We start from the raw sequence: 140,562 nt of genomic DNA, 5'->3' as shown, positions 1-140,562 counted from the left end.
CATTACTGTACAAAAAAATCACGGGGAAGATATGAGGCCAAACATTTCAAAACAAAAAAGAAAAGCAAAATTGAAAAAAGTTTCTATAAAAAAGGGGGGGGGGGGGGGGGGGGGGGTTCTCCAGATGGAGTCATGAGTTTGTACATGAGACTTAAACCAGGGCACAAGACTTAAAAACCACCCGGTTAGAAATGTGTGAAACTGCATAGAGACGGAGAAGAGCGTCCCCGCTCTAAAGACAGAGGGGCGAACAAAGACAGTGAGCAGAGAAAACCAATGGAGGTGAAGCGATGACCGATCACACAGGTAACAGGAACAGGTCGAAGCCCTTACAACATAAAGTCATGCTTCATCACTGCGGAACATAACACAACACAGAAACTACAGGAAAATCATCATTATCATTGAACTTCTTCTTTGCTGCAAAAAGTGATATGTGAGGTATATGGCTTCATTCAATTCATCAATAAATGACAAACAATGAAGAGGGGATGATTAACGCCGTCACCGGAGGGGAAAGCAGGAGGTGACGGGAGAATGAAGAAACCCACGGCTTCCGTCAATCAGAGGCCCCCGGACCAGATCATGTTCACAGAGACAGAAACTTTTCGAATTCATTTCCAAACGGAGAACAATGGCGGGAATAAAGCTCAACACTTTTTTTGAATCTCTTTTTTTTAAATACTTAAGTTCAGACAAAGACAAGAAGGGTAGAGTTGGTTGATGGAGAGACTGGGGCAGGAGATGCATTAAGTCTTTACAGATGTGGGTGGCAGAAGTACAAAATGTAATCGAAGCGTGCGTTTTTGAAAGAGTCAATCAGTGTCCCTTTGGTTTGTGATCCAGTGTTCTAATTTTGTTACAAGATTACAGGACCCTCATCTAAAGGGAGCAGTGCTTAAAATCGAGGCGTGTCGAGCATCCTCTGTGAAGACTGGTGGCGTCCTTCTGCGTCGCATGGGCTGGTGCGTGTGGGATGTCTGTCGTGTGGGTTTGAAGTAAAGGTTCCTGGTTGGGCTCATTCGGTGCTGACCTGCGTGGCCTGTGCGTCAACTGTCTGATTGGTGGACTGAATGAACATTTGCTGGGTCAGCTCCTGTCCTGCTGGCATGGTCACCTGCTGAATCTGATACAACTGCTGTGAAACAGAGAGACAGAGGAGTTGAGGGTTTACGTGTCGTTGGATTTTCACACGTTGTTGGTTACATTAAGCTGGTAGGACAAAGCATCCTTTATCTGATTAGTATAGAACCTCGGTTCCCAAACTGGGGTACATGTACCCCAAGGGGTACGCGAAGTGGTTCAGGGGGTACGTGGGGAGAACATTTTATCTGCGTTTTCAAAGTGAAAAAGCCCATTACATTTTCAAACTGAGCTATAAATAATCGCGCAATATTAAATAGTCTGAATAGCCAACTCGCATTGCCAAAAATACCCATATTCAGCAAAATAATTACACTGCCAAAAAAAGTTACAGGTAGGTTAGTGACCGTTAGTCAAAACTAGGGATGGGCATAATTAATCGACAATCGATTAATTGATCCTTAAGAATTTCGTAGATGACATTATTTTGTCATCTACGATTATTATAAGTCCTGAAATCCCTGACAATTTCAAAGTTTCAAGTGTTATAGGCTGTATACGTGCGTCGGGGGGGGTATGTAGCTGGAGATTGAATGTCTGAAGGGGTACGAGACTGTAAAAAGTTTGGGAACCACTGGTATAGAACATTTAATTATGATCATTACATAACATTTCTGTCAAATACTGACTATAATCAGTCTGATGAAACTACTAATTACTCATTAATGCCTATTTTGGCATTGATCTCTGTGAGGAATTCCTGGTTTAATATGAGTTAGAGTAGTGTCATTTTGCATATGTCAGCAGCTCGCTGAATGCACAAGTTGAAAAGAGAAATGCAAAAAATACCAACAAGCTACAAATGACAGTGAGTCAGGGAAATAAATCTAGCATTGACATACTAGATATATTTTTTGAAACTATTACCTGTCCATCAGTAAACTGGTTGAACTGCTGTCCTTGCTGAACATCTGCCTGTGTGAGCTGAAAACAAAAACAAAAAAAAGTTGAACAATTCAGCAATAAAAAAAGGAGTTACTTTCTGGATGCTCTTTTTATTGATAACTTGATTTACCTGCTGGGCATTGGCGAGAGTCTGAATCTGTCCTTGGACCACTTGTGCTCCGGAGACAGGCTGAGCTAGACGGATGTATTGTAACTGGCCCGTGTTTAGTTGCACCTGCGGTCGACCAACACAAGGGGGAGACAAAGCTCGATTAAGAGAAAAGGTCCTTCGACCGCAGAGGTCACAGCCATTTTCCTGCTCTAGAAAGCAGCAGCACGACTCGTTCACTTTCCCCTGGTGAAGTTAATAAAATGTATGTTTGATGACTCCTATCAATGCACTGAAGGATGGATAGTAAAGAGTCCCATAGTGTCAAACCCCACACTGCTTCGGGTTTAATGGAGTCTTATCATATCTCATCTTTTGCAGCAAACAGACTTTGCTTAACTTATGCCATTTAATCTGTTAAACCTGATCCATCCTTTGCCTCATGCAATTCCCTGACCCTTCCATGCACTGCTTAACCTTCTTTGCTCCATCACCAACCTCTCCCCTAGCTCCTATCCGTTTTCTGTTCCTGCCTGATGCCATTTCTTACCGGGATTTGCTGAATCTCTCCCGTGTTGGTGATGATCTGCTGCATCACCTGCATAGTCTGACCCTGGCCTTGTGCCTGAGCTTGACCCTGAGCTGTGGTCTGGACGATCTGCAGCTGCTGGCCGTCACCCACCTGCATGGCCACCGGCGCACTCTGACCGAGAGAAAATAAAAGAGAGGAAAGAGAAAAGAGAAAAAACAGGAAAAGGGGCAGACAGAAGCAGAAAGAGAGAGAGAAGCAAAACATTAGCTGTTGGACAACTCCTGGTAAAGGCCTGTAGTGTAAGACAGACATGAAGCAAAGGCCCTGGAGATCAACCTCCCCTGGAATGTGATTTTAACCAGAGGGACAAAAGCATGTTTCCCTAAGTATTAAAAGTCAGTTTGAAGATCATCAGAAAGACAAAAACAAAATGGGGACATAAGGTGACAATGCAGGTTTTGTTCTCCTCTGTCTGTCACACTATCCAGGAAAGGTCACCTGATCTCATGCTGCTTCCTCCTCTATAGACCTCAGTCAGCTGAGCAGGACAGAGCTCATAGGCAGGAGGGTTGGCCTCTATCTGTCTTTGTGAGTGGTTAGTGAAGATTTAAAAAGCATTTGTGCATGCGTGTTTACCGTGATGGGTGTGCCCTGTGATTGCACCTGCACTTGCTGTAACTGCTGCATGGTGGCACCTTGCAGCATCTGATGGCCGACCAGAGTAGAATGGGAAAATAAGAGAAAGACACAGTGAGAAAAGCAGCGGCAGCAATAGCCTAACACATGAATGCAAGCGTATGCGGAGTGTATACACAGAGAGCTTCAATGCTAATGCAGCAAAACAGTGACATTAGCAGGAAACAGCACCTGCGAGCGTGGTCATGAGATGTGCAAGTAAAACAAGAGAAATGATAGAGAGGCTGAGTAAAATGAAAAAAACACATAAGGTCCGGTTTAAGCCAGCTTAGGTTTCATATGTCTTATGAGACATTTGGTGAACCTTTCACCATTCAAAACTCCCTTTTTTATGTTCTTCAAACTTCTACAAGGCCTTGTGCTAACAACTCACTCCACCAATCTATTGTACCCAAGAGGATGGAGTTGACGGGATCCTGATCTCTTTATATCAAGGAACACTTCATGTTTGTGTAACACACGGAAGATGGATTGCAAACACTTACTGGAAGTCAGTAAAATAGATTAAAAAAATGTTAAGCTTTCACAGAGTACCTAAAGGCCTATTCTTTCAAAGTGTTACCTTGTAAATAGACTACTATTAGGTCTATGTAAGGTGAGTGTCACAGTGTGACCTCCCTGTACTCAGCGGGGACTGCAGCAGCAGCAGCACTGGTGAATCAGGCCAGGTCTAACTGACAATGACAGCTCAGCTAAAGGCAGTCTGCTGAAGCAGCATGAAGCACCACAGCAGCCCAGCAGCACAGCTACATGACGTGCAGAGACTAAGCTGGTCAGAGGAGGCGCTTACGAGCAAAAGTAATCGGAACGAGATCATTAGAAAGAGAGATTACTGAATGCATTCCTAATTATGTGTTTTTATTATCTTACTGTTTTAAATGAAGCACTGTGGAGAATTCCTCTCCGCTCGTCGGCTCTGTGTGAGTAAGTATGTGTCTGTCTGTTTCTGTGTGAGTGTGTGTGTGTGGGCTAGAGGTTCCATTAAGAAACAGTTATTGATTTCCACTTTTGGTTTCTTTCAGCTTTTTCTTCTGTAGCTGTACTAGATTATTCACATTTTGTTAAGATAATCAAACATTTATTTCATGTATAAAGCAAAACATTGTTAATAACATTATTTCAGAAATACAACAATGTATGCATCTAACCTGATAGCCGACATTTTAATCAACCACAAGAGGGTTTTTTTTATGTCTATGAACATAAGTTGTAAAAGTAAATAAAAGATAATGGGTTGCGGTGAGATTGATCAGGTTCCAATAATGTCAATAAAGCCAGGCATGGCGATGAGCCAGCAAAAAGCCTTTTACAGCACGATTCCCAGGAGTGAGTGGAGTTTAGAATGTGCTACTTAACACAACCGGAGAGAGGTAATCCTCCAATCGTTACACAAACACGCACGGGTTTGTGCAGTTAACCCTATTAGGATACTGATGCACTATATTTTTCTTGCAGTGCAGTTCTGAAGTTATTGGCTGTATTTCTTCACACTGTCATAATAATGCCTGTAATTCTCATAATACAGCTGTGGTTGAATTTAGTAGCTGCCCTTTTAATTATGTGTGTGTCCTTTGTTCTACGAAGTGCTTTGTGGCAAACCCTGTGGAGAGCTCTTAAAACAAGGTGCAAGTAGTACCTGTCCTTGCTGTGGCTGTGCGATGATGATCTGTCCAGGCTGGATGGTCGTGGCCGTCTGTGCGCCCTGTTGCTGCACTTGTTGTGTTCCCTGCACCTGCACGGCTCCGGGCTGCTGGGCCAGGGTGAAGTAGTACTGCACCGGCTCTGCAGGAGCTACTGACTGACGCATCTCCTCCTGAAGATGAGAAACAAAACAAACACACACATACACAAACAGAAGAAGGCCTATCAGTCCATTACATCTCCATGAATTATTTTTGCAGGTGTAACGGAAGAGGGAGTCCCTCTGATAAATAACTGATGGGATGTAGCCGAGGAGGAGTAATGTAATCTGGATGTAAGCTCCATTACAGGCATCATACTGGTCAATACCATTCACCGCCGGCCTGGACAACGCTGAACATATGTTTAACTCTGACAAGCCAGGAGCTAAAATGTTTGTAACTCCAATGTTTTAATTCCATAATAAAACTAAAGACTCAGACTTAGATCAGCAGGTTAAATGTTTGATGGCATGGGGGCTTGAACCAATTCGTCTACCAATTCTTTAAAATGTTTTTATCGGTGAACACTGACCTGTGTCATTCGGTCTCATAAATGAGCAGGGCTTCATCTTGATGAGGTTTCTCCATCACCAGAAGCGTAAACAACCCTCTCCCAGCTCCATGACAACACAGCTGAGAGTGTAGGATGTTTACATGCCTGGGGACAGTCTACTTGACAAACAAATTTAAATATCTCACCCCTCCATCTGGTGCACAAAACCTCTACACAGTATATCAATCTCCTGCTTGAGCAAAACTAGTTCCTGGGAAGGGATGTGTTTTACTTCATGAGAGTACTAGTAACTATTAGCTACTAACTGATCCAACTAGTAGCCACACGGAGGTAGCTGTTGGCTGTCAGAGGCAATAAGAGGCTGCAAACATCCGACTGAAAGCCCTCGGTGTCCCAGCTTCCAGTCAAGGATGTTTACAGCCTCTCCAGGTTGCCAACATCAGAAAAGCTCCTGAGATGAAGACCCAAATGATCGGCGCTGCTGTCTGCACTTTGGATACACCAACAGTGTGTGCCAATGACTGTGCAGGTCATAAAAACAAAACTAAAAGTGTGTGCTTCCCTACCTGTCGTTTAGGGGGCTTCAGGTCGTCCCGGGGCACGATGTCAATCAGGAAGTCAAACTGGTCAAACTTAGTTATTGCCATGGCAATGTCGTTCCTCTGTAATCATAATAGACACACAAGGTCAAAAGATTAGGTCGGGGGTTAATTATGATAACTAAACATATGCAGCAACCTATATATAAACGTGCCTCAGGGCATCTCAAAATAGCCACACATGAGGCTACCTTTGAATTTAAATAAGGTTCTCAGTTGTGTCATAACAGGTATTTGATATGACAGCCAAGCTCAAAGGAAAACAGGATACATCTCGAGCTGAATCCATTAGTCAACAGAAAATTAATTGTCAACTATAGAGATAATGTGTGAGGATTTGTTGGTTTTCTTAGTCTTCTATGAAAGAAGATTTAATATATGTTGGTTTCCGACTGTTGTACAGGCTCAATGAGTCACTTTAACAAACTCTGATGGGAACTTTTTACAATTCACAAAACTGCTAATCAAGTAAATTATTGGCAGATCGCTAATTCAATATTTGAACTAATAGTTGTCGCCCTAGATAAGTTCAACAAGATTTTAACCATGAATGAAGGCAAACAGTTTAATAAAACCAGCCTGCCGTAGTGAGCACACGCTCTGCTGCTATCCACCCTCCTATATCCATAGCAGTGTGCTGTCTCTGTGGAATTTTCCACAGGATATTGGCCGTCAGGACCCCCATTGTGGCCCTCCCTGCACTAGACTCTATTTATAGCAGCTTGATTAATATCTGGTAACACCAGGTCACATCTACACTTGTTCTATTGATGAGTGTTGCTATGGTGACCCCAATTTGCGTGCCCTCTTCCACAAACCGATACGGGGGCACTCCTGCATGTGTGTGGGAACATGTGGAAAGGGATGGCACTATTTTCTCCCATTTAAAACAGAAACGAATCACACATTCATGAGGTGAAATGTCACAAGCTCCTCGTGTGACATCTGTTGTGTAAAATGCAATTAACATGTAAACCTGCCGAGTTCTAACACGTTTGATGCTAAAAAAAAGGACTCAGACGTCAGAAAAGTGAACACTATTCCAAAGTAGGTCTTCAGTTTAAGACTCTCCAATCTCTTTTTCAACCTGCGTTGGTATATACACATATCCATGGCTGCTTATCTCTCAGAGGTATGTGAATGGCTAAAGTGGACTTAAGAGCTATTCAGCCCCACAGTTTTCTCCTCTTGACATCAAGGTGAGACAAACTCCAGCCTGATTTTCCCAACTGCTTCCATCAGCACTCTCAATCTCTCTGCTCCCTTTTCCGTTTAAATCATTCCAGAGTCCATCTTATTCAACTTTGGGACAGCAGAGCAAGCAAAATGGCACAAGAGGGAAAAAGTGGGTCACCAGCGGACGCCTGGCTTTTTTTTTTAAGTCAGAGGAGGGAGAAAGAACTAAGCAGGGGGATAGTACTTAAGGGGCTACTTGTCTGAGGCCTATCTTTGTTTGCGCACACAGAGGAATACAAAGCAACAAATGAAAGGGACTAAAAAGCAATATGCATGGAATGAGAGAAGTATTAAAAAAGAAGAAGGTGGCAGAATAAGGATATTTACAGAAAGTAGAGAAACAAGTGATAGTAATGTAATCATTACAAAAGATGGATGTGACAATTCCAAGAAATTAGAAAGAAATTGCTTAAGAAGAGAGTGGAGAGAGAGAAAACTAACACAGAACGGCTAGCTACTTTGAAGTGTGGAGAAGGGCGATCGGATCAGGGTAAAACAAGTCACTGACCTGTAGTGTGCGTCTCTTGTTGTCCTCAGTGTGGATCCACGCTCTGAGTGTGAGCTCCGTGATGAAGATCTGAGCTGCCTTGGCAAACAGAACCGGAGCCTCTGCACTGATCATCTGTGTCATGGAGATGGAGTTGCATTTAGTTTAACACACCTGCAAACTTTTAAACATCATCACACATCAGCTACAACATGAATCACATGAGTAAAAAAGACTGCATTACATTCACAGGTGCTGCAACCCACAACACTAATCAAACAGAAGATAATGCTAAGTAATAGAATGTCATCAGCTTTTACAGTTTTGAATTACCTCAAACCCTTACTCATCCCTATAAACAGCTCTTCTTCGTTGTTAAGTCACTGGTCTGCAGGTCTAACGGCTTTGGCTTGAAGTTCTTTGAACTGAACGGCATTGAACTCTGACCAACCCTGGCAATAATTAGTTAAGTGTATAGAATGAATGTGAAGCTTAAATGCTGGAAGTGAACTGGAATAATTAGCCACGACTCGCATGTGGTTGCACACATGCAGAAAAAGCTGCTGCATCAGAGCTGACAGAAGGGTCCTGTCTTCAGATATGCTAGTGAGCTCCTGATCTCTTTACCGCTTTAAGCTGCTGCTTAACTCAGGATATGCTCTTGACACGACACAAACACACATACATGTTCCCAGGCTTTCTCTTTAGAGACTGTGAGGAGCGCTGGGTGATATTCTGGCTGACACTCCTTCATGCAAGTAGCTGTCTAGTTGAATGAAACTGACAAATATTAGGAGATGGGTGAGTCCCTTTGAACTGAGCTCGTTAGCACAAGCCCTATATGCCACTGATCAACTAAGGATATCTGAACAAACAAATGATAATATCCTTCCATTATAAAATACTCTTCACTGTTGAGTGCAGCAGGCTTTTTATGGGCACTGAGGTGACTGAGGAGGAACGCCATATTTAGGAATATGATCCTTAAAAGGTTCGGTCTGTAGAATTTAGTGAAATCTAGTGGTGAAGTAGCATGTTTCAGCTGAATAGCCCTCACCTTATCCTCCCCTTCCAAACATTAAGGAAAACCTGTGGTAACCTTCAGTTGTCATGAAAACTCAAAAGGTGTTTAGTTTGTCCAGTCTGGGCTCCTGTTAAAAAAACATGGCATGCTCCGCCTCTCCTACGTAGAGCGGACCCACTCCTAATATAAATTTATATTCCTTTCACCTAAATCTCACACACTGAAATGTTAAGGCATTAAAATGTGCTTTATAAGTAAGAACATAAAAGTAAAATTACATTTGTTTAAATTATTGTCTACGAAACCAAAGCAAAGCTTTACTGGTTATCTTTGGTACTATTTTTCCCCAATTTTCTTCTAAGTGCTCTCTGCAGTAATGATAAAAATGTTTGCAGTGGATTTAACTTCTTAGGTCCATGCCGGGGGCAGCCTAGCAGTGGTAACACATACTCCGTCATTCATTCAAGCTCTGATCTTACTTTGACATCCTCATCCAGCTTCATGATTTTCTTGATTCGGGCTAGAGGCAACTCCTGCACACGGAAATCCTTCTGAAAGCAACAGACGACTGTTAGTTTATGAACAGAAAAAGCACACTTGTTTTAATATCTACATTTATGTCTGTTTGAAATCATATCAAACCATTGAATCTCAGTGTTGAATTTATTAGGTTTGAGAATGTCTCGTCTGTTTCCTTGGGCGAAACGTACCACAGTCAGGTTCCTGATCTCCTCCATGACACGAGGCCAGAAGGACTGCAAGGTCTGCTGGGCATCGCTGCCCCCGGCTCCAAACGCATCCGCAGACATCCTCTACTTTGCTGCATGGAGAGATGACGGGGTCACAGGGAGGGGAAGAAAACAAAGAAAAGGTAATTATTAGAAAACGCAAAGACGTCAACAAAGACGTGACGAATCAGAGATGCTCATGACAAAGAAAAGACACAGTCAGTCCAAGCCCGGCCTTGTACTGCCAAGAGTGCTTCCCCAGTGTCACAAACACATGTCCTATTGCAGCCTATAATTATAATATACAGTGAAATCAAAAATAGAGTCCCAACACATTTCTATTCTTGTCACTGTGGGATGTTGACATGCCCGAGAACCCACCACCAGATTGGCTGCACACTCTTTGATTGTGAATGGCTCTATAAACTTAGACACATAGCTGCAGCTCCTCTGCAAACACAAGCATGTCATGTGCAAGTCACTTGCTCCTTGTGACCCCATGCAGTGAGGACACATGTGCGTTTGTGTCATGGAGTAACTATCTTGTGACAACAACTAGGTCCTAGTTTGTTTTTAAGGATGGACATCGTGAACAAACACACGTAGACGCTCGCAAACTCATAAAAAGTTGTAAAGTGAAATGAAACGGCTGTTACACAGATATGCATGTTGACATAAAACATTGCTTGTACAAGGGGTCTGACAGTTTGAAAGAGGAGCCAGCAGGTTACTATGGCATGCCAGGAATCTGGTTGGGGAATATTGGCCTGCCTGTCTGAGCATGCCAAGCTTGGCGTGTCTGGATCGCACTCTTTCTCTCTCATGCTTTTCTCCCAACCTCAGTAGGTCCAGAAGAAGGGAGAAGAACACGTAAATGCTGGGGGGCAGAACAAGAGACGAGTGTGTGGAGGTACTCGAGAGAGACGGAGTGTGTTTGTGTGTGTTGCTGAGGGGAGGGGTTGTCCCTTGTCCGGTACAGCATTTATCCAGCAAAGACAAAGTGCCAAAGGCTTTAACAGGGGGAGGTAAGACACAGACAGGGCCTCAGTCAGACTGCTGTGCAAACCTAGCTATGTGGGTCAAACAAGACAGAAAGAGGGAAACACGGAGGGAAAGAGAGAGACGTGACAGTACAAAGAAAAAGAGTGTTAGGAGAAAAAGGAGGGGGGTGTCTCCTCTTTATCTTCTCTTTCTTTTCTCACTCTGGGCCAACAGGCATGAATGGCTGCAGCTCCGGTCCAACTGACAGAGTGACACAATACAAAAAGACAGCTTTTCAAACACTTCACCTGAGGTCTCTACGTTCTGTAACAGTAGTGCTGTACGGGACTGTTTTGACTTTGGGTCCACATTGGCTCCTTTTTTTCGACCAGTTAAGTGCAGCTATAAATATTTTACACCGATAAATCGCTAATTACGAATGCAGAGCCTTTACCGGATTGATTTTTGAAAGGTAAGATTGGTTCTCTGGCATTTGTGGAAGATACTGAATAATATAGGAGAAGCACTGTTGCATCCTGCTCTGTCGTTCAGTTTTTTGACAGAGAGAAACCTAAATCGATGAGGCAGAATGGCAGTGGGGGTGGCTTTATATAAATCAATCAGGCCGCTTGAAGCTATGACATGCCAGGCTAGTGATTGACCTTGACAATGTCTCCCCTGCTCTGCCGGACGCTCCAGCGTCCACTTGCATTTCAAGGTTGATTGAGATCATGCAGTCAGTAGAGCAATCCCAGCATTCCATGGGGCAGAAATGACTGACGGGAATTGTAGTTACTCTTCCTCTGCCCGCTGGTTGAACTAACGTCAACCAGTTCTTGTGCAGCCTCTGTGCACTTTGCGGCACCATGACCATGCAAATTTTTTTGTCTAGCTAAATGGTATTTGACCACCCGTATCAGCACTCGATCTTGTGATAATTTGGAACAACTCAACCCTGTGTGTCTGTCCTGTTCTGCCAGTTTGTGCGGCACTCTCCAACAAGTTAGCCTGATAAGAAACAATAATTAGGCATTTCACTTAACAGCATTACAGGGAACCATCTTGCTAATTACCATGGAAACATTGAGGGGGATAGGAGTTAAAACAGCAATTGTTTCGATTAGTTAAAAAAAAACAGGGTTAGGGTTCACACCACAGCTCCTTCTGCTCTCTCACACATGCCTCACTTCTCGTAAACTCCTGCCCTTTCTTTAAAAACAGAGCTGTTATTAAGTCACATGCACCACAACCCCCTCTCTCTGACCCCATGACCTTCAATGTAAATACACAGCCACGCACTAACCACAGCAGCAGCAGGGTGGAGGGTGAGAGTGTGAGTCAGTGTCAGAAAAGATTGAACATACGAGAGAGAGAGAGGGGCGAGGTATCAACATGTCCATGGGTGTTGCTCCCGCAATAAGCATAGCGTGTTGTACCTACCATATATCAATATTACCATATTTCCCCTGCCTTCGCATCAATGGAAAGTTTGTGTGGGAGAACGTCTAACACACAGGCGGAGAACATTATGCCGTCTGCTGACTTTATGCAACACCTTCTATGGTCTGGGTCTAGACCAGTCAAATAAACACACTGAGTGGGGCTATCCACTGCACAGAGAAAATCAATGTAATTTTGAGACTCCCTGAGAGCTAATAAATGTCAGTGTTATAAAGGTTGTAAATGGTGCGGGGGAAAAAGTCAGTGTCAAGGCGGCTTTTTTTATCTGCAGTGGTCCTCTTCTTACTACCTGTTGTCAGCAGTGTACGTTACTACAGATAAAGTGTCTGCAAATGTACTTTCATTTATACTTTTCTTATTTCCTAATACAGTGCATCATTGTGTCAAACGTGACAAGCTCATCTATGCTGCGTTGTCCTGTAGGCTATATTAGGGTACGTGTTGTTGTTCTGCAATGTCCAACTCTCCTCTCCTCTTCCCTGCGGTTCTGTTGTCCTTCATCAGGTCATTTAGACAGAGAGAGGCCGGTGTTGGGTTTCCAATGCTCTCTGTGTGTGTGTGTGTGTGTGTGTGTGTGTGTGTGTGTGTGTCTGTCTTTGAGGACAAACGTGATGTCTGCGCTTTGTCAACATTTTCCACCGCAGCAACTTGCTCTTCCTCTTTATCGCTCTCCCTGTCTCTTCTCCAGTGCTTCCCATCTCTCTCTGCGTTTCCTCTTCCTCTGTCTTACTTACTTTCACCTGATCCCCTTTGCCCAACTTCTCCGGGAGACTCAATGTTGCTCTGCCTGCAGCAGCTGAATCAGCGCTAATGTTGTTCCCTCCTGGCCCAGTCCTGCATCTCTCCTCTCTCGCTCTCATCCCTCCCTCCCTCCCCCTCGCACGTCACATCAAGTGGCCACTCACAGCAGCATCAGCGACTCGCTCTAGCCCTGACATCATACCACTTTACGTGAGCCTCCAATTCCTGTCCAAATAAACCTGATCAATGCACGCAGAAGACCGGAAAAATAAAAAGATAATATCACTTAACCATGTATGTATTCATTTGTCCTTTAAGATTAGTAAAAAAGGATATTTTCAGCCTGGAGCTCCACATACATAGGTATAATTGTATAAAAGGTTAGTAAATCGATTAATTGGTATTTGGTTATGGTGACATGTTCTGCAGTTACAGTCTGGGAAGAAGGGCCAACATTCAGTCTCACAGGTCACTGTGCTGAAGAAGAATTCACTTCATCACAGATCTTTCCCTCAAGCAGGGTGGACACTTCACATTAAAGAGGACGTGCATTTAAGAAGACCTGACTTAGAGAAACTCAGTGTCAAAGGGTGCCAAATATAATTTCTGTCTAGTGAGAATTTCTACACCTCATTGGCAAAGAAGCTGTTGCTGTAAATGAATCAGTGTAGTCCTTCAATTAATCTTTAATCCAGGGCATTGTTAATTGTTAATTGCATTTGGAATAAGTTCCAGACCTAAATCTTTACAACTCCTTTTTAACAACAGAGACTGTTCATATACATGGATTAGGGAGACTGTGCTGGCAAATGACAGAGGGAGGGTATGATGACATTGAAGAGGCACAGATGAGCCCCCACCCAACACAACCCTCCCGCATTATTTATTATTTGTGGTTACTAACGATTACAACATATATACCCATAAGCACTGGTTACATTCAGCGATATGATATCAAGCTAAAGTAATTTTATAAGGACTTAATACCAGCTAACGGACATGTCTTTAGCAAGAGGTCAGTTTTCCACAGGCTGTGAAACTGTCAGTGATGCAGAATGGACCGTTCTGCAGGAAGGTCACTAAAGGTTGACGTCTGCGAGGTTTAAACTGGCCGGCTAAGCAGAAAAAAGCAATGTAGCCCTGTTTAAACAACATCCATCACTGTTTAACAGAATATATCATTGAACCACTGAATCTTTCACATACAGCTTTTACCACAACGGTTTTATTCTGATCTACTGTCTCTAAAATGACAGAATAAACAGCACATGCTACAAATGTCATTCTGATAAACATTCAGTTTAAATGACGGCCATAAATCAAAGGGGGCAAGTTTACATATCCTGTACTATTAAAGTGTTCACCTTGATGAACCCAATCACCAATGCCACAAACACACTGGCACAGTTACATCATGCAGGGTTAATGATCTACTGAGGCAGGAGAAATAAACATGAAGTTCCCAGCCAGAAATTACAGATTAACTACCGGAAATCGCATCACATTTTCACAGATGCTGTTGCAAATTTTTTCTGATTTAATGTGAATGGACGGGGTTATAATAACAGACGTGCTCTCTGGGACCCACAGAGTAACATCCCTTCGGCTCGGCTGGACCGATCCAGTTGACCAAACAGCCCCTGCAAACTTTGCCCTTGGTTCTGCTTCAAGCCAACTCCAGGAAGTGCTAGTCACTGATCTCCCAAGGTCATTCAACAGAGGAGAGAGAGAGAGAGAGGGAGACCAGAGCAGGGAGGAGGGAGGGAGCGCTAGATGAAAGAGAGAAGGGGAGGGACGGGGGGGAGGATAGAAAAGGACAGGTTTTTCAACTTTCACTGCAGCACTTAAGTGACCCCAGTGGTTCGGGCCTTGTACTTTCTAAGAAGCTTAATGAAAACATCACATACTTTACATATTAGCTGTGTTCCGTATCCCCCTTTGAGTTTCGCTTCTCATCCCCGGCTATACGTTTCCTTCTCGTTGCTGACAGAGAGACTGCAGGGAGCCAATCTCACATTCCTGTGACCTTCATCCAATGCTAGGCCCAGTCCCTCGCGTCAGAGTAGGCAGGGCTACAGCTACCTGCATATTACATGCTGGAACACAGCTGACTACCCCTGGCTAGCCACACACACAGGCCTAAGTGACAGTGTGCCCATGTAAAAAGAGAGGGGGCAAGGACAAAAGAGCGTACGCTTGGTAGTAGTGGTCACCTTAGTGATAAGATAAAAGGCCTGGCAATTTCTAAGTGGTTTGCGTGTTTCGTTTACTCTGTCTTCCCCGGTTGTGCCTACGGTACAACGAAGGGCACAGATGATATTCAAATCTCATGCAGACAGCAGCCATCCCTGGGATTTGGCAGCAAGGGCTTCAACTTAGGGTTTATTTTTAGTTTCCCTCTCTCAGCCTCTCGCACTATCTCCCTCTCTCTCTCTCTCTCTCTCCCCCCAATGGGAGTTTGTTTTGTCAAAGGCACCAATGGAAACTTTCAATTAAGAAGCGAGGGAGGGGAGAGAAAGGGAGTCAGAGGCAAGTGAGAGGAGAGGCACCCTCCACAGATTCCATCAGAAGAGATCAGATCAAACTATAAGCCTCCTCTGCCCTTGAAGCTGACAGACTGACAGTTTGTCCCATCTGGGCGCCTGGCACGGGGAAGGGGCCTGAGGTCATTGCAACCAGCTGCACCTCCACCACTGGAGACCCCTGACACCAAGAATGAGAGATATCCTCTCGCGGAGTTCTCAATATACAACAAATCTCCTTTCAACTTGGATGCCATCTTTGGTGCTCAGCTCTGCGTCACTGTCTGGAGCTCACTAAAAAAACAAGGGATTGAAACGCGGAGTCCGACAAACATCCTGATGTTACAGGGCCTTTGAGACATCAACAGCAACAAGATAGTGAAGCACAACTAAGCAGAGAGTTGGAGTTTGACACTTCTATGTGGCCGATAATACAGAGTGAGGGGTTCAGTGTTTGTCTGTGTGGCGCTCCAAATTCAAAACACAACAAGTGACAAATATAGACGGAATATTGTTTCTTGAAGGGAGATTGGATGAAAATATACAACATGAAGAAATATCACAGTTTGTTCAAACCATTTTGTAAAAAAAGAAGAAAAAAAACTACGCTGTAGTGAAGTGACAACTGAAGGACATGGGTGAGAAGCGCACACGCACACACAAAGCACAACTCCAATCTTTCAAGGAGAGAACTACAGGACGGGAGAGGGAGGGGGCCTGAGGACAGCTGTAAAGGACAGACACTGTCTCATCACTGCCGGGCAGGATGGAGTGAGAAAACATCAGAAAGTGAGCAGATCATAGGAATTTATTCAGAAAATCTAAGCATGGCCAACTTAACGAGTCTTCTCTCTAGGTTTGTTTTTTCAGCGAACGGACTTACCTCTGTGCCCTTCATGGTGAACAGTCTGCCCTGTTGGAGCGGAGCAGAGCAGAGCAGAGGGAAACAGATAGCCCTGTTCAAGTCTCCTTGAGCGCATGCAGCAGCAGCAGCAGGAAGAAGAGGCACAGAGGTTGACAGAAAAACTCTCAAGCTCCTTCACTTCCTGCAGTCCCCTGATCGTATCAACAGACAAAAGGCACACTGGCTCCACTGGATGGCTTTAAAAAGGTTCTCAGCCCGGACACACAGAGAAGAGCAAGTCCCCCCCCCCCCCCCCCCTTCTTCTTCCCCTCCCCCTTCTCTCTCCCACTCTCCCTTTACACATTGCCCGGTCTCCTTCAGCAGCCCCCCAGCGTCCTCCTCCTGCACAAACATACAGCCCCCGTCCCTCCTGTTTCTCTTCTGAGCAAGTCCCCTCCAACTCGCTGACCTTCTGTGTCTCTCTGCCTTCTACACCCCCTAACCCCTCTCCCTCTCTCTAACCAGTGACCTGTGCATTTGTCTTTGAGCTGACCCCTGGCCCAGCGCACAGAAGAGGGCGAGGGGGAACAGAGAGCCCGGCACCGCAGCAGGCAACAGCAGGCAAACAGTACAGCGGCACTCCCGACTCACAACAGCAATCTCTAGCCTCCTTCCCCTTTAACATTCAAGAGTAATCAATCTAGCATGCTACATGATACTCAAGCCCCGCCTCACAGCCGGCTCCCGCCTCATTCTTACACTTGCAACCAGTAAGAGGACAGGTTCCTCCTATGCCATTGGCTGCTGCACACACAAGTCAGCTCTAACACATTGCCTGCTCCTCCCATTTCCTACTCCCAACCCCCTTTACCGACAGCCAACTTCCTGCTCTAAGTTACCTTGAGCTGCAGGATAGGGGTCAGGGAAAATAAATGGGAAAGAGAGAGAAGAGAGGAGAAAGGTGGAAAAGAGCAAACAAAGTTGTGAAAAGCTCTTTGGGGAGTGTGTGAGAGTAGGTTCGTAGTGGCTTGCCTCTGCATGGTTTGTCCTCTGGCGGTGGCTGCCTCCCCTGCGGCTGAAAAGATGAGAAAGGTTCCACGGGCTGCTCTCTGACAACTGCTCTCTGCTTATTTACAATGTCAAACTAAATGTCTCCCTCTGCCCCGCCCCCTCTCTGCCGCTATAGGCTGAGAGCATAGTGATGCAGGCGGCCACGATGGCCCTCACTGGCTAAAACAAGTGCCAGAATGGATGCCGCATGTTGCATCCACATGATTTAAAGTACAAAGCATCCTATCCAGACTCGCTGTCTCATACGTGTGCAAAGACATACATGCACATCCACACACACACGTGCACCTTTTTGTCCTTGCTTTTGTCATTCATCCTTGCTGACGGCCACAGGTACAAACCACATCTAGCCTCTAACCGACCTATTTGTTATGAGATTCATTCCACTCTTAATATTATGCTCACAGAGAAGAACAATTGTCTACATGCATGGTCAGTAATTACTCATTTAGAATATGAATTAGATAAATTAGACTTAATGCAACAAATTCTCATGAGTCGTGGGAAAAGAATTATACAACTTGCAACATGAATCCAATGAAACCCTAATCATGGTGTTGATTAAATTAATACAAAAACGAAATACTGCATAACAGATCATAGCAGAGATTTGCAAAAAAAAAAAAAAGAATCAGCTGACTCGTGAGCATTCACGGAACAGAGATGGGGGGTGCAACTGAATCTCGCCCTATTTGTGGATAAACAAGACTCAAGAGATATGGGTGAAAGTCTGTAAACAAAGACACCTTTGTCTTGACTCCAAATCCTCCGCTAACAGCAACTTCCACAATTAAAACACCATCAAAAAACCATGTCAGCAATGTCCTACAATGTCCTTCTTGTTAACTCGCCACTTGCATAAGGTGCCCACTTTCTACACAGTAACCTTTACTTATGAACACCAAGGCAGGACACTGCTGCTCACGTGCAACACTCGCGGTGTTCAATGCACCACTGACTATCAGTAATTCCACTTTAAGAGATGTTAAGCTGGCAGTGTTAAGAAGGTGCAGAAAGTTAAAGTGCGATGTTATGACATTTTGGTTAGAGTAGATTTGGACTTGGGCAAAGGATGATGGCATGGCCCGAGCTTTATGCTCAATATTACTGCAAATTCTGACTGTAGTGAGAAAGACATTGAGCTAAAAAAGGGGGAGAGAAGGAGAGCAAACCTGTCCCATCAATGAAAAACGGAGAGGGGGAGGGGAACCGGAAGGATGGAGAAGGACAGAGAGGAGAGTTGTTACAGGATGGGAGGGGTAGAACAAGTGGAGAGAGGGTGAGAGAACAAGACAGACTCAAGAGAAACAAAGCTAAATGTTCCTTTTCTATTTTAGTGAGGAGCATTGGGACTAGAGCCGGTACTATAGCCATCCGGTTAATGATTAGAGCAGAGCGGCACAAAGATTAATCTCTTCAGCGTGGCGCCTTGCCAGAGCAGTTCTCCTCATAGGTGCATTTCAGCTACCCAAAATGCATCAGTAATGACACCTGGCAAGGTCACCGTACGAATGAGACCTTCCCATGACCTGTGCTGCCCGTAGCGGGGACATGTTTGCTCTCACTGACGCTGTTTAGAGATAAACCTCCACCAGCCAGACTATGGGTTTCATAAATACACAGCACCCTCAGGGTAGTCGGACCAGGCCATGCATTCACCCACAAACCTGCACGCACACCGGCGGTTAGCTGACTGACTGCACACAAATGACTCAGATCAGGTTGTAAATATAATGCAACACAATACACTGAAGAAAAATAACTATGAAGTGAAGATAAAACTAAAATCTATCAACTTAATCAAATGCAGTACTAAAACCAACTACAGCATCTGGCCCCTCTGCTGAAAATGAATATAAAACTCCACATCACTTTAAATATATATATATATATATATATATTTATATATTATGTGGGGATAGGCAGTAAAGGTTGTATTGTTCTTCAGACAGATTAAATATACATTTCGGTTGGGCTAAATAATGGTTTTAAAATGCTAACTAAAGTACTGCTCAATGCTTAGTGACCATTGTGTCTTGTTGCTTTATATTTTTTTATGTCTCGACCTTACTATGTAAAGTCCCCTGGGATCACGTATTTTATCCAATGGCGCTATACAAATAACATATGTGTCTGCAGTGTTATCTTGATTTGAGCTACGTGCGTTATGTTCATTTGAGTTTGATCGAAACTAGAGTCGCTCACACCGACTTAGAAACAGAGACACACTTCAGATGTACAGATATAATATGGAGCATGTATACTGGAAATAAGGCAACTTTACACCAGCCTTTAATTCGGTTGCGCATTTAAATGGGGTCGCTACATTATAGAAAGTTAAAGCATAAAGTGCAGAAGACAACGAAACCGATGAACATCCCAGTGTAGCAGATGGAATCCCGTATTTATTTATCCCTCGGACAAATCATTCAGGATAAAAGCGACATTGAAAACCACTGCATCGTTGCCGGCTGCCGCTAAACCGCGAAAGAAACTAAATACACACACTTAGCACCGGCACCTAGCTTGACTTCATGCTATCGTATGCGAAGATAATATTAGCATGCTAAAGATGGAGACTGTTGTACAGCACAGGTGGCCGTCCGCAGTGAGTGTGACTATAATCACTGGTCAACGTGTCCTGCCATCAAATGAAAGTTTGCACAGCTTCCCGGAGCTGGGAAGAAGCAGCCTAACCAATAAAGACAACGTTTGGATGTGTCCTTCAGACCAATCAAACCTCGGACTAGATTCCACCAATCAAGGTTTTTAGGGGCTAAGCTCGTTCTGCAACTGACGCCATTCGGGGCCCCAGCTGGAAGTGGCCGGTCCGCGTGACTGTCACGCAAGGCGAGAGCCAACATGGTGGACACAAAGCGGCAGTTTCCCGACCCACCCGTGATCCCATCAGCGGGCCACCAATAAGCGCCTCAGAGCGCGGGGAGGGAAATGGCGCCTGTGTTCATCTTCCAAAACAATCGTCTATTGGTCAAGAACAGGCAAATGAAAACAATGGAAGTAACGGACTCCGCTTCCACCCAACGCGGGCTGCTTAAAAGCAAAACCTCCACACACAACATATAATTTAATTCCTTACTCACTTTGTTTTACGGGTTCGAGGTGAAGTCCGACTCAGCGTATTATTTATTTTATTTAGCTAGCAAGGGGAAACAAGATGGCTGCTATTGGAACCGGAAAGAGTTGGACGCACGGACGTGATGACGTAGTCGACACGTAGCCCTGTGCAGCAGTGACGTAAGCCCCATGCTCTCTCCACAAATTCCACTTTAATTCGCTAAATTGAAACGGAAATGTGAGTTTTTATATTTAATCTATTTAGTCCTTAAGTTTTACTACTGTTGAGATACTTATACACTCTTTTATAGGAATACAGTGAAGTATATTCATGCAGCCACTGCTGCTAATAATGATAATAATTGAATAACAATATTCTGTAGGTTTCATGGGACCACATTATTCATAAAAACCTGCATTAAATAGTCTAAAAACATCAGTTAGTTCCACTTGAGCTAGGACAAATTTAATTAGGTGAAGTATCAGTACATTACTATTAAAAAATGTTACAATATCATTATTCTTGCTGGTGGTGGTAACAGTTATTTGAAGAAACGAGAAACATGTCAGCTCCAGTAGACAAATGTTTTAATCTCTACATAGACAAATAATTCAAGAACCCAATTCTTCACAAGTCTAAAGCAAACAACTGAAAAAACAAAGAAGGGAATTTAACCTAAAACCTAGTTTTTACATCAAAGAATTCCCTTTCAAACAATATAAAATTTAACCAACATCTGCAGAAATCTCATTGTTGTTTTCTTGCCACAAGTTCCAGGAGGGTGGAGGTTATTTTGTCCAGGTTGGTGGAGTACCGAGAGCCGCTCTGCATCCTGGGTTCTTCGGCCATGCGTAGGGCAGCAGAGGGACAGTCGAAATACTCCTCAGCAGCGGGTCGGTAGCCACGAGGGTTCATGGGTTCCTGAAACCGTTCAGGGTAATGTTCTGGCTCGTCTGAAAAGGGAACATGTGGTGTCTGAGACATTCCAGGACGCCCAAAGGCCTCTGGAAAAAAAATAAAGAGATCAAGAAAAGAGCCTAAACGTCCAATTAAAGTGAAATGGAAAAAACCCATAATTATAATTTAACTAAATATGTAGCTTATCGTTAATCACAGGAGTGTACATTCATCCCATCATAGAAACTCAACATGAACTTAAACAACTGTGCACGCTTCTCACATTGCTTCCGAAACGATAGCGCATAACCTGTATTAAGAGAGTAAATGACTGGTATGCAGCAAATAGAAAATCATTAAGCAAAACAGAATCCTATGTTATATATATATATAATACAGTTTACCTTCATAACGGCTTCTATTTGAGGTTCCTGGTTCCTTGTGTTCAGAAGGATGGTGTTCTTGGCGCTGTTCGACAGGCATATACTCATGCTGCTGCCAACCTCGTCCTCTGGAACCATCTTGGAAACTTGTGTCTTGTGATCGTCGATGGTCTGAATCTTTTGTGCGTGTTCTCTCATACTGGTGTCGTGGAGGAAGCTGCAGGTCCGGGTTCAAGCTGTTGTATTCGTTCTTGTGGACTGCTCCGCCTTGGCTGTTGTGCTGCAACAACAAAAACACATTCTTGTTTCATTCGTCTCTACAGTTTTTGCAGAGATATAGTTTTAAAGTACTGGTTCATCAGAAGGACCGGCCCTGTGCCGAGTGACACGTACCACTGTCTGCTCAGATTTTTTGGACTTAAATTCTCTCAGCAGGCTGCAAAGTTTGTTCTTCAGGAAATCAGCCTCCTCTGCATTCTCAATTTCAATTCCTTTCTAGAAGGGGGGAAAGTGAACAGGGCAGAAGACATAAGACACTCCTTGTCTCGGTGGCATACTGCTGTATGTGTTACCAATACTTTTTTTGAAACAATAATAATAATTGTATCTATATAGCACTTCCAAAGCAAAGTTATACTCCTAAAGGAAGACCAAAGCAACAAAAGAGACAAGGAAAAGTGTTTTATAAAATATAATTCAGGATTTTACCAGCAGATCAAAGACCCCCTCTGACTGCAAGCCTTCTCTGTGGTAGCTGTCAGGATGATGTTGGCTCTGAAAACAACAGGTTTGACATCAGTTACAAACAAAAAGTCAAAGCATGTTTTAGATTACAGTAAGTACAAGTAGAAAACATTGGCGGGTAATCTAGTTATATGAATTGATTATTTTACAACAAGCTACCTGTGATGACGTGTAGTGGTCAGGATGTTGTGTTCTGTGGATTTCAGGTCGCACTGACTCACTAACTGGTCTCTGATGCCCACCGAACTTTGGATTTGGGTATCCATGTTCTTTACGGAGACTTAGGAGGATGAAAGATGTCCAGAAAAATGTATAAGAAGATAAAACATCAGGCATTAAATTATATAAAAGACACATATTTCTTAAGCTTCAAAGGTGCATCATCACTCACATCTCCTTTGTCCTCGCCACTTCCTCTGCAGTGGCATCAGAGAAGCGACTTTTTCTTTTTCTTTTCCCACATCCCTCATCACTAGTGGAACCCGTCAGAAAGCGCCTGAATGGCTCTGGGATGCCAGATATGGTTTTAGTCACGTCCACTCGTCTCTGGGAGGAAGGGGGTCCAGTTCTGCTCATCCCGGGGTTAGAAGCTACCTCTTCACACATTTCTCTCTTGTTGTGCCTATAATCGTTGATAATATCAAACAAATGATCGTGTGATAAGTCACTCTCCACAGGTGTGGAAAAGCTCCTCCTCTTGGCCTCTGGTTCACTTGATCCTTGCCGACTTGCTCTACTCATATCGTCATGTCTGCCTGACTCTCTGTCCAGAGACCACCGGCGTTCATCATCTGGATACGACGGCTGTGAGGGCTCATACTCAGAACGGGCTTTGCGACGCCAAGCTTCCTCAGAGTAGAAGTCCTTCGGAGCATCTTTTTCTGGGTAGGACCTTCTGTAAGGAGGAGCCTCCTCTGGAAAATAATCCAAATTCTCAGTCTGGCCATGGGGCATTGGCACCTCCTCCCAATGATCATACCTGGTACCACCACACGGCTCCTGTTGGTCTCTTATTTGTGGATCTTGTTCATATTGGATGCTATTATTAGGGTCCATATATTCTTCTCTGTACATGTTGTTATTCATGTAAGCTGCACTGTGTTGCTCGTCTTTCATGTATCCACGGCTGAGACCATCCTCCCGCTGGAACATCTGTCTGTCTCTGTTCATGGAAGGTTCCTCTGTGTGGAATGAGGGCATATTCGGGTACCCTCGGCCAGAGTTCTCCCCCTTGTTGGCCTTAAACTGTGGAAGCCGTGGCGGCACGTCTTTTGGGGTCAAACTATTTTGCTTCTGCCTTGGAGGAACTATTGGACAGGAGTAAACACAGAGTTTAGGTAAAAAAATACTACACACTCATTTGCATGTTTCTTAGAAATAGCTCTTTTTTGCAGATGCAAAGGCCCTGACCCATTTACTACATGCTGGAACTGCAACTATTCAAAAGCAAGTATTCCTCCATAAATAGCAGTAGTCTTCTTTTGTTGAGAAATTACGACATTTAGTGTGGCGCATATGCAGTGATTTATAATAAGGGATGCCTTACACATCTTCCCTGAAAAGCATTACATGTAGGGCATAACTTAAAAAGGAAATGTTCAAAGTTTTTCAAGTTTGTTTTAAAACAATTGGATACCGAAAGACAAAATGAAAAGCCCTACAAAGTTTTAGCTTTTTTAATACAAAACTGAATGAGGATAAATTTACCTCTTGATGCGTTTGACTGGCTTTCATTCCTCTTTTTTACCATTGGCTGGAAAAGAGACAAAAGAAATTGTATATGACTTTCAAAATAATGATTTTAATGAAAATATTATTTTTACTATTCAGGATGTTTAGTTCATGAAATCTGTATGGCTCTCACCGTTGGAGTCCCACTTCCATCCTGTCTCTCTACTATTTCTGCTCGGGTCCGTATGATCTTTCCTGCTTGGTGTATTACAGATTGTTTATCCCAGGTCACCAAGTCTGGCCGTTCGATTTCCTACATAAACACGAAGGTAAGGCGTTTTCACTTGGTTCGCACCATTAAAACACACACATTGAAATACACACATTAAAACACACACATTGACAGGCAAAACCCAAAGAAAGATCGGCTGTTTCTTTCTGAAAATGTTCACGAGGCCTTACCACATATTTCTGCCTGTGTTTACGTCCAATCACATGGTGGACCGCTTCGACTAGGTTTACAGTCAGATGACATAGCCTACAAAAGTAGGTGAGGTTTTCTTGTTCATCAGTACAAGGGACTTCTTCCAAATAGCTCAAACCTAAGAAATGATTGCAAAAACAAATAATTACATAGGAATTATATCAACATGGGAAAAACTATAAATTGTTCAAAACGTTTAAGGATATTTACCAATGATGGGCTCGTTGAGCTTCAGGTATTCCAGATATTGTAAAATGTCCTTAAAGTCCAGTACGCTTCTTTTTCTGACTGCAAGCCCTAAGAAAACCAAAACACTGGTAGTTGGTAAAAGAAAATATTACAACAGGGAAAGTTCTAAAAAGGTTTTTATTGTAAGGCTATTTTCACTAGGTACATCTGCAACCCACTGCATCTTCTCTCACTTAATTTTCTCCAGACTCGTAAGCTTAAGAACATCTCCCTTAATCTTAGTGGAGGATATGATCTCCTATGCATATGACCAACAGGTGTAAGGGAAGAAATAAGTAAAGACGTTGTACTGAAGCTACAGCAACAAGGTTGGAACTCTCCTTTTCACATTGAACACATGTTCAATTCTGCTCTACTTACTGTAAATCAACACAGAAGTGAACCATTTGAAACAAACGTGATGTAATCTTCGTATCTAGCATGTTGCTATGCTTTAATCTTCTGATAAAGAATTGCCCGTCGAGGCATTACAGTCTCGGCCTCCTGTGAAATCCATCTCGTCACAAAAAAAAGAAGCTATATGCTGATGTTACCTCCATCACCCAACTGTAGAGGTAACGTCCAGCTTTTTTTATCAGACCACAAGAAAAAAAGAAGCTTGTTCTCTTTTAGTATGAGCACACCACAGTAACTCAAACTACATTTGCTCAGTTTGCATGTTCACGGGTGACAAGTATTTCTATGACTCATTCTTTTTTATGCAAGAAACATGAAAGTATTTTTTCTTTTTGACTTTGAACCGACCTCACAGACGATTGGATCAGCTTGTTTGATGTCACGTATACGTTGTTGAAATTTGAAGAACTAATTAGCCTCTGGTACTTTCTTTGCAAACTTACCCTAACACGCTTCTCTGAATTTTCTTTCCACAGCCAACGATCAGCCAAATCAGGATGATGCGGCTCAATGCTGGTGCGCACATTGATGCTGCAGCACCAGAATAAAGGAACGTGAGCCTGCTCTGCTAATATGTAGCCTCCATGTTTGGCTACAGTAGATTTTGGGGCAGTCATGTAGACATGAACGGCCCCGTGCTGGGATCTCCATTTGTGGCCAACAATAGGTTTGAAATCAAATAAAGAGTGCATTTATTCTTGAGTTATGGCCGCAAATGATTTTTGGGACCATGACCTTTGTTTGACCACCAAATTAATATTCGTGATCCCCTTACCTGTTCCTGAGATACTGCATTCATGAGAATGGGACCGACAAGACACAATATGCCCTCTGCGCTGCCTATCTCCAGCACAGAGGCAAAACAATCAATCAAGCTTTTGTCACTAGGCCAAAAAGGTCTATGATTACACAATTACTTTGACATTTGACCTCCACAATATAATCAGTTCATTCTTGAGTTCGAGGAGCGCTTGTGGCAAACTTAAAGAAATTCCCACTCTGAAAGATATCGCACCATAGAGAATGCGACGGACACAACATATTGCCTTCTGGGCTGCCTATGGCCAGCACAGAGACAAAAAAAAAAACCACCTATGCAGTGGAAGAAGCTTCTCACCAGACCAAGTTTGCCTGCGACACAAGCAGTTGCCATTGGGTCTGAAGCTCCTTCCAGTGCAGGTGCTCTCAGTGTTCTACCGCTGGTGATTGCAACAAAACAATCAGTGACTGACAGGTGTTCAGTAAGTTCCTAATCCAACCAGTAAAGTAAGCACAACAAAAAACATGTGTGTTTCCTAAACCCAGTGTATATTATGGGATTACAGTATGACTTACTTATTTTGTGCAGCACATTAAAAAGAAGATGAGAACAGCGCCCATCCATCAGCCATTGAGGATTTAACTCTTCCCAGCATAATTCTACCACCCATAACAAGTGGCATCTAAAGGTAAACAGTCAAACGGATGTTATCCATTGCTTTGGGTGTGCAGATTGGAATGATATTAGTGAGCAGGCCGCTGTGGCCTGCTCTGGCCACTTTCAGTAGCCAGTATCAAACCTGTGTGACTGGGCCAGTTGTTGCAAATTTTCATTACAAGATCTGCATTACTCTGGCCATCAGAAGTAGTGAATTTATGAAGCTGTTAAGATTTTTCAGACACCTGGAAACCTGACCAGGTTTTGCCCTCATTCAGCCAAGAGCAGTGGTGAGGTCGGGGGCTGATGTTGGAGGATGAGGTCAGTGTGGTTCTCATTCAGCTCAAAGGTCTTCAAAGGGATGAGGTCAGGGCTCAGTGAAGGCATTGAATTGAACTAAGTAGAAACCATTAGGTTTGTGTACCTGCCTTTGTGGTGCTGGGGCACTGTCAATATAGTGTGGTACAGTCCACATGATGACGTGACCTTTATATTGATATTAGTTCATTACCATTCTACAAGGATAACAATTATTTATGGATCTGGGCAGATTATAGTGATCTCCTTCATTTCAAAAGACAATATAGGCATGGCCTGAATAGAAAAACATGACTAGGCTAAAGAGGATGTCTACTTACCCGAAGTGACTAAGCCTTCCTCTTTCTGCCAGGAATGAAAGGAGAGCCATTAAAGTCAAGTCAATGAGTCAATGAGTTCACCTCTAGTAGAAACAGAAAAAAGTTTATATCATGGAAACAAACATTTTTTGCGCTTAATTTGACCAAAACCAAAGCTCATCTAAGGTGTAGTAGAAGTCCATATCCTTACTTGATTGTAACACAATAAAGCCATAAAGGAGAGATGAGCTTGTCCGCCTACACATAGCTGTATGTATAAAGCTGCCTTGCTACAAAAAATTATAACAGTGAAAGACCTAATTGAATGTGAAACAGGATGTCCATATGGAGAGATGCAGCTTCCGGGTTTTCTTCATCACAACCAAAAGGAGATGTAGTCCGATGGTCAAGCGACCTGATATTTCTTCATTCAGATATTGTCCACACTGGATTCAACTATTGATTAATGGTTGGACCTTTTGTTTTTAAACACTAAGCAAGTTCCAGATGAAACAGTTCCTTCCCATGCAAGACATGCAGACATTGTACCTCGATCTGAGGCTAATTTCCAGAATTTAAGTCCATTCTTTATCAAACAAGAACGCATAACTAGTGACTGTGGATTGGCAGGAAGCTGACCCCACAGCAGAACTGTCACTGAATGCATCCTGAATGGACACTGACTTAGGACTGAAGCTGTTGCTACATTGCATGCATCAGAAATGCATTTACATCTGTGATGCAAAGATGGTCAAAGCATGGTCCGTGTTCATTGAGATTTGTTCTTCCATGTCGGACACTCCAGTGGTTAAGTCGGGAAAACATTGAGAGTGACGCCAGTTGTCAAACCTGCACACCAAAAAACATATCTCCAGAGTCTTGCAAAAACATGACAACCGTCATTTGCAAGAACATCATTGACATGTGCCTGACATTGGTGTGTTGAGGTTTGATGTTGAATTTTCTTGGAATCAAAAGCCCAGGCATCAGATTTCCAGAGGGATATGGAAAACATATATTTCCACATTTTCCAGAACATCTATATAAGTGGATGTGAGACAAAGTCTCAAGGATCTTCCTTTGTCTGAAACAAGCAATGAATAGAGCATCGAAAAAAGATTGATGCAGATCGGTTACAGACCTATTTGCAAAACAAAAAAAAAATTTGCTTTTGCAAAGTAGTTGTGGCCATCAAAACTGTCTTCATATGTCAAGCAACATGGGGAAAACATAGATGAAGTCTTAAAGTCAGTGAGGTCTTCGGGTGTTAATATGTGGCCTTCTTGTCTACCATCACTCTAAGGGTTCACACCTTAGACACAGTTGTCCTGGAACGGGGATACTATACAGTAATTTAGCCAAGGAAGCAAGAATATGAAAATCTGCACAGAAAAAAGTCCAGAGACTTTCAAGTTCAGTTTCATAAGCCTCAAGGAGAAATGTCTTACCACCAAGTCATTGTGCTTTGACATTAAAAGATGCATTGTGTTAATCGGACGGTATTGAAACCAGTAAGATCACAGGATACACAAGCAGAAACGCAGCATCACAAGATAAAACAGTGGCAATCCACAGATGCTGCCACCAGCTTAGAAAGATAGTGAAATATCACTTTTGGAAGCCTCTTATTTACTTCTTTGATCCCCCCCCCCCCCCCCCCTTGACTGTGGAAAATGTATGACTGTTGAATGAGAAGAGCAGAACAATCAGGGGGTCAAATTGAAAACACTGGTCACAGTAAACCTCACTTCAATCGCTGGGTGTTTTGGTGCCAATATTCAACACAACTGTAATATTGTATAGCTGTGTGCAGTAGTACACGGTGCTGTGTACCTTTAAATGCGCTGGTGTAGTCATGTGTATCTTGTACAAGGTGTCTCCCCTTATGGATTTCTCACAGACCTGGAAGGAGACAGAAAACGTTAGACGAACCCTATCACAGCTACATATGATGGTTTAGATGCAATGATCCGTTTACTGGATCACAACAGCTAAATGAAAACAGCCCTTAGCCTTAAACTCATCTATTACAACCTCACACAATAACCAGTGAGTTGAAACACCATAAATAACCTACAGGGATCGGAGGAGTAGTTTATATCCAGTTTGCTGCATCAACCCACACTCAGTATAACGCGTTACCTTAAAAACTGAGAGTAGACGCACGTGAAAGTCAGATTATTGTCTTCTTTAACACGACAATCACAAATATGTAATGCAGCTAACGTCAGATAGCTTACCGTGCATTCAATAAAGTCAGCCTCAACATCGTAAGGTGTTTCGAATTGGTCCATTTCTGGATGTTTTGCGGTTTAATTAAAGAGCGAGCGGAGCAGTGCAATTGAAATGGTGCGGTTTTAAATGATAAAGCTTTAGGAAACCTCGCAGAAAGCCTGTTATCATGCGCTATGCTGCTAACGCTAGCCTCGTTTTCTTCTACGAGTTTAAACGACAGTTGGTGAACGAGGTTAAACGCCACCTACTGGACTGGAGTGTACTAACACTATCTTCTTCTTCTTTGCAGAGTTGCAACTAAATAGAACATTACTGCCATCTATCGCTGCGTTATGGAAACCCTAATATGAGAAGTGATTCCAAAACGCTCCCACATCTGTGCACACGATTTTTTTTGTCATAACTGAGTCCATAATAACTATCATTTATATGTTTTGGGCAAAATAGAAATAAACCAGTGACCTCCACAGCCTAATTGCAGGTGTCACTGTTTCCACTTTGATTCTTTCCAATCAGACATTTAGTTTGTTGTGACCTAATTTAATCTGGCCCAGCTCTGCACCAGCTCCAGATGAGAACTGAATGTGTATTAGCCCCTTGTTTTAAAGGGATAGTTCACCCGAAACATTTAAATTCACTCATTATCTACTGGGTGGGTGAATTTTTTTGTGCAAAACTGATTCTATTTGTTAAACTTATTGGCAAGGAATGTGATGTTTATGTTTTGACTACATAGAAGGCGGCCTTCAGCAAGTTCCCTCAGTTCACATGACCAGTGACAAACGTTAACAGCCATTGAGTTTGTGCCCACGTGGGGTCGTCTTGTTACCCCATCGCCTCCATGATACGACAAAGGCAAATATCATACCCTGTAAAAAAAACAATGAACATGCTGGTAGCAATGATGTACAACAATGAATGATGGGACGTATACTTACACCCTCTGTTGGACAAGTCTCAATCACCACAGACAGGACCAGGACAGGACTGAAGGTATTTGAACACTTTCTGTTTATTTTGGTTCTTAAGACTAATTTGCTCCACAGCCACAAAAACAAACGGCTGCTTTTACATCACACTTGGGAAACCGGGGCTCTTCTCAAGCTGCGCGAGGTGTCGGCCCAGCATACAGTAGACTCTAGGGTAAAATGATCAATCATGTGTGTGATGGTAAACAAGACAACAGACACCTTCTCTCATTGTTTCATTATCGTGTTGGGTGTAATGGGCAACTGCAAATATATCATTGTATAGAGGCAAATCAGTACTTTGTCTGAATGACCATGTTGTTACAAATCATGAGCGCTTAAAGGTATAACTCCATTATATTTACATGCCATTTACAATCACAGATGATACACAGCCCTCTCACCAAGAGGCTTTATGTAAATGGTAATTACATATGTTTGCTTTGAGGCTCGTGGCTTTCATCTCGGCCTCTGAATATGGTTTGCTAATGATTTAACAAGTACACAATACTCTTTGGAGGCCATATCGCACTGCATTAAAAAACAAATCATCCTAGTTTGTAAGAAGCTGCTGGAAGTACCTAAAACCAAGAGCTACACAGAAAGAGCAAAAGGAAGTTATGACAGCAATCCAAATAATGAATGGTAACACTTAGGGCTTATACTCTGGTGCATTATCATCTCCCTCTGCTATAAATACAAAAATATCACACCAGCATCATCCGTACCACTAAGAAGCTGTAAAAGGTTGATGGTCAGGGGCCAAAGCATGGGAGGCCTGTGTCTGAGGATTTTAGGTCGTTGTGTACAGTGCACTGACCACAGGTGAACAAACAGGGACACGCAAAGACTCTTTCCAAAAATCAAAAACAGAGGCTGTGGCGACGTCACTGATCACACATCTGAGATGCAGGTGGAGACGTTTCAGTCGGAGTAGTGTCCGGTACAAGGTCGGGGGGGTGACGTCAGTCAGTCCGAGGGGTTGTAGATCCGTCCTGGAAGATTGCTCAGACGCGAACGCAGCTCCTTGCGGACCTGGGTTACCCTCGTCAGTTTGCGTTTGTATTCCTGAAAAAAGTCCAGAGGAAAAGGTCCGTCAGAGCTCGAAGATCACAGCGCTCATTGCACTTTTGGGATTATTTTATAGACTCAGCAGAAATATTGAGGTCACAATTTTTGGCAAGTAGACAGTGATAAATAACAGGCTGATGTATGAGTAGAAAAAATCTCAGTCAAGAATAAGAAAAGTGCATGAAAATGGATATATTAATAATTAATAACTTTGTACTGCATAGGTGGATTGGACTTAAAGTATTGAGGGAAATTTAATCAACCACATTTGAAAGATTTCCATCACTGAAGTGCCATGAAAATGCACTTTTTTGTGCTTTTAACACATTCCACTCATCCCCCTTCCAAAGCATTGTATGTATAAGCATGTGTGTGTGTGTGTGTATTTGACTGAACCTGTAACATGGCTCAGTTTCAAGATAATAAACTTAACTCAAATCTAAGTTTTTCAACTTAGAGTTAAGAGTTTTCCGAGTGTTTCAACTGGTATTACGACTAACAGCAGTATAAGTATGGGGTGTGTATGAATGACACAATGCAATCAAATGATTTGACCCCTGTTCATGTATATGCAGAAATGTTGACACCTTAGAGACAGAGTGGCATTAAGTGTTGCTCAAGTGCTTTATCTCTGCTCCAGTTTTGCTGCACACGTCACTTCTAAGACGTTATTGTGTTTGATTGTGTGCCAGTTGATACGTTAAGGTGGTTGTTCAAACAGATCAGGCTTCAAACCTCAGTAGGAAGCACAAATTTCTAAATGTAAAATAACATTTGTGTCAGGATTCTTAATACTTATTGTATTTTTCTTGCTCTTTGTTTGCACCTGTATATGAGCATATTGAGCTCAATTCATACTTAGTGTTGAGGTAACATTTACTGTGTCAATACAACAAAAGAAGCATTAAAGGTTGTGGATGTTGAAACAATGCAAACACCACCAGGAGCGGCAAGTGTAAAATAAAAGCACTCACAAAAATATTTTCATCTTTTATTTTCATTTTTTCTTTTTTATTACAGAAGACTTGAGACTGGGTGAAGATACAAATATGAGATACTTTATCCTCTTGGTCCCCTGTGGATAAAGGCTAGACAGTTAATGTCAACACAGAACAAAGCACTGTTGTCATGGTTAGGAGAAAACAGGAAACTAAGTAGATATGTTTGTCGAGGAGAGAACTTCATCGCTCTCTTTTTGGAATGATACTTACCGTATGGCACTGAGTGAAGTGAACTAAATAAAAAAGGCTTTGAGTATTTCAATGACGAGAGAATATCTCACATTGACGTCAAGTGGCTTGATCTAATGTGGAATGTTTCCAGTTTCAAAGGCTTGCAGCCCTAACACTCAATTTGAAATAATACAAGGGGCCCTCTGCAGTATCTAACTGCTGAAATACATGAAAAGTGATGTTATTTCAAATTGTGAACAGAAAGAATGATTAATAATGACACGAAGGTGAGGAAAACGAGACATGCACGAGAAAGAAAGAAAGTGATTTACGCACTTCGAGTTTCTGCTCGTTCTGGACCAAGCCATCCTTCTGGCTCTGCAGGAAGACGGTTAGCGTGCGGGTGAGCTGCCTCCTGTCGTCTAGCTCTGCTGCCAAGCGACCGCTGTAGTCTGCGAGCAGCATGCAGGCCTCCTCCACCAGCCGGGAGAGCCGATCCCCGGATTCTTTATCTGCAATCACAGACAGCACACAGGGAGCACAATGCTTTAACATTGTTAATGTAGAGGGTTCAAGTGGAGGTCATTCAGTTATCAATCAGTACACAAGGTTAAACAGATACTGTGTAACTACTGGCAACTCAAACATTGTATCCTGTGACAGACAGAGCCATTTCTCGCCCTTTTGTTCATCCTGGTTTTAGTGTTTGTTTCTTGAGGGGAAGCTTAGTAACCTTTGAATAAATAGTAGGTTAAAATGGTTAAGCCTTTTATTGGGGGCACGAGTTCACCTGCTTATTCATGCCGCTATCCAAGCAGCCAATCACGTGGCAGTGGTTCAATGGTCAAATTATGCAGATATAGACCTCAGTTACTTTGACTGAAGCCTGATTGTTGGGGCCAGAAGTCTTTCAGTTTACTCAAAACGGTTCCAAAACCTCAAATCACCCAGTGAGCAGCAGCTCTGCTGGAATTACTTTGTTGATGGGAGAGAGATCAGAGGAGAAACTGACAGTAGCTCATAAAACCATTTCCTACAACTGTGGTGAGCAGAGAAGCTGCTCAGAATGAACAGCACATTGAAACTCGGAGTGGACGAGCTACAACAGGAGACGCCACATTAGAGGATAACTGACCCGTGAAGTATGAACGCAACATCAATTTGTTGAGTGAGCAAAACCCACAAACATGAATGAAAGAGACAGTGCTAAACATGACACAAACAAGAATTGGTTGCCTGTGGTCTCACACTTCTTTTAAAATCAAATAAGAATTGAAAATCCTCTAGTGTGCAGGGAGCATACTTCAGGAACAGAAATCTGAGGTTATACTGGACATAGACAACTAGAGATGACAACTAGAAAAACACAGCATGGGTCTAATGAGTCTGGATTTCTGCTGAGGCACAGTGGGACAAAATCCATGAACCTAGCCGGCCTTGGGATGTTATAATAGTGTTGGGAATGTTTTCTTTGTGATTTCTGGGCCATTTAATATTGATTAATCACTGTTTGAATGCAACAGGCAGTCTGAGTACTGTTGCTGACCATGTGGATCCCTTAATGGCCACGATTTACCATCTTCTAATGGCCACTACCACCACGATAATGCATGATTCCAAGAATAAGTCTTCTCCAACTGATTCACGAAAATGAGAATATGTTCAGTGAACTTCAGTGGCCTCGGTCACCAGACCTGAGTGTTTCAAACCCTATACTAAGAATGTTGTACCTAATACAGTGCTGGGTGAGTGTATATACAGATAACGTGCTGCGTCCTGCCTCCTACCTGTGATCCTGTGAAGCAGTGACGTGTCCTGCACCTCAGCAGGAAGGGAGGAGATTCGCTGACGCAGCACTGAGTCGCCAGAGGCTGCATTTTCCAGCTCCTGCAGAGCTCGGATTAACTCTGCTGTCTGAGGCAGCAGGTGAAAGGAGAGAAAGGATGGGAGGAGTGACAGAAGAATAAGGTATGATTAATGATGTGCGGTGATAAGTATCTGTCAAATATACATTTAATAGGCAGCAGAGAAAGGAAGACACACAACAAAATTACATTCAGAAGTAGCTGCATCAACATTTAAAATATATGATGACATGAGCTCTATGTAGTTTAAAGTATCATTTCATTTAAATCCTGTTCTCATGGAGTCAGTGTTTGTCTGAGCAGCACCTGTGGGGGCTCAGCTGGAGAGCTCTGGGAGGCGAAGTCGTCATCGTCTGGTCGGATCTGCTCATACGACCTCTTCTTAGCCTTTTTTTCGCCATCTGAGATTCAGAGGAAAAAGAGAAGAAGGTAATAAAAACATTAGATAAAGCTTCTTTCAGGTTTCGGACTTTCTCTGAAGTTTCTCCTGCTAGACGCCTAGTAAACAGTCTGTATAATGTGAGAAAACAGCAGGAGATGCGCATGTTGATGCAGCAGACAGAAAACTGTAAAATACTAAAAAAAGAATACAAATATCTCAAGATGAAAGAAGACGCAGAAGAAGATGAGCAAGTACAAAAACATCTCTGCAGCGGAACTTATACGCCCGTCTTGCCTCTGCTGCATCAAGCCTCACCACAATACTCCAGAGATTTCTGTGCTGGTGAAAACGCAACTGAATGAAAACTGCTTAATGTTGTTTCTAGCTCAAATTAAAAAAGGTCACCATCTTGCCATGAAGTTGATTAGCTATGGAGAATCTACCTCTAAAACATAGTAGCAAGTGCCATGTGCTGTTATGACATGCATTTTACAAGACCAAGTAAGTGAGGTTTGAACCTGTCTACAAGCAGGGTTATTAGTAATGTATTGTAGTTAACACCAAAATGTGTAGACATGGTAGGGTGTTCATTGCAGGTAGAGATTAATGTGGATTGTACTTACACAAGACTTGAGAGAGTTGATCGATCAGGCTGGTCTCGTATACTCCTCTCTCCTGCCAGATGGACAGAACCCGACCCAACTGTTTCTTACAGCCGTCCTCGCCCTCTCTGCACAGGAAACAGTTCAGAGACACGTTTGACCGCTTTGTGAAGACTTGACGATGCAGACAAACCATAATGCCAATAACTGTCAATATACACACATCAAATCATGTGTTCCTAATTTGGAAATATCTCTTTCTGAACCATTAGGTAATCTAGATTATGTTAATCCCATTGGAGTGTATCATACTCTCATTTTCATCTGCTATCCTTGAGAAATCTGACTGAACAGTTCCTTGAATTGCCAATTTTAGATAAAAATTCTCAACACAACTCAGTGAATTTAAACAGCATGAATGTCAATGCAATGTGGTAATGTTAAATCTGACCTGGACACGTGTTTGAATGCATCGACGATGACCGGTGCAAAGTCCTGTGTGAACTCGGGCCCTTTTTTCTTGCTGTTCTGAATGACGTCATTGGCCAAGTAGAGGAAGGTCAGCTTGCGTGGTACCTGAGCTGCATGAATTCAAATGAACACACACACATTAATTTACAGTGGAGCATCTGGTTACAATAAATACACTAGCTATATTAACACATTTTCCAAAGGATACATTTATCAACCTACTAATTATAAGTATAAATTATTATCATTATGCGTTGAGGTGAATCACTCTCATTCACAAATAAGAACCAAATCTAATAAGTTTTGGGGGTAGAAAAATTAAAAAACCTATGCTACTAGTAAATATTACTTTCTCCCCTCTAAGCAACAGCATGTGGTTTTTAGTCTTTTCCATTTTTGTATTTTATCCACCAACATAAACACAATGAGAACATTAAAGTCACAACGCATGTGTCTGTTTGTGTTGTTGTTGAACAGGGAACAATGAGCTGAGCACAAAGCTCCAGAGAACTGTGTCATGTCTATTCCCAGTGCACTCTCCTTTCAGTCCTCAGACAAGGCTCCCAAAATACAACATCCACTTGAGATATCATTAGGCTGTTGAGTAGCACCCTAAGGAAAAGTGCACCTCTATTAGATACAACTACAGCAATGCAGCTGGCTTTAATCCCCAAAATATTCCCAACAGCTCAATTATATATTTGACATGCAACTGTTTACAGAAATAAAATGCAAGTGGATCAACTTACATTTTAGTTACACACCATTATTTAAAATACTATATCTAATATCTTGCTGTGAAATAAAAAAAACCTACAGTATAGTGACAATGATGGGAACAAATATATAAATATTAAACTATATTTAATATACTAAAATAGCTAAACAGAGGTTAAACTGTGTCAAAAACATTGTAAGATAGTATGTTGATATCATGGAGCTGTCTTAACTTCTTAATGGATTTAAGCATTAACAGACGAACGCTGGGTCAAAGTAAAAGTATCAATCACAGTACAACTTTAATGCACAATTATGTAGTTTATATTTCTCCTTCAGATGCCATGCTTTAAATGCATTAGATTGACTGACTTTGACCACGATGTGTCTTGAATGATTACTTTCAGTGGAACATTTGAAACTTTTGAAAGACATTTGTTTGCAGCTTGTGCTCTTGAGAGAAGAGACAGGACTAAAATATGACAGAGATGATTGTGAAACCACTTTGGGAGCTGCTCAACTTCCCAGGAGAAAGGTTCACTGCGCCGATCCCAGCAGCTACAACCAGCAGTAGAATCATCCATAGCAACTGCTGACATTAGAGGATAAGTTATTGATCCAGTGCTGTCCCACTAACCCTTTTATTTCTGGTATTCAGTGCTCAAATAGTTTGTCTTAGTTAGTCTTACTATGATCACTTTAAAAACACAAGATAAAAATATGAAGTCGGGTGAGTTTTATTATAGCTCATACTGCTCATGTAAAGTCCATGATGGTACATTAATTATTCCCATATTTTCAACATTTGTTCATTAAAGCGCCATTAAAAGATTTTCTGGCCACTTGAGGGCAGTAGAACAAGCAGTTGCTGCATGTTATCACCATTCACAGTTGCTACATTATCCTTCACGTGAAAGAGGGATGCTCTGTTTTGGTCTCCACCATCTTCAGAGATAAAGATCTGGCTTTAAAGAGGCTACATGAAAACGTTGACAGTCCGTCGGCAGCGGCTGGTGGATGGTTGTGGTGTTTGAGGGACGAGAAACAGTGAGCTGAGCGAATCTACAACTGAGCTGCATGATTTAAAAAAGAATGTAATAAAAAATACAGAATATGTGCCGTTGACAACGGGAAAAGTGTTTGTAGAGAAATGTGCTTGAATAAAGTGCAGTGGCTCAGGATGATTGCTCGAGGAGATGAACTGTATTAGTATAAGTCAATATTGAATTAAACATTTACATAGATGTGCAAATTAGACTATTATAAGTAGGTATGGTAGACAAAATGAATAATTGAATAAAATGCTCTGTGCAGGGTGCATGTATTTATAAGGGTATACATAATTCACTGTGCTATAGCATGTAAGTATAAATATTTACATCACGACAGTTTAAAATGTTATTCTGAATATAAGATGTCATGAAAGTATTTGGGTGAACAATCTCAATAAGAGGTATAATAGTGGAATAACATAATGTGTTTATTTTATATGGATAATGTGCAAAAGGACACCAATGTGCAAAGACGTTATTACCTGTGGGTTCAACACCACGATCCAGCTTTGTCACTTCACACCCAGTCACTTGAGCGACTAAATAATAATATACACACTCATTGCTGCAGCTTTAATAACAACCTGTGTAACGAGCATTTAACAGTGACCGTGAAGGGTCAACCAACCAAAACAACTGAGTGACAGACCTTGATTACTAAGGCTAACTTCACAGTGTCAGCAGCCTTGAATAACACAGAAACCCACCAGCCCTACACACACAGATAACCTGGTTAAACAAGTTAACTCGCTAGCTGGAAACTTGGCTAATGTTCGCAGTTGCTTAGCTGACAACAGCTCCGTTGTCTCACAAGTTTGATGTTAGCACAACAACTTTATAAATGTTCCAATAGCGCTTTAGCAGCAGTTAGCTCGTGTAGCCAACTGCTACACGTACGTTGCAGGGGCGCGTTAGCAGTGTTTTCTACGAGCACCTAGCTTACTCGTGTCAGCCTTACCTTTCTTCAGCTCGCTGATCCAAACATTGACGATAGTCTTCGAGTGTTTCCTGTGATGGATGAGCCACAGCGACAGGGTCTGCACACTTTGCTGCGAGTTGCTTAGCTCGCACAGTTTCTTCTCTAAAGCCGCCTCGGAGAAAGCTGACATCTTCGACGGGAGACTCGAGGAGGGAGACGCCGGGAGAGGCAGCAGCGTCGAGGTTTCTCCCGGATGTGTGTGTATCTGCAGCGGGTTATCCACTCACTGCAGGGGGTTCACTATCCAGACCAAAAAGCCATGCGCAGCCGTCCCCTAGTCCAACGCCAGGCGGGTTGTGCTAGCTAGCTAGCTGGCTGTGCTCGGGAGAAACCAGGCTGCGATGCAGGCGCTTCCGTGTCACACATATGCTGCGTTCATGTCCGATGGAAATAACAGGGACGAAAATCGAGGGGTGCGTTCGACAAATCCAAATAATCTCCTTCCCTAACCTACGGTGGGCGGCTACAGGCTTGTGTAGGTCAGTCACCTGTGAAAACCATCATCATTTACCGATCTTCACAAAACTCGAAACACAGGTGTATCATGACCAGACAAACAAAAAGTCTACAGGTGCAATTTGTGCATCTTCTTCCTGTGCTTAGTTTCTCATGGGCAAGCAGGTAATCCAATCCTTAACGTTAAGTTAATTGCTAAAGTTTGGCAGGCGTTCCTGTTGGAGAATAAAATTAAATAAAATTAAATAAGATTAAATAAAATTAAATGTAAAAAAAAAAGAATTAAGTTAAATTAAATTAAATTAAATTAAAATATAAAAACAATTTAATTTAATTTAATCAAATAAAATTAAAAATGGCGGCACTATGATAACAATACGGCAGAGGATTAGGGCCATTGTGGAAAAAACAAGTGAGTTCTGAGTTTAAACTCAGAACTCACTTGTTTTTTCCACAGTGGCCCTAATCCTCTTCCGTATAACAACACATGTTATCATAGATCCAAAATCATTTTTGGATCTTGCATGTTTAGGATACTATTGCAGTTTGTGCTATTTGGTGCAGCTGCAAAGAAAAATCTGGATCTAGTGAAATGTGGTTTCATAACGGGAATGTCTTAAATAATCATCTATTTGTGTGATTATGGCATTTAAACCAGCAAGAGTTAGGAGCCTTTGAGTGAAAACACATCTCAGTAAGGGAAACCAAATCCCACTCCCCTAAAATAATAAATATATCTATATTTGATGACATGAAGATTTGGTTATACATTATTGTCAACATAAATATAATCCTCAGAGGAAAACAAAATCAACACCAAAATAAAAATCAAATAATCTCAGAAGGTTCTTTATTCAGCTGGTTGAGCAGGACATTTCACATTTCATGACAGGCTTCAGCTTTTTTTTTAAAAAAAGTAGAAAACTAACTGGAGCACCAATTCAAAGTGAGCCATTACACATTCTATGGATTTTAAAGACAATTCTTCCAAGTTATTCAGGCTCAGTTTAAACATTCATGAAGTCACACTGGTATCCACCAGGAAAAAAAATGTGGGTGTTCATTCAATGTATTTAGTGACACCCGATCACAGTTTCTCTCTTTTTATCACTTTGCTGCTTTGGCTCAGAACTCAAAGGGAATGAAAACACTGAAATGTCTCTCACCTTCACTTGGTTAGGATACATGAGAGACCTAACAATACAGCAAATAAATTATAAAGTTTTTTATACTCTATCTCCGATCCTCTCTGCATAGCTGAAATCATGTTTATAATAATCAATTGAAGAATAACAAAAAGTTTTCAAGACAAATATCTTTTCTAAATAAAAAAAGAAAAAACAAATCTTCCCCATAACGCTTTTTAAAAACACGTCAAAGAAAATATGTCAAACAAAAATAACACTGATTGTGAGTCAAAAAGTCAAAGTCTGATCTCTAAACTCAGAGGCAAACATCCCTCATATTGATTTTATATGTGAGCATAACAAGACAGCACAATTAGAAGCCATGTTGGACCATCAGAGTTCTAGCGCCACCCCTGGAAATCATCAACCCTCAGCCGCACAGTGCCTCTGAAATCTGAATCAGAGCTGGTTCCATAATACAGAGATGGCACGGGTGGGATGAAAGCATTGGTCCAGGACATGTCCCCACCACCGCTGCTGCTGCTGCTGCTGTCTGGATAGGGAGAGTAGCAGTCAGGTTCAGTTGTCTGTCCATAACTGTAGCTGGGGTCAGACATCGCCCCTTGGCCTGTTTGGACACCATGATAGGCCGGAGGAGGCGTCATATAACTTTGTGGAGTTATCTGGACATTGCCAGCGGTGAACTCCAAGTATGTTGGCACTTGTCTCTGCTCAGTCCCATGAGAGCACATGCTAGTCTCTGGTGCGAAACTGCCACTGTAGGCATGGACGTCTCCTAACTGAGGACACGTGTTGATCCGAGCGGCGTCTGAACGAGGAGCCACTCTACCACTAAGCCCCGCAGCCACCGTCATGGGACTCGTATGACCTGGTGCCATGTGAGGATTTTGGAGCAGTTGTTGGTGATACCACTGTTCAGCATAACCCATCTCAGGTGTGCAGGGAATGTAAGCGTGGGGCATGGCAGGCGGCAGCTCCTCAGTGTGTGTGTGTCGATATTCTGTTGCGATGTCTTCATCAAAGTTCCCTCTTGATCTCTCTTGAGAACCGTGGTGTCTATCGTGATTCCTTTCCCAGTAACCCTTGTGATCTTCTCTCTCAGTTGTGTCATTGGACTGGCCTAAGTGTTCATTATCACTGGAATAACCATCCACCATTTGATAAAGAGTGACTGTGCAGTTTGTCTCTCCTGCCATGTACTGACCGGTCTCGTCACCTCCACTGTAGAGGTCGTGTGGAGCATGGTCAACGGCAAACGATCCAGCATCGCCATCATCAGGGTCAGACTCGGGTGATGGGAAGAGGTCTGAGGCCGGTGGTGGTGAACAGGACACCGGGAGGATGTCCTTGCTGAAAGACGTCCTCTGCAGTACCACTGGACCTTTGGTAAGAGGCAGGCTTACCGTAAATAAAGTACCAGCCACTTTCCCCTTCTTCTTCTTTGTCTTCGTCCTTTTCCCCAAAATTGACAGAACGGCAGAATGTTTCTCCGTCACGCCCTCAACCAAGGTCTTGTTCACACTATGCCCTGAGCAAAGAGCGTCAAGTGGACACACAAGGTGAAAAGCAAAAGGAAATAATAAGAATATCACATTACTGAAAGAAAGAAAAAGGTTCGGCCCCAGTCCGTACAGTATCTTTCAAAGAAACACACCTCTGACAGTTAATTTGTTTTTTGGGGTACTTGTAGTCCATCTGTTACACAGCATCCTCAAACCTGGAAGTGAAAGAAATGCAATACATGGAGCATACAAAGAAAAACACAACCGTCAAGTCTTTGCACTGAAAAACACGCAAGAGCAAGTTTGGGGTTCAAAATGTGCTTCAAACACTGACGAGGCTGAAAGAGAATAAAAAAAAAAGATGATAAAAAAACAGAGGCTTTCACCATGGTTTAATCATCGTGGGAATAGTGTTTCAAACATGTAAAAATGGACGCATCGCAACCTAAAGTCGTAATCATATATAGCGTGACTGTTTATACTGTATAGTACAAATATAGTACAAATTATAATAACAGTACAAAAACGTAAATTTGAATGACAGTCAAAAACGTTTTGCGGTAACATAATGGTTACCCTGCTTAATTCATCAAATGTTTTTGAGAACACAGTCCAAAGGCTGATTAAGATGGGGGATCATGACCTATACTGGAGGCCAGCCACCAGGGGGGATTGGATAATTTTGCTTTTGAGAAACTGTTATGTCGACTATCTTTATGTTTTCAAACAAAACCGCTTGGGAAGTTTCACTTGATGAAACCATAGATGAATACTGTGTGTGTAGAGTGTAGAGTACAGGTCATACATACACGTCGGGTCACTCCTCAAGAGCTCAGACCTGTTTATGGCCACACAAACAAAAGCAAACACACAAATCTGTACTTACACCAGTGGTAACTTCTGCCAGTCAGTTGGGTACAGAGTGACTCTGGTGCGTTTATCACCTGGGAACATAAGATGTTTAAAAACTGTTGCGAGAAGACGAGTACAGGAGCAGTCAAGACCTTGCTGGTGAAGGACACGAGTCGTCCTTACACCTAGAATAACCAGAGCAAGGTAAACTGTGCAGAGTAGACAACGCGATACCTTCAGCTCTCCTCTGCCTTCCTCTCGCTCCACTTTTTCGGCCAGTGATCGGAGAAAGTTGTCATTAATATCTGCAGTCGATGTGTCCACTTGCTCAGGATTAGTTTCCATCTAGAAATAATAAAATAACGTACTCCTGGCATGTTCATTACAGCTTGGCAACACACAATGTTTTTCTTTCAATTTCAGGTATTGATACAACAAACTGACCAAGTAGTTGATGAGGTGGGACGAGCCGGTCAGGTGATCAATGATGTCCCTTTTGTTGGTTCGGATGCGGCAGCAGTGGCATAAGAAAAGGAAGGTGCAGCCAGTGTCTATCCTGCACTCGACTACGCGGCCCAGACCTGTTGGGAGCATAAACAAGCATTTTTTTTTTTATTAGTCACAAAGTCTAAAATATATATACATGTGTGTGTGTGCGTGTGCGTGTGCGTGTGTGTGTGTGTGTTTGTGCGTGTGTGTGTGTCTGCACGAGCGGGTGTGTGGCAAGGACACATTTGCATTCCCACAGTGATAAGAAGGTTGCAACATGTTTCAAGGACCTCCCCTGAATGTGGTCTGAGAGATAAGATCTCAGGACACGTTTGAATGCGTTCACACGCGTACCTAGCATTGTCCCCTTGTGATTGGCTCCCTAGGGACAGATATTAAAACCAGGTCTGATCCGGGCCTTACACCACATCCTCAATGTGTTCTCACAGCGGCTGTTATCTATCTGTGCTCACCAATAAGAGGATTGGTTCCTCTGTAGCCATGAAGAAAGCTGCTGCTGTTCTCTGAGATCACAGATGGCTCAGTGTTGTTTGAGTGTGACGTTGAGGTGTTTGTTAACCAGCCCTCTGACTCAACAGTAGGAGCTGCGGTTGAATGCATCAGATAAGGATTGTTGGTCTGTGTTGACATCTTATGCGAGATCACATCAGCATCAAGGGAGCTCTCGCTATTGGGCAGTTGGTGGCTACCGAGCAACACAGTCCTCTGCGATTGGTCGGAATGTGGCTCCAGCTGACCAGATGTAGCCTGAGAGAGGCACTCGGGTCCACCCTGCCAATCTCTTACAGTTTTTACTGCTGCAATCAGAGTTACTGCTGTAGTGTTAGAGAGAGAAAAGATCCATATATATTAAAAATAACTAAGATGTACAGTAGAAATAGTTCCAAAAAACCACAAGGGGAAACAGACACAGGAGATAGGAAGACCGAGATCAATCACTGACCATCATTCTCGCTGAGTGTTGCCATCTTCTGGTATAGAACGTCTCCAACCTCTATTAACTTCATGTCAAGGTGCAAAAACATGTGAGAACTCATCCAAACGCACGTGTGTGCAAACAGAAACAAAGATATACGCAGTCAGTCATAAACAGAACATACCTGGACATCTCCACTCCCTTCTTTTGCCTCGATTTTCCTGGCGATCTCCATCAGTGGCCAGGCCAGCCTCGACAGGTCAGAGTTCTCCTTCCATTCACACACTAGATGGGGGTGCCAGGCTTTCTGTCAAGCAAAACACAACCTGCGGGTAAACTACAACTCAACCCAGCAAGCAAACGTGCCCTTTTGAAAAGAGCTCTGATGGTGCTCGGTGTACTCGTCTCCTCCGCCTCAACCTTGATGAGAGCCACAGCCTGTTTCTTATCTCCTGGAATTTCACACTTCACCTCTAAAACACGCTTGGATCACCCAGCTGCATAAAAGAACACGCCTGCAAATGTTCCCTTGTCTTTCACTCTTCAGGACGATCACATGCTGTAAGACTGTCTGACCTTCTTTGACTATAATTCTCACATCTCTTTATTTCAGAAGCCTCAAGCAGTGCGGACGCCAGGCAGATCCATAGGAGGTAGGATGCGTTTTCAAACGACAACGTGGCAGTGTGGATGCATACTCAGTCTAGGGTCCTACTTACAATGTAGTTGTATCTGTGGAGACTCCCGCTGATGTGGTTCCGCATGTCGGCTTTACTCAGTCGACACACACACACCTCGCACAGGTACGATGCTTCTCTGCAGTGCTCCCCCACCTTCACACACTCTATAATGCTGCCCAGGCCTGACGGGACATGGAAGGATTAATTATTTCAATGAGCACAGACAACCCAAAACAACACAGGTGTTTGTTGCTACGTACCAATGATGGGTTGTAGTCTCTTCTTGTTGTTCAGATACACCTTCAGAGAATCGAAGAGCTCGCCTGTGCTCGATAAGCCTACTAACAGAGAATGCATCAGAAAAAAACAAACAAGGACCTGCTTCAAAGCGTGGTGGCCCACGTGCACACAGTGACAGACTTAACTTGCTGTGCCTCACCTGGCTGCATGTTGCAATTGTAGAGTCACCACCTGTAGGAAAAAAAGCTTAATAAATAATTGTAATTCAAATTCAGAGCACTGTTTCTTAAAGGAAAGCTCATGCGTCCTGTAACCTGCTGCATGGTGAAGAGGTGGACTTGGATCCCTCCTAAATGTACAGATTGTATAGGTGTGCAGAATCTTATATTATCAGACCTTTTTTACCCTGACTCAGCATTCCTGTAACTGCACCTACTGAGCAAATAAATTCTGGTCGAAAAGTTAGATAATGGAAACTTCCATTTCACAAAGGATATTCAACATCTTGTCCAATATTCTCAGTAAATGCACCTTATTTATTTAATCTCTCATTCTGTTGCATTTTAAGTGGACTTCCATTGCACTGTGTATCTTTACCTTGTATTTTATTGCATTTTATGTAATAAAATAATGACCAATATAATGTCCCTCCAGGATCAATAAAGTAATCTGTCTATCCATCTATAACCTATATTCACATTATTTTGTATTTGAAATTGTCATTTGTGTAGGTGCTATTGAATGAGCAGATGTGTGTGTGGTATGGCCAGTTGTTTATCTGAAAGGGCAACTTCAGGGTAACGATTATTGCTTAAGAGATTTGACCTTTACGGCCTCAACTTTATCTCCTTGTATATGGTTGGGATCTCACACCTGGGGTCTCACTCCACAGAGACGTGAAGGCAGGATGTCTCCCCCGCTGATAAGACATCAGGAGGGTGATAAATACCTTTGCCTATGAAGGGGGGCCTGAGGGTTAAAGAATACAGACCCCACCACTCTTCCTTCAGAGTGATGTGTAGTGGGAGTCTGTCTCCACAAAGTTTGTATATTCAGCTAAATTTGTGTTACTCCTGTGGCTCGATATTAAACTCTAACCACCCCCAGGGGGCTCTGCAGCACCATCCGATCGTTCACACACACAAGTCAATAGGTGTCACTACAGTGAGCTTGTTCAATATGATTATTAGATTAAAAACACCAGATGAAGTTGTGATGACTGTTGATTCATTGTAAAAATTCTCCTTGTGTGTAAATTAAACAGAAAAGAAAACAACAAACATAAACAAACCATTCGATTCTAACAGCTATTAATACAACTTTACTCTCTGTGGGTCCATGGTGTCGGAACTAACGGAAGAATGATTTATACATGAACCTCAAATCAACAACTCAGAAAGTCGGAACTTGTAAACTTGACAGCCACACAAAAAAAACACGTTTTTACGATTAATGTCCACACACCTGATTCTTTCTGCTCAACTCCACACACAAATGCAAAACACGTTGTTTACTGCGTCCGTGAAAACACATCCACTTCTCAACTAACTAAGGTTCCGGGGAGCACGTGAATGCACCGATAAGGTTGTGGTTTGTTGTTGTATTTCTCAAGTTACACGAACAACAACTTTCAAGACGTTGACTTCCTGCTTACCGATGAAGAAACAGCGTCTGTGACTGATCCCGATGTAGAGTTCAGTCCAGTGACTTTACTGGGGGTCAGGCTGCACTGGTCCCTGATCAGCATCCAGGTCCATGTGACTGTAGCGGGAAGTAGTGGAAATGTTTGTATTTACACCCAGACACAGAATGTCAGTGCGAGGGGAATCTGGTTTATTACAGCATCAGCATTTATAACCCTAGACAAACATGCGTGTGTGTGCGTGCGTGCGTGTTTGTTTTATTGTGTGTTTCCTGGAAGTCGTGTGTAAATTTAGAACATGTTCTTTTGGCGAGAACTTGATTAAGGATTGTCTAGATATGAAGGCCAAGGCAACAAGTAGCACAACATCGTTCATGCAGAGCTCAAACCCAAACTATCTGCTAGTCAGCAAACCATTCCACGACACTAACAACAACACACTTTCACTCAACAATTCACATCTTTCAACTGTCTCGAACTTTTTCTCACACCAAGCGTGAAAATATATAATGACTTCCTGCTTACCGATGAAGAGCAGCGTCCGTGTTTAATCCCGATAAAGAGTTCAGTCCAGCGACTTGACTGCGAGTCAGGCTGCTCTGGTCACTGTTAAATATCCAATGTTCAATATTAAACTCACTGATCACCGTTCAGTTCCATGTGACTGGAGCTGAAAGTTGCGATTGCGCACTGCGGCGCCTCAGTTTCTGCTTCGACCAATCAAATCAACAGCTTGTTGTATGTGTGTGTGTGTGTGTGTGTGTGTGTGAGGAATTCACATCTTCAATGGACTGGGTGAAGGTTACGATTTTTTCTGCCAGCAGTGGCCTGAGGGAATTCTTCTGATCTTATTTTGTATCCAAAGGTCAAGGTCACGGTGGCCTCACAAAGTAGATTTATGTATTTCTTGATATCTTAAGATCAGCTTGAGGGAATGTCTTCAAATTTGGCTATAACTCTGATTCGGTCTCAAATATGTAGTGATTGGATTTTTTGCTGACTAGCAGTATCCAATGATTGGACGGAGTTCACTGCTGAAGAAGATCCTCATGAAGAATACCCTTCCTGTAAATGCTCACTCAAGTTGTACGTGAGGGACTTTCTTATCATCGAGCCAATTGTGTGCTCACCCTGTATCTGTTTTTGTCCAGATAAAGTTACAATTAAGGATTTGGTATTTACCGTATTACTTCAAAAGAAGTTATGTAACTAGTCATAGAACACTGGTCATTTTAGAGGTCAAGGTCCACACAGTGGAAGCAGCAGCAGTCCCACATGCCTCCTCTGGATTATAACAGGTGCCTTGTTTCAGACTCAGGATTTTCAGCAACTCGAGGAATGTTTGTGTTCAGGTCTCTGCTTTGGTGTCATGGAAATTGATTTATATCATTAATAATAATAATCACACAAAACAATATAGTAGACCTTTTTTTTTTTACAGTTCAACTGATGTTCTCTTCGTTGCTCTTAAAGAGAAACCCCCGTTCTCCTGGACAGATGTATAACCAACATCAGGAACCCCTAGGCCTTCACATTCGACACCATACCACAGAATACTTACAGTAATATAACTACAAGTAATACACTGAAACCAGTCGTAAACTTATAATAGAAACATCATTTCCTCCATATTCTATTCTCTTTCTTTATACATATATTGTAATGACTCTGAGCTGTGCTTCTGGATTGTTGTTGGCCTCCTTAGTTTATGGACATTTACCTTGGTTTTGTGATTGGTTGTGTAATGGACATGTTAACTCTCTGTGGTTTAATTCTGGTTGTTTAATTCATACCCACCTGCGGATGGGGGCACAAAGCTTGTAACACGGTGAGATACAAGTCATTTGGCCCTGAGCCACCCAAAATACACTTCATTTATAAAAGTAGAAGCTCCACCTCACATAGAGGAAGAAAGTTATCCAACCAGCAATACACATCTGAGCAGAGTACGTTACGAAAACATCTTAGTGTCATGGAAATTATTGAATCTAACTGTGATCCCTGAAATGTAACAGATCCTCCTGTGCTGACAGCTATGCTCAAAGTTCAGTTGGATTGACCTGATGAAACATCATTATATAAATTCCACTTATTGTTTGCATCTGCCTGATATCAGGAAATGTTAGTTACCTTGAGCCTAAATGCCCTTGTGACTATTTGATGTTTTGCTGAATGTCTATACACTCAGGAGACAGGGGATATCGAAGGATGACGTGAACCCTTGAGCTGTGCATAAAGCTGGCACATCTCCTGTCACCCGTTGTCAGAATCTTGATACCTGCAGTGGTGTTGGAGATTCTGTCCCGCTTGGCCAAGTGTTTGCTCAGTAACTCTGTCTGTGTTCAAATCTATTCTCTGTAAATTGTTTGTTGACCATTAATTAAATACTTTGAGATCATTGAATTGATCACTGAGTCAGATGGTTTATTTCCTCACCAGGTAATTACATACAAAATTCCCACGACACTTAGTGTTACAAGTCTAACTACAGAAACACATCTTGTAATAATATTCTCTATATATACTTGTCATTCTTTCATTAAACATATCTAAATACAGAATGTGCCATTACAGTACAATGTAACCTTTGTTAACTGAATGAATCTTTGCCCTGTTTCCTTGATGTCATCAGAAGACCCTGACCCTTAGAAACAACCTCAACCAGAGGGGGGGTGGGACGAGTCAAAGGTATAAAGAGGAAGACCAGCTTTCCTTCGGGGTACATGCTACAAACAGACCTTTGTCTCGTGTAAAATTCTCTGAGCATTAAAGTCTGACACTACTGCTGGTTCAGACGAGTTACATTCTGGATATGCCACTATATGTTATGTATATAGGATATTACATTATATCTGTAAACTGTTAGGAGTAATAGTGTCTGTCTATTTCCACAGATACTCCCTTCTCTCCAAGCAGTTCCCAAGGTCAGGTTGTAGATAAAGGGCAAACCAGCAGTAAATTGTAGTGTCTACATTGAATGGGTGATGCAGGAACAATTACTCATGTTACTCTCTTGGTGTTTGGATATTGTTCCACCCTCTGGTCTCCATCATGCATCAGGTCCACATCAATCTCTCCTGCACAATACATCAGCCTCCAGAAAGATCCCATAACACAAACCAGTTCAAAAGTAACGGGGGGAGGAGAGGAAGTGAGGGATGATACGGTCTCCCCCACAAATACCACGCATGCGGGGGGAGGACAGCCTTGAGCAGTGAAACTCTCCCTTGCTCTCCTCCCACCATTACTTTTGAACGACTTCAGGCACTGTGCACAAACTCTCACTAGGCCCCACTGTCTGTGGATTCAGGCATTCATACACTAAGATTCTTACTATAAGACCACAGATGACAAGTGAACACAACAAAGTTATTTTGTGTGGTCTTTACAGTCCTGAATGATAGAATAAACGCTCAACCGTTTCAAGGCCTTTAACACAAACTAAATTACAGTGCATCTATTTGGCCAAATATCTAAATTCAGAGCCTGTTTACCCTGGAAAGACCGATCGACTTGAAACCCCAGACTTTGAACACAAAGTAAACGCACACTTCAGAAATGCTGCTGAGGCCCTTGTTGACATAGTGAGGGACAAACTCCCTCTGAGACTGAACTTCTCATTTCTCAACTATCACCAACATGACACAGTAGCCAGAGGAGTCGTGCGGTTCGTTTCTGGCAGACCTGTCGACAGCTTTCGACACGCACAGTGGGCTCGTCAGACCTGACCCAATGGGCAGACAGCCTGTGGAGCCTTCTGAAGTCCAGCTGAAAGAACATCACCGGAGCAGAATGAAGCCTGAATTGGCACAGATGGTGACGAACTCCTGTGTGACTGGGAAAACCTGCAGCTTGCTGAACACGCTGAGGATGAGCTGCTCGGCAGAGATGAGCAAAAGAAACAGGGCAGGTAGAAAAAGCTGGAAGACGCATGTGATGGAAAATTGCATTGATCAATGTCTTACTACTGTTATGAATGTCGTTCCGCACTTAGCGGCTGCAACCTAAGAGTTCACGCCCATACATGGTCATTTCACCTCCTGTTGACCCTGTTGTGCCACTGGGTTATGGGGTTGATTCCTCTTTCTGTAGAAGCACTGCCAGACACCAGACGTTTCCTGTCTGCTTTCTGTTGTTCCGTTTACCACAATGTATAAAAACCTTCTTAACAAACTATTCAAAGTTCCTCTCTGAGCGTTGATACTGACTGTGTAACCCTCTGCAGAGCTTACACTTGAATACTCAAAGACATCTCCGGTCTGAGAAACTCTTTATTTCACTTCTCGAGATAGATTTCCACTACTTGCACCAACTGTCCTTGCTCAACGCATGTGCAAACATGATCTGTTGACCTGTCCGAGGCCAGCCCGGAAGAGGCAGAAGTCGTGGTAGAGACCCACAAGTGACACGTGAGTTGTGTGTTCTTTACAGTCCCCCCCCCCCCAATACACTGACTGCAGACTGAGACTCTATTATATCCTCTCCCGGACGATGCCCTTTAAGCAGAGATACAGATACAAAACTGACCACACCGCTCTGCACTATCCATAAAGTTCAAACAGCTATTTTAGGAAGAAGGAAACAGTTATTATGAAAAATCTTTTATTCAGATGAACAAAATGTGAATATAAAACTATGCCCAAAATCAGTTGACAACAGCTGAAAATGTAACATTAAAACTGTTAATACTGAAACCATCCTCCGCAGTTAAATCCCTTTTCAAAGTTTATAAAATGATCCTTCATATTCAAAATAAGATATAAATTCAGTTTCAAACATTCACAGTATCCTGAACTCACTGCTGCAACAGAAAAACACTTCTTTAAAATTATTATCTATTAAAATGCCAGTGTCTAAAGTTCTTCAAAATGAATGAACACATCTTCCCAAATGTTCACTTAGCAGAACCTTAGAAATAAACAGCACTGTGCACGTGTGAACATACAGAAAACACCAAAGCAAAGGCACTGATTTCCATCTGTTGATCCTAAAATAAGAATATAACAACAAATCTAGGGTTTCTCTTCAATGGGTGCAAAATTAAAATGGCCTTATCTTAATAATTAGCTGTTGTGGGAAAATGTCCAACAAAAAATGTTGCTACAAAAACAAACAAACAAACAAAAAGATATGCCCAAGCCTGTGATAATATATAAGTGATATTATATTAAGTACCTTTATAGTCACAAGCGAACAGACACTACATTCCTGAAGATCCTGAGCTGTCATCTGTAGTGTAGTGTTCAACATCATGTCCTCAGACCACTTCCCCCTGGTCCTACACTCCTAAACTGAAAGAATATTTAACGTCTGCACAGCAGAAATCACTTGTAAGATCCTGGTATCAACTTGCTTTAACAAGTAGTATGATGGGATGTAAGAGAAGCTGTATTGACAACAGAGGGAGCTGCAGCAACAACAACAACAACAACAAAAAAAGGCAGAAGCATAGCAAAAGTTTGCAGAAGCCTGGGAGAGGTGTTCACTGTTGGCTGGGGGGAGGATATTGAAAAGCTGGAGGTCTGTTGTAAACCTGGTAAAAGTAGCGTGGCATCATGTCGCTGATGCTCTGCCCTGGAGCGACTCCGCTGGGGCTGGATGCGGTCAGGTCAGCTGGCCTTTGTGAATTGTTGGATAGAAGAGTGAAAGGAGCTGCTCCGAAATTCACAGCTTCATTCGTCACGTTGCCAACGCCAGCAGACCAGGTAGCACTAGTCAATGAGGAGCACTGCCTCTGCTGCTGTTGCTGGTGCTGCTGCTGCTGGTGCTGCTGGTGCTGCTGCTGGTGCTTCTGCTGCTGCTGCTGCTGCTGCTTCTGCCAGGCTTCTGCAAACTTCTGCTGTTGCTGCTGCTGCTGCTGTTGCTTCTGCCAGGCTTCTGCAAACTGCTGCTGCTGGTGTTGCTGTTGCTGTTGATGCTGCTGCTGCTGCTGCTGCTGCTGCTGTTGCTGCTGCTGCTGTTGCTGCTGTTGCTGTTGCTGCTGCTGTTGCTGTTGATGCTGCTGCTTCTGTTGCTGTTGCTGCTGTTGCTTCTGCTGCTGCTGTTGCTGCTGTTGCTGCTGCTGCTGGTGCATATCAAGGCTCAGCCGTCCTGGGAGTGGTGGCGCCGCGAAAAAGTTTCCAAATTTTGGAAAACGCACCTGAACTGATTGCTGCTCTGGATTATTCTGACCTGGGTAGAGCCCTTCATGTTGGTATAATCCCGGAGGATAAACAGACAGGTTCTCTGGGGTTGCACAAACAGCGACATTCTCAGAAACACAATGTCCGTATCCCCCTGGAGCTGCCGGGGTGATGCTGGGGTTTGTAGTTTGATCTGTGGACAAACTGTGAGCGTTCTGAATTTCTCTCTTCACCTCAGTGTGGTCCTGTTTTTGATAACCACCTATAGGTGGCTGGTTAGTGTGGTCCGACCTGGCAGTTATGATGGGTTTAATGGTGTAAACACTACTGGTGTCAGCTGTTGTGTTACTTTGTAGCTGTGATACCTGACCCGTGTTCAAGTTGGCGGCCACATGGGTGAGATGAGGCCGGAGTTTGCTCACGTTTACAAACATATGAGCATCGGCGCTCGTCTGGTGCCGTAGTTCATCGGGGGGGGCAGTGCCGATGGAGGGTAGCGTGGTGCCGACGGCTGCTGAGGACAGAAGGTGTCCTCTCGGTGAGTGCCCCCTTGGAGATAAGCTGTTGTCACACAGAACTTTTGGAATGACGTGTTGCTGCTCGTACTTTATATCCACGCAAGGTGCTGTTGGATACATTCCCTCCGAAGACTCAACGGAGCGCGGAATATCTTTTAACGAAGCTTCAAGCCAAGAATACTGTGAAACCCATTGTGATTCCTTTTCCTCCATTTTCACTTCAGCCTGCTCAAACCTTGAAGCCCATTTTCCTTCCACACCTCTTTCAGAAGTGGACGTTGTGGCGTCGGCATGACCGGGAGCTGACCCACAAGGGGACAGTTGATTCTCAGATTTCTTCTGCAGCACCAGCTTTATAAGGTCATCGAGCATTGAGCCTTTCACAGTCCTCTCCTTGTCACAAGCAGGTCCTGTTTCTTTCTCCTCTACAGACACGGGGGTGAAGGTTGCAGCAGGGTTAACAGTGTACTTGTGAGCTGGTTCAGAGATAGGCTGACTGTGCGGTGCCAACGAGCTGCGTGTGCGTTTGGTTGGCAAAGGATCCTCGAGTTGGGGGTCTGCTGTGACCAGCGCTTCAACAGATGAATCAGCTGGACGTTTTCTGGTCAGAAGGTATTTGTCTTTGGGAGACAAAGAAAAAAGGAAAAAACTTCAATTTAGTACAGATTAGAGAAGGTTAATGATTTTGTGTCCTTGATAAATGTGCGCATGTTGTGTGTAAATAGAAACAGAAAGACGCACAAACACACACATACACAATTAAGGATTGATAAATTAAAATTTACTGGGCTGGTGGGACTCACCACTTTGCTGCTGAGTACTGACTGGCAGAGACAAAACGCTGCTTTCCTCTTCTTTCATGATCCTTGTCACCGTTTGAAAAGCTACAAAAAACAATCAGCACAGTTGACACTAGATACTGTTTAGTCACTTACACCAGCAGGTGGGACACAGTTGTGAATGAAACCTTCTGCTACCTTCACTGAATGGAGCCGTCCGCATGCGTTCAAACAGCTCGGCTTCCAGCAGCACACGCTTTGTGAGAGAAAACAATCAGACGAGAGAATATTTATTTCCACTTTGTGCATTTAATTATGTTATTTATTGTGGAATCAGTTAAAGAGACAACTTACATATGTGTTTATAAAAATCCAACAAATCACTTTTGATAAAGCTTATAGTTAAGAGCTGGTTCAGGTCTGTCCTGGTCCTGCTCTTAGTTATGCCGCTAGAGGCCTCGACTGTCAGGGACACATGGAGCTTCTCCTTCCTCCTCCTCACATTAATGTATTTTTCTGACTTGACTTCTTCCCTGGAGTCCTTGTGCTTCATCATTGCAGATGTAGGATCATGGCTGTGGTTTTGGATTATGATTACAACTAGAATGCTTAGATATATAATATGCCTACTGACATATAAAACCAATCCTGGCAATGGTAAATTATTTATATCAGTATAGCGCTTTTCTTCTCTTGATGACCACTCAGTGTGCTTTACAGTACAGTTTTGCCCTTTACATTGCTGCTCCCTTCATCTGTCAGGCATTTTCTTTTATATAAATACTTAAAACATTAATACACATCTTCATTTATCACTGTCTTTTCTCATGAATGTTATATTGTTATTTTGTATTGGCATATGTTTTCTCTGTTAAAAGCATCTTTGTTGTTTTTCCTCACTTTAAGGGCAGAGGATGTCACACCTGAGACAAATTGGGATTTGGGAATAAGACCAATACAAATAAAATATGATTGATCTATTTGAAACAATTTCTTGCTGACACATGTGTAACATATTGAGCTGATACGTTACCCGTTCATTTACCTTGTAGAAAAAGTCTCTTTTTGAGAGTTTCGCCACGACGTCATTCAAAATCTTGAATTTGATTTCTTGAGCCAGATCCTTCAACGGCCAGAATTGCAGCATAAAATGTGGATAAGACCTCCACTGAAAGACATGCATATTGTATCATTACAAATCTGGGAACAAATGTAAAATGTGTGTTCAAATACATTTTTGAATTACTGAGACACCACTCACCATGTATTTGAGCATGTGGTCCATATTGACCAGGTGTTGAAAAATGTGATGGATGGAGAGTGTCTCCTCGCAGCTCTCGCACAAGAAGAATAAATGCCCAGATATTCCTCGACACTCCCACACATTGTCCAGACCTGATGAGGACAAGTTTTCTTAAAATGTTAATGAATGCTTTTGTGAAATGACATGAAGTTGAAAAGGATCGTCACACTCACACCCACCTATGATTGGTTCAGAGTCCTTCTGTCTAGCGTTAACAATTGTGGTAGAAAAACTGCAGCCCTGATTTCTTTCTGCTGCGACACCGAAACGTAAAAATCACATATCAGTACATGAAAGGACAAAAGCCAACAGATCCACATGGTGTAAATGCATAATACCAACCGACTGAAAGGCTTGGGAGCACCACTGATGCACTGTGCTGCTCGGGCTCTGGTGTCGGTACATGTTCTACTTTGACGCTGGGTCTTGATGCGTCCTGCTGCTCCGTGTTCACAGGAGCTGAGGAGGACTGGGCTGGGCTGGAGGACATTACAGGTGGCGTCTTACCCGTGTCTGGGTCACTTCTCTCCTGCGGCAGCTGTCTGTTCTCAAGAGTCCCTTGGTGTGTATGAGGGGTTTGGGCAAAGGTGCATGCAGATTCTGAGTAAGCGGCACAAGGATATGCACGACCAGGTTCCTCTTGGACTTGGACTGGTATACAGGTGTTCTCCTGCTGCGGCTGCTGGTTGGTAAGAAGCTCTGGCTTTTCATCTTGAGGTGTGTCAATCACTGTGAAGAAAGGGAAACATTTGGTCCAGTGTAACTCCAGATGTGTGAGTTTCATTCACAGTTCTATTAGTAACATAAAAAAAATTCAAATACATGCATTTCTCCAGTCATCACAACTTAAGATCAAGATTAAAGTCCTAACTACAGGGACAATATGTCCAAAGACAACGACATCATCTCAGCAATTTACGTATTCAATCATAAGTACAAACGCGTTTGCATGTGGATGAAATAAACGTCAATTTAAAACCTGAAGCTCGGAACTGAAACTTCAATTTACTATCATCAAAGCTTGAAGCCTCACATGAACTGGGGAGGGCAAGTTTTGGTCTCAATGATTCTGGAGCGTCATCAGGAAAGGGGGGCGGGGCCTGATGCAGCATCGTTTTCAGTCTTTCTATAGCTGAGAAGAAAGAGACAGAGGATTAAGACCAAAACAGTAACCAACGATAACCTTCTAAATAAAACTGTTCACTTCCATGCAAATAAATATAATTCTTCACTGTTGATAATTCTCCTGCAAAGTTGAGATTGTAGTGGAAAAACAACTAAGTGTGGTGGAAAATAACCAAGTGTGGTTGAAACTTATTTTGTTTTATGTAAAAAAAAACCCAATTTTAAGCATGTATATTGTCTTCTTATATTCATGTCTTCAGATGACCCTGAGAATATCTTTACCTGTTTTGGCATCCAGGCGATCACGCAGCTCATTATAGACATCATCCGTCACTTCAATCGTCTAACAGGAAGAAAGACAAAATCACCCAATCGTATTAACTACAAGTCAAACCAAGCTTCCATAAATAATGTACGTGTCTTTGCCATTTACAGATGGACAACTTGATGCATGTGGATCTGTTTCATCAGTCAATAGGTCTTTCTTCATATTATCTAGATACTTTATCATTTCTTAGCAGTTTTAACAAAAGTTAATACCTCGTACTAATGCACAATTATTAATGCAATATACTACATTTTGCATAAAGAATATCTTTAAAGTGTCAACACTTAATGATTTGACTTGTACATTGCATTAAAAATTCCTTTGATATTATTAGAATAGTTACTCATGGCTTAGTTTAACTATTAACCTAGGATGTGTTACAGCGTGTACAAAAATGAACAAACAACTGTTTATTTTGAATCATATTGACTGTATGATGAGAATTGTGCAGGTCACCTGGCCCCTCCGGTTTCCACATTTCCTCTCCAGCTCAGCCAAGTTTGCGACCACCATGGCCCAGTTATTCGGCGACTCCAACATATCGGAGAGGAACCCGCTGTACTTCTTTTTCTAGGTAATTCAAAGCACACAATTGAAATCAGGTATACTGCCCTGCCTTAAGAGATTCTCAAAACAAGTTCACACTACAACTTTCAAACTCGTGGGGTCGCTGTGCAGTTCATTCTAAAGCTGCTTTCAGACCAGCGCCTGCCGATGGAACGTCGGTTTGGCTCCGATCTATGTGAGGCTTTTAATCTGTGACTTCCAGAGCTCACCCGCGACTTAAAATCCTGTAGCGTGAACTAGGTTTCACATTTTATACAACACCACTTAATGGGCACGTACCACACACTGATACACGTGGCTCTTGCTGGTGAGGTGACTGGATTCATTCAGCCTGACGGAACACAGCTGACAGTAGATCTGCTTCTTGCTTCCAGAAGTCACTGTGATCACCTCGTCTAAGCCTGTAAGAGAAATATACACAAATCCAAAATCAAAATGAGTCGACGGGACAGGAATTGATTTATAAAAAGACTGATTGCACTCACCAAGTCTTGGAGGGTTCTTGTTTCCCTTGTTTGTGAAGGCCTGTGACGGCTCAGTGGGAGTGCCAGGGGCAATGCTCTTGTGAATATGTGGTGCAGCATCAACATTTGACATTGAATTCTTCGTCTGCACAGTCTTGGTGGAGGTTTTGATATTTTCAAACTGAAGTGATGTTTGAGTCAATGTAGCAGCGGCTGCATTTGTCACTGTAGTTTGAGGTGTAACTGTAAATTTGGGAGGTAAAGCGGGTAAAAAAGTGTTTTTTTGCAACACTGTGGATCTGCCTTGAAAAGCTGGTAAAGGTCTACATGAAGTCATTATAGCTTTGGTGGCTGCTCCAGGTGTGCCTTCCATCGGTTTTGTCAACATTGTGGATTTCGTGGTTGAGACCGTCCTGGAGATGCTGATGTTAGAAGTAGACGTGCTTCCCATCAGTGTGGGAGAGGCTGCTGTGTACTTAGAGGGGTTGACAGTGCAGACGGTGGCAGTCGTCGGTTTAGTGGTGGTTGCAGTGGGACCTGATTTGGCTGCAGCACATTTGTAGGTCGTTTCTCCCAATGTGGTGGGGGCTCTGGTGCAGCTGGATGCGGCTGCTGTAGGGTTGCGGACAGTTGCTATCGGTTTAGTGTAGTCTGGAGTACACTTGGAAGAAATGGAGGTAGATTTGGTGATGGTTGTCGTGGATTTTGTGGCGGTAGTAGTTGTAGAATCTAAAGTCGTTGCAGTATGAAGTTTCCCGACTACTTTTGAAGAGGTTAATGATTTCAATCGTTCCATTATTGTGTTTCGGGCGATTTTATCTACTGAGTTATTCCTTGTGGAATCCCAATGCAATCTGGCAGTGTTTGTCCCACTTTTGGACACATGAGGACTTGATGCATCTTGAGTGCTTTCAGTCATCACAGACATGGGGGCAGTTACTGATGAAGGTTTTGTCCCAGAATCTTCTGACTCAATATCCATATCTATCACCTGCAAAATGAAACAACCATATTTGATCAGCTAACCTCCATCAGGGAAAGTGACATGTTTGATATAAAACATGAATGCAAACACAGAGTAGACGTGCAAGGTTCAAACAGAATTGCACATGAACTAAGAAAAACGCTGGATTTTCCTGTTCGATCAGCTCAGCATGCAGTTATTTGGTATGACAAACTGAAGGAGTTTTTTTTCCAAACTGACCTGGATGGTGTCCTTCACTGAGTAAAACTCAAGTTCAGCATGAACGGTGACTGAGGCCGGCTCAGGTTGAGCAGCAGGCAAAGCTGGGGCTAAAGTGGGTTCATGCCGTTTGTCCTGCTGAGCCAGAACTGCCAGAAGTGCCTTTATAGTCTCCATGGCTAACAAAGTATAACAGAGAAAAAAACTACTTAGCTGCCAGCAAAAACACACGCATACATGTTTACATATATAATTAAGGAAAGGTGCAACCTTACCTGAATAAAAGCTCTGTTTTGAGATTCTCTCAAAAACGTCTTCATCCAGTGAAATAACCTGAAAGTCAAGACATTTTGCATTAAGTAAATAGGACAGTAGAGCACATACCTCGGCTAAGTCCTAACATTCCACTTAGCTTCAAGCCGCATCATTGCACGCAGTCGTAGATATCAGTTTAAGTATGCCTGATTTTTTTCATCAAGATTTCTACTTTATTTCTTGAAAGATATCACAAAGATTTCGCAAAAATGTCCTATATTGCCATATTTAAAATTCTGGATCTACCCACGTTGCTCCAAAAGCCAATTGTTTTTTTTTAGTTTTCTTCCTACTAGAGACAGAGAAAGACTCAAAGAGAGTAAAAAGGTTTAACAAATTAGGTTGAATCCAGACCTGAGCCTCTCCATATCCTTTATCTTGCTCAAACGAAGCAGCCAAACTTCTCATCTTCCTCTTCTGGCGCTTCTTTGTTGGAGGTTGGATTTCCTGTGTTCCCTGAGGCCAGAAACAAACACAGGGTTCGGTTGTATCATAGATCCCACCTCAGCCGACAAAAGATAAGTCAGCAGGGCATGCGCTCGGGGCAGCACGCCCTTTTGTTCTCGGTTCATTTTACAACTTCACTCGTGACAGAACCCACTTCCTTTAAAACCCCCTTTCAAAATAAGAGTCACTACCAACAACCCGCTTAGAACAGGAAATACAAATCAACTCTCAACAATAAAGTCATTAAATAAATAGCTTACAATAATAATACCGATATTATTTCAGTATAGAAATATTAGGTACCTTTTAGGCATGTATATCACAAAACAGGCATAACAAGAGATATATTTAATTGCTCAAAAAAAGTTATGATGATGTTACTTTACTTTACATTCTATCATGCTTTTTTATTAGATTAGATTTATCAAAAAGTTGATAAATAAAGGGGGAGCGCACCTTGGCTGCATGCTTTCAGTTTTAAATGTTTATAATTTTTTTGGTATAAGATTGTTTGTTTGAATATTTTGTCTCTTTCTATACTGATCCTTTTTCGTCGTACTTCTAAATTAATGCAGGGTCTATTCTGAGATATGTACAAGGAGAAGCACGTTACAAAGACTCTCCCTGTTACAGTTGCCTCTGCTGAGCGAAGTTTTTCAAAACTAAAGCTCATTAAACATACTTACGTTCAACAATGGGGCCGGAACGTCTAAGTGGTCTTGCTATCTAAGCATCAATGGTGATGTGGCTCAGAAGCTGTCATATGATGACCTAATTAGTGATTTTGCAGCGAAGAAATGCAGACGTGTGCCTCTATAGAGCCTCCCAAAACTGGTGGAAATGCTTGATCCATACAGAATAGCATTATGGCTCTGTCTAACATTATGTCTTTGCTTTATTTTGATAACATTAGGTCAAAGAAGATTTTGCACTTTACGTGAATGTGTGTTTTAGCTGTTCTACATAGCCTACTGTGTTTACAAAGTAAGTAAAGTTTTGACTTTTCGTCCTCTAAATCTTTGTTTTATTTTAGAAGATTGTCTATTCTTGTTTGTAATTATAGATGATTATTTAATGTAATTTATTCAAAGTAACATTGAATTTGGGAAAAACATGTCTGGTTTATTTTGATACGATTCTGTTTACTGAAGAAAAGTTTGCACTTCCAAATGTATAGTGTGTGTCTGCTATTCTACATAATATCTTTACAAAGTCAGCAAAGCTGTGAAGATTTTTCTCAATACTTGAATGTGTGTGTTTTAGCTGTTCTACATAGTGTGTTTACAAATTAAGGAAAATTGTGTGAATTTTCTGCTTCTAAAGCTTTATTGAAGAAGATTGCTAACTTCTGCTTTTAAGTTTGTGTTTATGGATGATTATTTAATTTCTATGAAGATTTTGCACATCCCAATACTTGTGTGTATGTATGTTTTGGCTGTTCTGTGTACTGTGTTTACAAAGGTGATTTTCCTTTTTCGCTTTAATAAAATGTTAAACTGACAGAAACAAACGTTTTTCTCGGGGGGGGGGGGGGGGGGGGGGATCTTCATAAAGGGGTTATGCTTAGGACACCAAAATGGCTAGCAGCGGCACTGACAAAGACCATCTTGCATTTAATACTAGATTGCCAACTCTGTATTTTTATCGATCACAGTAGAACTTATGGACCAAAAGAAGAGCTTTGAAGGTGGCTTTAGTCTTATCATGAAAACATTACATTATTTACAAGGCTTTGAAAATAACTAGCAAGGTGTGATTTCATTCTTCCACAATTAATATTCCTCATTTCAATAAAGCAGAAATAATCCAGAGTGGCTAGAAAGGCACAAAACCATGTTGCCTCTTGTTTAATGGTGACCTACCAGCAGATACATCCTCTGATGGTCAAGTCCAGTCACGTGGGTGATGATACTGGGCTCTGGGAACTTCCGAGAGCAGCACTTACAGAGGTAGATGGGCTCATGTCGATCACAGACGCATTCAAGAAGTGCGTTTAAGCCTAGAAAGTATATTGTTCACCATTGATATTGTGTCAGTCTTCAACATGGCAAGAAACATTGACATTCACAGAGAGGATTTAAATAGAAAACAAGATTAGCGCTCAGTAAAATGTAGAGATGGGGGAAACTAATGGTTTCTACGATGCATGCACACCAACAAAATATTAATTCAATATTTATGTGTTGCTGGATAAGCAGGGTTTTGTCAGCAATGCAGTTTTCAGCAGTACATGACGAAGAAAGAATCACTAACAAGATGATCCACCAACTGCTGCTTTGAAACACTCACCCACTATGGGCTCTCGGTTGTTCATCTTGACGTACTGCCACAGCTGCAGTCCTTGTTGGTGGTTCTCATAGGAGGACACTGTGAGAGACATAGATAACCATAGACTAAGCCTTTATCATACAAAACACAAGAGAAAAAAATCTTCTAAAAAGGTAAATATGTACATACCTTTATCGTTGGTACTCTTGTGACTTAGTTTTCCACTTGCTCTCTGGATGATGGTGGTCTCCAGATTTAGTCCACGGCTTGACACTGTTTGGGATTCCTCACAAGGTGACTCTTCATGGGAATTGAGCTTCTTCCTTTTATGCTCCATTTCTCTTTCCACATCCTCAGTAGCACATTTGCTTTCTTGTGATTTTTCAGACGGGCTGTTTTGCCTCTTTCTATTGTTTTTCGTTGTCTCTGCTCTATCACCATTGTCTGTGTTCTGGCAGGGTTCCATGATCTCCCATATAGACAGTTCCATATTCTCTTCCTTTATCTCCATCAACTCCGCCGGTATCTCCTTCTTTATCTCCTTTACCTTCTCCATGATCTCATCCATTTTCTCCTGCGTTATCAACCGGCTTTTCTCCACATCTGCTTTCTTTACCTCCTCCATTATCTCAGCAATTTTCTCCTGCTTTATCAACTGGCTTTTCTCCACATCTGCTTTCTTTACCTCCTCCATTATCTCAGCAATTTTCTCCTGCTTTATCCAATGGCATGTCTCCACACCTGCTCTCTTTACTTCATCTGGACACGTTTGAGAAAACGCTTCTGTGCTCTTCTCTGATTGTGTGTCACTTGGTGTAAGAGTCTCTTTGTGGGCTCCCTCTGCTTTTTTTTCACCAGAACCAGGTTCCGGTGAAGTGTATTTCAAAGTGTTTTCAGGGTTGTCTGTAGATTTTGGACTGGTCTTCCTGTCAGATCCCTCCATCATCCGACTTTTTTTCGGACTGTTGTCTCTCACATGGGCCGCATCTACTTTTTTCAGAGTTTCCCTGGGGACTGAGGAATATATCACATTAACATATGAATTTCATTAGAATGGTTTTAATTATCTGCATGAGGTGAAGTGCATGAGTGACAGAGACAATCTCCAACTGATTTCTTCATATATGGAAGGCAATAGGCAAATGTCTGAAAACAGCAAAAAAATTATGTTTCTGTAGCCATGGTAAGGTCACACTGCACAAAAAACCTCTACACAACTCATTCTTCATCAATCCATGTTTAAATGGGCTTACAGAGCTTCTTTTTAGGTATTATGGAGGGTTCCAGCTTTCCTCCCCCATTTCGTCTTTTTGCAGATGCCAACATTGATATTACTGGAACAGAAACAGAATGATCAGGAAACTAGTTCACAGTTACAGATGACAATGTGCCACATTCATGGTAATATAACACATATATATATATACTCACTTGTGTTGTAGTGGCACGGCTCCCTGATGGGCTTATCCAACTTTATTTCCTGTGAAGGCCCGAAAATATGACATATGAGCGCACAGTGCGAGGGGAAAAAAATTTGTGTAGATGTAAATAAGCTTATATACACTTTGCATGCTTTGAATCAGCAGTATTATATCTGTCATGTGTGGAATGGTTCATAAGTATAACCTCTAGTATAAAAGTACAGCAGACACTTCTGACAGAAATCCTGTATGAAAAAGAGGCTTCCATCCTCCAGTGTTTCCTGATGGCCAAGATCATGGCTTGCTACTGTTATGGTCCATAACGTTTTTAACGTCCACACAAACAGTCAGACTTCAGCTACAGTTGTGGCATACTATAAGTTCTCTTACGTGCATGTGAAGTGAGCATAGAAATTTTAATTCTAAAATAGATTACCTGTACTTTAGATGTGGGGTGAATACGGTCTGCCTGTTTTGCCAAGTCCAGTAAGGTCTCAGTGTCAGGGTTTGAAGTCAGCGAGCCTGGGTGGAAACGGTCCTTAACACACACACACACAGAGGCAGGTAAAATGCTCTGCTAATTAATATAAAACTACCCCTGACAGTTCGAAACACAGAGGTCGGGTTAGGAAAGTAAAAGCACAGATAGGATGATATATGGTCAAATGAGTAGTTAGTCCTTCATATGTGGCCCAGGACCCATCTGCGTTCTGAGGTGGAAAATGGTCACTAAACAAGGTTCTGAGACAAGTTGTCTTTGTAAGTTCATTTAAAAAAGCTTTCTGCAGAAAGGATCTCACAAAAAAAGGCGGATGTTGTGAGTGAGATGAAGAAGTGAAGTGTCTGTGCCCATATTTAGGTGTCTCTGTGTGGGATACGGATGGGGTGGGGGGTGTGGGGGGTTGAATGTATTGTTCTGTGTCTGGAATATAAAGTCTCTATAGGCTTGAGTTATAGGCTGCACCCTTTCTGTGTTGGAGAGGAAATGGTGTTACATATCAAAAGGGCGCTTGTCAGTTAGTCAGGCACAGTTCAACCAGAGTGCTGCAAAGGATCAACCTCTGCAACGCATGTTTAGACAATGGGGTCACATGCTAGACAGTGGGTGCACATGCTATATGCATAAAGTTTATGTCGAGCTGTACCCTAGATGGAAATGTCTGCTATCAGCATAAACTAAGTAGTTATTAAGTAAAGCAAGTGGCCAGACCCTCCGAATGTGGTCTGAGTGATCGGGCATTCAGGATGCATTCAGGAGGCATTTTGGTACGTTCAGACCATGTGATAAGATCACCCAGGGCAAATGTATATACCGGGTCTGAATGGGACCTAAAACTTGTCAAAGTAACATTTAAAATTCTGTTTTAAGAAGCTATGGCAACGATACTAAACAGGACTAAATTTACACCATGTTTTTTAATTAGGGCCCGTGCACCGAATGGTGAGAGGCCCTATTGAAATTGTAAGGATTATTATAAATGTTTTCTGTCGATGAACAAATAGATTTCAACCTCACCAAATATACAGTATGTGACAGAATAAGGAGCTCCTAGTGTCAATTTCCTGTCTTTGGGTACCACATGTAATTAATCAAAGTACTGAGCTAAGGTAACCTAAGGTCGCGTTATTATAAATTAATGTAATATAATATGATAAAAGTAAAATTACTCACCAGAAAATTTCTAACGTGTTCCCAGCTGAACAAATGAGCATAAAACTCATAACCAGACAGTCTCCTCTCACAGAGTAAACAAGGAAATCTCATTTCCGTTGCGTGGTGCCGTATGATACACTGCTTGAACGTCACCAGGAACTGTTTGCCTGGAGCAACAAGGGGAGGTAATGTCAAAAACATCCACAGTGCACTTCGATTTCTAGCAAGCCTTTCTCTTTCCAGTCATACTCACCGAGAAGAGGAAACCTCCCGTTTCGTTTGTCGTACGTTTCACAGTGTGGGACTGCACCGGCATAACAGAAAAGATATAAGATGAAAATTATGAGACATATCATTTCCTTTATCGTGTTTAAGACAAAAAAACTTATTGTATTACTAACCTTCCTTCTTTAAGAGATTGTGGTGTAATTTTAGTCTCTCCATCGCTGCAGAAAAGAAAAATCAAGGTTGAGACATTGTCCCTATTTTTAACCAGGACTCTGTTTTTTGTTTTGTTTTAATGTTGTCCGAGTAAGCTTTGTGGCAAACATGACCAAGTCCAGTTCAAATGATCTCTCTGCAGGTAAATATACAACTGCAAAGAATTGTCTCGATGCATTCTAAACTTCTGTCACCACATGAATTAGTAGTGCCTCATAAAATAAGAAAGAAGTACCAATATTTTTCCCTCAAACATCTCTGGATAACTTGATGTAAGACCTATTCTTACCGCTCTGGTAACTAAGTGGGGTGGAGCTCTGAAATATATGGTTTGGAATATCAAGGACCTGAGAAGGAAAAAGAAAACCTCAATTAGAATTAACAATAGAAACAGACAGGTGCAGGATATGAACCGACATGATGAGAGGGAGTTCCTCATCATGAGAGGCGCATTAAGGAAATGATGTGCTCTTTGAAACTAAAGAACCCCGGACTATCAAGATATCACATGCTCTGCCTGATCACTATTATAGACAATGCATCAAGTGTTTTTGAGAAACACCTGATTATCACAGTCATTTTAAAGACATTTTGCTAGGCCAGTTGCTATGACATCATGCTGATGCTTACTGTGGTTGCGTAAAGACACTCGGCGAGGAATTTGTGAACCAAAGCTTTCTGGGGTACAAGTGTTTTCTGCAGAATACAAGGATGCACTGATGATATCAACACTATGCTGCAATATTTTTAGTTATCATATTCATAGTATGGTACAATATTAATGAGTGTCCACTTCCATATCTTATTATTTGTCATTGTTTCGCCTAAACTGTATGAAACTTAAATTCACATAATACTTCAGATGAAAAATAACTCAACAACAACTTCTCCCTGTGTGGAAGAGTCATAGTCCTGCCAACGGAGCTTCTATTTGGAACCACTTGCACATTCCTAACTTTGACAGGAAAAACATATCCTGCTCTCGTGGAATCACCACATGCTCTTCTGCAAACATCCAGTTCCCTGTTCCCTTCAGAAATGATAGCAAATTTAGTAGTTATATGGGTGTCTGTAGGTTATTCATTATTCCCCTCCGTTACCAAAAAGCTTTCTGCAAAAAAGGCTAGAATTACCACCGTGCAGCTGTATGTCTCTAAGATTTAAGGATCTGTAGAATAACTTTCCTTCTCCTACCATTCCATAAGCGGTTCAAAGAAGTTCAGACAAGGAGAAATTAACAGAACACATCTGGAAATAGTTTTTAAAGGTCTGAGCATAAGACACAAGGCGCCTTAGGATATTAACATGTCATTATGGTTTATAACAATGCTAGAGAGAGATCCATTTGCTGAATATTAACATATCATTGTGGTTTATAACTCTGCTAGAGAGATCTATTAGCTGACTATACTACATTGCCTAAAAGACTGAATTTATGTTTGCATGTTATGAAGCTGATGGGATGGAAATCTGAAAATACAAGAGGCTTTCTGCAGAAAGGATCATCACAGAGAGTCACGGGAATCTCAGAGTGAAGATGCAGAAGAGTCAAATGCAAGGATCTTATATAGGAGAACTAATGCTGTTTGTCTGAACCAGTTCAGACTGGTTCTGCAGGCACAGCTGTGTAGATGTAACCCTAACCCAACCCACATAAAACTGATTTACATGTGTTTCCTTTGGAGATAAAGCAGACATACATTCACTGGAGAATAAATAAGTAATACAAATGTCATAAAGGTTTCAGGTCACAAAAGTTCAGATCTTAAAGTATTTAGACGTTATTTTTCCACTACACTGATCAAGGATGACCCTAGTGACCAGGTATATTCAAGTTGTTGAAATTGTTCTCTTACCTTCACCACCATCTGCTTTGGTCCTCTTTTCCTCTCCTCTTCCCACGCCACTGCCCTCAAGACTTTCAGGCTTTCCACATAGTTCTTCCAGGCAAAAGGGAGCCTCCAGGGATTCCGGTACAGCTAAAAGAAATAAACCATTGGTTTTTGCTGACTGTATCACTAGCCGATCTCATTGCAGCGTTAATGTACAAATAAAATAAGTTATTTCTGCTCACTATAATTGATCAGTTGTGGTATTTAATTTTTGTGCACATCATATGCAAATCAACACACACACACCAGCACTGCTGACACACACAGCTGCATTTGCACCCCAAAAACAATCCCTACCTCCACATTAATGCAGCCAATACAAAACATTAAAGAAGATAAACACAAGCTCACCAATGTTTGTATGACATGTTTGTTACACTTCATGTGTTGCCTGACTGAAGACTCGGGGAAACAGTCCTGACAGGCAAAGCAAATATAAATAATTTCTGCCTGAACCTGAGAGCTCACACATGCCACAACCAGGGATGCACCTACGAATGAAGGAAAATAAATGACAAATTACTTACATATTTTTCAGATTAACATTTGACAAACACAATGCTAACAAGTGAGTCAGCTCACCAGCAACTGGCTGATTCAGCTTCAAGGCCTCTTGGAGGTAACTGTGCAAGTCCAGGCTCAATTTTACAGGTGCTAGAAAGGAAAAGAGATTCAGAAAAGAAGCTGAATGAAATCCACTGAGATGTTTCTCGACAGCAGACATGGGAAAAGTACTTGAAATTGTGCTACTATCAATTATTCTTAAGAAAAAGTAAACAATGCATCGAGACATGTTTACATCTATTTAATTTCCGACCTCTTGGCCAATACAGTTTGCTTTATTGCCATTAATAAGTGTTATTAGGTGTGGCAGCACTAGTGGAGAAATATGCACCTTTTTGGTCTCCATCAGAACCTTCAGGAGAAAGAAAAGGGGCGAAATTATCATATCATATTCAAATGAGCCGAAAAACACAGATATGAGGGGAACAAATTAAATACTACCTTCTTTAAAGACTTTCTTCAACATCTGGATGAAAAACATTACAAATATATTGTAAGTAAGTAGTGAACTTTTAGCATATCATGGAAGATCAAAATGTTTTTTTAGACTTCCTGACGGAAGATATGAAAATCTTTACAAACCTCTTTGTGTTTCAATTGTGACACATGTTGCAGATACTGAGGTAAAGTTTCAAAGATGATGCTGCAGTCCTGCAACAAGGAGACACAAACAATAGCAATAAATACACAGAAAGCATTGTTACAGTGTAAACATCAAGGTTGTTGTAATGAAAACATAATTATCACCAGACAGTGTAGTTTGTACGATGGCGAGACTGGCCCCTTGACTGGCTGCTTGACTGGCCCCTTGATTGGTTCCTTGACTGGTCCCTTGATAGCCTCCATGACTGGCTGCATGACTGGCTGCATGACTGGCTGCATGACTGGCTGCATGACTGGCTGCATGACTGGCTGCATGACTGGCTGCATGACTGGCTGCATGACTGGCTGCATGACTGGTTGCTTCACTGGCTGCTTGAATGGCTCCTTTACTAGCTCCTTGACTGGCTGCTTGACTGGCTGCTTGACTGGCTGCATGACTGGCTGCTTGACTGGCTGCTTGACTGGCTGCTTGACTGGCTGCTTGACTGGCTGCATGACTGGCTGCATGACTGGCTGCATGACTGGCTGCTTGACTGGCTGCTTGACTGGCTCCTTGACCGTCTGCTTGACCGGGAGCATGACCGGTAGCATGACCGGCTCCTTGACTGGCTGCATGAGTGGCTGCTTTACTGGCTGTATGACTGGTTGCTTCACTGGCTGCTTGAATGGCTGCTTGACTGGCTGCATGACTGGCTGCATGACTGGCTGCATGACTGGCTGCTTGACTGGCTGCTTGACTGGCTGCATGACTGGCTGCATGACTGGCTGCATGACTGGCTGCATGACTGGCTGCATGACTGGCTCCTTGACTGGCTGCATGAGTGGCTGCTTTACTGGCTGTATGACTGGTTGCTTCACTGGCTGCTTGAATGGCTGCTTGACTGGCTGCATGACTGGCTGCATGACTGGCTGCTTGACTGGCTGCTTGACTGGCTCCTTGACCGTCTGCTTGACCGGGAGCATGACCAGTAGCATGACTGGCTGCATGACTGGCTGCATGACTGGCTGCATGACTGGCTGCATGACTGGTTGCTTGACTGGTTGCTTGACTGGCTCCTTGACTGGCTCCTTGACTAGCTCCTTGACCGTCTGCTTGACCGGTAGCATGACCGGTAGCATGACCGGCTCCTTGGCTGGCTGCATGGCTGGCTGCTTCACTGGCTGCGTGACTGGCTGCATGACTGGCTGCATGACTGGCTGCATGACTGGCTGCATGACTGGCTGCATGACTGGCTGCTTGACTGGCTCCTTGACTGGCTCCTTGACTAGCTCCTTGACCGTCTGCTTGACCGGTAGCATGACCGGCTCCTTGGCTGGCTGCATGGCTGGCTGCTTCACTGGCTGCATGACTGGCTGCATGACTGGCTGCATGACTGGCTGCATGACTGGCTCCTTGACCGGCTGCATGACTGGCTGCATGACTGGCTGCATGACTGGCTGCTTGACTGGCTGCTTTACTGGCTGCATGACTGGCTGCTTGACTGGCTGCTTGACTGGCTGCTTGACTGGCTGCATGACTGGCTGCATGACTGGCTGCATGACTGGCTGCATGACTGGCTGCATGACTGGCTGCATGACTGGCTGCTTGACTGGCTGCTTGACTGGCTGCATGACTGGCTGCATGACTGGCTCCTTGACCGGCTGCATGACTGGCTGCATGACTGGCTGCATGACTGGCTGCTTGACTGGCTGCTTTACTGGCTGCATGACTGGCTGCATAACTGGCTGCTTGACTGGCTGCTTGACTGGCTGCTTGACTGGCTGCATGACTGGCTGCATGACTGGCTGCATGACTGGCTGCATGACTGGCTGCATGACTGGCTGCATGACTGGCTGCATGACTGGCTGCATGACTGGCTGCATGACTGGCTGCATGACTGGCTGCTTGACTGGCTGCTTGACTGGCTGCATGACTGGCTGCATGACTGGCTGCATGACTGGCTGCATGACTGGCTGCATGACTGGCTGCATGACTGGCTGCTTGACTGGCTGCATGACTGGCTGCTTGACCGTCTCCTTGACCGTCTGCATGACCGGCTGCATGACCGGCTGCATGACCGGCTGCTTGACCGGCTGCTTGACCGGCTGCTTGACCGGCTGCTTGACCGGCTGCTTGACCGGCTGCTTGACCGGCTGCATGACCGGCTGCATGACCGGCTGCATGACTGGCTGCATGACTGGCTGCACCACCGGCTGCCTGACTGGCCCCTTGATTGGCACACTGGCCGGCACACTGGCCGTCACACTGGCGTGCTTTGTCCAAAATGCTACAAAGAAAAGAAAAAATTGATTTGTTCTTTAATTCTGTTGCATGTAAAATATTTTCAACAGAAGTTTAAAAAGGAAAAAATTGAATACATTGTGTCCTGTAAAACCTTCTGAAACAATGGACACGCTTATAGAGCTGATTTTGCACCACTGGTTATTTTTAATATACAATAAAGCATCTATCATTGATGCAGACTGAGGGACCAGAGATATCCTCCATTAGAAACAAGATTACAACAATAATACTTGGAATAAGCTAAAGCAAATTTTTGACATGCTCATAACCAGTCCAGACAATGTTTAAGATAAACAGTTCAGTTGGGTCCACTGGATAAACTGCCTTTACACTGTGATAAAACATACTTAGCTTCTTCCCTGGGTGGATGGTTGCAACCAAGCTGCCGCCTTCTCTTCCCTTCGTGATGGATTCCAGTTTCTTCAAAGCTAAAGGCCAACACAGGCTTAGTTAGTAAACATCATCGACTAAAGATTCTGTCCATTCAGAGAAATACAACATATCAATAGCAAGGAGGCGAGGGTGTATCCACCTTCTGAATATGACTTGAAATTCACTGAGGTAAATTCAGCAGGTTCCAGGTTCACTTGCTGCAACAGAAAATCATATAGCTTCACATTAATAAAAACAAAAGCATCAATTAGGAGAAACTAAAGCTGCTTTAAGACATGCACTAAACTCCTGATGGACTGAGGAGAAAACCTCTGCAGAATGTCAGAATGAGTCCATATGAGAACACAGCAGGAGATCCCCTGGAGGATGCACCGCGAGCGAGTCACATGATCTCTGCAGTGGATTTAATATGTTACGTCCAGCCTCTGCACCCCCCCTTACCTGAACGCTCCAGAGATTTCTGAGCGGAGAATCTCCTGCTGTGTGAAAATGTCCGAAAACGGCTTCAACAACTGCATCTACTACTTACACACACCAAAAGGACTTTGTGAACTTTATTACCTTCATATCAGTGTTTGCAGCTCCATGGATTTCTTCTGTCTGCTTTGCAAAATTAAGCATTGTGCAGGTGAAGGCCTTGCAGTATCTGTAGCCTTCCTTTGCCATCAAAGTAGAGGGGTGCCACGCTTTCTGCACAGATTAAATATGTACAGTACTGGACTTTATTAGTCAGACATTAAAAACACGTCTTTAGTTATTTTTATATCTTTTTATTTCCAAATTGTTCAAGAGAGACCACTACAAATGAGCATTGTTATGCACTTTGATGAAGTTGTTATTGGAAAGTGTCTAGTTAAAAAGTTTAATAAATCAGACACTAACGGCACAGCACTGTGATTACATCTTTTTTTCAACCAAAAGTGCTTTGCGATGGTTAGGAGGTACTCGGCAGAAAAAGATCCACTGGCCTGCGCCAATGATCCGAGGCAAAAAAACGTCCCACATCCCGTGGTTTAGAAGGAAATGACTGCATGTGTCTGAGCGTATAATATGTAAATGAAATGATGAATTCATAAATCAGTAAGGATCATGCCTTAAGATGAGGTCTCATGTTCTACACTCATCCATTAACAGGTCAGAGATCATTCCTTCGGGGGAGAGAACTAACAAGAGACTCATGGAGGAATTTCTGAGAATCTGAAGACAAGGGCTGCATGCTTAAACATGTGATCCTTTTTTATCTCCTCAGTATATCACATAGACATTTATATCCTCATTAGCCGGCCGCTACAACCGCTCGACTTGGATCGCCTACAGGTCTGATGCTCCCTGTGCACAGACACATAGTGTAAGTATATAAGCTTGCAAAGAATAAGTGTATACAGAATTTTCTACAACAACTTCCTCTAACTGTAGGGTTTAACTTTATCTATATTGCGCTGATTTAGTCTTATGATATTTTTTTTTGACCGTGCAGTAAATCCATCGTCTAGCAACACAGGTGCATTATTGTTGCTTAAATAGACCTTTTTTCATGAATGTGATTAGTTTAATGAACATTTTCTTATCATCATGGCTACTTACAAAGTAAGAGAAGATGTGGTCAAAGCTCAGGACATGTCTGATGATCGCGCGGATGCCCATGGTTAGTTTGCAGAGGGTGCAGAGGTAATATCTCTTCTCGTACGCTCCAGCACAAATGCATTCAACAATGTGCTGCATGCCTAGAAGAGCATAAACAAGAAAAGGAGAATAAAATGTTTTGTTTAAAAGAGAAACTGACGGAGAACCGCTTGGCCATATTTCAATACATTTTGTCAAATTAGGTGTTATGAGATTATCACTATAGTGACGAGGCACATTCGACTACATCAGTGGTCACAAGCCTTCTCGAACACAAGATCAATTTTTAAATTTCAATGCCAAGATCTACATGAATTCAGTCGATGCAATTCATTAAATCCAACATTTTTTCTTGGGGGAGAATTTAAGTTATAGTGCCTGAGGAAGAAAATACATTTTGGTTTAGTGGCCCCATCTTGTCTGATACCATATTTTTGTTACATCAAGATTGGTGTTGAAGACTTTACCCCCTCCTGTTTTCATGTACCTGTGTGAATATACTGCCCATTTCTTCCTTCCCCCTTTTTGATAATGATCTATTTACACCTTACAATGCCTCTTACCCTGGAGGGCTTTAGATGTTCTCTTATCTTACAGCTCTGTGAATGTAAAACACATTGCTCATACCCTGTGATAGCGGCCACATTAGCATGCATGCCAATTACCCCCCTCTCCTCACTTGTAGCCATCCTCCTGTCCTTCTCTCTGGGTCACTCTGCTGCCTCAGATTCCGAAATAACCATTAAACTCACAACACTACAGCAAACTTTGAAACATTGGTTGATTTCTTCAGCAGCACATTTACTGACCAAGAAGTGGATGTTTTCGGTTGCCGTCTCTTTGGTATTCTTGGATCATGGTACGCTTTGGCTTGACAACTAGATGGAAAAAAACAGCAGGGAAAAAAAGAATAAGGACAATAAAAGGGCCTTGGATGCACATTTATCATTTGGAAGAGTTATGAGGTGTGATAGAAATCTGGAGATACAAGAGGCTGGAAACAACAAAGTTATTATTGACATACACCAAATACATAACACATACACATATTGACATACACCAAATACATACCACATACACATATTGATATCCTTATACCTTTTTATTCCATTCTGTTGATGCACAATCAACACTTTATATCACACATCCCAGCTCCCTGCTTCACTACACACACAGATAATGAGTAGACCTTGGCCTACAATCTCTCCCCCACAACACACTCAGGCAGCTGCTCTGAGAAAGGAACATTATCACCTCTGGTAACCAAGACAACGGATTGCACGTACGACGTCTTCATCACGCGACATTCCAAGAGGATGAGGCACTGTCCCGTCTAGATGCAGTGGCCTCCATCTAGTTTGACCAATCCAAGAAGAACCCCTGTCACGCCCAATATAACAATATATAACCTATGTGCGCACTCTGTTTAAGCGCCTCTTTTCCTGTGCAGTCTCCTGCGTAGAACTAGAGACCCATGCATGTTCAATTGCTGGACACCGCGTTTTCCTGACCTGTGACCTCTGAATAAACTTGCTTAATTTCAACTTGAGAACGACGACTCCTCTCCTTTGATTTCCACCCGCAACATTATCTACAAGTATTTAATAAGGGGCTTTCTGCAGAAAGGATCAACACAGGCAGTCACAAGGATCTCACAGTGATGATGCAGAACAGTCAAAAACACAGATCTTATATAGAAGGAATTAGGGCTGTCCTTCTGAACCAATCCAGGAAGGATCCATAGGTGGGGGAAGGAGAGGAATCTAAACACAACAGCTGATTCACATGTGTTTGATGGGTAATTAAGTCACAAATGGCCTCACTGTATTCACATCACAAACAGTTCCGACCATAAAACAGCTCAAGTCATAAAAGTCTCTTGACAGACTTCAAACGCTTACTATCTAAATACAAAATAGTTTGTGAACCATTCTTAGTTAAATTTTCTACTACAGAGGTTTTTCCAGATTTCATCAAATTACAATGCAGACATTTACATTATTTCTAGGAACTTTCATCTCTTTTCCTAATTCTAGATTTCAAGATTACAAAAATGCAGAAAAATTAGAGTGCACACACCTTCAAGCAGCTTGAGAAGCTTGTCATTTTCTATGAGAGTGTGCATCACTGGAGAAATGAAGAAAATACTTTTCATTTATATGCAATTAAATAAAGATTTCAAACAAATACTCCAAAGGGAAATCTTTGAATCATAAACCTTCAGAGTAGGTGCCCTTGTCAATCGTTTTCATTAGATCTGCAGGCAAATCCAGAACCTGCAGAGAAAGAGATAATGCAGTGAATATGCATCTTTAAAAAAAAAGAGTTAGTGCAAGCATCCTTTGTAGGAGAACTAAGGCTGTTGTCTTAACCAGCTCAGAACAGTTCAGCTTGAGAGAGGAAATGAGAAACTGGAAATCCCCCTGCACGAGTTTCCGTTGTAGGCACTCTTCCTCATCACTTCATCTAAACCTAAAGAGGTGACAAGTGACACTGACATGTTATCACCTAATAACTTAATATCTCTGCAAACAGTTTCCGACCTCCAGCAGTAACAGAGGAACATCAGCACTCATTTGGAGTGGTGATTCCAATTTTCTCCCCCTTTTAGCTCGCTTTTGGGTCACCACCATCTCTTGAGAGAAATGTTCAGCTCTTTCACCGGATGTTACTGACATTCAGCTTTGAGTATATATGATTACTTTCTGTTCTTAGTCATGTCCATATGCTTGCCATACATCATCACTGACATGTAACACCCATGGAAGATGATTTAATTGTTCATGTCAGGAGACTGTCATGGTCTCACTGGTCAGTTTGTATTTACAGGTGGCTGGTGAATATAGAGCTCACAAAAGCATTTATATATATGGGACTACTACAGAATACCACTAAATATGTCCAGTTCTTAGCCAGAAAACATATCTCTGCACATTGATCTTATCCGATGAAGAGCTTTATAAAAATTTCTTTGTGAAGAAATAACCGGAGGCAGAATCTCAATGCAAGGGGAATCTGGTTTATTACAGCATCTGTATCCATATTTGTCAAAAAGAAAGATGGCGCTGCGTGAGTGGCAGCCTGTTACAGCAGCTCTCACTTTTCGTACCTCTTTTTAGTGTGTAAATAGTGTTTTTTAGTGTATTTTTCTTGTTGTTTTTTTACCACATTGACACTTTAAGCAAGTGCGCAGTTATGGATGTTCACATTTTAACATTCGTAGTTTGCTCCTTGCTGTTTTCGGCACTTTTTGGTGTGGCTGTGGGGAACCCATTCAACCACGGCTCCATTGTTTACACCCGTGATCAGCTGTTGGGCCTGCGCCACACACCCCTTCTCTGCGCGGAGCGGCCGGAGATCCTCGAGGAGTTACGGAGGAGGAGAAGAGGATGCAGAGCGGGAGTGAAGCGCAGGGAGCGGAAAAGACGGTTTAAACCATGTTTACCGTCTGTCATCATGGGGAATGTAAGATCTCTACCAAACAAGATGGAAGAGTTGACGGCGCTGACCCGACTGCAGAGGGAATACAGGGAATGCAGCCTCATGTGCTTCACAGAGACGTGGCTGACTAAACTGTCTCCGGACTCACACGTAAATCTGGACGGCTTCCAACTCGTACGAGCGGACCGAAAAGCAACGGAGTGCGGTAAGAAGAAAGGAGGGGGGATCGCTGTGTTGGTTAACGATAGATGGTGCCACCCAGGACACATCAGCGTGAAGGAGATACTCTGCACCAGAGATTTGGAGCTGTTAGCGGTCAGCATGCGGCCATACTATCTCCCGAGGGAGTTTTCACATGTTATTGTTGTGACTGTGTACATCCCCCCCCTCGGCGGTCGCTGCTGTAGCTTCAGATCGGATCCACACAGTCATCTCGCATCTTCAAAGCCAGCACCCCCAAGCCCTCCTCCTCATCTCCGGTGACTTCAACCATGCCCCTCTGTCCTCTGCTCTTCCCACCTTCACCCAGTACGTGAACTGCCACACTAGAGAAAATAAAACTCTGGACCTACTGTATGCAAACATCAAGGATGCATACACCTCATCCCCCCTCCCCCCGCTTGGTCGCTCGGATCACAACCTCGTTCACCTCGTCACGGACTACACCCCTGTGGTGAATGAACAACGACCTGTGAAGAGGCTTGTTAAGGAGTGGTCTGAGGAGACCAGTGCTAGGCTCAGAGACTGCTTCGAGACTACAGACTGGGATGCACTCTGCAGCCCCCACGGCACTGATATTGACAGCATGACCCACTGTATCACAGATTATATTAACTTCTGCGAGGAGAACACTGTGCCCTCCAAGCTGGTACGGTGTTTTCCCAACAACAAACCCTGGGTGACCCCCGAGATAAAGACCCTGCTGAACGAGAAGAAGAGGGTCTTCAGTTCGGGGGACAAAGAGGAGCTGCGCAGAGTCCAGAAGGAACTCCGGCTGATGATCAGGAAGGGGAAGGACAGCTACAGGAAGAAACTGGAGAAGCGGCTGGAGCAGAACAACGCCAGGGACGTCTGGAGAGGGCTGCAGACCATCGCAGGCCACGGAAAAGGTGTGGGAAGACAACAACCCAGCAGGGACAAGGACTGGGCAGATGAACTGTTTCTGTTCTTCAATAGATTTGATTCCCCCCCCCCCCCTGCCCCCTCTTCACACCTCTCCTGGCCAGCCCCCCTCCCCCTCCCCTCCTCAGCCTGCCACCTTCGACACCTGACCCCCACCAGCCCACCCCCACCCCATCTCCAGATCATCATTCCCCCTTGAGACTCTCACCACTCCTCACCCCCACACCCCCACCCCAGTCATCCTCCACCCCCCTCTCTATAACTGATGATCAGGTGAGAAGCCAACTCAAGAAGACCAAGGCAAGGAAGGCCCCGGGCCCGGATGGTATCAGCCCAAGACTGCTCAAGGACTGTGCTGACCAGCTCTGTGGTGTGATCAGGTTTTTGTTCAATCTAAGCCTGAGCCTGGAGAAAGTCCCAGCCCTGTGGAAGACCTCCTGTGTGGTTCCGGTGCCGAAGACGCCGCGCCCCAAGGAGCCGAACCACTTCAGGCCAGTTGCCTTGACTTCTCACCTGATGAAGACGATGGAGAGGATTATCCTGAGACACCTACGACTGCTGGTGGGCACACAGCTGGACCCCCTGCAGTTTGCTTACCAGCCTGGGATTGGGGTGGACGACTCAGTTACCTAAGTGCTGCACAGATCCCTGCTACACCTGGAGGACAGCAGGAACACTGTGAGGGTCATGTTTTTTTACTTCTCAAGTGCATTCAACTCCATCCAGCCTTCACTGCTCAAAGTGAAGATGGAGAACGTGGGAGTGGACCAACACCTGGCTGCATGGACAACGGACTACCTCACCAAGAGACCACAGTATGTGAGGCTCCATCACTGTGTGTCTGACGTGGTGCTCTGCAGCACAGGTGCCCCTCAGGGTACGGTGCTCTCCCCTTTCCTCTTCACCCTCTACACCTCCGACTTCACCCACAACACCACACACTGCCACATCCAGAAGTTCTCTGATGACACAGCCATCGTTGGATGTGTTCCTGAGGGGAATGACCTGGAGTACAGGGCGGTCATCACAGACTTCGTCAGCTGGAGTGAGCTGAACCAGCTTCAGCTGAACACCAGCAAGACGAAGGAGATGATCGTGAACTTCCGGAAAAAAGCATCCAACTTAACACCAGTGAACATCCAGGGATTGGACATAGAGGTGGTGGAGAACTACAAATTCCTGGGTGTTCACCTCAACAACAAACTGGACTGGTCTGACAACACACATGCCCTCTATAAGAAGGGCCAGAGCCGCCTCCATCTGCTGAGGAGGCTGAGGTCCTCCGGAGTGTGCAGGGCTCTCCTCAGGACTTTTTATGACTCTGTGGTGGCCTCAGCCATCTTCTACGCTGTGGTATGCTGGAGGGGGGGTAGCACGGACAGGGCCAGGAGCAGGCTCAACAGACTGATAAGAAGAGCGAGCTCTGTCCTGGACTGTCCTCTGGACTCCATTGAGGAAGTGGGGGACAGAAGGATGTTAGCCAAGCTGGCGTCCATCATGGGCAACACCTCTCACCCCCTACATCACATTGTGGGGTCCCTGAGCAGCTCCTTCAGCAGCAGACTGTTACACCCACGGTGTAAGAAGGAGAGGTTCCGCAGGTCCTTCATCCCGGCTGCAGTCAGGCTCTACAACACCAGCACCACCTGATAATGTTGTAGTCCCTGTCTATTATCTCTATCTCCACTAAACCTCTCACCATAGCTGTATTTGTATTTTTATTTTTCTTATTTATGTTTGTATTTTTTTGTTTTACTCAGTTCACTACCATGCACAATAATATTCAACACTTAACATCTATATTTATATCATGGTCACTTAAAATGGTTACATTGCAATATTTATATTTCCAGTATGCTATCTTGTAGTATTATTTATATTATGGTCACTTACTTTTTAATTATTTTTAATTATTTTCTGTATCATGGTCACTACTGTTGCATATTTTTGTTTTCATTACAATAACACTTAACATCATTCCACTTTATCCCCAGCACCTGCTTTTGCACAGTGTCTGTTTTGCAGGTTGTTTGTTTCTGTACTCTTATTATGTGAAGTTTTAGTAGTGTACATATTGTGATCTTTTTTTAATTGTGCTTCGGCACTGTTACTTTAATTCTGTTTTTCTATTATTGCTGTAACAAGTGAATTTCCCCATTGTGTGGATAAATAAAGAAATCTAATCTAATCTAATCTAATAGACAAACACTTGTAGTTACCAATGCTGACTCCTGTTTGCTGGAAGTCGCGCGTTCTTTTAGCTAGAATTGATGAATGTTTGGCTAGATATTGTGGTGTTTTCTGCTGGCGTAGATAATCGATGCTTTGACATGGGTGTGGGGCAAGGTGACACGTTTAAAGCTGGGGGCCCCTCGTTTCCAGACTCTCGGATTTCCTGGTTGTTGATCCAAATGTTATTCGTAAGTTCTCTCCCTCTGAGAATGCTCTTTGACCAGTTCGATGGAGGGGTTTCCATTTTTATGTACGAAGCTGTCTTGTGCCTAAACAACTTATATGAACGCTTGTCCGATACCTGTAGGGTGTTTCGTGTTTCCTTGACTTCCTTCGTGATCTCAGGCCTCAGAAAAACTCTCACGTCCGAGCTGGGCATCCAGGAGAAACTCAGTAGATTGGGGACTATGTAGCTCTTAAATAAAAAATAAAAGAATAAACTGTGCATCCAAATTCAAAACACTTGTTAATGTGTAGAATTGATTACAATTTGTGCAGTGCTTACAATGTAGTTACTACAATGGTCATGAGATGAAAGGTGGTGTAAAATATTTTCTGACGGACGCTTCTCCTCACAGACATGGCACAGATAAAAGTAGGTCCGAGTCGCTGAACTGTAAACCAGAGTCAGGAGACACAAGCCTGGAAAAAAGTTAAATTAAAAGGAGTGTTATTATTTCAAACACAATGCTTACAATGCTTACAAGCTCTTTGTTGAACATTAAGTTCATCAGCCTTGAAGATCAGACCTTTCCAAAGAAATGCTGGTATAGACCTTGAATTTTTCAACCTACTATTCCCAAGATCAGGAAGGATTACATTTTTTTTATAAAACTGAATCAAATATTTAATGTACTTACCTATGCTTTGTATTTTGTTGTCGTATTTGACATTTGGATTAATGAAAACAATGTTGGGAAAGAAGCCTGTAGAGGAAACATTACAAAGGAAGAAAATTATTATTACACATCCCCAACTGAAAAATGTTCTTCAATCTTGAACTTGTAATGGACATGGGCAGTATGTCAATTAAATTAATGTTTGTCAATGAATGTTTTATCTCTCTGAACCATCTCAGTTCAAAGAGTAAGACAAACGTATTGGTATGTTTTCAACAAACTTGGTTAAACCCCCTAACTGTAGCCAATTAAGTGAAAATTAGGTCAAAATATGATCAATGTTTGGATGGGGACTTGACTATAGACAGGGATGAATTTGAAGGAAAGGTAAACTTCCGGTAGATAAAAAGGGGCTGATTGAGATGTGACATACTAAGGATGAGAGAACAATGAGTCTTAAGCCAAGAGAAAGTCATTGCCAAATCTAAAGAAAATAGATCAGAAATAATTTTCATTTTCAACCAAAGGTCTTCAATGACTCGGAGCATTTTGGTCATAATGAATCAAAAGAGGAACACTCTTTTCAAGCAATTTCTAAGCGTAAATAGAAAAAGCAGACTTACCATGACCACTGAGCTGATCTAGAAAGAGGAAAACAGAGCAAATTAAGATTAATATACTTGACATTAGGAAGAAACAAACGAAACAATACATGCATCAAAAGGTACTGGACTAAAAAAGGTATGCATTACCATTTGAGAATAACTCCTCCATTTTCTGTGGGTAGAGAAGAGAGGAAACATGCAAAGATAGTTTCATTTCATTATTGCCAAGACAAATGTGGCAAAAGTTATTCTTTAACTTCTCATTTTATTATGTGATACAGGATTACAGTGAAATGTGCAGTGTGTAGGATGTAGGGGATCTATAGGAATACATGGAATATGATGTTTGTAGTAGTCTATAATCAATTGAAAGGTTTTCAGACATGAACTCCAGAGAATTTCCACTGAATTGCATTCAGACTGGAGTTTTCCTTTCCCACATGAACAACCAGGCCGGAGATTCTCAACTCAGACATGATCACAACAACTAAGAAATCTCCAGAGCATTCAAGTGAGGGGGGGGGGGGGGGGCTGTGATTTCTCAGATACAGGCCCTCCGGATAACGTACAGAGGTTCTCCAGATTTCAGTGCATGTCTAAAAGCATATGCTTATGTTTCACTGCCATGTTTCTATAGTAGTCCAGAAAAGACCGAGCACACACTTGGTTCAGAGAGAGCATTTAGTATTTTTACGTCACCTGAAAGCAACTGTAATGTCTCCTACGTGCTTGGAAGCAGAGGTTAGGGTGGAGGTATTCAGCTGGTTACTATGTGTAACTTAACTGCTTTAAGTTAAGTCCAAGTCATCAGTTTTTACTTCAGCAATCCCACCAATCTCAATTTGAAAACTGATCATGAGACAGATAAACACTTCCCAGTAGCCTTTAACATACTGTCACACAAAAAGGTCCCCTGGGATGACACTGCTCAGGAGCCTTTCAATGTAGAATTTGGGATGTTCCCCGTCTGTTCACATGGTCCAATGACACAAAGTTGAACTGAAATGGAAACGCTGAATCCCATCCATGCATGAATCACACCGACGGTTTCACCTACTGTGAAACCGTCACTGAGTGGTTTCAACTACTCTGAAACCGTAAAACAAGAATGATACTCGTTTTATTTTTGTTTGGTGAAAAAATAATTAATGGATTACGCCATGGAAATTTATCGAATCTTACTGTCCTGTTATAAAAATTTACAGATCCCCCTGTCCTTACATAACTATGCTCAAAGTTCAGTTGGATTGACCTGAAACATCATTATAAACCTCTACTTAATGTTTGCATCTGCCTGATTCCCAGGAAATGTCCTCTACTTTGGACCTAAACGTCCTTGTGACTCTTTGTTTGTCTGCCCAGTGTCTATTCACTCAGGAGGGGGGGGGGACATTTGACCCATTCTCTGCTGATGGCTGAGCGCTGGACAAGTCCTGTCTGGCTGATATCGAAGAATGACGTGGAGCCTTCGATCCTGTGCATAAAAGCCAGCACATCATAAGATCCATTTGTCAGATTCTTGAGTCTGCAGTGGCTTTGAGAATTCTCTCCCTGTTTTGTGTTCAAATATATTCTCTGTATATTGCTTTTCATCCATTAATTAAATACTTTGATATCATTGAATTGGTCACTCAGTTTAATGGTAAATTTCCCCACCAGGGAATTAAATACAGATTCCCACCACAGAGTACACTGTTCATTAAGTTTAAAGCCCACCTTTCGATGCTCTATTGTTTGTACATGTTTCTTGAAAGCTGACACCTTCGGGTGCTTTCTGAGACACACCTAAAAAAAGGAAAAAGGTACATCAGCAATACAGAGAGAAGAAAAGGCAACCACGATTTACTGTCATCGTAAAAGTTTTGTTAATGTCACCACTGGGAATTGTACTGAAGTCTGATATGTAGAAGGTGAAAAGGAAGGGAGACAGCAAAGTACTCTTGGGGGACAAGTAGGGTTGCAGAATTAACGGGAATTAACGGGAAATTTTGTGGGTAATTTATACTAACTGTATTTACCTTGTCATATACAGACATAAATATAAACATTTGTCTTGACTTGACTATATGCTTCTGGATCTGTGTCATTCTTAACATAGGTCTTTGCATCGTATTTGCACATGTACAAAGCCTTTCCTTCTACATTGGCTGGGGTAAAATGTCTCCACATGAGATAAAATATTTTACAATTGATGGATAAATGAATAGAAAGAGGCTAGATGGACAGATGAACAATCCTCAATCAGCATGTTAATATATTTCCCCCAGTAATATCATCGAAACTTACCTGACTAGTCCTGCACACTACAGCAGGCCTCAATAGCCCTGCTGTAGTGTGCAGGATGCTTGGAATTATCTGCACAAGTGATTGAGAAATGCACAGTGGAGGGTTGAAATTCAACCGGCAGCGTGTGCTGCCTTCCAAACATCTTTAAAATAGAGTTTTGAATTATGTTTTTATTGCTGAGCGTTTCATTTACGTATATATTTTTTTTTCAAAATTCCAGCGCTGAATATTCCCATGGAAAGTTTCTGGAAAATTTCCGGAAATTTACCGGAAAGTTTCCGGAAATTTGCAACTGTAGTAAACACAAGCAGCCGGGTGTTGTTGAAGTTGTTGATGATGAAGGAAGGACGCCGAGGACCAAGTAGTTTCAGTGTAACAAAGTTTATTACAAGAACTTACAGGTCAGGACGAGCTCTAGAGACTCGGAGACATCACACAGCCAAATGGTGAAATCTGACTTGCAGGGGAATAAAGCACACATATATAGGGAGTTTGGTTCCACCCATGACTTCAGGTATAATGCATCCCACATGGGATTTCTGACTGAATAAGGGCACATCTTTGTGTCCGAACATGAAGGCACACTGGTCAAGAACATTCCTTCTGAGCCCATCTGTTAACTGGTAAGAGATGGTTCCCTAGGTCAAAGGTCGTCCCCCAAAGGGTAAAGTAAATAAGACACACATCTGGTGGACTCTCTGAGAATGTCTTTGTGTTTGTAAGCATATATCCACATGTTTTACTCTAACGAATATACGACACAACCCTAGGGACAAGCCTATCGTGCATGTTGATATCGCAATGACGATAGCTTTTTCGACATATTGTGCAGCCCAAATCCTGACTTCAAATCAGACTTCAATTCTCGTGATCAGGGCGTCGCAAGGAAAGTGGCTGCGTCTAATCATAGCATGGATAAACCCTAAAGGCCTATGTATGCTTCTCCGTTTTGACGGACACGGACAGATAGGACCACCTTCTACGGCGTGGAATGCCCTCTCCGGGCTCCATGGAGAGCTCTTCGTGCAGCTCAGATTTTTCTAACTACACGTCGGCATGGCAGAGAGCCTACGGATAGCCATTGGCTGTGATTAGTCCGCTAACAACATCATTTCCGGACCTCAAACTTCCTGGTTCATTTCCTATATCACAATAAACCCAAACGCAACTACGATTCTACGATTAATGTGACAAGTGTGTTAAGCCAGCGGAGTTGTCCGGCTGACGGTGGCTGGTTAGAGCCCTGACGGCGTGTGTGTACGGTCACATACGGTTATAACGAACTTTCATACCAGCGCTAGTGTCCTAGCCACCATGCTAACTGTGGTGGTAACTGTGCAAAAACATTCTGTCACGACTTTAATTCCACGACTATCATGACACTGTTTCTCAAACACCGGCATGTTAAGGCAAAAACACTTGGTAGTAGTTAGTATCGGGAGTCCCTGTTGGAATAATTGTAAATAAGTTATCATGAACTGAATATGACCCTGCGTTGGAGTTGTTATTCAGTATTGTCCGGAACATGCTGAAATAAGCCTATAAGCTGTGTGGCGACATTCTTACACAAGAGTTAGCTTGATTAACCACTACTGTGCCACACCTGAAGTTGTTTTTTAAGGAACTGTCTGTTATGGTTATGAAACCATAAATGTCTTTTTTACTATGTGCCAAACGAGGCAAAACCCCGAAGATAAAGGAAGTGTCGAGAGATTATAAAATTCCACCTATGATGTGTTGTAATACTGAGCTATTTAAATAAATACACTGTGTTAGGGAAGTTCCGTTGAAGTTAGCTGCGACCTACTCAGAGGTGGGGACTTCCCTTGCAAGTAAAAAATAAGTACTTGTTTATGTGTGGTGTTTGATTCAGTGAGTTCTTACAGCATTGTTACATGTCTGGGTGAAATTCCCTCGACAGTCCCTGCTGACTGTGTGTGGAAGCTGGGGGGGGGGGGGGGGGGGGGAGCTAGCGGCTTCTGTGTAGCTTGAAGCCGTGGAATTAGCAACACAGATCGGAAACAAGACCGGGGAACCGCTGCGCTAAGAAACGATAACATAAGCAATTGACCGGCTGGGTTTCACTTTATTTTATTGAGTTGCCATCGTACACTGTGTGAGAAAAGCCGGGAGAAGGTAAATAACCAACGTGGACTTCTTCTGAGAACTTATGAGGTAGGCCTGTCTAAGCTCGTCTTCCTTTGCTCCACCTACTGTCCTGGCGTCGAATTGTTTTCAGCACCGGAGAACTATAAATGAAAAGTGTCCGTCCGATCCGTCCGACCGTAACGGACTCGGAGAAGCATCCAGAGGCCTTAAGAGCAAGCTGAAGCGGAAAACAAATGGCAACGATCATCTAAAACATAGGTCACCAATAGGCGGACCGCAGCCCGGATCTGGACCCAGATGCCGTTCTCTATGGACCCAGATCTTTGGTTACATTTGAAAGAACGTTTCTATTTTGCGCAACTTTTTAACCTGATCAGCTAAACACCTACATAAAATCAGACCTCGATTCTCGTAGTATTCAGACTTCAAATCTCATTGAATTCAGACTTCAATTCTTCAAATCAGACCTCAATTCTCCTAACAGTCTGACTTTATTCTCGTAGTTGTCAGACCTCACTTCAATTCTCACTGTATTCAGACTGTGTTCAGATTCTCGGAACATTCCTACTTAAAATCAGACTTCATTTCTCGTAGTATTAGGACTGCAATGACTGACTTGAATTCTCCAAACATTCTGACTTAAATATTTGTAATTTTCAAACTTCGATTCCCGTAACAATCTGATTTCGATTGACCTATATTCGGAACAGTCTGACTTCAATTCTTCTAACAGTCTGACTTCACTTCTCGTAGTTTTCAGACCTCACTTCAATTCTCGTAGTATTCAGACTTCAATTCTCCAAAAGTCTGACTTCACTTCAATTCTCATTGTAATCTGACTTCACTGCAATTCTTGTAGTATTCAGACTTCAATTCTCGTTGTATTCTGACCTCAATTATCATAGTGTTCTGACTTCAAATCAGACTTGGTTTCTTGGAACAGACTGACTTCGACTGACCAATCTCAGAACTGACTTCACTTCTCTCAATAGTCTGACTTCACTTCTCGTAGTATTCAAACTTTACTTCAATTCTCATGGTATTCAGACTTCACTTCAATTCTCATAGTATTCAGACTTCCCTTAAATTCTCATGGTATTCAGAGTTCCCTTAAATTCTCATGGTATTCAGACTTCACTTCAATTCTCATGGTATTCAGACTTCACTTCAATTCTCGTAGTATTCAGACATCACTTCAATTCTCATGGTATTCAGGCTTCACTTCAATTCTGGTAGTATTCAGACTTCACTTCAATTCTCATGGTATTCATACTTCACTTCAATTCTCGTATTATTCAGACTTCACTTCAATTCTCATGGTATTCAGGCTTCACTTCAATTCTGGTAGTATTTAGACTTCACTTCAATTCTCATGGTATTCATACTTCACTTCAATTCTCGTAGTATTCAAACTTCACTTCAATTCTCCTGGTATTCGTTCTTCAGTTCAATTCTCCTGGTATTCATACTTCACTTCAATTCTCGTGGTATTCATACTTCACTTCAATTCTCGTGGTATTCAGACTTCACTTCAATTCTCGTGGTATTCAGACTTCACTTCAATTCTCGTGGTATTCAGACTTCACTTCAATTCTCGTGGTATTCAGACTTCACTTCAATTCTCGTGGTATTCAGACTTCACTTCAATTCTCGTGGTATTCATACTTCACTTCAATTCTCGTAGTATTCAGACTTCACTTCAATTCTCGTAGTATTCAGACTTCACTTCAATTCTCGTAGTATTCAGACTTCACTTCAATTCTCATGGTATTCAGACTTCAATTCAATTCTCCTACCAGTCTGACTTCACTTCAATTCCCAGAATATTCAGACTACAATTCTCACAGTTATCAGACTTCAATTATAGTTGTATTCTTGTAACATTCTGACTTCCAATCAGACTTCAATTCTTGTAGTATTCAGATTTCAATTTTCATTATATTCTGACTTCAATTCAATTCTCGTAGTATTCAGACTTCAATTCTTGCTGTATTCAGACTTCAATTCTCAATTTCTTCAAATCAGACTTCTGATGCAACATTAACGTGCAAAGGGTACGTCATTGAGGCCTTTCTTATTTCCTATTCTTATGGCTGCATGTCTGTACTGTGATTCATTCATTCAGTTTTGTGCCTATTGCATGTAGCTGAGCTCTGATTAGGCATGTTTCAGCCTCCCTGTGTGTTCTTCTCCAAAGCGCTACATGTGGCCACGGTTAAAAGTGGATTATTTCAATTTTTCAAAAATCTGAAAATAAATTTGGAGGTGACCCCTACCATCTCTCTCACACACACACACACACACACACACACACACACACACACACACACACACACACACACACACACACACACACACACACACACACAATGGCGTCACAGTTTTGTTTATTTAAAAGCATTTAAAAGCATCAAACCACGTGTAAAAACCAGCCACCGTGCACATAGCCCACATTCCTCGATACACAAGAACTTCCCCTGAACCCTTCATCGAGGCGAGTCTCTTACCTGGCAGCTCAGGCCGATGGGCTCCATGCTCAGAAGTTCCCGCAGCAGAGAACAACACAAACACACGTTCACAGAGTCAAAGAGTCACAATCAATCACTGCATGCTGTGTTTGATTGTGTCCTTGGAATACTCCCTGTGCAGACTCAACAGGAGGGTTTCAGAGATTAGACCAGACCTGCGCTCCATCAACAAAGCTTCTCTGCAGCTGCGGATGATCCCTCCCTCCTTTAACTTCCTCCGTGTGCGTGGGCGTACTTATATCTTTGTGAGGACCACTTCAAAGGTTCAGTGTGTAGGATTTATTGCCATCTGGTGGTGAAGTTGCATGTTGCACCGTTGTGTATATATTAGGACAAACAGACTGACACAGCCAGAGTATTTTTTAGGTCAGGTAATTTATTCAAATTAAAGGTTGTGCTGACGATGAAACAATCCAGCCTCAGCGTTATTCCTGAATGAAAAGTAAAACAAAAAACTATCCTCGCTCGCTCGCTCACTCACTCACTCACTCGCTCGCTCATTCACTCACTCAGTCATGGAAAACGCAAAAGTCCTACATTACATTTGACATCAGGATGAAGACAAAAACCAGAGATGGTAAACAAGACAGTAAATGTGTGACAGACCGGAGAGGCAACCGATCCCCTGTAAGGATCATTTTCACAGCAGAAAACACAGAAGGCACCTCGAAGAAAACAATATGATTTGATTTGTTTAGCTTTTTATATTATACTGACTTCGCAACTACACTCAATTTTTCTATCTGGCAGAAATGTCCCTCACAGAATTCTGACTGATTATAGGTGAAACAGTGGAAATCGTCGGCTGTAAACTATGTAAATATAACATTATTCTAACTTTAAGCTCTGATTTAACTTGCCACTTATTTTCACCTATAAATAGGTAGTCTTACAGTGAGTGATGGTCCTGGAAGGTATGTGAGAGAAGTTCCCTGCACAACCACAGAAGGTTAAAAGCAGTTGTAGTCAGTTACAGAAGGAGTGTTGAATGTGGAGATCGTGGAGGCCTTGGTTTGTTCTCTCACACAGGAGTGCTTTTATACCCTTCAAAATAAAAAAAACCTTAAAACAAAACATGAAGAGCTTACAGAGCTCCTTAACTCCAAACAGGTGATATTTTGTATCTGATGCACACAAGATATTAACTTGTTCTCACACACTAAATATCTTGTGCATGAAAGAAAGAAATGAACTTGTTTGCACATAATATTAGGTTGTTCCCTCACAATAAATATCTTGATCGCACAAGATAAAAACCTTGTGGGAACAAGTTAAGGTCTGCGCAGCAAATTATTACTGATAATTGCCTTTCTCTATACAAGAGAATTTCATTGTATGACACTCTTGCTGAGTTCTCTCCAACTGTGACAGAGTGCATCTGAAGTCGTTGGAGACGCATAGGGAGTTTCGTAAATTATCTTGATCGTACAAGATGTTTATGAAGATTATAAAAAAAAAAAGATCACCTGTCGTGCCTTAAACTCCGTAAGAGGTTGATGGGATAAGAAGTTAAAAAGTCATTCACTGTCTTCACAGTCCTCTTATAAGAAGTTTTCTTTCGAAATTTGAATTTGACTCTAAAACAGCGTCTTAAAGGACAAGACACCGGCATACCAACATCTCAGTCCTCAAAACAAATACACAGAATCTCTCTCAGTATTTTTCCCCTCTCCGCACTTACTTAATTTACATATAAAACCCCATCTTTTTTTTTACTGTATGACCACATTTCCCCAACTGTCTGACCCGTCACCCCTACACCCTGAGCTGAGTCTTTACACTCAGTCCCGTCATAGCTCGTCGTGGGTAGTCGCTTCATCTGCTTTGAGTTTGAACTCTGCCTCTGTGATTGTTCCGTCTCCGTCGCGGTCCTGGTTGGAAAACATGTTGTCGATGATGCGATTGGGATCGAAGCCGGGTGCCAGGCGGCCTTTGCCCTGGTTCACCTGCTGCATGATGTAATCAGTGAACTGAGGAAGAAGGGGAGAGTTCAGAGAGTTTAACATAAGAACACACAGACGCCATATACCACATGTAAATATGACAGAAACAACAGGTCATCTCGTACCTCAGAGGGCTCCACCTGCTTGTTCTCGTCTTTGTCCATCTCAGCGAAGAGGTCAGGGGACACATCGTCGTTCCAGATAAACATGTAGCCTTCAGGAAGTCCCTCCTCCATCTCTACCAGCTCAATGTCAAACAGCAGCACTGCGCTCCCTGGGACCTCATCAGCTGCACACACAATGAGAAATTTAACCGAGGGGCCAAAGTTTGAGATCCATGTGCTGATGAAGCTCCAGATTGCATACTTGAGGTCACATTGTCAAAGCTCTGTGTGTGTGTGTGTGTGTGTGTATGTGTGTTTGTGTGTGCATGTGTGTGTGTGTGTGTGTGTCACTTACGGACTCCTCTCTCCCCATAGCCCAGGTGAGGAGGAATAACCAGGTGCCTCTTCTCTCCCACACACATCTCCATCAGTCCGTCCTCCATCCCTGGCACCACCTGGTTAGCTCCCAGGACAATGTTGTATGTCTTTCCATAGTTATATCTAAAATAAACAGAGACCCAGTGAATAATACAAAAAAAAAACTTGCCACTTCTCCCGATTACTTTTTGCTTCCATGCTACAGAAAACAGGGATAAATAACAAAATGCATGTTTGCTCTAAAGGCAGGACCTGACCTGACAGTCACTCCCTACACCCCATGTGTTTCTCTTCTTCCCAAAGATCAGTGGTGTCATTCTTTAAAACGATGTCTCTGTGTGTGTGACTCAGGTTTCTAAGGTGCTTTGCTTTCCAGGGAAACAGCCTTCGACTGTCTCACACTCACGTGGAGTCGATGGATGTGCCGTCCATCATGGAGGCGTTGTAGTGATATTTGACGAAGTCGCCCTTCTTCGTTTGCTTGTCGCACTCTCCTGGCTTGTGAATCACAGTGACTTCGGTGTTGTCTGACGGGTTGTGGAAGTCGATGATGTCAATGTCGAACACCAGCACCGCTGATCCAGGGATCTTAGTGCCTGAGAGAAACATGGTGTGGAAAAAAGTTTAAATATAGAATGTGGTATTTTTGAGGCAGAAGAATCTTGTCGAGGTCGGTGTTGAATGAATTCTCAGCGGACCCAGTACTTACAAGTATAATATTTATTACACAAGAGTATACAAGTCGGACGGACACCATGGTATGCCCGGAGAAATCACAAAGGGGGCAAATGGCCCTAACACCTGGAGTAACACTTCCTGAGACTGGTATCTTGCCATTGTTTGAAAGTTCCTGTAGCTAAATTTATAACAATAACATATCCTCATTGTATATAACCATGTTAGAGCTGAATATACGACAAGAAAGAATGTTCGGATGTTCACCAGAGTTCAGTGTATGTCTAAAAGCAGGTACACACATGCAGGTAAACACATGTACACGCACACACATGCACACACACACATACCGGTGCCTTCTTCTCCATAGCCGAGATGTGGGGGGATGGTGATGGTGCGTTTCTCTCCGACACAGACTCCGATGAGACCCTCGTCCATGCCAGCGATCACGTAGCCTTTACCCACGTAGGTGTCATAGGTGCGATTACGTGAGTAGCTGTGGGGCAGAGAATATTAACAAAAGTATTATCACACTGACAAGGGTAAAAAAATCCAGTCAATCTGTAAAACATATTATATGTATTATAACACATAGTATTTTATTGAGTCTCATCTGGTAGAAATGACCTTCAGAGGGGAACTGCTTTTATACTTTGAGGACATTTCCGAGCCTGATGTTTATACTTTTACTTGAGTCATTTTAAACTGCTTGAGTAAAGAATGTGTGTACTCAGAGTACAAGAGGAAGGCCGTCCTTGACGTCTGTTCAGAATGTGCATGAGAGACTCTTGGACCGGAAAGAAATGCTACAGGTGAAAATCCACAAAGTTGCAGTGGCTAGATAAGAATAGAGCTCAGTGACTTTCTGTTCCTAAGAAAGCGGTCAAGTTTCATTTTCTCCAGAAAGGGAACTAAATGTTTCCATATAATACATTTAGAAATGTTAAACATAGGCCTCCATTCTGATTTGTATTCTTTTTACTGCCGATATAATGTATAAGGCCAATATAAGAACAATTAGGAAGTGTTTGATTTGAGACTTTTAGGGCTTATACATTTGTTGTGAGTGGCAACACAAGATCGAAACTACTTGCACTGTTATTTTTCACAAACAGGAAATGAACATCAGTGGTTATAAAGTTTTGAATCTCTCTTTCGGTCTTCAGTGCACAGGGAGATGCTGCCATCCTGTGGCTGCTTAAAGAACAGCAGTAGGCAAAATCTGTGGGAATTGAAAGTTCAATAATACAACAAATCTGATGAATGATTAACATGGACACACACACCTGGAGTCAAAAAAGGTCCCGTCGAGGAGGCTGCCGTTGTAGTGGTAGCGCACAAAGTCTCCGGTGGCGGACTTCCTCGTGCAGGACTCGGGCACCTTCTGATTGGTCACTGCGATGCCATCCCTGGGGTTGTGCAGGTCCAGGAGAATGACATCGAACACCAGAGAAGCCTGACCCGGGATGTCGCTGCCTGGGCGAAGAAGAAGAATGAGATAAGGTTAAGAGAGGAAGAGAAGCAGGAATGGAGATAAATAATTTTGACCTGACTAGGCACATTTCAACTCCCTTGTGCCCCTTTTCTTCAGTAAATCAGATTTATCACACTGGCACCAAGAAAAGTATCATCTTAATCTGCAGTGATAATACTACAATCTATAATAATTACAAAACACCTCAAGGTTGTAAAAAAAGAAGATTGTTCTGATTATTTTTTCAAAAAGGAAAACATAAAATGATAGAAATAAACATGTCAACTTATAACTTACTATTGTTTTGTGCTACTACACTAATCAATGAAAATGATTTGTTGAAGAAGAATTCATTAGATCACACATGAAAGTCCCACATCAGCACTAGCAAAAGTTTTCTCTGCTCGTTGATATACAAAGTTATGTTACTTCAAATAAAGCAAGTGCAGTGTGTAACTGTCTCTGTATATGTGTCAGTAATTTCTGTTGTGAAAGGTCTGTAATCTCCGAGAAACAAATAATAATAAAGACATTATCAACACTCACCATCTCCATTCTCTCCATATCCAAGAGAGGGAGGCATGGTGACAATGCGTCTCTCTCCGACACACATGCCCAGGAGCCCCTGGTCCATGCCAGCGATCAGCCAGCCAATCCCGACGTAGGTGTCGTACGTGCGCATGCGGGTGTGACTGCATTGAAGGATTGATAGAGGGAGGAGAGAGGTTACGTGTGTGTGAGTACAGGTGCATTTCTTTTTGGGTGACTGGGGGATTGCACAGATCGAACCTGGAATCAAAGAGCGTCCCGTCCAGCAGCGTGCCATTGTAGTGGTAGCGCACGTAGTCAGACACCTCCACCTTCCTGGAGCAGCTGGAGGGCGTGTGGTACGTGTCGATCTGCACGCCGTCCTCCGGGTTCCACACGTCGAGCAGCAGCACGTCAAAGTGGAGGATGGAGTCCGCTGGGATGATGTCACCTGGAGAGACACAAGTCATTCACCCATCAAACTTTATTAAGAATAAGCATAAATAAAAATAAAACACAGATACAACTAAATATATTCAACTTGAATTAGATACTTTTTTGAGAATAAACTGATATAAATACATATACATTTTCTGCACCGCTTATTCTGTAAAATAACAGTTTTTATATGAGCAAATATAAACACTGACACTGATATGTTTGTGAAAGGCTCATATCGACTTATAACGGTCAATCGATATCCATATGATAATAAAGCCTGACTCATGAGATTTATATTTGGACTTTTGTCAGTTTATGCATATTTTAAATTGAACTGATGTTTTTTTTAAGTTTAGAGGCACTAAGATAAGACTTGATGCACTTTTTATTCCATTGTGTCATCCCATTTATTTAAAATTATGTGAAACTGACACCAAATTTTATTGAATAAATACACACATCCTGCACTTTTCATCTTTAGTTTTTTTTTGTTTTCTTCTTCAGCTCGACAGATATCATGATGAATCGTTATGTATCCCCATTCGTATCATATCTCGAGTTAACCTGCGATTTCAGCCCCCAGTTAAAACCAGAGGATGAAACTTTAAAGTTAGAGGACTTGTCCTGGGACTGTCGATGGACACCAGCACAGTGGCTAACCCAAAAACACACAGCTCCTCTCTTGTAAACAGAGGTGGAGGAGGGGCGTAAGGACACTGTCAACAGCCATTAAAGCTCCACTGCTGATGAGCTGGCAGGTCTCTTTCGGTTTTAAACCTCTTTGTGCTGCACCCCCCTGCTTTCTTCAACCTCAGTTTTTACCTGTCCACACATGCCCCTCACCCTTCTCTCTGTCCCATTATCTAAATATTCCATTCACACACACACACACACACACACACACACACACACACACACACACACACACACACACACACACACACACACACACACACACACACACACACACACACACTTGTTTGCAGAGCTATCCTTATTAGGACTTAGCATTGACTTCCATTCATGGTGGACAGCCTAACCAAAACCTTATACCTAACCGTAATTCACATCTTACCCCCGACGTTAACTTTGGTCCCCATGAGGTCTACTGGTCCTGACGAGTTCATTGGTTATGTCCTAGAGTTGAACTAGTCTTTGTAAACAGAGATTTCACATTCCTTTGCTTTCATCACTACCCTTCTATAAAAAGTGTAGTTTATCAGTGTTTTTTTACACGATCTCATTCAACTTGTTTTGTTCACATGCACCTCACGATCTCGAGAGTTCCTCTGGCCTCAGCTGCTGATGCTCTGGGATTGGTTGTGCATTTACTGACTGCTGATAATCTTTATCCAGAGCAGCTCACTCTGACCGACTTCCTGGTCTGTGACGTCCCTCTGACGTGACCCAGCATGGACTTCTGGGAAGAGCCCACTTCCCCTCTGCTTCAGCTGACTCTCATTACAACTAGACACTTTGCTTTCTTTGAAGAATTTCCACACATGTCTGAATGATATCAACTGCATTTTAAGAAAAGGGTGTTTTATTTGCAATGTCAAGGAGAAGTACTACACTACCCACATTCCTCAGGTGCTATGTGCTAAGTGTCTATGATTGGTGGAGCTTGTTGTTCCTATGGAAACAAGGTTACATAAAAGAAGTGTACTGGAAGTTGTTGGAAAGGGATAATTTGCAATGGTTTATGGGATATGTAGTTATTTCACTCTTGAAATAATAATGTGCAGGGCTTTATACCTTTTGCCTTTTTTTAGATTTTTATATTATATGTGCTCCTAATAAAATATTTTGTACATCTCTTAGCTGGTCGGCCTGGTTCCAGGCTTAAAACTCTTTTTATAAGGATTTTCTGAAATGTCAATGGAGAAAATGATGGGAAATTTACTTCAAGAACCAGAGGGTTCCTGTACCCGGGCCGTCCCTGTTATGCTCTATATGCTGGGGAGATGAACACACACATAGTCATACACACCATATCCCTTCTTTCCGTAGGCGAGATGTGGTGGAATCTTCACCAGTCGTCTCTCGTTGACACACATCCCCACCAGAGCTTTGTCCATCCCTGCAATCAGCTGCTTCTTGCCAACAAACACGTTGTAGGTGCTTCCACGGTCGTAACTGAAACACACACATACACACATCACTAAATTATAATCATTATTTATTCAATTTCCAATGAAGCAAAGGCCATGCAGTAAGCCTGAGGCTTCTTGGGCTTTAGAGGTCTGGGGGCCCTGGACGGCTCCCCACTTTGCCCAGTTGGTAATTCAGCCTTCTAGGGACACTTTTGATGACTAAGTCAATGGTTCTCAGAGTGGAATCCAGAGACCCCCAGAGGTAATTATGATAAAGGCCTCTATAGAGGATTGCACATGTGACTCCAGTGTTCAGAGGAAGAGATTCAGATCAGATTTATGGACTAATATGATCACACTGGTGATCAAGTCCTTATCCTTAAGTTTGGAGGCCGCTTTTAGGACCTCAGAGGGTCTCATGGACTCCACATTGACCAGCTGGGAATTCCAAGTAGCCTACTATTCACTAAGTCAGTAGTAATCCCCCCCCCCCCCCAAAGGTCCTGCAAGTGGGCTCCAGAGGGCCTAGGGGGCCACTGGCCCTATCTGAAATCCAAATGACCCCATAACCGCCCCTGACCTGTCAGTATTCTGTTAGTGTTTTGTTTTAAAGAGACTAAAGTCACTTAGTAACAATACTAACTTAAAAAAATTACAATTTGTTACGATTTTTTATACTTCTTTGAAGAACACAGTGTGCTTGAGTGAGGAACAGTTTTCAATATATATTCGATGATGTGTGGCTTTACTCAAGGATTGACTTAATTAGGCACCTTACTGAATCAGGAACTGTGAATGGATGTTGATCATGTCATTGCCCCCTCTCTGTAAATGTGACCCCTTTATGGCCCCTGAAAAAAACTTAGATCCGCCACTGCTCTGAGCATTGGGGTCATATGTGCATTCATCTGTTTTGGTCTTTTGCATGAGAAAGAGTCTCAGCCCTTGAATGAATCGTGTGTGGATCCGCAGAGCTGCATTCAACCAGCTTGCCTGCGTGGCTCATTGAGCCGAGCCCACTACGCGCACTTTTACGCATCGCGCACGCAACTCGTGCACCCTGGGGACAAAAACTAACAACAAAGCTGGTTCTTCTGCGTGATACTCACCTAGAGTCGAACTTCTTGCCGTCCGGGAAAACGCCGTTGTAGTGGTACCTCACGTAGTCGCCCACCTTTACTGCGCGCACGCACTTCTCCGGCACGAAAGTTTTCTCAATGAGAATGTCGTCTAACGGTACCGGGGGAGCGTTGCAGGCGGCGATCGCCACCAGAACTGCCAGGTATAACATGACGTGCACGCATGAGCTCATTTTCACTGCCGACAAAAATAAATCAATCGCGATGGAGATAAGCGAGAGTCAAGCCTGGGTTCGTCTGTCCTCCCTGTTCCACGGTTTCCTCCACTTGGATACAAGTCCTGCCCCGAGTCACAGAACAGGAATGATCCTGCATCAAGCTGGATGAAAGAAAACACACAACATCCGGTTAAACCCTCAAGATTAAAACCCCCTCTATGTCAAAATCAAATTACAACCAATCAATTTAAGCAAATAAATAAGGGGGTGCTACTTGTAAAGATTTAGATTTAACGTTTGACGTTTGGATTCAACAATAAATATTTAGATACATTTTTTTGATTTAGATTTCAAATTTAGATTTAGATTCAACATTGGGCATTCAGATTTAACACTTAACATTAAGATTTAGGTTCAAAATTGAACATATAAATTTCACATTTGGATTTAACATTTCCCGTACAGAAAAAAACACATGAACTTCAAACAGATGTGTTTACATGGTTTTGGAACATTTTGGTGGTTAAATGTGGGAAGCACCTGTAAATAGCCATGTGATAACATATGTACTACATGTGCTACCATGATTTATACTTACTTTGCGTTGCTTTGCTTTGCTTTGCTATAGACACACAAACACACAGCGTCGAACCGTAAATGGTCAACTGTGCTCTTATCTTGAAGTGCTTCCTGCTCCATTCTCTGTCTCTCTGGCTGCCTTGACGCGCACTGGGATTGAATGGGGCAGTTTGGGCACCACGTATTGCTCTTGCGCAGTTGCAGCCTCTGCGAGATGTGTCAACGTGGTAATGTAGGGGTCTCCTCCTCACAGCTGCAGTTACATCCCCCCCACCCGCGTCCATTTAAATCAGAGTTTACGCGCACATCTGGTTACGCCAAATTGTTTGACTCACACGATAGCACAACACGTGAGGTTTACGCATGGATGATGTTGAACACCATGGATCGTGTTGTGTCGGAGGGATTTAGGGCCTTCTTCTGGGTTGAGGGGGGCCGGAGCAGGAATGTCTCTACGTGGCAGTGGGAGGAGAAGGAACAGTCCACCCTCACCGGGGGTTTGATGCGTGACTGGGATCAAACGGGTTTCCACTTTGAAGAGACGTGTGTTGTGGAGGAATAACCTGTTGGTTAAAAACATCGGACCAAATGGCAAACTTATTTTTCCCTTTAACAACAAAGTAGAGAACTTCCTCCATCATGTTAGATGATAAAAGCCTGTTCTCTATCAGCTTGTAGTTTCTGTATAAGAACAGAACAACAGCAGTGATTTACTTGTGCGATTCAGTGGGAGGAGCAGCTCATCCCAGGCCCCGCTGATCCAGCCCTGCGCCCCGGGGGGAGGGAAGGCTTTGTCCGGGTACGTGGTGGAACTTGAGGCGGTCCTTGCGCCCCACGCACTCACCGTCCCAGCCCCTATCCACCATTTCCCAAACTTCAAAAATGGCACCCTCCACCTCTTCACAACTCATCTCTGCGCTGCTGATCGCGCTTGCCGTCTCGGCGGTGCATTCCCAGTACGAGAAGTACAGCTTCAGGAGTTTCCCCAGACACGAGCTGATGCCGCTGGAGTCCGCGTACAAATACGCACTGGACCAGTACACGGGGGAGAAGTGGAAGGAGACGGTGGAGTACATGGAGGTGTCGCTGCGGCTCTACCGGCTGCTTCGGGACAGCGAGGCCTTCTGCAACCTCAACTGCAGCTCCGTGCGCCTGGAGGACGAGGACAAGTTCGCGGAGTTCCCCGAGCTGCGGGCGTTCGGCAACGTGATGAAGAGGGCGCAGTGCCTGAAGCGCTGCAAGCAGGGGCTGCCCGCGTTCAGGCAGACCATGCCCAGCCGGGACACCATAGACGAGTTCGACAGGAGGGAGCCCTACAGGTACCTGCAGTATGCCTACTTCAAGGTGAGCCAGCTCCGCGTGACCCACAACAACCAACCTGGTGGGACCTCTATGGTTATATTAGTCTCTCCCCAAGGTTCCTCAGCTCACACCAACCGGACGAGGCACATGCTGGAGTCTGGTTCTTCCTCATTAAAGGGATGGTTCACCCAAAAATGACAATTCCCTCATTGTCTACTCAACACTGTGCCGATGGAGGGGTAGGTGAAGTGTCTGAGTCCACAAAACACTTTTGGAGTTTAAGGGGTAAACAGCATTACAGCCAAATCCAATACAATTGAAGTCAATGGTGACCATTTCTTATAACGTGAAAAGAAAACTTTCCTCCATACTGCTCCTGTGGCGTCATCCAAGTGTTAGTAAGCCCCGACATTAAAATTTGACTCGAAACGAGGTCATTTACATCAGGTTTTTAACCTAAATGTCGGCTGTGATCTATTTCGCAGCTCCGGAGGAGGATAACAGCGACATTTAGGCTAAAAACATGCATCACTGTTTACCCTTGAAACTCCAAAAGTGTTTTGTGGAGACAAACACTTCCTACACCCCTCCGTGAGTATAGATAATGAGTTTATTTTCACTTTTGGAGGAACTATCCCTTTTAAAGGGGAGTATTCATTCCACAGTCAACTATGCAGGCCTGTTGTGTAAAACTCTTGGGTTCCTCTATCATTCAGTCAGGTCTTGACCTGACTATGCATTTTGACATTCTATATGTTGTGATCTGGTGCTATACAATGAAATTGTCATTTAATTTTCAATTGGTGGCGATGGTTTTACCCAATTTTCAACGCATGACAGGGATTTTTCCTGATGTCAGCAAAACGTGCCACCGGTGCACTGGGGAGGTGGGGGGGGCAATACAGGAGCATGTCGGTTTGGTGGTTAAAGTGACAACACATAGGAAATTCCCCAATACTGTCAAAAGTAACAAATGCATGTATTGGGCAGCAAAATTATGAAACATTTACGACCAAAAATAGATTTCTCTGCATTATAGTGTCCGTGCCACATGTGTGTTGTTTAATTTAATGATGTGCACTCACACAAAACTAACAGTATGTGTTTGTCTCAGTCTGACAAAGTGGCCAAGGCGGTTTCTGCTGCCCACACCTTCCTGCTGAAACACCCAGATGATGAGATGATGCAGAGGAACATGGCGTACTACCAGAGTCTGCCGGGAGCAGAGGAACACCTCAAAGACCTGGAGACCAAGTCCTATGAGGTACATGCATCAGATTCTCTGCGAGAAATTAGACACGGGAAGACGCCGTGGACACAGGAGTCCCACCCATACACACACGTATTAGAATATGCACAACCACTCTAACCGTCCTGTGATCTGGCTCTGTGGCTGTGCCGATGTGGTAGATGCCTGTGGTCGGCATAATGAGAAGGTCAAGACTGAGTTTGTATGGATGTAATATCATACACTGGGTATAAAGATGGACTACACTATCTTGTCAGCTGTGGAGGACCCTAGCCTCTAAGGATCTTGGGCTTAGGGCCTGTTCTTGTGCTGCCAAGATTAGTGCCTCTGTGGTTGATACTCACCAGTGCCTCACCAGGGATCCTTATCAGGCATTAAAGAGGAAATTCAGATTTCCTTATGGCAACCGTTTTTTTCACAGAAATAAGATGTTTTTCTGTAGACAGTGATTCAGATAATCATTGTCAAAGTTGATTTCTTCAATCATACCACAAATTAACATTCAATGACTCACCGACTGTCATTTTTCCCTGTGTTTTTTTGTCATGTTGTATTCCAGACATTATTTGTGCGCGCAGTGCGGGCGTATAACGGGGACAACTTCCGTACCTCGGTCTCAGACATGGAGCTGGCTCTGAGGGACTTCTTCAAGATCTACGACGAGTGTCTGGCTGCGTCTGAGGGCCCAAGGGACGTCAAAGACTTTAAAGACTTCTATCCCTCCATAGCAGGTCTGTACAACATTTAGTTATTTTTCCCTCGACTCTCTGAACATTCAAGAGTTAATGGTTGATATAATTTCATTCCAGATCACTATATCGAGGTCCTTGACAGGAAAGTGAGGTGTGAAAGTGACCTGACACCGGTTGTAGGAGGATTTGTGGTAGAGAAGTTTGTAGCCACCATGTACCACTACCTGCAGTTCGCTTATTACAAGCGTGAGTATTTCATTATCCCAGATTGTGTTCCTTCCATCTATGTACTATATAATTATGAATGAATTAACATTTTTGGAAGAACTATCCCTTTAACAAGTCCGTTGGGTTAGTGTCTTGTGGATTAAGAGGGAATTTCTGTGTTTCAGTAAATGATCTGAAGAATGCAGTGCCGTGTGCAGCCAGCTACGTGCTGTTTGACCCCAGTGATGAAGTCATGAAGAACAACGTGGCCTATTACAAGTTTCACAAAAGCCAGTGGGGGCTGACAGAGGAAGACTTCCTGCCCAGATCAGTGAGACATGTTAATGATTTCGCACCTTACACGCTCAAACTGAGTGGTTCACATTAACGGGTTATTTTGTTGTGTGTCTGTTTGCTACAGGAGGCACTGCGGTACTACAATCAGACCACCATGCAGCTACAGATGATTGAGTTCTCCAGACAGCGGCTGATAAGCGATGATGAGGTGCGTGAGTGCGTGTTTTTGCATCAATTTGTGTGTCGGTGCTTCACAGGAAAGCTTCCAGCCAGGAGGTTATCTCAGGAGAAGAGATCATATCATACAGTCTAGTACACCCTTTAAAAATAGGTCGGCATTGTCCTCATGAAGTGTGTCAGGGTTTACATCAGGTAGCTTGCTGCTCTCACAGGCTGTGTCCTTGTGTAACTTATGGAAAAATCCTATGTCCTTTCGTCTGGTCACATGACGCCCTGCAGTACAACGTGGGCCCTGTTTTTATCAAGCCTGCGATGTCACACACGACCACGGGGTGGCAGCACGACACTGCATCTCTGTCAGTTTTAATGATGCAGCTCAAGGACTGTGGTGATCAGGGCGATCCAGCATAGGCCAGAATTACCTACTGTATGCAGCAAATACCATTCACTTGACCTGGCTGTGATTTATTTAGTGATTGCAGGTATGATAGGTCACAGAAGTGTTAGTGGGGGAACTGAGGATAATTCACTGAGAGGAATACATCACGGACCCACCTGAGTTGTCTCTGGTTGATTCTTTTTTGTGTGTGTTTCTGTGTGTGTCCACAGGGGGAGGTGGTGGAGTTTATAGATGAGTTCCTGGACGATGATGAATAGCCCACGTTGGAAGCTCTGCCTTAACACTGAAGAACAAGAAAGCGGCACCAGTTTGTATTTATTGGGGTTTTTTAAGAGGTCATAGGGTTTTGTTTTGTTTTTACCTTGCAGCTTCAAATCCTGAATATTAATCCCGATTATTTGCGGATAAAATACTCAGTTCAGAGGTACAGTGTCTGCACATTCAGCACATTAAATGATGCATGATTTTTAAAATGCAATGATGATAACTGAGACTGAAATGTTTTTACTCAGTGTTTTACAAATTCATTCCTCCGCTTTGAATCATAGATGTTGTCTCTAAAAAAAAGGATCATGTCACAATAAAATGACGTTTTAAATATCAATCTCTCTCTGGAATATGTGTCTATAATAGAAGTTGAATTTAAGACATTTAAAACCTTTTCAAGGTCATGATGAATGGTATTTAAAGCTACTTCTAGTATGATGGCTATGAGGGAATATCAGAATCCCATAATTACTTACACTTGATTACTATTGAAGACAAGGTGAAGTAGCCTTGTAGAGAAATAACACTTTATTTCATCACGCAAACAGAAAAAAGTCAAACAGTAGGTATCCACAGTCTTTCTTAAAGCCAATCCCAGTGCGACGCTATGAATCCTGACCAGGGTGTTTGTAAACTCATCAGTCAAATGAACGTTTACATCATTAAAATCTACTTAATTGCTTTTTTAGAGCTAGTACGTCATATTCGGACATTTAAGACTTTATAGATAGCGAAGATAGAGATAAAGGTCTGGAGTAGTTTTACTATTTATAGGTATGTGATACATTTTATGAACAAGCTCTTTGAGTGACCATCAAGACTAGAAAGCACTATATAAGTACATATCAAATAAAAACATAATTTATTGTTCTTTCAACTAATGACAACATTTCTCCATCTATATAGAGACACATCTTGAGCATGAAATAATAAGATTTACTTGTTACAATTTATTTACGTCCAAGCCCATGTCTTCAGACGCCATGTTGTGTCCGACCAACCTTCCAGAACAAAAAAAGCAATCCATTCCCAATCACATAGTTCAAAGGAAACTGCGAAACATCGCAATTTAAAAAAAGTGGAATTTGGGAATGTTTGGTATTTTTGCTTGAAGAAGACCTGAAGGGCCGAACAGCCGCGGCCTTTGAGACGAAAGCCAACAGGGCTGTGCAGAGCAGAGAGACTCAGCCAGAGAAAACACTGAGTTGTTTAATAATGTTTGAACATCGAGTCTCAGTGCAGTTTGTCACACAGTGATGTTAAAAACCCACAGGGGAACATTCCCTCTGTATTACAGTGTGTGTCTGTGTGTGTGTCTCTCTGTCTGCAGCTCTGTGCTCTTGTTTCTCTCCTCCCTGTACTCGCCTCTCTTTTATTGCTTCTCCTTATTCCTTGACAATGCTTTATTTGACATCTTTCCATCATCTGTTAACATTTATTGAGGGCGTCAGGAGAGAGGAAGATAACGGCGCTGTGAAAGAGGAGCTCGGATGAAAGTTACGATGAAAAGCTGAATGTCAGGAGTCGAGGTTAAAGGTCAAGGTCACAGGTCACAGGTCATACTTACACAATGAAAAGTAAACAATGCAATAAATGAACCACGTGATTTCACATCTTTATCTCCTTGACTGAATGTTTCTGTTTGACCCTGATGGTGGGGGGAAAAAATAGGAAATTCAAGACTTGAAACCACATCAAATGCAATAATCAGCCCAGAGTCCCATGTTAAGCAGTTTATTGTGACTAAGAGAACGCTTGCTCTACACAGTACACACCTCACCCTGACACCACTCCCATCAGGCTGTTTGAAGGGGAGGAGAAACCGTCACGTTGGAGCGTCATGTGAACGAGACACAGCTACGTCCAAATATCATTTCCTGCTTTTTCGCCTCCGCTGGTTTTCATAAGTGTCGTGCACAAAAACTCAGGTGATCCCACAATCTGGTGCGCGATCAGACAGGCCCTGCAGCTGACATCTGCGAGTACAGTACTTGTGTTTCTACAGCAGGACACGAAACAGTGAGATTCTTAGTGGTGGAAATGAGCCGACTCTGTGTAGAGGTCACGTCGAATGTGACACCAGATATGCTACAGTATGTACAGCAAGTTAATGCAGTCGTAGATTCATATTTACACAAACATACAGATACTTCAGGGACTTCATTCCCCCCCGATGCACTCACCCAAGAATAGTGTCGACATAGTTTCAGATACCACAATACAGAAGTCAAGAAGACGCTCATCTACTTAATTTATCCAAATCCTTATTTCATGACTAGACACAAAATAACCTCATTAAAAAAATACTTTTTATAAACCAGCAGGAAACACTGGATGTTTTGTTAGAAACAAAATAGAAGAAATTCAATAATCACTCATGACCGATGACACCACCAATAACCTCATCCACCAGCCACTACTTATTGAAAGTAAAGCACTCACAATTTTGTCGTCTTTATACATAACAATATCGACGAGTTTAAACCCTCCTGTGACGATTGGCCTTTGTTCATATGTGCACCTTTTTTTTTATGTTTTCTAATTCAATTTAGCAGCTGAAGAACAAAAGAGCAAAAAAACATAATTATGCCTCCAGTGGCCAGAGGCATTATGTTTTCAGGCTGTCCGTCCGTTCGTGCACTTTTGAACATGATGTCTTGAGTGCATCTCGAGAGAATTTCTTCTAACTTGATACAAAGGTTTACTTGGACTCGAGGATGAACTGATTATAATCTGGGAGTCAAAATGTAAGGTGAGGGTGTCCTCACGAAACCCTTTTTGCCTTGTGAACATGTTATCTTAATAACACCTCAAGAGAATCCTTTAAAATTTAAACAAATGTTCACTGAGACTCACAGATGAACTGATTAGATTACCGTGGGTAAAGGTCAAAGTTCAAAGTCCTGGTGCCTCACAGAAACATGTTTCTGGCCGATTTCTTGAGTTGATATACAAATTGTGTGAATTCTTATTTATACTTGAATTGAAAACTCCAACTTAAACCAGAGGTTCAATCAACCATAACTTGACAGAAAACAAGCACAAGCACATAATGCACTGATGTTGTTGAAAACATATTTAGCACGACATCTATCATTTTTGAGCGATTTAAACAATTAATGTACACTGAACAGCTCCAACATTCAAACCCATTAACTGTTTTAACGTTTTGGCAGATTGGTGAACATTTCAGGCCATGAGGTCTGGAACTATTTTTAAACTAAAGCTCTCCAGCTCCACAAGATATTCAAAACTACCTTTCGTCGAATCTCAAGAGGAAAAACCCTCTGAACAGTCGAAATATTTCAGAAGATGACTGATAATGTTTTAACTCTAACATTTGGGGTAGTTCCTCTCTGTTGCCATGGCAGCAACACAAAGTTTGATCTCTGGCTGGTCTGGATGCCGTCAGCACCCTCGCTGCTTCTTCAAACACGGTGTACCGCCGAGCAGCCGATTGCACGAACCTGAGACACACGCACACACACACAAACACAGGGCCGAGTTTGCAGTCTGGAAACCTGCTTTATATTTCTCACCAGCTGACTGTCAAAACCAACAGAGGCTGGAACCTCCTCAGCTGTTTCTTCCATCATACTTAGTATTCACACCATTCCCCAGCCTCTTTTTCTTTTTAGCTCTATTCATACTCGTTCTATCATCTGGTCTAGCCATTATTATCATCATCATCATCATCATCATCATCATCATCAAACTCATAATTTTCTCTTTTCTTTCTGGTCCAACAGAATCCAGGTCTTTCATTTGGGAAAATACCTGCCCAAATTTACTGCAGTGTTGTGATCCTCTAACTCTAACTAACAAGTGGGATACTCTTTTTTAATATATATATATATATAAAAAACAAAATAAACAGAAAAGAAGATTGAGATCTATAAATCCAGAACAGTACACATCAAAAGAAAGAAACAAGACCACTCAACATAAATGACAGCAAAGTAACGGAGAGAATCTTCACCACAATGTCCAAGAGCTTCGGAGGTTGGAGTCTCAGTTCGAGTACTTCAGGCAGGCATGTCTTCTTGGGGTTTTCCAACATGGTAATTTCGTACAATCTCTTGTTGTTTTTAGTTCCTGGAACGTAGTCCAGTCTAGACAGAACGCCCCCAACTGTCCACATAGATATCGGAGCTTTGAAAATAATGAATAAGTATGACAAAGGTCGGTGAACTTCCGTAGAATTGTTAAGAAGCAGACCATACTGCTGCATCACTTCTTACTGTTTTACTGTATTTTGTGCACCACACAGGTAATGTACAAAACAGGACTCTTTTGTTCATACTGAACCAAAATCTTCAATTATGCAGTAGCCTACTTTCTAGGAAGATGAAGGGCTGCGCGTTCTTCTCAAATTCATCCGACACGTCCTAAATGTCTCTGCCCTCCATCAGTGTCCTTCTTTCCTCGTCTCTTGTTATTACACTTTTTGCTGCATCTCTATCTGTTGGCCCTGTCTGCTGTGACTCTGGCCCTTCCCGTTCATCTCGTACATCGAGCTCTTCTGCTGCTGCCGTCGGTAACACCACACCCCGACGATGACAGCCGCAGCCAGCGCACACAACGCCACGATGATGACGGTAATTGTAGCACCTTTGCTAGAGGAGCTCTGAGGAGGACGCGGAGGGCAGTCACCGCCCACGCAGGTCGCCTCCCCCATCTCCCCTTCCACCTCCTCACGCTCGCCAGTCTCACTGGGCAGGTTGTTCACGGTGTGCTCCTCCATCAGGACGTCGCCATCATGCACCGGGGGAGCCAGGCCGTAATCGAGGAAGGGGTGCTCGGTGAGGTCTTCCTGCCAGGAGCGGGTGGGAGCTGCTTGTTGAGTGTCGTAGTCGAGGGTGTCGGAGTACGAGGGGGAGTCTGAGGGCTCTATGTGATCAGGAGAAGGAGCAACGGTGGGGATGAAGCCAGGCCAGACGTCCTTTACTCCACCTTGTTCAGGGTCCACAGTGGGAGATTCGTGTTCCTCTGGTAAACTGGTGTAGGGGACAGGTCTACGAATGTCCACCTCGTTGGGTTTGTCTGTTGTCGTAGCGTGTGTCCCCCTCTCTCCGTCCTCTGGTCTCACTGTTGTCGCGTCGTCTTTTTCCGTTTCCTCCAAGACGACAGGGTAGCCGTCTAGCCAGGTGTCATCTGTCGTTGCCTTCTCTTCTGCTCCCTTCGCGGTGACATTCTTACGTACATCTGTTGCGATAGAAACGATGACACGCTGATGACCGTCATCGGCATCTTCGTGGCTATCGTGATCATCGTAGCTGTCATGCTCATCGTTGTCATGCTCATCGTGATCAGGGAAATGGTCGCCTTCGTCCTCCTCCAGGTCGTAATGCTCCTCGCCATCGTCATGGTCGTGTTGGTCTGGATGTTCCTTTGAGTCGTCAGGATGCTCTTCAACAACCACACCATGATCGTCAGTCACGTCCTTGCGATCCTCGTAACTTTCGTGTTCATCGTAGCTGTCGTCCCGATCATCGTACTCCGGGTTGCTGTAGCGAACGCGATCATCTTCATGTTCACCCATGTCATAATGGTCATTGGGGTCAATATGATCTTCGTCGTGTTTTCCGGGGCGGTCCCGTCTGTCCAGATCGTCGTGCTGAGCTGGAATGTAATGTTTCAGATGGTCATCGTGGTCATCTTCGTCCTGGTGACTGTCAGGGTCAGGTTGATCATAGTGGCGGCTGTCGTCTCCATCCTGTCGGTCATCTGTGTCATGATCGTCTCGCTCGTGATCATGGTCATCGACATCGACGGGATGCTGGGTTTCCTGGCTCTCATGCTCTTTGCTCTCCTCTGATTGGGTGCCAGAAGCTCTCTGTGGAGTCTGTGTGGCTGGATTGGTGGAGACAGACTGACTCTCCTCGTGAAAAGCCTCGGAGGGAAACCAGAACATGTGTTTCTGGGAGAGAAGAGAGACCGGTGCCTCTGTGGCTGCAGCTACATCTATCCTCACCACCTCCCTCCTCTCCTGCTCCCACCTCGGGGTATCTATAAAGTCCTCCACAGCCCGATCCTCGTCTTTTTCCTCTACTTCACCCTCAAACTTACTACCATTCGATTCTCCTCCTGCTTCAGCATCTCCATGCTCGTCCTGATGCTCAATGAGACCAAAGCTTGTCTCTTGCTGCTCCTGACTCTCCCTCCCCTCCGGGTATGCAGCTCCATGCACCTCCTCATACACTTCGCCTTGGGCCTCCTCTGGCCTCTCGCTGTGGTGCCCTTCCTCCTCGTAGGAATCTGTGAACTTGTCCTCATAGTCTATGTGACTTTCAGTCCCATCTGAGGAAACACAAAGAGGAAATATACATGATCTATAAGCTGATAGAGCTACATCAGGTCTTCACTTCCATGATTATACAGCTCAATTAAAAAAATCTCAAACAATTTTCAGATTGCGTCAATGAAGCCAATGTTCTCCTGGATCCATGCATTCTTCTGAGTGCCATTCCATTAATTCTTTGGCCATAAAATATGAATTAGTGAGCTTTAGAGGTACTGGTTGAGGTGTAGGGGATTTTACCAGTTTTCATATAAAGCTAAAGAAACTACACCAACTAACCTGCCTTACTAACTAACCAACTAACCCTTATTTTAACCACGAGAGCAGTATCAATCTTCTCATGTGTCACTCACAAAGCAAATCAATGTATGTTTAATGAGTTTTCCTTTCAAATAAAGCAATGGCAACTCGTGATCATTTTTCCCAGTTGATGATTTTTTCTCATTTGAAAGATTATAAGAGGTCTGGGTTGCTGATTTTATCTTTCGTATCTATTTAAATCATTTTGTGACCACTCTGATTTATTCTTGGATAATTTACTTCTGAAAATAAAGACAACTACGTCTCTGTAACCCCGCACACATGTCTGGCATTTTGCCTCAATAGACCGGGACCCTTCAGACCCTCTGCTATGAACTGGGCCACACCACGGTATGTCACGCTCAGGTGTCATCGCTGCCTTTTCTTCCCCACTCACAGTTAAGACTCTGTTTCCCCCAAAAGCCAGAAATCAAGCAGCGGTCACCTTACAACACTGGGAGCCAACAAGCAAGGAAGTGATGAGGTTGACCTCAGTGTGGCCTGCTGCCTGGGTCAAAGCACAGAACTTTGAAAAGCACAATGGGGCATTTCTCTTTTTACTTCTTCGTTCTGCCTCTTCCCAGTTCTGCCCCCCGCTCCAAAATGCTACTTTGGACAACTTCTTACCTTTGACACAAATCTGCACCAGTCCATACCACTCTCCACAGCTGTCGCACAGCAGGCTGAAGGCAGTGTGTCCGCTGGGCATCACGTGACCCGGCACACACGTGTAGAGCAGCTCATCGCCCATCTCAAAGCCAGGGTGACCCTGCAGACGAGCGTTGGGGAAGGATGGAGGGTCCCCACACGGCACGCCTGTAGACAACAAACACAAAGATACATGTCAAATAAAGATAAAGATAAAATTGAGCATATTGTGTGATGTAGCCTAAATGTACAACATCATGTACAATACAATAACGATGTATCATATAAATAAGATGGACCAAACATGAACTTTTACTTTTGTACTGTAACTACATTTTGCTGTGATATGTGTATTTTTTTAGGATCTTAGATGAAGGACATTAATTTGTAATGAAGTATAACACTGTCTTGGTACTTTTACTTAAGAAAATAATCAACATATTCCACCCTAGTGAATGGTCCAGTAAAACCAACTTTTCACTAACAGAATTGACTTGATTTATTGTAAATTGATTTAAAATATGTGTATTTTCCTGATAATGGGACTGGAATGACATCAATACCTCTTAATCTCCTAACTATTACTACAGCTACAACTCAAACTGTGATGCTTATAAATTATTTTCCTTTTGTATTGAGTGGATTGTTAATTTCTCCCTCAGCAGAATGTTAGATCCAGAATGGGGGGTGTGGTGCAGCCACAGTAGCTCAACTGTTTATAAGGGAGGAGTACAGCTCTTCTCTGAGTGGCACCAAATAATATTCTGCAAACTTCCCTCCCCTGTCAGACCCATGAGAGTGGAGTGGGTGTGTGGAATTTAGCTTCAGATCCATCAGGGTTTACACACATTCAAGGATCACTGCACACAATCAGATATTCATGACAGATCGGTAAATGAAGACTGATATTAGTGAAAACACAAACACACATCTGTGTATATGCAAACATCTGTGTCTTCACTAGCCTTTATCTTTGATGCAGAAGGCGTCCAGGTGAGCCTTGTCCTCTGTGGCATTTTCTGTTCTCACGTCCACTGCGTTCAGTCCACTGCCTGCGACATTACACACAGTGGTCCTAGAAACCAGGAGAGAGACACACAGGCAGGACAGTGAGGAAATCTTTGTTTTTCGTTTAAAACCAAATCATGTTTAAAGCCCATTTATAGACTCCAGCGTTGAGGGCCGTCATAATTAAACCCAGCGTGTTAACTTGTAACACAAACTGACACATGCACAGAAACACACTTAATATTTTGTGCTATTTTCTGCTTTACTCCAACACATTTTAGAGGAAATTTAGTGTAATGTTCCATTGTAATGTTCAAGATTTAGATGTTATTGCCAAAGAGACAATTCCTCGTAATATGTCCGATGGTTTCATTTAAGAGGTCAAATAAAAGCTATATAACAATATAATATCAGATGTTAGTTTGTGTGGCAGACGATAATATTTTCTTCTTTCCACTCCATTAATCATCCACTGATGCCTCAGATTCATCTTGTGACCTTTCAGACGAGGGACACCACTGGACTCAAATACCTCAAAGCATATCAGACTGTTTATACTTTCTCTACCATGTCTGACTACAACAGTAAAATAAAGCTAACACAATGATTAGTATAAGTATTAAAGTATTAATGAGGCATTTCTTTCTGCAAGAAGAGTGACTTCATTTTCCGGCTCAACCCTCTGGCGTGTTCAAATCATGTCATGTGTGTTGTGTGCTCTGGTTTAGATATGTACACGGGTAACATGACACCATACAATCTATGCAGTACTGTACTAATGTTATTACAGCATGACATCAGAGTACAAAAACACACATCATGCCTCGGACACGCTGCAGTATCAGCACTTGTAGCTTGTGGCACAACATTATCTAACAATGGCACGTTGGGAATAGATGTTCCCATACAAGCCTAAAGATACAGCCAGCTTCGTCGAGAACAATCATAACATAGGCGACTTAATATGAGACCTATTCCACAAGGACTAAATGAGTAATGTGGTCGGAACACGATGCCTTCAAGCTAAAAACGATGAGTAAGTAGTCTTTTTTTGGTTGCCCCATTACTAACTGGGTTTATAGCATCATTAGCCCACTTATCATTGAAAGCACCAGATAAGACGGAAGCGAAACTTCCCAGGCCAATCAAATCATGTTCCCATAGCAATGCTCCACCACATGTACAAAGAAAAGTCGTGGCAAAGTTTCACCGAGCTCAGATACATTACTTTTTATTTATATTAATCAGGCTTCGTCAAATAAAAAGGTATGAGCCAAGAGTTGTCCATGTGTCTGTTTGTGTGTGTGTGTGTGTGTGTGTGTGTGTGTTTTTGTTAACTTGTGCAACTGAGTTAATCAAACTATTTGGAAGCATTTGACTGGCAGTGCAGCTCCAGACTGTGAGACGAGAGCAGCGTGAGTCATCCTGAAGGCTCGAGCGACGCCATAACTTCAGCTTATAAGGACAAAAGTCTGAGAGAAGGAAGTGAGAAATCGCCAAGAAAACACCCAGACAGAGACAAAAATCACAAAGTCTGTTTTCATATTAAACTATAGCTCATAAGGCATCTGTGCACGTGCGTGTGTGTGTATAAGTGAAGGTGCGTGTGTGTGGGAGAGAGGGAAGGGGGGGGGGGGGGGTTCTATCAGGGACAGTGTATGCTTCACCTGACCATGTTTCTCAGAGCCATCGCCTTATATGACATAATGACAGTAAAACCTTAAGGATGTGTGTTGGGTGTGTGAGTGTGTGTGCGTATGTGTGGTTGATGTGTTCCGTTGCCGGGCAGCAGATCTGTGATTGACAGTTAAGATGAAGACGTTACGGTAGAACAGTCAACCTTTTGTTATGTAAGAGAGCTAAAAAATGACGTCAAAGGAAATCTGTAGAAGACAACTCACACCAGATATAAGGGAACTATTTTCAAAGCAACTTCCAGAACCGATATGGGACTGGACGTCTGAATTGACCCTGGATTACCTGCAAAGGCTAAAACACCAACACTTTCTACCCACAATGTAAATCTACAAATAACTATCATGATATGCTCTGTGAGTCAACATTTTCTTTTTGCCTTTTTAGATGTTTTCATTCCAATCGAGAAGAGTCACAAATTATTTTTTTATTTCGAAATCTTAAAGCCAATGTCTCAAAACATCCTGGATTCAAGTCTGTCTGATGAGATGTTTGTGGTGCATGAATTTACCAGTTTCCAGTATTATACATCATAACCTGCTAATACACTGCATAGACTGTAGAGTAAACAACCTTACTCTGGTGGCTGGCTGGAGCATAGGTCATAAACTCTGCCTCCTCCATGTTGGCAATTGGGACATGAGCCAAACTAAAAAGTCAAAGCACACGCCAAATAGATTTTTCTCAAATAAGGAGTGTCATGTAGGTAGTTCTTATCACACTGATGTTTGTTTACTAGATATTTTAAAAACAAAGCACGTTGATTGCAGCGTTTGTATCCATTATATATTTTGACTTCATTTCTGGGAAGAAGTGTAGACGCATCCTCCAACTTTATATATATTCAATGACACATATCCTGAAATTATATATTTGGTTGTAAATGCAGTAGTGAAGTGAGGGCTGGAACTTCTGAACCTACAGCTACAACAGAAACCAGGGAGCGGCTTTGAAGGGAGCCAGCAGGAGAGCAAGAGCAACAGCCCTTCAGTTAATATGCTCTGAAATATGTGACCAGCCTAAACAGTAAATATATAGAGTGGGCGTGATGTGATGCTGCAAAAAGTGAGCGCAAATTTGGCCCATTTTTTACATTAAACTTTTCGTCACAAACACGGCAGAAGTCGTCGTGTTGGTGAAGGTCTGACGATGGGCGGGGATGAACCGAGCTGGACGGACAGAGCTGAAGATGGATGACTGTGAGACATGGTACGTGGGTGTGAAAGCTAATGTCCACTGTCCAACACGCAGGGAGTGTACGGAGAGTTTAAAAAAACGTTTCAGCTTTTCCATCGAGCAGACGTTCGCCATTCTTCTGGAAGCCGCCATTTTTAATGACGTCGGATGTTAGTCCTCTATTGAAACTATGAGCTAGTGTCATCTGAGTATTTTTTATATATTCATTTGACCAGATCTTACATCATAAACCCCTGATTACCATGTATTTAACTAAAGGTATTGTAGAAGCACTGTAAGGGCCATTTGGTCTTGTGTAATTACTGCTGTTCAAACCCCTGACCATAAGGGTGTACCTGTCGTCCCCCGTGCCCAAAATCATCTCCGTCTCTTTCTGTCTCCGGGTGCTGAGAGCCGTGTGTCATGTTACCGGGGAGATGAGAGGTGTAAATGGAGGCAGTTGTCGACATGACACCCCGGCTCTGAATTCCCTCCTCCTCCAGGAAGGAACAGAGGAGTCTTTCTCCCGCTCTTCCTCTCTGCTTTTTCTCTTTCCCCCTTGAAATGTGTCACTCTCCTCTTCTATCCTTCCCGCTCTCTCAAACTGCCGCTGCAACCCCTCGCTTCCTTTCTCTTTCATCCATCCCTACGACCTCCGTCACACGCAGGAGCACACACACCAGAGATGACCTTTGACATCTCTAGAAATCAGCCGCCTCCCGTGCTCTTCCCTTACAACAAACGAAGACGGAGTACTTCTTTTCTTTTCTTTTCTTACCCCACTGTGCCTCCATAGAGCCACCCACGGGTACATGTAGAGAAGAAGCACTCCATCACAGCGTGACGGAGATCCTCCGCCGATGCCAGGCGGGCACGTTGCGAGGCACAGGCCCGCTCGGCATCTCTGAAGCCCTGAGGGCCTGAGGAGTTCCTCAGGTCCAACACAAACACCCGACCTGAGAGGAGAGAGAAAACAGGGAGTAAGAGGAAAAACTCTGAAACTCTGCAAAGCAAAAACTCAGCGAGTGGCAGGTGTATGTGGACTAGGGCTGGGTGATATGGCCAAAAATGATTCAGTCAGTATCAGTATTTCTCCAGATTAATGTCACATTATTATTTATTTTAAGTGTAAAGATAGATCTTTGAGTGATGGTTGTGGTTTTAAACTCTTCTTTATGCACAGAGGATTATAAACACTTGTTAAATGACGTAGACTGATGATGTGTTATACCTCCTCACTGTGCTGGCACAATGCATAATCATTACATTGATATATAAATAGGACTTAGTTTATATTGCAGTGAAAATGATATGTGATAACTACTGATATTGTTTTATCGCTCAGCCCTAATGTGGACAGAGTGTCTGCTGAGAAAATGAACTATGAGCTTTTGGATTATGGCAGCCTGTGTAAGAACTACACACTTCAATTATTAGAACAATTTTTTTGTAGGTTACAATCAAATAAATTTGAAGAAAACCTAAAGATGCATCAGAAATGAGTGAGGACAGCTAAAGAGCCTGTTATAAATATTAGGAGAACTTTATTTTAACAGTGACAGTGTGACAAGTTTTTAGCACTGATTTTAATATATAGTTTTGGGATATGTAAACTTTAGAGTCACAATCTAAGACATAAACCTGCTACAGATTTAGAGAGGGCTTCAGAAGTAGGCCTAAATCGTGAAAAAGTGATCAAGACATATCTGTCCTAAAACGAAGGTAACAGCTTATTATTGTGTAAAAGTCTAGATCCAAGTAAGTCAACGACATAATATGAAATCATATTTGACGCCAGACGCATTCAAATCTCATGATCAGTCTAAACATAGTTCAACCTTTACATGTCAGTATCTGGACGATGCAGTTTAGCAGAGACGTTTGATATTCGTGAGCTCTAACAGGTGACAGGTACATTTACTGTAAATTGGCACTACGTCCCCTTCAAGGTCACAATATACAGTCACGTTTACTTATACTAAAGAAAATATGCTGTAAGCCTGTGTATAAAACCTTTAAAGTTCATCCTTTAAATAAGTATATAGATAAAACGTGGGGAAACAGCAAACTAAGCCTAATCTGTAAAAGCTGGACGATGAATAAGCACTCAAACAGCATTACGCACAGCTTTACGAACGTCTACTGCTGTGTTTGTTTGGTTCTTCTTTAAGACTCAATATTTATATCAGAGAATAAAACATTCACGGGCCAAAGAAAATGCTCCCGTGTGATGATAAACCTAAACGCACGAGATGACTCGACAGGTGCCGTTGATTCGCGCGCTCGTCCTCCGTTGCGCGCCGAGGAGCGAACCCCAAACTTTCTGATTTGAGTTTATAATGAAGTCTGTGGGTTTCTTGTCATTTGTGGATCCAAATAGGAACTTACCGTCTGCATTGACATTCACTGAGCTGATGACAAGACAAGCCAGGCATCCATAGAGCAACCACACAGCAGTCGGGTTCCAACGATCCAGCATCTTCTTCTTTTAGTACCTTGGGTTGTAAAAAGTGAATCTCACTTTTTGTGATGGAGAACGTGTCCGAATGAAAACTTGAGTCAACAGTGTGGCGGGTCCCAGTCTCCCTCCCGGTGGACGCAGCGGTGGGAAGGTGTCGGAGCTTATTGACAAGTGTGTCCGTTAGCGGGAAGAAACCGGTGAGAGCGGCTCGGGAGCGAGGCTCGTTCGCCTCCACAAATAGTCGCCCTCGCGAGCAGATGGAGCACCGGTGCGAAAACTCGCGCGTCCCCGTTAGTAAATACGTCACGGCCTGAAAATCTTCACGGTGCGCAAAGGCGGTCAAACGGACTCCTGCTCCTCCAGAGCAAGAGGAGGAGGGAGAGGGTGTGCAGAGGCGGCTGCTGCTGCCGAGGTGTCCTTGAGCAAGACACAGAACTGTATGTAGAGACCAAAATCACAGAGTTCATAGCTCATGTAGGCATCTGTATATATGTGTGTGTGTGTGTGTGTGTATATTTGGTTGGGTTAAGGTTAAGGTTAAGGTTAAGGTTCAGGTTCAGGTTCAGGTTTAGGTTTAGGTTTAGGTTTAGGCTAGGCTAGGTAAAGATAAGTTAGGTTAGGTTAGGTTATGTTAGGGTTAGGGTTAGGGTTAGGAATGGGTTAGATTTGGTTTGGTTTGGTTTGGTTTGGTAAGGTCAGGTTTGTGGTCAGTTTAAGGTTAGGGTTAGGCAAGTAGTACTATGGTCAAGGTTAGAGTAAGTCTCACAGAAATCAACATAATAATCTCTGAAGTCATGGAGACACAACTGTGTATGTGTGTGTCTCTCTCTTTGTGTGTGTGTGTGTCCCATTTGGTGAGGGAGATAAAGACGGATGGCCCCAGCCCATAAAGATCATTTTTCATTGTTTCCGTGAATCTGCAGGTGTAGATATCTCTATAACCCATACACATTCAAACCAGAGCAGCCCCAGTGAGCCCACATTACAACCACTTTAAATGTTGCACAGAGAATCAGAGTTACCGCAGGGTGCGCGTATGCTTCTTTTATTAAACGATTGTGTCTACACCACAGACAACTGAATCTCCCCATGTATTTACACAAGGATTCATGTAGATCACATGCACAAGGGTAGTGTCAGATTTTCAGTATGACCTTGTTTCTCCTCAGAGCAAATGTATGATCCTCTGACAAGAAAGGGTTAGGGTTAGCCTCTGGAGGGCTTTTCCAGAAAAATAAGTTTGAGGATCTCTGTTGTAATCCATCATGATCGAAAAATCGAAAGAGTGATTGGGGTAATTTGATCAGTAATGATTTAATGACGACCGGAAACCTGATGAAGAAGTCAATGGGATGTGACTCATAAGATCCAGAACACTTACTCTGTTGAATGGATCTTATGCAATTGGAAAATGTATTCATATACTTCACTTATGTAAAACTAACCCAATGTGTAAATATACTCTATTACAAGTCAAAGTACTGCAAGTGGAATCTCCCCTGCTCTATGGGTGTGATGTTAAATGAGAGAAGACTGCAGACAGTCAGGGACAGGATCAATGCAGATGTGTGTGTATGCAGATGTGTGTGTATGAAGATGCTCAAACAGAGAAATCATTTGAAATGAGATTTTAAAAGACAATAGTAAAGAAATTCTCAAAGGAGTTACACATATTGAGGTTTCACACGTCCTCATCTCCGCCTTTCACATCATTTTCCTTATTTCCTGTGTTCCCTCTCTCCCGCTTGTATTCTACCACCAACTCCACAGCCGATGTTTTTCTTTTTCCCATTTCATCTGTTTCTATGGAGGAACCTGACTCGTGGACGGAGGCTATTTCTGGAGAGCTGGGGGGTCATAGGGGGGAAGAAAAGGGAGAGCGATGGTGAGGAGGAGAGAGACAGTGATTCACACCTTCACCATCTCCGAGAGGCTGGTGTGAATTATGTTGGCTGCAGGTGTTCAGGGAGAAACATAACCAGACATCACACATGTGTGTAATCTCACAGTACACACCCATAAGACAATGCGAGGAAGTAAACACACACACACACACACACACACACACACACACACACACACGCACACACACATTCACTGGTCTGACTATGTGTGAGCCCAGTGACTTCCCATGTCCCGTCAGAATGACGTGTCATTCAGGTGTGTGATTGACTCAGGAGGAAACCATTGGTCATACCAGTGCATCCCAGGGACAGAGGGATGACTGACGTTGTCTCCATGGCAACAGCGACCTAAACCGCAAGGAGTGGGGGGTCCGGAAAAACTGGAGCAGCTCGGAAAGCTCCGAGTTGAAGCTACGTGGAGGGAACAGGGAGAGATGATTGGTGTGTGTGCAGTGCTGTCCGGTGAAAACCACACAGCTCCAACATATCACTGTTTCATGGGCCTGTGTGTGATAGTTTGGCTCAAAGGCACAAGCGAAGTTTACCAAAGTATAACATAGTATTCATTGGACAGTGAGAAATAATGTGTGTACATTCATCTGAATCTGCAAATATTTGTGTTTTTTCTACATTGCTATAAAGATAAGATAGGATAAGAAATTCCTTTATTGATCCCCAGGAGATGAATTCAGATATTACAGCAGCCCAACAATACAGGTCCAAAAAGAATAGAATACAAATAGAATACAACAAAATAGAACTATGTAAGAACATAGCAACTAAATAAAGTACTGCAATGCAATACACAAATATTAGTACATGGTATAGTGCAGTATAACATTGCATATATTTTGTGTCCAAAATTAACCATGTATAGTTTAAAAACACACAGGTACCTTTAATAAAATAAAATACAACATTATATGACATTAGAAATAGACAAGAAAACAGGAACAATACAAACTAAAGGAGGCAAGAAAGAGGCTAAACTATACAACTAAGTCTTTTAATGTGTTGATGAAGAATTAAAAGTATTCAAAACCCTCTTATATCCATAATCATAGTATATCATCATCTCAGGTGTCTGAGCTGAGGTATTCATCTGAGACACTGTCTGTGTTGAACAGAGACGACTTCTCTCGACACTCACATGGCCGCTGCGCTCGTCAGGACACATTCAACACGGCGCTGCCAGCCGCAGCTGAGTCAGGACAAGGAGGGCAGGGAGCTATTCAAAGAACTGACTTCATTAATTTGACTTTTGAGGAGCGATTGTTAATTACCATGCGATTCAGTCAGACGGGGTGGCGACAGGAATGAAAGGAGGAGATGTAAGACAAAATTCTGGCACAAGCATCCTAATATGTGTGTGTTCCTGCCAGCATACACACACACACACACACACACACACGCACACACGCACACAAACACAGTCAGATCTGACTCAGGCTTGTATGTTACACAATACTCTGAGCTATAAACTTCGGAAATTATTTATATTGCTTTTAATCACTACCACTTTTTACAAATCCTGCTGTGCTTATTGCCCTATAGGGCTCACTGTGGTAATGATGGGCAGCTGCTTTGGGAAATGCAGACCAACAGAGACGTTTGTTTTTGTACATTATAATCTGTCAGTTGTATTTTCATAAATTTTGCATTTTTATATTTCAGATGAATACCCCTCTTCTACTTATATTTGCAGAGGGGACCCAGATGAACTAAGGTATGATTACATTTCATGTTTTTGTGAACTGGTCAATTAAATCTGAATAGCAGGTCTGACATTTCTGCTCACATTTTTGAGTCAATGAGACAACTGGTCATAATTTGAAGACATTCCCAAAAGGCAGACATGAGATATGATGTTGGAGAGGCCTAAAACTATGACCTCTACCTTTGACCTTTGACCTTTCAAATCATCAGTTAATCTATGAGCATTTGTGCCAAATTTGAAATGACGAGGTGTTATTAAGATAACATGTTAAAAATGTGTAACTCTGTGATTTCTGTGTGGCTTTGAGCTTTGACATAGGGTAAGGTCATATTTGAAACCTGAGGGAACGTTTGTTTCAAATTTGAAGAAGTTCAACAATGCTCCTGAGATATTGCACCAGACACCCAATGTGAGATGGGATTGGATCCAGCCCCCATCAAGGGATAATCATTATAGAAAGATTATATGATAGAAAATGGATTAAAGGATAATCAAAGGTTTGCTGTGTGGACAAATACAGACGGACCTATGTCTCACTGGCCTGTTAGCTTGGTTAAACATGTCAGTTTAATAATACTTGTAATTTCTGAGAACGGGCCCATTTGTCACAGTAGACGTTTGGACCGGTCGTTGTGGGAAAACCACAGATGGTACAAACTGATGATGATGATGCTTCTGTTCTATTCGTCATGATAATAAGTCGAGTAAGTATGACAATACTGGGACTCCGACAGTGAATCAGCTAAATTGAATTCAGCCATCATTCATATCATCATTCATCATATAGAAGAGCTATTAGTTCTGAGTCAAATTCCTACATGCCACACTGGGAATTTGGCAGCTAGCAGCTTTCTCTGACCTCAGTGATGTAAAAAAGAAAATTTGATCCATAACGTTAATGAGATAGCGACACTATTCTCATTTGTTCTCAAGTAAGAGTGACAAATGAAAAATGTTCCCTCTGTAAAAGTTAGGTTTCTCATACACAGAATGCCTCTGTGTCACAAATACTTGGATTATTATCACCGATGCATTTATGTGTGAGCAGCTGATCTAGGTGGAAATGATCAACCCTATAATACATTATGGGAATCTGCAATATACAGGTAAAGCATATATACGAAAATTGTATGTAAATGTATTAACCTCTAAAGAGGCGGGTGAGATTCTCCTAAAACGCCTGTCTGAGGAATACCCAAAGTAAATTGAAAGCTGTTCTTTAACCATTTGGAGTACATGCATGGTCTTGGTCTCTTTTGAAAGGTAAAGTTCTGAACTCCCCCCCCCCCCCCCAAAAAAAAAAGAAAATCTGAATCACTCTAAGTGCTACTGGCATTGAGTAATAGCAGTTGGAACACAGTTGGTACACAGTGAAGTAGAAGGTTTTTATTTCTGCCTGAATATTTTTTGGTGAACACATGCCTGCAGATCACTCTAGCTGGGATTTATGAGCTGGAAAGCACAATGGGAACCTACTGTGAAAGGAAAATATTTGTTTGCAAAATAAGGAATATGATATATGTGGCAGATTGGAAAAAGATAATGTGTAGTGAGGTAGAGAAAGAAAGTAAGATACAAATGGAAATAACTCAACTGATTACACAGCACTTCTCCTCCTATTACCACATAGTTACACTAGAGTAGCCAGCACTGTGCTGAAGAGATTATGTCCTTGTAACAGGTCAGGATGAACACAGATTAGTGTGCTGGGATATAGCGCCATCTAGCTGTGGATTGCGGGAGCGTGTTTGAAGATGTTTCTCTCAGGATCTATAACTCACAGTGTGTCTGCAGCAATCAATCTGCAAACATTTAATAATAATGGTAAGTGTTTGCATTCTACACAACACCCGGGAGTACCGAAGTGTTATCACCAAAATGTTCTTAAACATAAATTGGCTGTACCTGAGTTTAGAAGGAAAATATATTTTCTTCACTACTTAAATCCATTTTACTGTATTAATTTGACAGATTTAGTTTCTTTCATTATTTCAAATGACACACAGGGAGAGCTTCTGAAAAAAACAAATCCTGCTCTTGTGAAGTAATTTGATTGCGGAAGTGAAAACAAATGGGCCAATGTCGGAATACTTCATCCTGTGTCCATGCAAATCAACGTAACTTAACCTAACTTTTTTTATAATGCAGAAGTTTTTGCCAAATCTCAACCAACTACAACAAACGCCGCTTATCAGTGCTAATAATCGAATCATTTATACAATGAACAGTGGACGTTGTCGTCATGAGTATGACTACTTTTGTTACTTTAAGAATATTTTGCAAATACTTTAGCTAATCTTAGTATTCAGTTGCAGGCTATTTTTACAGTCTGATATTGCCTTTGATTCCAACAGCTGATTCCAACAGTTTGCATAACGCATAATTATATTTAGTGTGTGTCAGTGTGTGTTTGTGTGTGTGCGTGTGTGTCTATGTGTGTGTGCGTGTCTGCAGGTTGCCTGAATGTGTCAGACTTGCACATCTCTAACACAGAGGACATCTTAGCTCGATGTGATCATTTCTTTCCTTTTTAAATCCCTCGCCGGCTCGTGTCAGCTCACGTCCCGCGTCTGTCGCACTCGTGACCGCCTCAGAGAATATGATCGATTAAAAACAATAATCACACAAAGAAGAAAAACGCCATTTTTGTCGTGTTTCTCCTCGATCTCAGCAAGCCCCCCCCCCCCCCCCAATCAAAACAAATCGGCCACGCGTGCTTTTTCCCGCAGCAATGACGTCACGTGGTCCCTCCCCTTCCCTCTGACTCTCGCTCTCTCTCCCGCAAGTAAACAGAAAACCGTGAAGAAAACGCTCGTGTCAGTCGCCATCGTGCCGGGCAGATCCGCTGCGGGAGGTGGAAGCGTTGCGTTGATTTCACGTTCCCCGTGTTGTTGTGGTGTTTTTCTCCCTTTCCCCCCCCTTCTCATCCGACTCGTGAGGTCCGGGACCAGCTGACTGGAGCGATGAAGGGAGAGGCGGAAGTGAAGTCACTTGACAGACCGTCCATATTATTATTGTTATTTTGGTAGCCCTGTGATGAGACGGGCTGGGGAGCCGTTGCTCTCCGAGACAACGACAGTTAACGCCACCGCAGGCCGCCCCGGACCGACGCCACCCGAACCCTCGCCGCCGCTGCCGCCGCCTCGCTGACTCGGGAGACAGGAGCCTCGCCGACGGCTGCGGGGTGAGGGAGGTGGAGGGTGTGAGGACCACGGCTCCTTCACACACCGCGAGCGACCCAAAATAAAACGGCGACAAAAAACAATAACGGCCCGGCTGGTGTGTGCGGGCTGTAGCACGGACGTCCCTCCGCCGCCGCCACCGCAGACATGAACGGTATCACCAAGGGCCGGTTTGAGGTATGACACAGGGAGTGGACCGCCAGTGGTTCAACTGTTTGTTTCATAGTGTGTGTGTGTGTGTGGGGGTGTGCGTGCGTGTGTGTGTGCGTTCCGCTGTTTCTAATTCTACATGCAGCCTGGAGAACCGAGGCGTGCTGTCGGTCAAGGGTAATCCCAAATCCTGTTGTCGTCCTGCCGCAACAGTAGCCAGACGTGCAGCGGCGACACGGAGCCTGGGACTGCGGGGGGACAGAGCGGGGCTGTGGCCGAGGGCTTGTCAATACATCAGGGGCCGACACTTTGCTGGAACGGTCGCCTGAGGTGACAGGCTTCCAGGAGGAGGGAGGAGGGGGTGCTGCGGATGGACGGGTGGATGGATGGATGGACGGATTGAGAGTGTGTGTTGTTAATATAAGCAGTGTAGCAGCATTTAATTAGTCACCACTCGGGTTTGGCAGGTAACACTGCAATGAAAACAAACTGTGACACTTCCTGCTAAAACCTGTGAATGACAGCTGCCACAGGAGGTTTGCATGGATCTCTGAGAGCCACTGACACACACACACACACACACACACACACACACACACACACTCACACACACAGACTTGCTGTGTTAAACAATCATAATAGTCATACACTGCATGCTGCTACACGGAGGGCTATAAATGATCATGCTTCCTCCCACACCCTTTCATTAATGCCTGGATATGGTGGTAAACGCATGTCAGACCTAAATTTCTAGGTAATGAAAATACTTGACTTCAACTGCATTCAAAATGTCACTTGCATTTAGATGTGGCATCAAAAATGAACACCTACCTTAGAGGGTGAGGACTTGTGTTTTTACTGCCCAAACACCCACTGAAACGAAGGTACACAACTGAAGACTGGTCCCTGACATTAGTGGTTTGATGTTTTGCAACTTAACATCAAGTTAGGGCAAAAGACCTTCAAACTAACAAGGGATATTCACCATCTTGCCCCATGTTCTAAAAATATAAGATGATCACCCGTTTTGTTATAAAGCTTTAGTCTTCAAAGTACAGGTAACAACAGCTGTCGAATAAAGTAAATGTATAGTGTAGTGGAAAAGTTCAACATTTGCAACGGCAGGATTGTGCAGCAAAAGCAGAAATACCATTCAAATTGTACATTGGTGCCTCGTTTGAGTGAATGTACTTAGTCGTCTTCAACCCCTTGCTCCACCGCATAGTTCTGCAGATCATTTTAGAGAACAGCTAAGCTTGATTGATGTGTAATATAATAATTACCACTGTGGAAAATTTGCCTTGTCAATGTTTTTTCTCGCAGTCGTGCACAAGCCTTAAATCAACTCCCATCCAATAAGTTATGTGTCTCCCATGATTATTATTTATCTCTAATAACATTCAGGCATTGTCGACATTCTTCTAGACTTGATGGTACTTGACTTTCTCCATCAGGCGCTCAGCTGCCTCGGCTTGAACATTTGTGTCTAAGTGAGTGAGAACAGAGGGCGGTAGAGGTGTGTTGCCATATCGGTTGATTTCTCAACAGAGCTGTAAGCTTCTTAGCTGGAAACCAGCGTACAGTGGGAAACAAGCTAGTGCATAACTGGGAGATAATGAAAAGTAAGGGGGGTAACAGAGTAGGACGTGAGAGCGTTGTCTAATATTGTAACACCTGAGATGATGCCTTATAATGAACACCTTGCATGAGCCCCTTGTAGTTGCAGGCCCATAATTTACCCTGCTACACAACCTAGATCTAATTTTGTCATTATTGCTTTATTGTGGCAAAGAATCTGTAGACCAGAGCCCTGCAAGTCAAAAAACAGATTTCTACCCAGCCTGTTGTGCACTGTCTAGGAAGAGGAGTCTGACTGCAGAGAGGAACTCCCTGCTTGGGAATGCTGCTCTGCTAGCACGGGGACCGAAGGCACCAGAATGCTGAGGTGATCATTTTCAATGAAGCATGCGTACCAGAGACGACTTTGCCCCCCCCGCTGTCGTGATGCCATATCTGCAGCTGAGATCACACAGCAAATACCACGTTCATACCATCGCATCTGGCAGCGTCTTTCATGGACTTAGGGTTACACAACACAGAGAGAGAGGCTGTGCCGTAATTTCTTTGTTCTGATCAACGTTTTTTTTTTCAATCCACTGATGCACAAATTGAACACATTCAATTGTTTGTCAGCAGATATTAAATGTACGACAAGAGCGGTAATGATGAGTTGATTAGTTGCTGGGTGAACAACAATTTAATGAGCAGTTATGTTGATGATTGATTAATTTCCCAAAGTCAAATTTAGAGAAAAATTCCAACTAGATTGAGATTCCTGCTTCATAAAGGTCTGAGATAGCTGCTTGTGTATCTTTTACTTTATTATGCTCAATATCCTTGGTTGAACGAAAAGGGTCATTTGAGGACAACCCTTTGTCCTCAGGAAGTTGTTGTGGGCATTTTATGACCAAATCAGTAACTGAGAAACTAATCAGTAATGAAAATAATCCTCAGTTTCAACCTTTAAAGAAATTAAGACAGAGATTGATGACAAATATTTGTTTTTTTCCTTCCTAAAGGACTTTAATGATCATTCCTTCTTTTGACATATGAATTAAATGTTTCATCAGTTATCTCAAATGTCTGGATCTTTCAATGTCTATAGCTAAGCACTGACATTTGTGGTTCAGTTTGCAGGTTTAAGCCAAATCAGTTTCCTTTGTTCATAATCTTACATAAATCCCAGAGGTTTGATCGCAGCCTGTTGAGATCATCTGTTACCAGGTGTCTGTCGAGGGAGAGGTCAAAGATCAGTGATGTGTTACAGAGGTGGTTTGGAATTAAATCTAAATTTAGTCTTAAATCCTAAAGCACCTCTGGCTTCAGAGAGACACTAAGTCAACATACTGTAGGCCCTGTCTGTTGACAGTTCTCCTAACATCATGTACTCACAGCATTGTATAATTTCAGTCGATTTAATTCCTCCTTACTAGGTTAAAGCTAGATATATGTAATACTGAGTCAGACAATATCAATGATAGTAGTAACTTTATTTGTATTGAACCTTTGGTACGCCAAAGTGCTTTACGTTGGAAACATAAACAATTAGAACAAATTGTTAGAAATGAACGTTTTGAAAAAGATGGTTGGGTAAAAGCTTCTGGTAAATTTATGGTTTAAGGTCTCTTTTAAATCCGTCCACAGAGGTGGCCTGTTTACATGAGCAGGGCTTTCCACTGTTTTGGTGCATTATTAATAAAAGCTTTTTTTGTGGAGTGCTTTGGGTACAAAGACCAGCTCAGAGTCAGAGGATCTCCACGCCTTTGGTGGCTGATAGCATAGTGAAAAGACAGAGATGCATGACGGTGCTATGCCATTAAAAGCCTTGTAGGTAATTATTAATTAATACTTTTCTCAGGTGGAAGAAGACTGTCTGGGTCATCCGCCTAACATGGGGTTGAAAGTGAATAGTAAATGGTCTGTATTTATATTGCGGTTTCCCAGTCTTGGCCACTCAAAGCGCTTTGGAGTGTCTGGGTTGGTTGGCTCGGTGTATATGTACAGTGCGGTATCATCCGCATAGAAGGGGACCCTCTCAGCTTTGTTTGGCAAAAGGTCACATTTAGCAGACACATGATCCCAGAGACTAGCACACAATTATCTTCCTGTAATTCAAGTTTGAAACCAGATCAAAACACCTTCAGTGACTCGACCCAGTTGTCAAGGCAGCGAGTTAAAATGTTGTGATCAATGGTGTCAAAATGCTGCTCTGAAATCGGATCTAAAACTTGATCAGTATTTCCCAAGGATACTGTTTTCATTGAAGAAGATATTGAGTTGATTAAAAATGAAAAAAAAAACGTTTTAAGGTACTCTGCTAAAACATGTTAGGTATGATAGAGGCCTCTAGTGTTATCTAAAATTGAAGTAAAGTTTTCAGTGCAGCAGTCATAAATCTAGTGGGAAAAATATCGTTTCCAGGATACCTTGAGAATAGGAAGGAGCTTGGGTTAGGTTAGGTTAGGGTTTGTTAAAAACATCTCAATTTCTGAGGGATGCTTTGGGTTGTATCACAGGAGTTATTTGCTGTATTAGTATTGACGCCCTTGTTGACTGTCTTTAAAAAAAGCTTTCAAATACTTCACATTTAAAAGCAGATGCCTGAGTGCGTGTTTTGAAGGACGATTGAATTTAATAGTTTATCAATGGTGAAGAAAACCCTAGTGTCCATTTTCCTCTCTAATGATGAAAGAGGTGCTGGTGATAAAGGCATTAGCATTGAACTTTTGTTGAGCCTTTTATTAAGCATTCCATGTTGGGAGCTGGCCCCAAAGCTAATGGGTAGATTGTGATATTCTGTTATTCAATAATAAAGGGTCATATGAGGACCGGTGATGTACAAGGTTTTGTCCATAACCTAGAGCTATTATTGGATATGGTTAATCGATAGTTTTAGAACTGTGTTTCAGACCTCGCTGTCTGCTAAACATAGATGTTAAAATCCAAACCAGTTGGGTTAATCTTTGTTTGGGCCTTGACTGGATCAACTCCTTTATCTTCACGACCTCACTTCCTATCCTTTTCTTCTCTCCTTCTCATCTTCCTCCCCGCGCACCCCTCTCCTTTCACCTCTACTTTCCACTAGTCCTTTCGTCTTCCTCTTCCCTCCGTCTCTATACTTCCCTACTCTTCCCAACTTCCTCCCTCTTTCCCCCATCTTCCCTTATTGCTTTCTCTTTCGAGGAGCTTGCATCTGTCGCAGAGCTAGCTGGAGCCGAGGCGTTCCCCCAGAATCAACCTTTTCTCCCCACTGTGCCTTTCCCCGCTCCCCTTTTGTGTTCTCCACATTTCACTGTTCGTGTTTGCGTTTGAAACAGCGGGGAGTCCCCCTCATTAGAAGCAAGCCTCGGAGTCTTTGAGGATTCACGGGTATCACTGGCAGGATGCGTGTCTGCAGAGGCACAGCAAAAGTGGGTGTTTGCCGTGATTTAAATTCATGTGCTGAATACGGCCCACGTGATCGAGAATGTTCTGCCTCTGTTCTTCACATAAACAGGTCTGACTTGAATCACCTGCAAGTGTGTGTGTGTGTTTGTGTGTGTGTGTCTGTGTGTGTATGTGTGTCCTATTCAGCAGATGGCCAGACATCCAGTGAGTAGACTAATTGAGATAAGCATGCCAACAAGCTGACCAGGCTAACAGAATTATAAGCTTGTAAGAGGGGACGTGGAAAGCCAAATGTAGCTCTGGCTTGTTTATTAGTGTAACTTGAGGAATTAATGGCTTGTTTCTCATCAATAAATGTAAATATAATGCAATAACCTATTTTGTGGTAAAAAAATATTGAGTTTGAGATATAAATTATTCCAGACAGTGGTTTGTGGTATGTAGTCTTTTGTGGTGGATTTGTTGAAGATGACAATGATGCTCTTAAATTAATGTTTTGATGTGTGTTGCTATTGTAACAGCTTCTGTCTCATTGCTCTTGTGCACCTCACACACACAACACATCACTCAAATGTCATTGTTTATCTTGTGTCTCGGCAGGTGTTCTCAAACAGCGATGAAGCCCCCATTAACAAGAAGCTCCCTAAAGAGCTTCTTCTTAGGTAAGATTAATAATATGGAATCTCCCCCATCCACACACACACATGCACACACACGTAAAACACAACACAACATACCCTGGGACAAACGTCAGGGTTACTCATTAGCTGAAGCAGCCTCGAACACTGTGTAGGTGTGTGTATGTCTGTTCTGCCACTAGTTGTGTGTGTTGTATGATGCACGTTGGTCACCAGTCTGAAATGAGGTTGTGTTATCTGTGTGACCTACAGACCAATATAGGCAGCAGCTGAGCATAAATCTGACATCACACATGCACTCACCAATGTTCATCATCCACACTGATTTATATGTGGATGATAGTGTGTCTGTGGTTGTGTGTGGAACTCTACTGGCCCTATGTAAACTGTATATGTGTGTATGTGTGCTATAAATAGCTTGTCTTAGCTGGTGGGGATTTCCGCAGTGCTGTGCTCTTCTGCTGCTCCAGCTGTGTCTCCACGGAGACTACCAGTACACCCACTGCCACCAGCGTACTTTCACTGGTGCACAGATAAAAAAAACATGCTCTCACATGCACTTGCTCGCGATAGCACATGACCTAATGTCACATGTGTCATGTTGAGAGACTTAGCACAACATCAGCTGTGAGGAAGCCTCACAGTGATTGAAGTAAATCTGGTTTATGAACCAAAGTGGGTTGCTTGTGTTATAATTTTGTTCTGCCCTGTCAGCACGGTAAACACAGGGATGTTGTTTAGTCTCAGTAGCTTTTATACAAATCAAGTGTATGTCTGTGTGTAGGCCTTTGAATGCAATACATGAAGGGTGTTACATTCTGAACTCTTAATTCACACCACTTTGAATATGTATGTGAATTAGCCCAAGACAAAATATTCAAATTGAATGTTTGATTTGACCAACAGTCCAAAGATATTGAAAGATTTTAATCATAATGGAACCAATTACTAATTCAGCAATCAAAACAAATGTGTAGACCCTGGAATAGATAACCCCTGTGGTATATGTTGCCACAGGATTACTAACTAATTAATCAGTTAATTTGATTAATCGGACTTCTCATTAACATCACTGTTTGCTTAATGTATCGCTGTGAGCGAGCCTGAGTATCTGACTTGTTTTCTGCACCTGCCAGTCGGCCGGTGCATTGTAAACAGCTGTTATCTGGGCCAGCACAGCACGTATACAAACTGTTAAAACCCTGACGTGATATTGAAGAACCTTGTCTGACAGATGAGCCCGGGAGAGAGAATTCAGAGTGGTTCAGGGTCCTCTTACCTAGAAGCACTGACTCAGCACCCTCACCACCACCAGCCAAATTCATGTCTGACTGGAGTTACTATAGCAACCAGTCCCAGACTCACAGCCAAGGCTTGACTCTCTCTTATCTGGCCATGCTTGAAGGACCAGGTGTACATTTTGTCAACAAATGGGACTATGCTCCATTAAAATCCTATTATGTACCGTGTCAGGGGAAAAAAAGGGCCCGGGTTTGATAGAGCAATCAAAGCCTAATAACTTGTTCTCTGGTCTGTCTGAGTTCAGAGGCGGCATAACAGCTCCCTTGCGTGTAGTGAGGTGAAAAACATGCAGTACTTATGATGTTGATGTGGAGTTTTGCTCTATCATATCATCTCCTCTCTTCTCTCAGTTTTCTTTTTTCCTCATTCTTATGCAACACTCAAGGGCAGTGTCTGTGTTTACATGGACAGCAATATTCAGGCTATTGACCCTATTCTGCATTAGATATTATTTAGATTGTGATGTTTACATGTGTTGCTGTTCATCCATAATGTCGATGTCACAAAATGCTCTGAAAACTCCAATTGGGACGTTAAAATGCAATAAGATGTATACATGACTACTCCACTTGTCTTAAATTCAATTATTGCTCATTCCGCGTCGGACCTTATTCAGGTTCAGGTAATCAGAAAATGCTGTAAAAGTCAGAGCTGATCTTGACTGTTGTAATTCTATTAAGTACAAATGTCAATCACTGTAGCAGGACTCCAACTAGGAATCACCAAATCAGATCGATCGATTGCTTTCCTGTGAGCTCGATCAACAGAATTCTTCTCTGATTGGTAAAGAAGCTTCTCTCCCACATAATGGAAAGTCAAACTGTGTTTGATTAAAACAGACAGTGGATCAATGGGCAGCGTCATAGCCATTAACCAGTTATTAGAACGCCGATCGATGAGTGCCCGCCTGATTGGTCGACTTCTCTGATGGCCTGCAGTAACTTCAAGAACTGTGTGTGTGTGTGTGTGTGTGTGTGTGTCCTTGTCGATTGTGTGCATGTGCTCCCTGACACAAGACTCCGCTATAGATTAGAGAGGCATGTCCCAACATGCCCCGGCCAAACACACATCAAAACACACAGCCTTTGTCTGCATCTATATGAAGGAAACAATGGGCAGCTCCTGTTTCCGAGGGTTAAAAGGACATTCAGACCCCAGCTGCACTCAAAGCTCTGGCACCATTACAATTCTCTGAATACCTCAACCTCTGTATAGATGCGCCCCCCTTAAGGGACGTCTCTGAGCCGTAACACACCATGTAACCACTGGTTTCATATGTGCAGGCTCCAGTACATGTATATATGTTTATCTATCTGTCCCAGGCTCTCTGTGGCCTTGCTTGTCTGAGTTCCAGAGATTACTCATTGGCAGATTAATGGATTGAGCTGACCCAGTAGCCTGCCGCATGCAGCCCTTTGTGGACGGACGGCCCACAGCTCAAACACTGTGTGTCTGTGGGGCTCTCCTGCCGTCAACCAAACACAGGGGATTGTTCTGCTTTTAACAGACTTACACATATACTCACTAACACCCCAGGGAAAATATTCAAATAAAAAGTTTGACTAGAACTCTTTATCTGACAACCATCAGTGTTCTGAAACAAACTCATCTTGTTTTTTTTTTTGTCTCTTCCTAGAATATTCTCCTATTTAGATGTGGTAACGCTCTGTAGATGTGCCCAAGTATCAAAGGTAAGCACCTACACCTCCAAACACCCCGTGTGGACTAACACACAAACACACATGTATTTCTAAACTATGGTGTAGTTAAGTTGAAACAGATCTACTATTGTTGAATTCTCTAGAAAGGTCTATAATATAGTGCCATCTGCTGGTTGTGTGTTCGTGGATCACTGCTGTGCCACAGTGCACTGCAGCTGAAAGCCATTTATGAATGAGCTATCTGTGAATAATACCAAGTGCTTGGCACGTGCACTGTGAATGCAGAGCTGTGGTGGCTGCTGCTCTCACAACTGCTCCAATTTATTTGATGCCTCAGTGACACAGCACATTTCCTGCGTGATCTTTTTGGGTAGTTTATTTTGTCTCTGCAGAGCGTCGTGCAGATGTTCTTTGTGTCTACACTTTTATGATGGACTGCGTTTATATTATACTTTTCTTGTCCACTTACAGACTACAGGTCACATTCACACCTACGTATAGATAGAAGTCATTGATTTGAATACTGGTGGCACAGGGGGGCAATTTCGATTTCATTGTCTTGCTCAGGAGCTGGGGATCAAACTACCGACCATCTGATTAGTTAACGACCCACTCTTGATTAATTGAAAGTAATTGATTAACGTTTTGACGGCGAGAAGACCCCATTATGCTTGCGAGAGACCAAGTCAGTGTCTTCAAGCAACTTTGTTTGTGTGATCAAAATTATTTTGATTCCACCATCTTTAGATAACTGATAAAAAACATAGATGCCACTCAGTAGGGCGATAACCTCCGTCAAGGCCCAACAGTTCTCACACACTCATAGATTTCAATCCTTCAATCCTTCATCACGATCCATCAAGAGGAATTATTCTCTGGCAAACTGGTGATAATTGTGAATAACGCCCTATCCTGCAATGTTAGAGAAAATGAAGAAATCCTAAATCCGTCCCCTGATCCGGATCTGCACCCGCATCCATATTTTATGGGTTTTTCCCTGACTCACACTCCTTCTACCAAGTTTCATGGAAACCCGTTTGCTTAAAAACAAACATTCTAACCAACAAAGAAACAGACCAGGGTGAAACGTTTTTTCTGTGGAGTGTGCAAATCAGCACATCTGCCTGTTTCAGAAGTTCTAGATGGAAGAAGTGCTATAATGGGGAAAAGCCTGCTGCTGGCTTCAAGAGAGAAACTGAAAAAATGTCCGCAGTGTACAAACACCTACTCAGTGCTACACAATGGAAGTTCTGCCACACATTATGATAAGAGAGTCACCTTCCTCCCTCCCCTGTCTGACCCACTTGTCTGTCTCTGTTCACAACCTGTCTGTTACTCTCTCAGGCGTGGAATGTCCTGGCCCTCGATGGCAGCAACTGGCAGAAGATCGACTTGTTCAACTTCCAGACCGACATCGAGGTGAGGGGTGTGTTTTCACAAGAGAGGGGAAAAAAAGAGAAATGGACAGTATTTGTGTGTGTGGTCTCGTGGATACTGTATGTGCTGCATGTGTGTGTGAGTGTTGAGTAGCATTATCCAGCCCAAGGCTTAGTGCTGGGTCAGTAGGCTTTGGTGCCCAATGTGACGTCACAGCTGATCCTCTGTCCTGTGGCCAAGACCGACTCATATTTCTCTCTTTCTCTCTCTTTCTCTTTCTCTCTCTCCCTTCCTCCCTCTCTCTTTCCCTGCGTCTCTCAGGGGCGGGTGGTGGAGAACATTTCCAAGCGTTGTGGAGGCTTCCTGAGGCAGCTGAGCCTCAGGGGCTGTCTGAGTGTGGGAGATGCCTCCTTGAAGTGAGAGTCTTGCGGTCTCTCTGTCACACACTGACCACCAAGCCACAGTCTACTTCCGATTTGGCTTTTAATCAATGTCACTCTCTTGTTGTTTTGATTACTTGCTGTTTTCATCCTTGCGTGACTGTGTTTAAAGTTTAAGCCGCTTGCGCCCGCTCAGTCCCTCGGGACTGTGTGCTTGAATCTCTCTTTTTTCATACCATTTGATCTCACTTTACTGTGTACACACACAAAGACATATACAAACAAAAACAAAAGAAGACCGGTTGTGATGTACTTTGGCTTTTTACATAAAACCTCTTGATCTGTGACTTTACACGGCTTCGCTTGAAGATTTCTATCACCTCTACAAGCAGCTCGTTAAAGGAAATACAAGCTGTTCATTTAGAGGCTTACGTATAACAGTGACATGAAAAAAATAAACATGCAGCAGTTTTGAAGCCCCCCCAAGGGCCTGTAGATGACTCTGTTAATTGGTTCCTGAGCAGCACCCAGCATCAGACTTCTTACTTATGCAATGAAGCCAAATTAAGTAATTCCCCTTCGTCCCTGTTCGACTGTTTCCCAGGACGTTTGCGCAGAACTGCAGGAACATCGAAGTGTTGAACTTAAACGGCTGCACCAAGATCACCGACAGCACCTGCCTCAGCCTCAGCAAGTTTTGCTCCAAACTCAAACAACTAGATCTCACCTCCTGCGTGTCCATCAGCAACCACTCCCTCAAGGCTGTCAGGTAAAGTACCTGCACACTGACTAACTACAGTGGACCCTCACATAACCAAACCCCCATCAGCACTAACATGGAAACAGTTAACAGGTCTCCACAAATACATATGTATCAGTGCTAAATAAACAAACATAAACCTAAACATAGTTCACACTCTGCAGCTTCTAGCATGATTTTCCACCCGCTGACAGGCAGAGACTAGATATACTAGTAAGGAGTTTCTCCTTATGAAAGATCATGTGGTGTGTGCTGTGGATTGCTGTGTAGTTGTGCATACGCTCACTGTATAAATGTGCACTGTGTTCTACATTGAACTCTTCATTAAATAAAAACATAAGCACTATGCTTGTCTGTACGTGCATTGTGAATAGCCTTGGTGTCTGTGTTCAGTGACGGCTGCAGAATGCTGGAGATGTTGAACCTGTCGTGGTGTGACCAGATCACACGTGACGGCATCGAAGCTCTGGCGAGAGGCTGCAACGGTTTACGAGTGCTGTTCCTCAGAGGCTGCACACAGGTACACTATTTCACACACACTCCACAGAGATACAGACACGTGTGCATGGCACAGCAAGAAATAAATATATATTTTTTTTTATTAAAGGGAGGCTGTAATGCCCTCTTTGTGGAATTTTACAATGCATTTTAAATTATTGCAGGTTCCTCCTTTTTTTCAAAGTAAATGTTTTTACTTATGTTGGTGAATAAACACTTCATTTGTAGCTCTGTATGTATCCTGAGTATCGACCATAATAACAGCTAATCATTTGTGCTTTATTTAAAGTTTCACAATAAAATACCAAAAATGTTAAAGAAAGTAGCTACTTTTATGTGATTTATATTGTCTCATTCATTGAGATGCAGTTGGTGTTACCTGCTGCTGAGGACACCACAGGTTACTGTAAACAACGTCCTCAGATGTTTACATTCAGCTCATAAAATGATTCTACTGAAGAAAGAATAAAAAGACATGGTAAAAACACAGAAAACTCTAAAAACCTATAGATTCTCTTATTCAAATTAACCAAAACTGTTACATACAGTACACACTCCACAGTAGTTTCTCACTACTGAACATTCATAGGAGTCACTGAAGAGAAATGTGCCCTTTTCCCCACTTACACTTCCAAACACACTACATTTTCCATCCTGTGGTATTTGTTCTTTTTATTTTAGCATTTTTCTTTCCCGCTGACTCTGGTGGAGACAACACTTTCTCCAGGTGGTTTTCTCACCAAAGTCTAGTCTACTTTTCATCCCTGGAATAAAAATCACAGAAACCCCAGGAATCCTATTTGGGGGCTCATTAGTCAAGAAAAAAGTCACTACTGGTTAATAAGCAAAACAGGGAATGGGGGTGAAATTGTTAAAGGTGTTATTCAATCACGAGCCACTGGTTTATTTGTAGTTGTAGCAGATACATCAACACATACAGTATATTATTGATCCGCGACTGACAATATTTCCACATTTTATTTGAACGCAGCTGGAAGATGGAGCATTGAAACACCTTCAGAAACACTGCCCAGAACTCACCACTATCAACATGCAGTCTTGCACAGTAAGAGGAACATTTGATTGTGTCATTGGGAGGAGGGGGGGCTGATAATAATGTATGGGGGGGTTTCTTTGTGCCTCCTTTTTTTCTTAATTTGTTTTTTCATGTTGTCCTCCGTTGCCTCCAGCAAATAACAGATGATGGCCTGGTCAGTCTGTGCCGGGGATGTCACAAGCTACAGATTCTCTGTGTGTCTGGCTGCGGTAACATCACGGACGCCTCCCTCACTGCTCTGGGACTCAACTGTTCCCAACTTAAGTATATACTTGAGCTTGCTTCAGTAGCCACAGAATATTAATATTATCAGGCTGTGTGACTGCTATCATCTGTATAAAAAATAAATGGACTAGAATCGCTGTTTACGAAAGTGACACACAAACCATGTAAATTATGACCAGAAGGATCGACCCATAGACTGTATATAAAGATGGACGACACTTCTCCACTTCCTCCCGCTATCCAGATATGAAGCTAGAATATGCCGGATACAAAAGCTGCCATGTTGTGCATTTGGAGCCAGAGTCTGTACAGAGGCGATCAGGGGATGGAGCTGTGCTGGTGAGGTGTCCCTGTCATGAGTCTGTCCCAGCTGCCAATCATGACTCTTTTCTTATAGCATCCAATAATTTATTAAAACCAAACTAATCTGGAAACTCAGCTCTGGACCAACCACCAGTGTGATAAGAACTACTCTACTTAAAATGACAGAAACCATCTTTGAGAACATTTTATTTATTGTCTATTTTTGACATTTTAGTCCATGTCCCATCCACTAAGATTTACAACCTATACTGCAACCAGCAACTAGGTGGCGATCAAGACACATCGGCTCTCTTCTGAGGAACAGACATGTTGTCCATCTTTATGTGCAGTCTGTGGTCCTACCTTATTGACTGGCCTATATGTCATTGTTGTAAACATTAATGCAAATACTCAAGTGAGTCACAATCCTCTCAGTGTTTCCTTACAAGGCTTGAATGTGTGTGTTATTGTAGGATCCTTGAAGCTGCACGATGCTCCCATGTTACTGACGCTGGGTTCACGGTGCTGGCCAGGGTGAGTTTTGCAGTTTGCTCTCCTCTTCCTGCTTTCTTGTGTGTGAACATTTTGTCAAGTCACTCGTCCATTTCACCTCAATATCACTGGATCTGGATGTAATGTTTTTCCCACGAAACCCAAAACCCGTCTGTTTATCTTCACAGAATTGTCACGAGCTGGAAAAAATGGACTTAGAAGAATGTATTTTGGTAAGAGAGCTTATTGTTGCCTTATTTACCACCTACTCCATGCTTGTGGTATTTGTTTCTGTTGGATCTGGAGAGGTTTCTTGGTTTTTATCTGTTTGGGTAGCGATTAGATTGTATGAAGAAAGACAGATGTGATTGCATCCCTGCCAAGAGGGTGAGTGAGTCCAATGACTTTGACAGTTTTTAAGTTACTTTAGATAAAAAACAGAGATGGAGACAGAGAAGAAGTTACACAGGAAATAAAAAAAAATTCGTGGGATTCAGAACTAGACAATACACATTCCTCCAAAGGCTGAGAACTGAGCCTCTTAGCTTCCCTCTAGACACATGAGAACAGTACCTTAACCAAGCTTGTTTCCCCATCAGGTGACAGATAACACCCTGGTTCAGCTGTCCATCCACTGCCCTCGTCTGCAAGCACTGGTAAACATTCACACCTTCAGCTCTGAGTTAGTGCCAGGCCCTGCCTCCTCCTGTCTGCATGCTTATGGAGCTTTAATCCATCTATCTGTGTGCGTGTGTGCTTCCCTGTGTGCTGTGCCCCGGACAGTCCCTCTCCCACTGCGAGCTGATCACAGATGATGGCATCAGAGCTCTGAGCAGCAGTACCTGTGGCCAAGAGCGCCTCACTGTGGTGGAGCTGGACAACTGCCCCCTCATCACAGACGTCACCCTGGAGCATCTGAAGAGCTGCCATCGTCTGGAGCGCATTGAGCTCTACGACTGTCAGCAAGTCACCAGGGCTGGCATCAAACGCATCCGGGTCAGTGGGAATAAAAGGGTTTTTGGCCGTGTAAAGTACAGTTGATTGGATCTATGGATTAAAAAAAATATCTTCCTTTTTTCATTATAATCTACCTTATTTCATCTACTTAGTTATATGACTTTAAAGGCAAAGGTTTGACATTGTGGGCAATACACCAATTAATTTCTTGCTGGGATTTAGTTTAAAGGAGTTAAACAGTCAGTATGAAGGAAACAATATGCACCTCTAAAACTCATAAGTAAACACGGCACGTATTTTTTAATCCAGACAAGGCACAAAATACCACATCCTTCCACCATTTTTCGTGGTCATTGGTCCTGTAGTTGGTGCGTTATCCTGCTAAATAACAGATAAACCAACGCAGAGGAAAACATAAATTCCTTGGCTGCAGTTAAAAGAGAACAATTTACCAGATCCTGGATATATATGCAATTTATAGACTTATAGATTTAGCTTTTTTATACTTTTTAATTAACACACTGCTTTTCCCACACAGTCCCATCTTCCAGAGATCAAGGTCCACGCCTACTTTGCTCCAGTGACACCCCCTCCCTCTGTACATGGAGGTGGCCAGCGTCTGTGCCGCTGCTGCATCATCCTCTGACAGTGGAGGGCCAGGGGGGGCCACCTCTGTCTACAGGTCCTGCTGCTCTGATATGGGCTGAAATAGGGTTTGGAGTTCGGGAGGGGGGAGACTGGGATAGGTGTAGGAGAGAGGAGGGGCTGGACCCACTCAAAGCTCCTGATCACTGATCAATATGTACAATGATCAGCGCTGATCCCCGATCAGTTGAACCCACCCCTCCTCTCTCCTCTTGCTCACCAATCAGCAGCAGTTTTTTTATGGTGAAAGGCGTCGGGGGAAGGATCATGGATGGATTGATGGAGTCTCTCTCTCTCTCTCTCTCTCTCTCTCTCTCTCTCTCTCTCTCTCTCTCTCTCTCGCTGTAAAGACAAAAACAGGCTCTTCACTCCATCCTGTTCCTCACCCCCCCCTGACTCCCCCGCCTGTGGACGTAAAGGACAGCCTCTGGGCAGCTGGAGATGGAGGGTATGAACAGTGGAACTACAATACATCAAGTTCAAACTTAAAAAAAAGAAGAAGATCTAGTCATCTTGGAAAACCGCTCGCTCTCTGTGGAGTATCATCTCAACCAATCACATGACACCTCTATGTGACCATCCTGTGATTTATTCTGCTTTGACCAATTTACACGCAGCACGGAGGGAGAGGAGAGCTGGGATATAAGAAACGCAGATCATCTGGATATAAACACTTTGGCACCAGCCAGCTCAGCTCTCTGGTTTGGAAGAGATGGGACGTACAGATTTCGACATGTGACATATTTGTGCATCTGAAATTTGATTCTGTTTGTACAGAGAATGTTTTGCAATTGAAAAAAAAAACAATTACATTAATGGCAACTCACTCAAAATGGGTTTAGGCCAACAAAGATTTGTTCTTTTTTTTAGTGCTTATTGTAATTGTCTATGCCTGTCTATCCAGAGAGGGAGATATGTTCTTTTTGAAGTGGAAAAGAAGAAACTGGACCTATGATTCACACCCTCAGCGACTTGAAGCGTCATGTTGACTCTACTGGGATGAGTGGCCTCTGCTGTGCACTGCGTGGTTATGTTGGCTCGTAGGCCCTGATCCAATCCTGTCAATAGCCCTGTGCACCTGCTCCTACTTTTAAGCATTTGTTTACGTCCTGGATTTAGGTTGGCATTAGAGACACACCTGTTTACATCGGTAGGTCTCCAGTCTCCCTACTATTCAGAGTAAGTTTAGTAACACTGAAAAAAGCTGCGGTGCATCCACAGTTTTTTAGTGGACTCTGACGTCCGTTAGCCAAATTTGTTGCTGTGTTTATTCAGACTTTAATCAGGACTTATATTGTTACAACTTTGCTTCAAAATGAAATGGAAAATCTGCTGTAAGTTGAGATGATAGATATTAGAGCGTAAACAAAGGCAACTCAACCTTATGACAATCACATGAATTTACATATTTGAAAGATAATTTAGTGTAGTTTTGTGTAATTGGCATTTGACACTGGACTGGTGATAATATCTTTGTATTTAATTGAACAGCAACAAAGACCCACTCATCTACGAAGCTTGTGTGGCTGCAGGAGTATGGTGTGTTGTGACAGGAAAGCCCCAGAACCGACTGTTTATTTTACTATATGCAGTCACTCCCTCGGAATAGCAGGATCTCAACATTATCTTGTTTTGCCACATGGAGTAACAACGTGTGTGGGGCATGAAACGCCACCACCCAAAGCACGGAAAATACAACAAAAACAGACCCAGCTGGAAAAAAAAGAGACTGACAAGCGCTAAAGAGCTGGGGGAGATTGGCAGGACGATGGATTGGACTGAGACAAAGGAGAGCAGATATACAGGTGGACATAGCTGGACATTTGCTGGCTGTGATACTAACGCCCTCTCTTTGACAGTTGTTTTAACAGTTTTATGTTTAAGAAAATAAAGAGGTAAATGGAAAAAAAATAAAGAAATGATTTAATAAAAGTGACTAATAGTAAAAACGGGCTTTGCCTCTCCAGTGTGAAATTTTGTTTTCCAGTGAACTGCGGCAAACTGAGTGCGGGCTTTACAGCAGTTTCGCCGCTAGATGTCACCAAAGAGCCGTGCGGGCGGCTGACACGCCCACATACATAGTGCGGGTTAATTGATTTATGACAGGAAGCAGAAAAACACATAGGCGCGAATAACGTCCAAAATATTAATTAAAAATCGTGTGCCGCTGGAGGTGCCATCGTGCTTCCCTTTGCAGTTACCAAATTGATATTTTACATCAGGCATTGCTCTGGCTGTCTGTGCGGAGCCCGAAGACCCATCGGTCTGATCGGTGATCGGCTGCGCTCCCTAGTGAACCGCAGTCCCCGGCAGCGCGCACCGCTCACCGCCTTCTGCCCTCATTACTCCTGGATTAAGGAGAAACCAGTCACCACAGGACTGGAGCTGCGTCCTTCTCGTAAAAGTTTTTGTGCGAGTTTACCGCTGAAGGAGTCGACAGCTGCGGCTCGGCAGACTTTACCAGCCCGTGGTTATGGAATAGAGGGGCGGAGAGGAACCCGGCGCCAGGCCTGTGGATATCTACCGTTAGCCGGCGGAGCTAGCTGATGAGAGGCGGTCTGCCCTTG

At 42.9% G+C, this 140,562-nt stretch overlaps 11 protein-coding genes across 31 annotated transcripts in view; 3 read left to right on the top strand and 8 right to left on the bottom strand.

The window, feature by feature from the left end:
• Positions 1 to 711: 711 nt before the first annotated feature.
• nfyc (nuclear transcription factor Y, gamma) lies at positions 712 to 20,476 on the bottom strand. 10 transcript variants are annotated; one of them, XM_053446222.1, is made up of 11 exons: positions 20,357 to 20,476; positions 9,618 to 9,727; positions 9,387 to 9,458; positions 7,905 to 8,018; positions 6,128 to 6,223; positions 5,002 to 5,178; positions 3,306 to 3,374; positions 2,688 to 2,840; positions 2,159 to 2,263; positions 2,011 to 2,067; positions 712 to 1,138 (listed from the first exon to the last, which is right to left on the bottom strand). In XM_053446222.1, the coding sequence occupies exons 2-11, from the start codon at positions 9,714 to 9,716 to the stop codon at positions 1,019 to 1,021; spliced, it is 1,062 nt and encodes a 353-aa protein (XP_053302197.1). In that variant the 5' UTR covers positions 9,717 to 9,727; positions 20,357 to 20,476; the 3' UTR covers positions 712 to 1,018. The 10 variants fall into 10 exon arrangements, with proteins under 10 accessions (XP_053302197.1, XP_053302201.1, XP_053302204.1 ...); XM_053446226.1 differs by having other exon boundaries at positions 9,387 to 9,455; XM_053446229.1 differs by lacking the exon at positions 20,357 to 20,476 and adding an exon at positions 17,217 to 17,374 and having other exon boundaries at positions 9,387 to 9,455.
• A 425-nt stretch (positions 20,477 to 20,901) lies between these two features.
• On the bottom strand, positions 20,902 to 29,665 carry si:ch211-13c6.2 (uncharacterized protein LOC100000125 homolog). Its single transcript, XM_053446221.1, has 13 exons — positions 29,430 to 29,665; positions 29,023 to 29,091; positions 27,211 to 27,235; positions 24,721 to 24,807; positions 24,489 to 24,628; positions 24,220 to 24,339; positions 24,063 to 24,108; positions 22,747 to 23,662; positions 22,515 to 22,635; positions 22,320 to 22,385; positions 22,005 to 22,106; positions 21,633 to 21,891; positions 20,902 to 21,335 (listed from the first exon to the last, which is right to left on the bottom strand). Exons 1-13 carry the CDS (start codon positions 29,481 to 29,483, stop codon positions 21,079 to 21,081), a joined length of 2,262 nt encoding a protein of 753 aa, XP_053302196.1. The 5' UTR covers positions 29,484 to 29,665; the 3' UTR covers positions 20,902 to 21,078.
• A 747-nt stretch (positions 29,666 to 30,412) lies between these two features.
• LOC128462049 (regulation of nuclear pre-mRNA domain-containing protein 1A) lies at positions 30,413 to 39,091 on the bottom strand. Its single transcript, XM_053447291.1, has 7 exons — positions 38,683 to 39,091; positions 35,936 to 36,065; positions 35,506 to 35,612; positions 34,807 to 34,901; positions 34,423 to 34,549; positions 32,972 to 33,147; positions 30,413 to 31,460 (listed from the first exon to the last, which is right to left on the bottom strand). Exons 1-7 carry the CDS (start codon positions 38,831 to 38,833, stop codon positions 31,362 to 31,364), a joined length of 885 nt encoding a protein of 294 aa, XP_053303266.1. The 5' UTR covers positions 38,834 to 39,091; the 3' UTR covers positions 30,413 to 31,361.
• A 901-nt stretch (positions 39,092 to 39,992) lies between these two features.
• si:ch211-199g17.2 (uncharacterized) lies at positions 39,993 to 47,351 on the bottom strand. 3 transcript variants are annotated; one of them, XM_053446729.1, is made up of 13 exons: positions 47,175 to 47,351; positions 46,662 to 46,768; positions 45,207 to 45,238; positions 45,028 to 45,108; positions 44,807 to 44,949; positions 44,272 to 44,394; positions 44,115 to 44,172; positions 43,624 to 43,986; positions 43,106 to 43,242; positions 42,896 to 43,006; positions 42,696 to 42,753; positions 41,962 to 42,024; positions 39,993 to 41,835 (listed from the first exon to the last, which is right to left on the bottom strand). In XM_053446729.1, exons 3-13 carry the CDS (start codon positions 45,214 to 45,216, stop codon positions 40,688 to 40,690), a joined length of 2,295 nt encoding a protein of 764 aa, XP_053302704.1. In that variant the 5' UTR covers positions 45,217 to 45,238; positions 46,662 to 46,768; positions 47,175 to 47,351; the 3' UTR covers positions 39,993 to 40,687. The 3 variants fall into 3 exon arrangements, with proteins under 3 accessions (XP_053302704.1, XP_053302706.1, XP_053302705.1); XM_053446731.1 differs by having other exon boundaries at positions 43,624 to 43,968; XM_053446730.1 differs by having other exon boundaries at positions 45,028 to 45,105.
• Positions 47,352 to 51,234: 3,883 nt separating this feature from the next.
• LOC128461808 (uncharacterized) lies at positions 51,235 to 68,924 on the bottom strand. 3 transcript variants are annotated; one of them, XM_053446925.1, is made up of 32 exons: positions 68,788 to 68,924; positions 68,623 to 68,691; positions 68,482 to 68,506; positions 68,372 to 68,392; positions 68,059 to 68,130; positions 67,828 to 67,967; positions 67,441 to 67,563; positions 65,874 to 65,931; positions 65,545 to 65,589; positions 65,397 to 65,447; positions 65,162 to 65,310; positions 63,926 to 64,027; positions 63,500 to 63,548; positions 63,322 to 63,402; positions 62,258 to 63,082; positions 62,090 to 62,167; positions 61,663 to 61,799; positions 59,708 to 59,809; positions 59,314 to 59,371; positions 59,060 to 59,217; positions 57,877 to 58,846; positions 57,671 to 57,792; positions 57,281 to 57,394; positions 56,779 to 56,839; positions 56,405 to 56,503; positions 55,714 to 56,100; positions 55,551 to 55,625; positions 55,330 to 55,463; positions 55,102 to 55,236; positions 54,267 to 54,324; positions 54,093 to 54,173; positions 51,235 to 53,909 (listed from the first exon to the last, which is right to left on the bottom strand). In XM_053446925.1, the coding sequence occupies exons 1-32, from the start codon at positions 68,920 to 68,922 to the stop codon at positions 52,132 to 52,134; spliced, it is 6,492 nt and encodes a 2,163-aa protein (XP_053302900.1). In that variant the 5' UTR covers positions 68,923 to 68,924; the 3' UTR covers positions 51,235 to 52,131. The 3 variants fall into 3 exon arrangements, with proteins under 3 accessions (XP_053302900.1, XP_053302902.1, XP_053302901.1); XM_053446927.1 differs by having other exon boundaries at positions 55,114 to 55,236; XM_053446926.1 differs by having other exon boundaries at positions 55,551 to 55,622.
• A 573-nt stretch (positions 68,925 to 69,497) lies between these two features.
• Positions 69,498 to 88,328, bottom strand: LOC128462169 (uncharacterized). Its single transcript, XM_053447467.1, has 16 exons — positions 88,085 to 88,328; positions 82,899 to 82,967; positions 81,330 to 81,354; positions 81,201 to 81,218; positions 80,599 to 80,664; positions 80,244 to 80,380; positions 80,040 to 80,153; positions 75,162 to 75,219; positions 75,023 to 75,070; positions 73,753 to 73,821; positions 72,905 to 73,044; positions 71,882 to 72,010; positions 71,460 to 71,517; positions 71,275 to 71,355; positions 70,634 to 70,910; positions 69,498 to 69,588 (listed from the first exon to the last, which is right to left on the bottom strand). The coding sequence occupies exons 1-16, from the start codon at positions 88,109 to 88,111 to the stop codon at positions 69,498 to 69,500; spliced, it is 1,407 nt and encodes a 468-aa protein (XP_053303442.1). The 5' UTR covers positions 88,112 to 88,328.
• A 133-nt stretch (positions 88,329 to 88,461) lies between these two features.
• Positions 88,462 to 97,891, bottom strand: fkbp9 (FKBP prolyl isomerase 9). The gene is made up of 11 exons (XM_053447004.1): positions 97,637 to 97,891; positions 96,851 to 97,199; positions 95,639 to 95,784; positions 93,469 to 93,658; positions 93,226 to 93,371; positions 92,492 to 92,681; positions 91,556 to 91,701; positions 90,937 to 91,126; positions 90,508 to 90,653; positions 90,174 to 90,337; positions 88,462 to 90,075 (listed from the first exon to the last, which is right to left on the bottom strand). Exons 2-11 carry the CDS (start codon positions 97,051 to 97,053, stop codon positions 89,896 to 89,898), a joined length of 1,701 nt encoding a protein of 566 aa, XP_053302979.1. The 5' UTR covers positions 97,054 to 97,199; positions 97,637 to 97,891; the 3' UTR covers positions 88,462 to 89,895.
• On the top strand, positions 97,824 to 102,548 carry crtap (cartilage associated protein). Its single transcript, XM_053447005.1, has 7 exons — positions 97,824 to 98,961; positions 100,034 to 100,183; positions 100,728 to 100,899; positions 100,978 to 101,106; positions 101,253 to 101,398; positions 101,489 to 101,572; positions 102,154 to 102,548. Exons 1-7 carry the CDS (start codon positions 98,500 to 98,502, stop codon positions 102,199 to 102,201), a joined length of 1,191 nt encoding a protein of 396 aa, XP_053302980.1. The 5' UTR covers positions 97,824 to 98,499; the 3' UTR covers positions 102,202 to 102,548.
• A 262-nt stretch (positions 102,549 to 102,810) lies between these two features.
• Positions 102,811 to 116,040, bottom strand: susd5 (sushi domain containing 5). Its single transcript, XM_053447003.1, has 5 exons — positions 115,728 to 116,040; positions 114,118 to 114,295; positions 110,426 to 110,535; positions 109,440 to 109,628; positions 102,811 to 108,511 (listed from the first exon to the last, which is right to left on the bottom strand). Exons 1-5 carry the CDS (start codon positions 115,816 to 115,818, stop codon positions 106,650 to 106,652), a joined length of 2,430 nt encoding a protein of 809 aa, XP_053302978.1. The 5' UTR covers positions 115,819 to 116,040; the 3' UTR covers positions 102,811 to 106,649.
• A 6,593-nt stretch (positions 116,041 to 122,633) lies between these two features.
• fbxl2 (F-box and leucine-rich repeat protein 2) lies at positions 122,634 to 139,947 on the top strand. Of its 2 annotated transcripts, none has more exons than XM_053446665.1 (14): positions 122,634 to 122,780; positions 128,301 to 128,362; positions 131,277 to 131,331; positions 132,646 to 132,720; positions 133,000 to 133,094; positions 133,663 to 133,827; positions 134,212 to 134,338; positions 135,308 to 135,382; positions 135,507 to 135,637; positions 136,375 to 136,435; positions 136,582 to 136,626; positions 136,993 to 137,049; positions 137,177 to 137,389; positions 137,889 to 139,947. In XM_053446665.1, exons 1-14 carry the CDS (start codon positions 122,751 to 122,753, stop codon positions 137,994 to 137,996), a joined length of 1,299 nt encoding a protein of 432 aa, XP_053302640.1. In that variant the 5' UTR covers positions 122,634 to 122,750; the 3' UTR covers positions 137,997 to 139,947. The 2 variants fall into 2 exon arrangements, with proteins under 2 accessions (XP_053302640.1, XP_053302641.1); XM_053446666.1 differs by lacking the exon at positions 122,634 to 122,780 and adding an exon at positions 123,609 to 127,904.
• Positions 139,948 to 140,261: 314 nt separating this feature from the next.
• The window catches only part of clasp2 (cytoplasmic linker associated protein 2), a 48,474-nt gene continuing 48,173 nt past the window's right edge, over positions 140,262 to 140,562 (top strand). For 6 of the 7 annotated variants that reach the window (XM_053446662.1, XM_053446660.1, XM_053446659.1 and 3 more), the window contains exon 1: positions 140,262 to 140,562. This exon is cut by the window's right edge and continues 622 nt beyond it. The gene's annotated coding sequence lies outside the window, so the exon portion shown is untranslated. The other variant, XM_053446661.1, reaches the window with a different exon arrangement.

Source organism: Pleuronectes platessa, chromosome 18, assembly GCF_947347685.1.
Source record: "Pleuronectes platessa chromosome 18, fPlePla1.1, whole genome shotgun sequence".
NCBI classification, from domain to species: Eukaryota; Metazoa; Chordata; class Actinopteri; order Pleuronectiformes; family Pleuronectidae; genus Pleuronectes; species Pleuronectes platessa.
Note: the sequence above shows the minus strand (reverse complement) of the source record. Positions and strands in the feature narration are given on the sequence as shown.

Bases quoted from the DNA above. Each gene is read 5' to 3' on its own strand.
- fbxl2 (XM_053446665.1), top strand. From the start codon at position 122,751: ATGAACGGTATCACCAAGGGCCGGTTTGAG. The intron at 131,332-132,645 runs GTAAGCACCTAC...TTACTCTCTCAG, and splicing joins GATGTGCCCAAGTATCAAAG to GCGTGGAATGTCCTGGCCCT. The intron at 133,828-134,211 runs GTAAAGTACCTG...GTCTGTGTTCAG, and splicing joins CACTCCCTCAAGGCTGTCAG to TGACGGCTGCAGAATGCTGG.
- LOC128462049 (XM_053447291.1), bottom strand. From the start codon at position 38,833: ATGTCAGCTTTCTCCGAGGCGGCTTTAGAGAAGAAACTGTGCGAGCTA. The intron at 35,613-35,935 runs GTCAGATTTAAC...TTTCCTGTGCAG, and splicing joins GCATTCAAACACGTGTCCAG to AGAGGGCGAGGACGGCTGTA. The intron at 34,550-34,806 runs GTGCTGCTCAGA...CTGCTGCCTCAG, and splicing joins CTCCAGCTGAGCCCCCACAG to ACAGCAGAGTTAATCCGAGC.
- susd5 (XM_053447003.1), bottom strand. From the start codon at position 115,818: ATGCTGGATCGTTGGAACCCGACTGCTGTGTGGTTGCTCTATGGATGC. The intron at 114,296-115,727 runs GTAAGTTCCTAT...CTCTCCTCTCAG, and splicing joins AGTGAATGTCAATGCAGACG to GTCGGGTGTTTGTGTTGGAC. The intron at 108,512-109,439 runs GTAAGAAGTTGT...GTGTTTCCTCAG, and splicing joins GGTGCAGATTTGTGTCAAAG to ATGGGACTGAAAGTCACATA.
- nfyc (XM_053446222.1), bottom strand. From the start codon at position 9,716: ATGTCTGCGGATGCGTTTGGAGCCGGGGGCAGCGATGCCCAGCAGACC. The intron at 8,019-9,386 runs GTAAGATCAGAG...TCCATGACACAG, and splicing joins AGCTGGATGAGGATGTCAAA to ATGATCAGTGCAGAGGCTCC. The intron at 1,139-2,010 runs GTAATAGTTTCA...TCTGTTTCACAG, and splicing joins ACCAGTTTACTGATGGACAG to CAGTTGTATCAGATTCAGCA.
- fkbp9 (XM_053447004.1), bottom strand. From the start codon at position 97,053: ATGAGCTCATGCGTGCACGTCATGTTATACCTGGCAGTTCTGGTGGCG. The intron at 95,785-96,850 runs GTGAGTATCACG...TGTGTGTTTCAG, and splicing joins GGCAAGAAGTTCGACTCTAG to TTACGACCGTGGAAGCACCT. The intron at 90,338-90,507 runs GTAAGTGACACA...TTGTGTGTGCAG, and splicing joins CTATGGGGAGAGAGGAGTCC to CTGATGAGGTCCCAGGGAGC.
- si:ch211-13c6.2 (XM_053446221.1), bottom strand. From the start codon at position 29,483: ATGGACCAATTCGAAACACCTTACGATGTTGAGGCTGACTTTATTGAA. The intron at 24,808-27,210 runs GTAAGTAGACAT...TGGTTTTCTTAG, and splicing joins GGAAGGCTTAGTCACTTCGG to GGCTTGCAGTCAGAAAAAGA. The intron at 24,340-24,488 runs GTAAGGCCTCGT...GTGTTTATGTAG, and splicing joins AACACAGGCAGAAATATGTG to GAAATCGAACGGCCAGACTT.
- crtap (XM_053447005.1), top strand. From the start codon at position 98,500: ATGGCACCCTCCACCTCTTCACAACTCATCTCTGCGCTGCTGATCGCG. The intron at 101,399-101,488 runs GTGAGACATGTT...TGTTTGCTACAG, and splicing joins AAGACTTCCTGCCCAGATCA to GAGGCACTGCGGTACTACAA. The intron at 101,573-102,153 runs GTGCGTGAGTGC...GTGTGTCCACAG, and splicing joins GGCTGATAAGCGATGATGAG to GGGGAGGTGGTGGAGTTTAT.
- LOC128461808 (XM_053446925.1), bottom strand. From the start codon at position 68,922: ATGCAGCCAGTCATGCAGCCAGTCATGCAGCCAGTCATGGAGGCTATC. The intron at 68,507-68,622 runs GTTTGTAAAGAT...TTTTTCATCCAG, and splicing joins CACAATTGAAACACAAAGAG to ATGTTGAAGAAAGTCTTTAA. The intron at 59,810-61,662 runs GTAGGTCACCAT...TTCTGGCCTCAG, and splicing joins ATCAGAGGATGTATCTGCTG to GGAACACAGGAAATCCAACC.
- LOC128462169 (XM_053447467.1), bottom strand. From the start codon at position 88,111: ATGGAGCCCATCGGCCTGAGCTGCCAG. The intron at 75,220-80,039 runs GTATCGGACAAG...CTTTCTCTGCAG, and splicing joins AAACACGAAACACCCTACAG to GTTCTGGATTTGCCTGCAGA. The intron at 72,011-72,904 runs GTAAGTAGCCAT...TAATCTGTGCAG, and splicing joins ACCACATCTTCTCTTACTTT to AAAGCGTGGCACCCCTCTAC.
- si:ch211-199g17.2 (XM_053446729.1), bottom strand. The intron at 44,950-45,027 runs GTACGTAGCAAC...ATGTCCCGTCAG, and splicing joins GAGACTACAACCCATCATTG to GCCTGGGCAGCATTATAGAG. The intron at 44,173-44,271 runs GTATGTTCTGTT...CTTGACATGAAG, and splicing joins AAGGGAGTGGAGATGTCCAG to TTAATAGAGGTTGGAGACGT.